Genomic DNA, 101,008 nt, shown 5'->3' with positions numbered 1-101,008 from the left:
GACTCATTTAACCAATCTGAAATTATACTAAATTTACGTAATGTATCATGCATTACCAGTTTTATGAGAGGTAGGTGATTGGAATAAGAGAGTCTGTATTAGCCTACATTTTCTTTTTGCAAATACAATGGCCTTCAAGCCAATGTACGTATGCCAATTTAAAGGCACTAGGAGGACCTAAGGACTCCTCACTAGATTTTGCAGCATGCTTGATCAGTGAGGCCCATAAGCTTTGAGACGGTATAAGAAGCAAACAGCCTGGGCCAGCTCTTCGGGACTCTGCTTGGGTTCTGCGCTCTCGTCGTTTCCCAGATGTGAGCCCAGGAGATCCAGAAAGGTGTCCATGGCCATCTTTTCTGTGGGCTTCATATCATATGAGCTGTGGTAAAAACTCCCTGATCACCGCCTGGACCTCTGCCTCTTTAGATGCTACCATAGTACTTTTTGCATTTCTCATCCTCCTTGAAGCCCCTGAGCTTGGAGCAGAAGGTGTGCAGCATCTGTCTCAGGACAGACGGCAGAGATGATTTTACTTTATACCGGCATTGTGTATCTCTGCCCTTGTCACTGCTCTCGCTCACCCCTAGGCCTCCAAGATGGAGGAGAAGCAGTTTCAGAAGTGCAGCATTGTGATGATCAAAAGATACCCCCCTCTTCTTTACCTACATCCACCCCCTGTGCATTGGATACATCCATGTGCAGGGGGTCTTATGTGGAATGCCAATGGTGCCAAAACATCTTTTAAAAAGTTGTCTCATCATAGTTATTTTTTACCTGTTGACATGGCAAAAATCAAGAGCCTTGAGTATTTTTATCATATTCAGTAATCCTATCAGGATGCTTTAAGATTCATTTATTCTTATATTCTTGTAAATGACATGCAGAGCTGGCCATCACGACATGCCTCATACTGTTGCCTATGCTCTCTCCTCTGCATCCTAACATTTTTCAGATTTTCAGATGAAAAGTCACACAGGATTTACACACACACGTATACACATATAATCCCACTGTAAAATGTCTAATCTGAAGATACGTGCTTATTTTTAACAGACTTAAACCAATAATAGGCAACTGTTCTGATTTATTCAATTATTAATTGTTGCGGTTACACCAGTGATTTGTTACCTATTCTGATCCAGGCATGCAGGGGACTCCCAATATAAGTTAAAAATGAGTGGAGAAACATCACAAATGTAGATGCTTCCATACAAGTGTACGGCATGATACAGTTTAGCTATTAACATCCTGTCATACTCTGTGGCATGTATAAAATGCTGAGCATGCCCAGTTGACCCAGATTTTGGATCAAGATGGCAAGAAAAGATACAAGTGATTTTGAAAGAGGATTCACTATTGGGGCACGGGTGACAGAAGCTACAGTCACTAAGACTGCTCAACTGGCTAGTGTTTCAACAGTGACTGAAGTGACATCTGCATTTAGATCTATGGGAAAGACATCAGTAAATAGGGTTGGAAATTGTGGTTGCAAGTGCACATTCAATGACCGTGATGCTTGTGCAATAGTGTGATATGTAAGGAAAAACAGAAGACCAACTCTTCCTCAGGTGACTGAGAACGTCAATGCAGGACGTGATCAGACAGTGTCAGCAAGAACAGTCCGTCAACAACTACATAGAGTGGGATATTATAGTAGGGTTGCAGTCCATAAACCCCTCATTACAAAAATGAATGCATATTTCAGTTCAGCGGTGCCAAGACCATAGGTGCTGGTCTACAGAGATATGGAAAAAAGTGATATGGTCAGATGAGTCATCCTTCAACATAATCTCGACCAGTGTGCGAGTGAATGTGTGGCGTACACCAGGAGAATGGTACCGGCCTGAATGCTTGAACCCAGCAGTGAGGGGGTTCAGTGGCTCTGTTATGCTGTGGGGAGGGGGGCATTTCCCTCGCATGGTTTGGGTCCACTTGTTCCCTTAGAGGGAAGGGTCACGGCAAATTAATACAAAGTTATTCTGAGTGATCACCATTATCTTATGATGAAACATTTCAATCCTGATGGGAGTGGTTTCTTTCAGGATGACAATGCCCCCATCCACAGGACACGAGGGGTCACTGAATGGTTTGATGAGTAGGAAAATGATGTGAATCATATGCTATGCCTTCGTAGTCACCAGATCTCAACCTAATTGAACACCTATGGGAGATTTTGGATCGATGAGTTGGACAGTGCTCTCCACTACCATCATCAAAACACCAAATCTGGGAGTATCTTTTGGAAGAATAGTGTTCCATCTCTACTACCCCTACAGTACTTTCAAAGACCTCATGTTGAAAACCCAGGATTTAAACAAGATTCCATCCCAGATTCATTCCAGGCATTGTGGAATCTGCCATGGAAAATAGTCACAGATCTTAATGGTTGCTTCTGATTACTGTACATCCTTGTTAAACCAAGCTCATGATTTACTCTGGTCATTAAAAATCCCATGGAAAGACCTGAAAACAGTAGGCATGTCAGACCCGGTGTCCTGGTCAAATTCCCTCAAACCTGGCCGTCTACATTAGATTCTTCCAAAACTGGACCTTTACATCCGATGCCCTCAAAACTGGACCTGTACATCAAAACTGTCCCCATACCCGTCTGGGTAGTGTAGAGGTACAAGCACTTCAATCCCCGGCAATCCCCGGCAGCGGTACTTCCGGCTTGGTCAGACGTTCCTACGAACACAATTGGCAGTGTTCGCGGGTGGGAAACCGGTGAGGGTATGAGTCCTGATCGTTGTATTAGCGACTCCTGGCTAATGCAGAAAATAGGAGAAAAATTGAGAAAAAAAACTGTCCCCATACATGTGATTGGCTCGCAATCCCTTCAGTTTCATTTCTTCTTTGTGTACAAAGGTAAAAGTAAAACAATAACTGACAATGGCACTTAAAAGACCTCCAAATGCGTTGTCATAGTTAAAGACAAAGTTTTTACAACAAAGTAAAAGTTTCTTCCATAAAAATCAGTAATTTGCATCCGGGTAAAAATGGTAACATCTGGCTCTTCAATATTCACAAGCCACAATGGAAGACCTGGAGGGGAAGGAGGTGCTTTACAGTGGAACTGTGGTTTAGTCTGGAGGCAGCTCAACCACAACACCTTGTGACTGTTCAGCACATGCGCAGCGACTGTGGTCCACCAGGGGCTTTTGTAGTGTGTAGTGTAATATAGGCTACATCAGGGATCTCAAACTCAAATCCTGGAGGGCCTCTGTGTCTGCTGGTTTTTGATGTGTTCCTGCACTTAAGTGCCTAGTTTAAGTCATTGATTGGCTAAAGAGTCTGCATACCTTGTTCCCAAGGCCATGATTGGCTGCTGATTGAAAGGAAATCACGAAAACCAGCAGAGACTGCAGCCCTCTGGGACTGGTGTTTGAGACCCCCGGGCTACATGGTTATAAGCACGTGCAACACTATGTATAGCAGGTGAGTGGGCATAAGTACGACACTACCCATAGCAGATAGGTGCGTGTTTGAATTTGTGCAAGACTAACCATAGCAGATGTAGAACAGGTAAAGTTTAGAAACATCAGCAATAAGTGAATGTCTTTGTCAACACAGTGAGGCACTCTTTTTTGCCCACATTCAGATTTCTTGAACAAAGCAGTCTTTTTCAAATCTCATCTTGCAATCCAGGTTTGTTGCAGGCAGAGTCTGAAAAGAACCTGTATTCCATAGAGCAAGCTACCATACCTGATTTACCTCCAGTCAAAAATAATTTAACATGAGGGTTACAAGGAGGCCCCTAGATCAGTGGTAACCAACCCTGTTCCTGGAGGTCTACCATCCTGTGGGTTTTCACTCCAACCCTAAGCACACCTTATTCAACAGCGAAAGGTCTCACTGAGCTGCTAATTAGTAGAATCAGGTGTGCTAAATTAGGGTTGAAATTAAAACCTTCAGGATGGTAGATCTCCAGGAACAGGGTTGGTTACCACTGCCCTAGATATACTGGAAAAGAGAAACTGCAAACAAGCCAGTTCACATTGACATGAAACTAAACCATACTCTTCATTTAAATGAATGATAAATTTCTTGTCTTAACACAAAAGGGGAACTTCCTACTTTTGGTACATCAAGGTCTGACCAGTACTTTCTGCTTACTGTTGGTATCAAGCTGATTAGAAATCATCACTATTCAGAACATTTAAACAATGCATTTCAAATAAAATGAATAATGCTGATTTACTATTGTGAGAATCAGATTAAAGGCATACCATTGCCGAATTACCATTATTATTACCAAGTATTGAAAATGATATTTAGCTAATTTAAGTAATTAAATGAAGGTATTTTAAAGAGAAGAAAGAATATAACTGATTTGAAGAATAAGGTGCAATGATTATTTGATGACCATGTCATTTGAAACTGGAAAATGATTAATGGGAATTCATCAAAATCACAGATTTTAATATTCCTGTTTGACTTCAGTAATTATGTCTACGGAGCCAATGTTCACACTATTACAACTAATGCTGGGAAGTCCATTACAAACTAAACTGTAGATTTTATAAAAAGCTGACCCATGAAGTAAGTTTCTTTATCAGAAGACAGACACAATAATTCAGACTGAATCACTGCACAATGTGTACACACAGAAGCAGCTGATAGACAAATACACAGCACTGTGTTGGGGAGCAACGTTAGCGAAACCCTTCAGCTAGCCACTGCTTCTTTGAACTGCACAGTCCACCAGCTGAGCGACACAGCTACTGAGACAGAGCTCTGCACAGCTGGTGTAGTTAGGTAAGAGCAGCCCAATTAATCAGAGCAAATGTTGTGTGAGCCATTCTGGAAAACCCTGTAGCCCGAAGAAACGGCTGAGTACCGTGTCAACCAACAGGACACCCGGCTGCAGTTGGCTGTTCACATGGAGCCTTGGCTCTCACCACAGAAGTTTGAAATACGAAAATACCTTCACAAATCTGGATTATAAATGTCCATTTCACCATTCAAAGCAATATTCTCTTTGCACTTATTCATTTGTCCTTTGCTGATGTGAGTAAAAGATAATGTGGGGAAAAAAATAAATTTCATTAAAATGCTAACACCTATCCATCCAAAAACAGACGATCATTTCCAATGCCTTTGAAAGGCAAGATGGATGGGTGGATCTTGCAACTTCAAATCACATACTCCAAGAAAAGTTTAATTGAAACTCATATATTATTTATTCCATTTAAAGATTTTTCTTATAATACACAGGTCTGTCTTAAATAATACAAACGCGCTGTGCTATAACTGTCTTCTTATTTCCAAGAATGCCCGGTACTCAGAGATGAGATATATACAAATAATCAGAAGAACTTGGAATTCAAGAGTGTGGTTCCTACTGTATTCAATCTTATACTCCTTTCTTCCTCTTTTTGGTACATCAAGGTCTGACCAGTACTTTCTGCTTACAATTGGTATCAAGGTGATCAGAAATCATCACTATTCAGAACATTTCAACAATACATTTCAAATAAAATGGATAATGCTGAATTATTCACTATTATGACAATATCTACCTGGGCACAGAGACATTCTGCATTTAATCAACAGCAGTTAGAATCATCATACATTTCCTTCAGTGTAGTGGGCCAGGTTTTCACCATCTTTCATGCAGCCAGCAATGGCAGGTGCCACTTTAAACCACCAGCAAGTCTGAAAAAAACCCTGTATTCTCTGTTTTGGAAAGCACCAGACCCTTAGGAAAGAGCTATGCAGTGTGGGTAGGAAATTCTGTTGGCTAATGAGGATGCAGCCACATTGCGCTAAAGAACGGTGGAGTAGCAGACAGAGTAAGTGTAGTTTTATACAGCGCAGTGCGATTTTCATGCTTACACAGCCAGTTACTGCATGTGCCATCTTGTGCCAGCCGCTCAGGGTGGCATTGTAGTTGAACACCTCAAAGTGAGCAAGTAATCAGATTAGTCTATGTGTGAGACAAATGGTGATGGTCATTTGAAAATGGTGGCATTTCAGCAAAAACAGATCGGGACCTTACTGCGTGAGATTTCCTCTGGAAGCATTTCATTGCAGCCAGGGTTTACTAAGCACTCCTCTGGAGTCAGTATCTGTCCAAATATCTGTTTAAATAACAAGTACAGGCCTTGAGCAAATATTGCAAGGAACCTGACTTTAGGTAAGTTGATTCTCAAAAAATGGCCTCAATCACACTTTTTCTGGTTGTATTAAGACTTGCAGGTGTAGTGTCAGTGTGACGTTTATCTTATGGTATGAGGTGGTACTGTTTTTCTGGGAATAATTAGTATATGCCGAAGAGAAAAATATAAAAATGGTTTATAAATCTGCACAATATACGCATGGAGTCATGGTGAAAATCCCACCCGACGGTATATGAAAAAAAAAAAACAAACAAACAAAACACTGTGACCAAAAGAATTTAAACTTTGATTTCTGTTGCTTTGTCTTTCCTCATACCAGGAGCAATTCTGAAGAGAGACATGTTATTTGGTGATCAGTACTGTACTTTTCCAAAGTTCATTTCAGAAGGTGGTTGAGCCTCTGCAGGAATTCAGAGGAGAGACAGCAAGAGAGGATGGATTATAAGCGTCATAGTTCTTTGTACACTTGTATAAGACTTCTGGGAAAGCCTGCAATTAGACATTAGTGCTTAAAAATTCAACCATGTCTCCCTATGGTCTTTGTAACAGAACTTCTGACACCAGCACAATTCCTTCCCAAAAGAGAAAAAGGCAAAAACAAAGCAATGCATTTGCAGTTATAGGAATGACATTTGCTGAGACTCTTTCCAAGTGAAAGGAAAAAGAAGAGAATTGAAAATGCACCCTCTGAAGCCAGATCTGGCGAAAGACAAAGCTGTCTTAAAAAAGACATGAAGGAGAATCCACAAAGCTCCCAGACCTGCTACAGAAAGGCACAGCAGGTCTACTACAGAAGCGACTGCGTGTGAATCACGTGCTGTCTGTGTCTGGGGTCTTCCAGTGCCGGAATGGGCCTTGCATTCCACAGCAGGAGGAGCATAAAGGACAGCTCTTATGATACGAGGCACCACACAGAACAATGTCGTGTTTATCTTTGTCTGTGAGTGCGAGTGTGCGTGTGTGCGTGCGCGCGTGTGCGTGTGTGTAAGAGCAGATGTGGGATCTTCCCATAACCCCGTATGTGATGACAGCCTTGGGTTCCTTCTTTTTTGTAAGTAAACAAACATAAATACACAGTATTTCTCCCGTATAATATTAGTGCGGGTAAAGCCTAAAACACAATCATAAAATCTCTCTAATAAAACATCAAATTAATTAGTGCAAACTAACAATGGAGAGGGAGGGGCTGGTGGCAGAGGCAAGGAGCTGTGTGAGGGGAGTGGGTGTTGTGTTAGGATCAGGGCTCTGATTGGTGACATCCTTTGGTTTAATCTTGAGGTGGGGATTTGGGTACGTGGGGCTTAAGGGTAGGGTGGAGCCTAAATCTCTACCAGCAAGGCATAAGGCAAGTCACGGGTAACAGTGGGGTTGAGCGTTGATATTAACGCCTCCCTCTCATTGGTCAATTCACAGCCGTGAAGTGGGGGGGAGGGCACCCACCAGTGGGGGTAACCCAGAAGACCCTGGGATACTTGGTCCTCCCATTTTAAGTTAATGGCCATCTTCTTTATGTCCTTTCACTGTTACTATGGAGACAGTGGACCAGTGCTGACCATCACCTGGGTGATGAAGAAACATCAATTCTGTTCATGACAAAACCGTTTCCTCACAATAGGATATTCTTATACTTCAGGCTTAAAGAGTTCATAGTGAACTTTTAAAAAAATAAACAACCTTCTTCTGCTTCTCAAGTCTCCACAGAGAAGTGAAAATATCACCTTTATACACTTGGGCCAATAAGGGTGGTTTTATACCTCGAGAGAGGGCGAGGTTTCCATTTCTGTTTCAAATCACCCTTATTGCACCTGATTGTGGAATAACTGCTCTTGATTGAAACTACCAGCTACTATACATTACTGTATAAACACAGGAACACACTCATGGTCACCTTCAGCGAAGATTTAAAAAAAAAAGAAAATATAATAAAATCATTAAACAGTTGCGTTATCATGGGATTTTTGTGTTGGTAAAACGGTCTCTCTCTTGTTATTCTTATGTCATATCATTGATATGTTGTGCATCTGTCCACCCTTCTCTGGGGTCAGTGAGGCCATGGCAGCCATATCTCTGAGTGAGAACCCCCCTCCCCCACCAACATTAAGTGCCCTGTCCACACCTCAGACAGTTACTTGGGGCAAGCATTTACTGATCTCAGATCCCCCATCAAAAGCGCCTGCACCAAATTTGGCACCTGCCTGCTGGCTCGTTTTTGTTCAATAAATTGATTGGTGTTCCTTTGCCGGGTCCCCTCTCTGGTGTGCGGTTTTTTTCCCATGGTGCCCCTGGCCTGGGAGCCCTACTGCAGGTTCTTCAGGATGCGGCCGTAGCGGAAGTCGTAAACGTGGCGGCAGAGGAACACCAGGTCGGGGTCGATGTTGGCAGGCACACGCCGGTGCGCCGGGACGGCGTACTCTGGAGAGGGCGGCACCACCGGGGCACTTTCAGGTAGACCCTCCCCACGGCGCTTCACCAAGGCACAAAATCTGAAACACCCACAAAACACCCACCCACTTCAGTTTCCTACACCAGTGCTCTTAAACTTAAAGGACAGACAAGGAGGAACAATCTTCAGTTAGCATTCTTAAGTACACTTAAGGCTTAAGTTCATCACTCCGTTACAAGGTTTATTAAAATAATACTCAGGAAATACAAAAATTAAGTGTAATTTACTATACTGTAGCAGCAGACCTTAGAGGGGCTCCTTACCTACAGTACTGTGCTAATGTCAACACGTAGCACTTGTCTTCGATACATGCCACACTGTTCTCATCCTGATGTCGAGATGCAAAAATCTCATTCTGAAATGGGGGGAGCAGGGGAGGAGGAACACACAAAATTCACAATGTGACATGTCAGCAATCCACTCACCAGAAAATAAAGCACTCACTGCGTGAGCTATAGCCTCTACAGGAAAGCCACTCATATTTATGGGACACTGCAAGCTCATTTCCATCAGGGATCTCAAGGCCATGAGATACATGTTAAGCTAAGCGGCTCCTGTCATGTATGTAGGGCAGCATCAGCACTGGCAGGTCACTGGCATGCCACTTCCAACAAATGGAGAGGTTGAACCACAGATTCTATAGGCCAACCGAACAGCTGAAATATTCCTATTCAATGCCTCTTCTCAACATTCATTAAGAGACGTGAACAAATTAAACACAGTGCTGGACAACCTGTAAGGTAACACATCCCCCAAAACTCATGTTACCAGCTACTACTAAATATTGTTCAGAAGCAGTCACTTAACATGCACCCCTATTCTTAGTGACCTACAAAAGTGGAGAACATCAAATGGGTGTAACTTTCTGGGGAAACTCACCTCACAGTGCATACTGGGATTGCGGCCTCCCTGTGTGTGTTCAGGTCGGTAGTACCAGAACAAGCTCATCATCATCTCTCCTATGGAAGGAAGGACAAAACTCATTGGCTCACAGAATCCAGAACCAGAAATAAAGATCATTACTCAATATGCGTGTTTCCTGAAGGAAGACCTGGTGTGACTACTCAATTCATTTATTCTCCTCAAACTGGCTCTCCACTTTTCAGCTTCTGCTGGAGTTTCTACCGGTTCTCGCTGGAAGATTATCAAGCTTGGCTCCATGTCAGTATAAACTAATTGGCAATTTAGATCAGTGTTATAACAACAGCTGCATTCAAAACACTACAATGAGCTTTAGTATTCTAGAGAAGTAGGTGCAACAATTACTCTTTCTACTGTGGACCTTCTACAAGACAGGAAACTTGGTAAAGAGCAGGAACAGGGAATTGATTTCCTTTGTAAAACAGCCATTGAATGAGTAGAGTGGCAGAACACACAATTAGCTTTAATTAGGATATGCTGAAGGGCTGATGGATTTCTGGCCTATATGTATAAATATTGTGAAGTTATAAAGCATTTGCTCCAGGAGTTTAAACAACCTGGCATTTTTACCTCTTAAGTAGCAAAAGCCAATTTTCATACAACAAAAACAGTAGATTTTCAATATTTTCAAACCACCAATATATAAGTCCTGCAAATTCAAATAGGATGAGTACTATGCACATAGTAAAGCTATTAGAATTAACAGCACAAGAAGCAAACACATAAAAATGAGTTACTCTTAATACATGTCCTGAGCCCTCAAAATTAAGACATGTATTATTTGTTATTATTTTAGGCTAGGACCGTTATTCTAGAAGCACAGATGCAGTGCCATCCAGAATTATTCAAATCCTTAATGAAGTTGAGCAAGAAAGCTGTATACAAATAACAACATTGTATGGTAAAAAAACATTGTACATTAATGCAATTGCTCAGAGAATAAGGTGTTCTTAATACTATTTGCACCCCCATTTTCAGTACTTTGTACATCCTCCCTTCACATAGATAACACTACTGAATGACCTTCTATGGTGTTGTATGAGAGCAGTGAACATATCAGCGATCTGTGACCATTCCGCAGTACACTGTTCAAGATCCTTCTGTCTGCACTTGCAAACTGCCTTATACATTCTTGGTTGGGTTCAAGTCTGGAAACAGTAATTCTGTGGTCTGTTAACAATTTCTCAGTTAGTTTTGAGGTTTGCTTGGGATCCTTATCTTGCTGTAAGATCCATTTGTAGCCAAGTCTGGGCTGAAGGGAACCAAGTTTTTGGCCAAAATGTCTTAGTGGTGGCTGGAGTTCCTGACTCCATTGATCTGAACAATAGCCCAAGACCAAGTACATGTAAAACGTCTAAGACCCAGAAAAAAAAACACCACACAAAAAGAGATTTCACAAGAAGAATTTCAATTATTGAAGCGGTTTTCTTTTAAATTTTTTATGACACGATGCATTTAAGGTTGTCAATATAAACTCTGTTCTACCATTACACGGCAAAATTAATTTGAAGACAATCCTTCTTGCACCTTTTCACTTAATAGTAAGAACAGCGGCATCTGGTGGTCAAAACCATGTGCTACCACACTGTAAGATAGCATATGAAAGCAACACCTTCATCAACTTATTGTTCTCTACAACTGAAAATAGCCATCACCATTTTCACTGAGAGTATGTCAGAGAATTTGAAGAAACCACTCCAAACTGCAGCTTCATACTGTCAAACACACTGGAGATGTACTCTCCAATAGTGTAGGCATGGGGTGGGCTTCAGGGGGTAAAAGGTCTATTTTTGACCACTTTTTGGATTTCTCAAGTCTGATCCATTATCATGAAGAGGTTCGGTATAAACTGGATGTTGTATACTATGTTTACTGAATATTCTATGAATCAATTAGCAATCAATTAACCTTTTCTCACAGACCAAATGCTATTTCTGCAAAATAATGTCACAGGAATGCTAATCTAGTCTGTCACTAACTTGTAGAACCATTTCAGTACAATCAGAAATGTTTTGTGTTGAAACACAGATATGGCCCATTCATAAATTAAGCAAATTACATTTTATCATGGATAGAGTCTTCCAAATGAGTAATGAGTAGATATATAAAATGTGAATGTACAGTACATGTGAATAAGTGCATAATAATAATAATAATAAGAAGAAGAAGAATACTGAGATTTATTTACATGGCACTTCTCAAACTTCTCAGGTGCGGTGCAAGTGAATAAGTTTAAAAATCAAAACAAAACCAGAAGATGTTCTAGAAAAGTGGTAGAAAAATAGTACAAAAACAGAACAGACAAGTGAGCAGCAGTTTAGGGGAGCAGGGAGTGATGTATTAAAAGCCAGATTAAAAAAGCTGCTTTCAAGGCTGATTCAAAAACTTCTTAATCAGTTGTAAAATCAGTTGTACATTTAAAAATTTCTATTGACTGTGAAAAGAGGCGGCTGGCAACTCCATATGTATCGGAGGAGGCATGTGGTAGTTTACCCCCTCCCCAGACCGACAGAGGATAGCGCATCGACCAGGACTGTGGCTGGTCCACAAGGGGAATTGGTATAACGAATAAATTAGGTAGAAAATGGCAACAACAAAAAAAATTCTATTGACTGAGGTGCATGCTCATATTATGCATGTCACGGCCTTCTCAGTCAAGAAACTAATGAACCATTTATGGAATATTCTGGAATGATCATGGATGCATTTACAAAGCTGATTATAATTGCAGTCCTGAGTGCAGTTTGTCACTACTGTGCGTGTTCACACAAACACACACACAATTACATTAATGACCATTTTAGCTGTTATTTTTCCAAAAAATTAAAATGGTTTCTTGCATATATTTAGAAATAACCTTGATTAACTTGAATTTGTTAAGAAGAAACTGGATTTAAATTGTGGTTATGTTCTCCCGAAGTGATAATTAATTGTCTTAATATTTCTGTCCAGTTTTTAACCCAATTACACCATTAAAAATTGTAATAAACACTATTCGATTATCAGGACCTTATCAGCAGATAAGGACAGGGTGGGCCTGCATCCTGCACTCATTAACATTCATATCCATACGACCCATCATAATGTAAACCATTCTTCGTGGTTAGGTTAGAGCAGGTCGTCCCTTGCAGTAACATTAGACTACCAGACAGATTGAAAGAAATCAACATAAGCTAGGCTTTACCATCGTACAGTCAGACCTGCAAACCATTCAATGTGTGCTAACTTTGTAACACTGAGTTACTATACGATAACATTAGACTCAACAGCAGTCACAAACTCCAGACCCTAATCACATCCAAATAAAGCTTTGATTCCTCAAATCAAAGCTTAAATGCTATTTCATTTACGCTAGATAATAGGTAGGCCTACTTAACCAATCCATCTGTTCAGCAACAGTTGGGCTGAAGCTTTTTAGCGAAGGCACATTGTTTCTGTAGATTGGTTAAGCCCTCCTCACCAAAATGGGCACTGTTTGGGTTACTGTAATAGTGTAGTGCCTGTAGCCTCCAGAACTAGAACCCATATCTTGTAATTCTCTTCATTTTTTGGATAAAAAAAGCATATTAATTTTTCTGTATCTATATTAGCAATACTGAGGCATTTACAACTTCCCACTGCACAAAAGTGGCAAGAACATCATGCACATATGGCAAGTAGAAAGGATTTCACTGGTCCTGGCATTTTAGTGACATACATTGTACCCCAGTTAACCACCCCACTGAAAACCTGCCATTTAGCCAAGGGGAAAGCAAGTCAATCTCAGAACAGGCTTTTCTATGCTTTATTTTTTTCTTTTGCAAGAATCATTTAAAAATATTTCTGGGCCATTTGTGAACGCAAAAAGTATCAAAGTAATACATCAGCAAAGAATTCACAGATTTCAGTTTTCTGGACCTTTAAGAGAATGTAATTTTATTTCAATGATTTAAAATGTCAGAATTAGTCCTTGTGATTTTAATGAGCGAGTATTTCGACAGTTTGTCCGTCGCGGGTATTTTTCCTGTTTGTGGCGTTTCGTTTCCTCACCTGTTTCTGGGTCCTCCCACAGGGCAGATATTTTGGCCACATAGGGCAGCGACTTTTTCCTGGGGCCAGAGCGCAGCAGGACAGTATCTCGAACCCGGATCACCTCTCCATCTCTCTGAACCCCCTCATAACACCTGCGTAAGGCCGTCTCCTCCTCCCCCTGGAAAACAGCCCACAAACACGTTCAAACAGGCTCTTCCAGCACCGTATGCAGCCTCTTCCAGCAACACCGCACACAGCCTCTTCCAGCAACACCACACACAGCCTCTTCCAGCAACACCACACACAGCCTCTTCCAGCAACACCACACACAGCCTCATCCAGCAACACCTCACACAGCCTCTTCCAGCAACACCACACACAGCCTCATCCAGCAACACCACACACAGCCTCATCCAGCAACACCACACACAGCCTCATCCAGCAACACCACACACAGCCTCATCCAGCAACACCACACAGAGCCTCTTCCAGCAACACCGAACACAGCCTCTTCCAGCAACACCACACACAGCCTCTTCCAGCAACACCACACACAGCCTCTTCCAGCAACACCACACACAGCCTCATCCAGCAACACCGCACACAGCCTCCTCCAGCACCACACACAGCCTCTTCCAGCAACACCACACACAGCCTCATCCAGCAACACACAGAGCGCCTCCTCCAGCAAGACCACACACAGCCTCTTCCAGCAACACCGCACACAGCCTCCTCCAGCACCGCACACAGCCTCCTCCAGCACCACACACAGCCTCCTCCAGCACCACACACAGCCTCATCCAGCAACACCACACACAGCCTCTTCCAGCAACACCACACACAGCCTCTTCCAGCAACACCGCACACAGCCTCTTCCAGCAACACCACACACAGCCTCTTCCAGGAACACCACACACAGCCTCTTCCAGGAACACCACACACAGCCTCTTCCAGCAACACCGAACACAGCCTCCTCCAGCACCGCACACAGCCTCATCCAGCAACACCACACACAGCCTCTTCCAGCAACACCACACACAGCCTCTTCCAGCAACACCACACACAGCCTCTTCCAGCAACACCGCACACAGCCTCTTCCAGCAACACCACACACAGCCTCATCCAGCAAGACCACACAGCCTCATCCAGCAAGACCACACACAGCCTCTTCCAGCAACACCGCACAAAGCCTCATCCAGCACCACACACAGCCTCTTCCAGCAACACCGGACACAGCCTCTTCCAGCAACACCACACACAGCCTCTTCCAGCAACACCACACACAGCCTCTTCCAGCAACACCACACACAGCCTCTTCCAGCAACACTGCACACAGACTCTTCCAGCAACACCACACACAGCCTCATCCAGCAACACCACAAAATCTGCATTTAACACTAATTCACCTGCATTCTCATATGAATATTTTTTGTGCCATAACAGCACAATAATTAATGTTGTTCATAATTTCATTATGACACTTGTAACAGAAGTGGGATGAAATAAGCAACATTAGGCTATATCATAAACATTAAGCAACAGGTCCTTGTGCTGTCCCAACTGGCCTACTGCAGCTCTCTCCTCACTGGTCTCCCTCCACGAGCTATCAGGCCCTGCCAGCTCAATTAGAATGCTGCTGCTCATATCATCTACATCAGCCAAATCATTACACACGTCATGCCTCTCATCATCGCCCTCCACTGGCTGTCAGTGGTGGCCCAATTAAAACCTCTAGTCCTTGTTTGTGGTGTAGCAGGATAAACTGATCTTACTGGTAATCTGTTATCAAACCTTACACTCTTCTCAGGCGTCATACTGCTCCACATGAACCAGTCACCGTACTGTCCCTTCCATTCAAGGTCCCTCCTCCCAGCCACTGCCCTCTTATCTGGCCCCACTGGAGGCTCACCACTCCAAACTACAATCTTCAGTCTTCCGCCACAGGCTGAAAGCCCAACTGTTTAAACCGCATCTTGGCTCTCTTAATGCTGAACATTTATCATGACTAGTAACCCCACTTATGCCACATCTAAAACTATATCCTCAAACCCATTTGCTACTTGAAGCACTACAGTCTCAAGCTCCGTCTTGCATCTACTAAGGCACTTAACTTTATGTTATATGTTTATGCATTTAATACTTCTAAGTATGCTGCATAGTAATGGCTACTACCGGTTGTGCCCCTAATGGCTTGGCATCAGCTCTTTGTTGCATAAAACCATTTGTATGCACTTACGCAAGCTGCTTTGGACAAGAGCAGCTGCTAAATGCCTACAAGTAAAATGTAAATGTATTATAATATTAATTATGAGGACAATTTGTTGGAAACAGGACTGCAAAGAAGGCTTCAATATGCGGCTTTGCTCACATGACTACTTTCTAGACCATTCACCACACAGCAGGTGGATACAGTTGGGTTGGAAGAGTTTAAGAAGGCCATGGTTGCTCACATTACAGCCACACAGGTTATTTCTGCATAAGTCCCTAGCTACTAGTCAGGCAACTGCACTTGTCTTCCAGTTGTCTTCAGTAGAATATGGGAGCTACATTTGCTGTAATATGCCGGCTAGCTTGTGTGAAACTGTCACTGGGTCCTGGGCGAAAATACTGAAGGAATGTGCTTGAAGCCCGTGTGTCTGGCTAATACTGACAGATCTACTTGTATGTCCATTTTCACACCTACGGCGATACTCGCACGATGACAACCAAGAGTAACACTATAGGTGCTGAGGTGACCGCTCAAAGAAACAGGTGACCTCAAAAGGTCATTTAAACAGTTACTGTTACAGGAAACCAGCTCAGCTGCAATCGCAGGAGTAAATTAGAGGGAAAACCAGAGAACCATCGACTACGTCATTCCTTTTTTCCATAGTGCATACAAAATACAAAAACATTAACGAACCCAATAACCAACATTTTCCATGGAATTTTGACACTGCAAGTCAGTGCTAATTTCCCAATAGGACAAACCCTCCCCCCAAAACCCCAGCAGGGCCATGGTGCTCACCACGATGAAGACCTCCTTCTCGGTGGGCACGCCGACGGGCAGCCAGCCGTTGGTGGCGCGGCGGCGCGAGATCCTCTGCTGCTTGCCCGTGTTGCTGCCGTGCCCGGCGTGGGGGCAGCCCGTGGAGTTTCGCACGCCGGAGCGCGAGCCGCTGGGGGGCTTGGCGCTCTGGGGGCACTCGCGCGCCACGCGGAGCTGCGCCTGGGGCTGGCTGGGGTCCGACAGGAGCGTCTGCAGGGCCGCCGGAGGCACGCTGGGCACGGGGCAGCTGGAGAGGGGCAGGGCGGGCCACACCGGGATGGAGGGGCTCCGGTCCTCCAGGGAAGAGGGGAACTCCTCTGCGGGAACACAGCCGGGTTCATTTGCCATGCCGCGCCACACAAACGGACACACAACGCACCAGCAACAAGCGTGCACACTGCACACAGTGACTGAACTGAACTGAACGAATAGTACATAACATGGAGGAAAGAAATAAGGCCAGAAAGAGAAACTAACTGACAAACACAAATACAGACTAACACACTGCTGGTCACTGCCTGTTATCATCTGTCCACTATTTCCGCCTTCTGCTACACAGGTCAAAGTCCTCTTATGGACAAATATGAAGCATCGTGACTGCCAGTTTCCAGACCATCTATACAGGCTATGCTATGTGTATAAAACAATAAAAACAAACAAATAACCTTCAGACTTACCTACGATCAAGGGATTAAGCAGATTTTAGAGACATTTCATATGCATAAAACATTAATATTATTTTTTTGCCATTTAAAGAAAAACAATTAGAAGTTTAATTACACGCAAAACTTGGTAAAATATTGTCTCACAGTTACTGAATTAAGAGTCATTCAGGACTCTTGACTCAGTACAGAAGCGGTCATGTTTGATAATAATGGGAACCAAGTACCCACAGACAGAAGTTGATATATGATTGCAGTATGATTAATAAACGGAACATCAATGAATAAGTAAAATGATGACGAGGCACGAGGGGGAAAATTTTAATGTATGATGATGTACACTTGGAATTTTTAATACAGAATTTTTTGTTACATTCCTGTATTGTATTCCCTGTCATACAGGGTTCTATGCTAATATTTTTCCAAGGAGCATATGTGCTCCGAAGTTGAAAAATTTAGCAGCACACTAATGCATCCCAATTAGTAGATGTGCTCCTACATTTTTTCCCCCAGTTAGTACACATCAATTTTCAGGAGCACATGCATGTAAAATGGGAACACTTCAGAGCCCAGCCATGCATTCTGTCTGGTGCTGCTGTGTGTTTTGGCTATTTCTGCAGCTGGAGTGGAGGGCGCCCTGTTGCTGGACAGTGGACATAATTGGAGGATGCCACATTCCTGTTGCGGAGATCCTGGCCCTCTCCATAGGCAGGAGGGGAGATGCAGGCCACTACCTGGCAACCCTCTTCAGCAGATGCACAGAGCAGAGGAAGTAGGCAACTGAACTAGAAGATGTCTCTTAATGAGGACTCTGAGGACCATCGCCAAGCCACAAAATTAAAAAGATGTAGAACTATAACATAGATCATCTGCATCAACTTTTGTCATTCAGATGGATTCTGACAATTCTGATAACTCTGCACTAACAATGAGCTTGTTAATTCGCCTGCTGTTAAATGTTAGCCTACTTCTTTTGAGCTCCAGCAACTTAATTTGGAAACAGAGCGCAGGTTGCAATGGGTAGTTGGTACTTAATCCAATTCTTACGTGGAACATCTGATGCAAGGGATTTGTGGCAGGACTTACAAAGTAAGTGGCTGCCCAGAGAGACCCTACAACCTGTGATGCACTTCTTGAGTAGGCTAATTGAGTGTTTCTCATCTAGGATAGGTAACCCCCATTTTTATCCGTCACAATAAATGCTTGGTTGTTTTTTCAGCTGAGTTTTCTTTGAGGTTTTGGTTATTGTTGAATAACTACATCCATTACTGTACAGTGCACCTGGTAATTGTATCACAGGTCAGGGTGTAACAATTTACATAGAGCCAAAACTAATGTGTTGTGTGATTAATTCATCCATCCATCCATTATCTATACCCGCTTATCCTGAGCAGGGTCACGGGGGGTGCTGGAGCCTATCGCAGCGTGCATTGGGCGAGAAGCAGGAATACACCCTGGACAGGCCGCCAATCCATTGCAGGGCAAACACACCATACCTATGGGCAATTTACAGTCTCCAATCAACCTACGTGCATGTCTGTGGACTGTGGGAGGAAACCGGAGTACCCGGACCCGGGGAGAACATGCAAACTCCACGCAAGAAAGGTCCTCAGTGATTAATATGCAGCCTTATTTAAAACCAAGGGCAAAAGTCAGGTGATAACGTTTGTTGAAACTGGAGCAGAGGTGCAAACTATGTGCTACTGCTATGCAGATCTACCTGTCTGAGACCTGGTACAGATTGGAGCTGTATGTCATCAGGCTAGATACAATAGGTACAGCTTAGTCACTTGTTGATTTTCCAGATTATTCAGGCCTTCAGTAATAGCTCAAATATCACTAAGTGAAAATACTCTGAAAGGTAACCTTGACACTAAAACTGACACTGAACACAAGAGTAGTACATACAAGGCATGCAAACTTTCATGGACAAACACAGTGAAAATTCATAGAAACACTAGAGACACACAGAAACACTACAGCTGAATCTACACATACCAGCTTAGGGAGAAAAAACAAACATCCCTGTAGTCATTTCTATGCAATACAGCCAAGAAAAAATATGTGCTGCTGGGAGCAATGGTAAAAAAACTCTTAATCCCACAAAGAGCATTACTCAGTCCTAATGTCCACAATGTCATACAACCAGAGTCACATTAACCAATCACTTAGACCCAGTCAGCATTAACCAGCACTGAGATTCAGTCAGCATTAACCAGCACTGAAACCCAGTCAGCATTAACCAGCACTGATCCAGTCAGCATACGCACTGAACCAGTCACATTAACCAGCACTGAAACCCAGTCAGCATTAACCGGCACTGAGACCCAGTCAGCATTAACCAGCACTGATCCAGTCAGCATTAACCGGCACTGAAACCCAGTCAGCATTAACCGGCACTGAGACCCAGTCAGCATTAACCAGCACTGAGATTCAGTCAGCATTAACCAGCACTGAAACCCAGTCAGCATTAACCGGCACTGAGACCCAGTCAGCATTAACCGGCACTGAGACCCAGTCAGCATTAACCGGCACTGAGACCCAGTCAGCATTAACCAGCACTGAGATCCAGTCAGCATTAACCAGCACTAATCAAGTCAGCATTAACCGACACTGAGACCCAGGCAGCATTAACCGACACAAACCCAGTCAGCATTAAGCAGCACTGAGACCCAGTCAGCATTAACCGGCACTGAGACCCAGTCAGCATTAACCAGCACTGAAACCCAGTCAGCATTAACCGGCACTGAGACCCAGTCAGCATTAACCAGCACTGAGATCCAGTCAGCATTAACCAGCACTAATCAAGTCAGCATTAACCGGCACTGAGACCCAGTCAGCATTAACCGACACAAACCCAGTCAGCATTAACCGGCACTGAAACCCAGTCAGCATTAACCAGCACTAATCAAGTCAGCATTAACCGGCACTGAGACCCAGTCAGCATTAACCGACACAAACCCAGTCAGCATTAACCGGCACTGAAACCCAGTCAGCATTAACCGGCACTGAGACCCAGTCAGCATTAACCGGCACTGAGACCCAGTCAGCATTAACCAGCACTGAAACCCAGTCAGCATTAACCGGCACTGAAACCCAGTCAGCATTAACCGGCACTGAGACCCAGTCAGCATTAACCGGCACTGAGACCCAGTCAGCATTAACCAGCACGGAGACCCAGTCAGCATTAACCGGCACTGAAACCCAGTCAGCATTAACCGGCACTGAGACCCATTCAGCATTAACCGGCACTGAGACCCATTCAGCATTAACCGGCACACTTTCATAACTGACTGTGTTAAAGAGACCTAAAGGCTGTAGAAAGTCAATGGCTAATGGTGCCTGGGGGGCAGAGGAGCAGGAATAGAGCAGTAGAGCTGAGTAAAAAGGCAGAGGGGATGCTCATTCTGTGTGGTCCATTGTGATAGGGGCCCTATGGATCGGAGGTCAGACAAGGTGGAGGTGGCGGGGAGCAGAGGGGAAGGTAAAGGAGCAGCCACACAGAGCTGAAAGAGGCCGTCCAGCCTGTGTGTGTGTGTGTGCATGTGTGTGTGCCTGTGTGTGTGTGCGTGCGTGCATGCGTGTGTGTGCGTGCGTGCGTGCGTGCGTGTGTGCATGCGTGCGTGTGTGTGTGTGTGTGTGTGTGTGCTGGAGAGCTGCCAAGAGGCAGCCGAGTGCAGAGCGTGCAGTCTCCGGCCATGCCGGCACCATTAAACCCTGCCTTGCAGAAGCATTAACTCAGCAGGAGTTGGGAGGTGGGAAACCCAGCCCACTGAGCCTCCCCCTACACCCCTCAGGCTAGCTGTGAAAAACACCAGTCTGCCATAAAACCAGCGCAGACCGGCTGTGCTTGGCTGCGCTGTCCATCTTATTACCCCTCTGCCCACCAGCAGAGGGCAGCAGAAGGTGAGACCCAGGTTTAGCAATTACACAGATTGTTAATCACAGCTGTTGGCAGCCCCAGAGCTGGGTGACCAGACTGAGCTTTATTTCAGGTCATCCTCTCTCATAAACTTGATTAAATGGATGCCACATACATTTTCTAGGCATCATAGAATAATATAGAGCTGAATGAAACCAAGGCTAGGCATTGCTAGGCATTAAACTGATTAGTGATAGCATGGAACCAGGAGAGCAGTGGTCTCCAACCCTGGTCCTGGAGAGCTACAGGGTCTGTTGGTTTTTGTTTTTACCTTAAAAGCAGCACCCAATTGAGACCCAAGACACCAGGTGAGTTGAGTTAACTGTGTAATCAACTGCTCTAATTGATTTGTGAAGTGCAGAGTCACTATGAAAACCAGCAGACCCTGTAGCTCTCCAGGTCCAGGTTTGGAGACCACTGCAGTAGAGTATATCTTCATGTGAGAAAATGTGTAATATCATTGAATACAATTTATATTTTTAACATTATATTACATACAGTTAGGTTAGGTTTACACTATAAAGAAAGGAAAGTAGTAAAGTAGCTAGAAAAAGTTTTTAAAAGTATTGGTTTGACAGCTACCTTTTGTATAATAATGTCACCACTGCTGTGTACGTTAGCCGTGTGGCTCACATGTAGGATTTTATAGCTTCTGCTATTTCTAGCTACATAAACTAGAGGAGAAAGGAGGAGGTGACTCTGAAAATATAGATCATACTGTATGAAAAAGATACCATCTATTGAAGAAATCTTTATTACAAACCAGTAGTTAAACATCTAGCAAGCCAATGTAATTTAATAAAGACTTGGTTTACACTAGTGTGCACATTATGAACTTAACAGCAAATATATCCAAATAAATTCCATTGGTAATATCAATATTAACTTCACACCTTCCATTTTTGCCTATGCCTGCCATGCTTTTATAAAGTGGGTCTATACTCAGTTCTTGGTAAGCTTAGTCAATCATTCAGATGTGAAACTTTGAGGAGAAACACTGAAAGGCAGAATTAATTTAAATCAAACCATTCCAGGTTTTCAGGTAGATTGATACAGCCTTGTGAATGTGAATAGATCCGATGCACGACTGTGTGGAATCTAAATAGGATAAAAAGTGGCACTCAAATATATTGATTAATATGGATTGGCGAATAGTATTACTGCTACATAGTAGTCAGATTGTAGAGTTTAGTGGCCCTGGACTGATGGGCTGCTGTTACTGTGGAGCCTGTTCGGCCTGTGAGACAAGCTGACCTGCCTGACGGGCTACAATTAATTATGGGCCAGTGTAGGGCTTGGTGTGTCTGAGAGCCAGGAGGGACAAAGTGATCTCATATCTCCCCTGTCTTTTCTGCTGTTATCTCCTGACCTCTGTCCCTCCCATTCAAATTAAAGCCATAGCCCGTCTTGTCCAAATTGCTGATCCACCCATACAAATGACTGCCTCTCCTTTCTAAATAAATGCCATTAGTCTCTCAGCCTCATCAGCCCTCCCCTGCCCTGCAAAAGCAACTGCGTCAGCCCCTCTCGACAAAGCAACAGTGTCAGGCTGTGGCCCAGCCTGTGCCTAGTGACTCAGTTCCTGGAGGGATCACAGAACTGAGGCTTCCTGTCTGAGAGCTGGTGAGAAATGGCAGACTGTTAGCTAGAGCTCGCACCACAAGATTACAGGCAAATCATCAGCCAATCAAAGTGGCTGCAGTTGTGACCTCACAGTGAAGATTATACTAATGGTCCCTACTCCCACACAAACTGCCCCGATATACTTCATCTGTGACTCGAACAGTAATTCATGTGTCTACAGCCCAGGAACCTTTATTACTGGGGATCCATTGAACCTGTGAGTAATTAGGAATGTGAAGCATGCATGCAGGGACAGTCTCCTTTCCCCCTGGTATTCCTTTACCTACCGGGGAAGGCCCTAAAAATAGATGCTGACGTTTTTTTTTTTCCAACAAGCGCCACTGGAATGCATTACCAGAGGCCTTTCTTTGGTGGCTTGTCAAAGAGCTCACTTGGTGATCTGGATCCTTGCTGACAGAGCAGTAGTGCTGGGATTCTGGATCAGAAGCTCAGGGACTTAAATGCCAGGTAAGAGACTACATCCTTCATCAAAACTGCTTTAGAATACTCCACAGTAAAATGAACACTTGCAGTACTGTCATCTCCTAAGTAAATATAGGGAGGAAGAATGGGCACCTTTTTTCACCTTAAGCAGTCACAGAGGCCCCAGCTATATTCCAAGCACTCAGAGGGCAGTTTAAAGAGGAAGACCAACTACATATATAAGGATAGAGAATCAGTTCCCTCTTAAGAGATTACATGGCCCCAAAATGACCACATTCAAATTTGATGCATTTAATAAATATATAATGAAATATCCAAATCATAAAGTTGCGTGGATAAGCTAGTATATTACCTTATTAAAGAAGGACTAGCAACGTTTCCATGCAAAGATAAGCAGAAAAACAGGGCCTTGCCTGATCTTACCGGTTTTGATTTTGTGGGTGCAGCCAGAGCAGGCTGTGCTGAAAGAGCACCTCCTGCTGGCCAGTGGCTGCATGGCTCTGTAGGCATAGCTGCTGACTCTGCAGGCCTCCCCGAAGCAGGGCGACCCCACTGAGCCGCAGAAGGCCGGGTTTGGGATTCCTGAGGGGTGCGAGACCGCGGGGGCCATCAGCTTGGAGCTGGGGACCCTGCCGGAGCACAGGGTGATGGGGGGCATGGTGCTGGGGGGGTAGGGGACCGGGCCGGCGCTCAGTGGGGGAGACGAGGCGCCGTGGTGGGAGATGTGTACGTAGTAGCCAGGGAAGCAGGGGTACGGGTGCGTACCAATGGCCAGGGTGGGGTGGGCCAGGGAATGGGGGGGCGGGGGAAACTCCTGCTTGAGAGAAGACGGGGCGTGGTCCTCCAGCTCGCTGTAGGCCTGCCGGCCCAGGAACAGGGCCAGTCCCCCGTGGCAGTACTCCACCGCCCCGTCCTGGCCACAGCAGTAGAAAGGATTCACCTCTGTCTCCGTCTGCTCCTCTTTGACGGGCTTAAGGGGGTAGCCCAGTATGGTTCGACACAAATACCCTGATTTGTGGAAGCCGTGGCCCCCCGCGGTTCCCTCCCACTCCACCTCGGGGTGCAGGGCTTCCTTCTTGCACGCGGTGCAGCCGCCCTTGGGCGCGGCCTGCTGGCTCCCGTGCGGCCTGTGCTGCTGTTTCCGCGACTTTGGGTGCGGCTGCTTCCCCCGCACCGCCGCCGCTGCCCCGCACGCTTCCTTGCAGTCGGCCTTGAGGCGCCTCTTGGCGCCAGAGGAGGCGCTGGTGAGCTTGAGCAGGGCGGCGGCGTTCAGTCCTGCCAGGCGCCGGGGGGCGGGGCTGTCCAGGCTGAGCTGCTCTGCGCCTCGGCCGTCCGGCTTGGCCTTCTTCTGCCGTTTGGGCTTCCGCCCCAGGTCCGCCTTCTGAACCTCCGGGCCTTTTCGGGGCGCGGCCGTGGTCCCGGGCGGGTCCTTGGGAGAGGCGCGCTCCCCGTTCAGCCGCTGCTGCTGCTGCTGCTGCAGTTTCTTGGCGAGTCTGGCCGTCTGCAGCGGATCCTCTCTCTCCAGCAGCAGGCTGTTGACGGCCTCGGCGTTCAGAGAGGCCAGCCTCCGCTTGCGCGGCTCCTGAGCGGGCGGATGCGCGTGCTTTTCCGCTTTTGGTTTCGTTTTTGGTTCCGGCGGCGCGCGGCAGGTCCTGCAGGACTTCTTGCCGCAGCTGTGGGGCGCTCTCCCCTCCCGCCCCGCCCGCGCGCTCTGCTTCTCCGGGCCGGCGGCGGGGCCCTCGGGGCCGTCCTGGCCCGGGCTCTGCACCCCGCTCTCCTCCAGCCGGGTGAGCAGCACCCTGCAGCTGCGCGTGCCCACGTCGCCCATGCCCACCCTTCCCCTGAGCGGGTACAGCTTCCTGTCCCGCTCCGAGCTCAGGTCCTTGACTTCCTTAGCCCGGCGTCTCTTGGCCATGCGCTGCTTGGTGCTGCCGTCTCGCAGGGGGCACTCAGGCCAGGCTCGGCCCATTGTCTCACCATGCGTCCTGTCCCCGACCCGCTCCGCCCTCTCACTCGGGTACCGGCGTAGGGAATCTTTGATTTGCGCGTGTGTCATCACATACTTCCACACTGAGCCTGAGGAGGAAGACACAGGCCCACAGTCAGCATCCACCAGGTGCTTAAGGGATTCTTATGCTTCATACCAACTCATTTTTAGGTAAGGTATTCATCTCAGCCAATAACCAATAACCAATTAACAGAAAAACGAAATTTCTACATAAAAATCTAAAGTAACAATAGTGAGTGAATAAATCAGACCACTGTAGGATCAGACCAAACTAATTTGAGAATACCTTTTCTGCATTACTCAAAACTAGAAACTTCGAAACTTTCGAACTTCGAAACTGTACAATCGATCTAATCATACAGGCTACAATCGCTGAAAAGTCCCGTAAAACAATCAGGCAACAGTTTAAGTACAATATTTCTGCAGACATAATTTTATTCCTTAACTGGAAGGCAATAAGTTTACTTCAAAGAGAGGCTACATTGAGCAAGCAAATATTTGCTACTGGCTTTGACCAGGTATGGCTGTCAATTAAAGCAAACTGGATACTGTCTCCTGGATATTGTGCACATTGGAGGATGGACTTAGAGGACAGACTCCAAGTTAGACAGTTGTAAAACTTAGCTAAAAGTTTAATCATAGCTAGCTCCGGTAATATAATCTGGGGAGTGGATTTTTAGCACAGCTTTATCGCCTAACGTTACTTTAGCTAACCCTAACATGTTAGCGTTTCGCCTACTTTAGTTAACCTAGTTAGCGCAAAAGTTGTGGATAGTACCTGGTACCTGGCACGTTTTTGGTATCACCTTTGTCGAGGTTCCAAGCGAGCTGAGGCAATACCAAAAGGTGACGTGAAAACACTGCAGACCACTGACTGGTCAGAGCAACGCGTTTCATGCGGCGTCGCTAATGACGACCAGCTACACTGACGGGGGTACTATCTGCAGTGGAAAACGAAGTAGCTGGTACCAAAAGCGAGTTGAGTCGAGTCGAGTTGAGCCGTTACCATGCGGTGGAAAAGCAGCTATAATGCAGAGTGCAATCTACAGCTGCCTGACTGACCAGCAGGGGTCGCTAGATAGCAATTCACATGGTACCGTTTCACACTGAAACCTCCCATTCCCTGGGTGACACAATTGCCAATCTGGCATTGCCTTATGGAGCTCCCGACCACTATCGGCACCGGTACAACATTCCCAGAATTATGAGCAGGTGAAAACACAATCTTGATATTCTAACATCAGGGCATACCGAACTCATGGGGTGTTGTATTCCAGATCCCAAATGATTCTACCACGATTGCCACAAGAAATTATAGATAAGTTTTGGTGTCAAACCTGAATGATAGCTCCCGGAATTCAATCTTTCCATTTAAAGTCATGACAGAATGTTGGTTGAGCAGGCAACCATTTTTAAATTACAAAGAACAGAATTTTTAACCCAATGACTGTCAGCCGATGATGTGTAGAGACAATGGCAACACTGGAGTTACAACTTTGTATGTGACGCCCCTGGTTTGCTTAGCTTAAGATAATAATATGAAGCATGAGTGATTTCGTTAAAAGCTTTTTGTTGATTTTGAGTGCAGCATGTAGAATGGGACATTTCAGATTAAGAATTACATCCATAAAAGCTCATGGTTTCTCCAATATTCCCGTCAAGAGTTACAACTCAATAGCTCCATGCTGCCAAAGGTAAAGCTCACCCTGACAGAATGTTGGTAGTTAGAGCAGGTGGCAAGCCAATTTTTAACTTCAAAGAACAGAATTCAACAATGACTCTCATGCCGATTGAGAGACAATGGGCAACAGGAGTTACAAAATGACGTGCGCTGGTTTCCATTAGTTAAGAATAAAAATGAGCTTTGATCGTTCTTAAAAATGGCTTTTTGCTTGATTTTGGGGCAGCGATCAGGAATGCCTCATCCTATTTCCAGATCTAGATTACTTTTGAATGATGCATGTTTTCTCCCAAACCTGTGAGTTACCAACCAACTACTCCTTTCTGGGTATGTCCAAGCAATTGAAAATCAGTTAGGCCTATTCAAAATTTACCCTTAATTCCACAATATGTACTCTATAGGGCTGTTCTGACCAGGTAGTCCACTTACCGCCCTGTCATCCCATCCACCTCCACACCACACTCTAGAGTGGTGGAACAAACAGTGATTTGATAAATCTGCTTGAAAGACTCAAATACTGTATATATCCATTTCAGCCCCATGACAATCCACCTTCTGATGCTTCCATAAACCCACTACTTTTCCAATGAAACCAAATGCAAACCAGGTTTTGTAAAGGACACATTTACAAAAGACTGGGGGCCAGATTTACTCAAGGACTGCGACTACTTTTCTGATGCAAAAGCAGTCGCTACAACGTCACAATATCTACATCGGATTTACTAAATGGTTGCAATGGCTCAAAATCGCCATTAGGATGTATTTTACGGGGATTAGGTCACTCTGCGACTTTCCTTTTGATGCATATTTAAAGGTTTTCATGCATATGTATACATGGAGTGAATGTGCTAAAACAAGGTAGATCACATAAATTAAGGCAAATGAAGTATTCCATCTTATTTACTAAAGCATGCATTAACTGCGACTCCCCTCTTTGCATGAGAATTTTAAGAACTCCTGAAAGCAAGTGGCAATTTGCACTGATATAGCCTACAGCTCATACAAATGATGCCGGGGAAGGGTACTGGGCTGTTCACACATCCTCGGGAGTAAAATCAGTTTCGCTTGTGGGCTGCATGGGGTGGAGATGAATGAATGCATCCTCACATAAAGTTTTGTAAACTTTTTGTATGCTGCATCATGCCATCTTTCCTTTACATCTTCTACTGTCCATTTTAGTATACCTAATGAATACATTTTGTATGTGATGCCACTCCAAATTTTAGATACTCCATTGGTATTGAATTCATACACTATATGGCATTGATCATTACCGATATTTCTGGATTTGTAAATTTATATTTTTTCTTGTGGTCCCCTCACTACTTGGTGCCTGGTTTCTCTGTACCCATTTCTTAGCGCCTTCAAATCTGGACATGTAAGCAGCCCATACTGTTTCCAGCCCTTTCTATGGGTGCCTCCGCCTGCAAAATTGTGAATGAGGGAGCTGAATCGATTTGCTTGCATAAATAGAAGCAGTCTTGGTAAATCAGCCGTTAACATGCCGCATCTGCGACCGCAGCAGAGCTGCAATATAATGAATATGTTGCACTTTGACTATTTGTTTAGTAAATCAGGCCCAGAGTGTACTGTAGAGGGAAGCTAAACATTTGGTTAATTTGGTTTCTGTTGGAAAAGAATAGCCTACCTAATTTTTTAAATTTCATTTGATTGGCTAAGGCCTTGAGGCAAGGCATGTGATGATTGTTACCCCTCTTTTTTTCTGGAAACCAAGGTATTCTGTTGAAACACATTAATGCAAATCAACAATCATGATTGGCAATGATTTTAAACATGATTGAAATTATCTCAATGACCATGTTTTTATGATTGAAATTATCACAATGACCATGTTTTTATGATTGAAATGATCACAATGACCATGTTTTATGATTGAAATTATCACAATGACCATCTTTTTATGATTTAAATTACCACAATGGTCATGTTTTTAAACACACCTGCTTACCTAGTAATACAATTTTGAGCGACAGTTGCTAATGAGAGCAACAGTTATGATAAAGCCTCTCAGCTTTGTCAATGTGTGAACAGTACATGCAAAAGCCAACTTTCCACAGGAAGTTGGCTAGCGAGCTACCTCACTGACTGACAGTGATGTACAGTGACCGACAAAACATGCCTTGCTCCAGGCAGGCAAAGCAAAATAAATTACTTATTTTGATGAGAGCACAAGATATTGCTACATAAGCCTCTCTCCTTTTGTAACACCAATTTGTATTAATACTGAAAAAAAATTTAAAACAGTATTACTTTTTGAAATTATTTTCAGTCCACACTGGTAGTAATAAAGACAAATGTATTAACAAGTGGAAGTGAACAACATTTTTCTTCATTAAAGGCTTGTTTCGGCATTTGGTTTAACCACTCCAGTGCTATAAAGTGTGCAAGCCCAGAACATGAGTAGCTATTTCCACACCATCAATACCAGTATGTTGTGATTACAATTTAATTTGACATCCAAATACACTTACAACATTGTACAATAGACAAAACTATTATGATTATTATTTCCACATTTTATGTTTCAGCATTTTAGCAGACATTCATATCCAGATTACATTTTTATAAGCAATCCATTTGATCTGGATATTCTACTTAAGTAATTCAGGTTGAGTAGCTTGCTCAACAGCGCAACGGGAGCCCCTCAGTTTGAACCCACAACCTTACAAGTGCAGTTCCGTACCCATTAAACTACACTGCTGCTCTTCATCATGATCCCTGTACATTAATATTATTAGTGACATGAGGGGGCAAGCACCAAAGCTGCTGGAGCCCTACTGTATGTATTTATCAGAATCACTTGTGTTAGTGTCCTTAAAATATCATAACTGATCTGCACATATGTCTTTTTGATCTGGGCCAGTTTGCCCTACCATTTGCTGACTGTCTTTGCATCTCCAATATTGAGTCTTGTCCAAGCGTTTGGTAGACAAGCCATATCACCATTGCAACATTCAGTAAAAATAAATGAATTGCCGAAATCATAAATAAATTGCAAGACTGGCCCACATTACGCAGCCCTGTTAACTCTGTTTGAAACCTGCTGGGTTTCCAACAGCCATATTTAGTCTCAGCAGTCTTCTGGACAACCAATATGGTGAACGTCAGGAAAAACTATAGGCTACATTTAATATGATCCATGCCAAAGTCTTCATTTTGAGCAGAAAAACATGATTCAACAGCAATATCTGTTTGTCAAAAAACAACATAATGAATGCAGCCTCAAATAATAGTGATCAATTTTGAAGTCCAGCTCAAGGTATTTAAAATCAAAGTCTCAAATCTGCACTCGTCCTGAGGCATGCTGGGAATGGGGAAAGGCGATGTCAAATGGCAGATAGGCTACACGCCTCACATCTGTGGTCTATGTGATACTGGAAGTTGGTACCAGGAAATCACATTCATGAAGCCATTTTCCCTATTTACGTTTTGGTATTAATGATTATATAAAAAGAACATGCCACACCAGTTTTTAACCTCCCAGGAATTACTGAAATGTCACAATACCGAAAAGGTACCAAACAGTGAAAATGAACTCCAAATTGGAGTCATTTTTGACACAATACCATAGTTTGTTTGTTTTTTTGTCTTATGAGAAACTACATATCCCTACCAGGAACATGCTAGCTCCTAGAGACCAATTAGCTGTCCCTGACAGTAACTGCACTCCTTGACATGCCCTGAATTATATTGGTTTTCACCCCTTTTACTGTCATCCTTAAACAATTTTTAAAAGTTGGTAATTGTAATTGCCATAACATGAGCCAGTCAGATTAGGACTTGAGTAGGCTGAAACACGAGAACGGGACGTTGTTGAACTCAATGCTGTATGGAAATGATGTCTGCTTGCAAACTATGGCTAGTAAATACGTTTAATTCACTAAAAATCAAACAAACCTACCAAATGACTGACATGACTATTAGAAACTTGCTTGTTTTGTATTATGTTGTTCACAGTTTATTATGGACACATTGCTTATATTTAAGGACTCTGTAAATGCTTATGGCAAATAACAGGGACAATTACACTTCCAGGACACAGAAGACACATCCCACTTCTGTGGTCTATTAAAAAAGGTGTGTTTGAGTTTGTCTGACATTACTGTTGGGAATTGGGAATATGGCTTTTGAGCTGAAATGCGCTAGTATCTCATAACTCATTTGGGTGCATAATAAATGGTGTAAAAGATATGTGTTTAAATATTCATTTTTGGTTCAACATTCCACTGTTCAATTAACAGAAAGCTTACCCAACTCAGTCACAAGTTCAAATTAAAAAAATCTTTTCACATACCTACAGCCCCACCCCTGTCCTGTAGGCCTCACATTAAGCACTGTTGACTATTCCACAACATTCAACCCTTCCAAGTGTGAGTGATTGTTTGCAGATATTAGCACCTGGTAGTAGCACTCTGACACCTAGCACCATGAAGGAAAACCACTGCTGCCTCTAAAAATAAATCATTAGCCCCACAATATTGCTCAGAGGTTTCTTCTGCAAGGGTCAACTACCATTATCTCATAGACACTAACAAAAAGCTCCTGCCAGTTCATGGTGACATAATGAAATGAACCAAAGCTCATTGTTCCTGTGCTCTAAACCAAACACTGCACGCTTTACCAATTTCAAAACTGAAAAGAACAGGCCATTCACAGCACAGCCAGAGATGCTGTTGCTGACAGCAGGTAAAGCTGAAGGCCACAGGGTAACGAGTGGAAATAAGACCACCTTGTCACTACAGACCTGTGGCGCACAAAACCCCCCCCGGTGCCACTGAACTCACAGCTGCATGCCCCAGTGTTCACACTCCACCACCACAACTGTACTGCTGTCATTTTCCCCACTTAGTGTTTTCCTCCTTGTACTGCTGTGCATGTTCCGAGTGCTTCTGGCAGGATTTTGTGGTTGCAGACCAAATTCCTATTGTTCCATTCAATCACATTCCCATACATGTAAATATTTTTACCTTTAGTGTAGCATAAACAAATAGTAGCCTATTTGAAGTTATTTATCAGTATGCACCATAAACTTGTAACTTTTCAGATTGCATACCTGCTATTCCTAAAGGTCTTTTGTAAATCATCAGAAAAACACCATATCAAGCTGTTGCAAGCTAGCTGGCAGGCTACTCATGGCTAGCGAGCCAAGCAAGCATGCTGCTATCCCAATACAAGTCCTCCTCACACTCTTTCGCTCCCATAAATTGTTTCTGCTGGATGTGTATGCTTTAAGATCAGAATATAGAGAACTAATTGTTGCCAGCAAAACACTACTGACTTTAGAGTTTCTATACCCAGCAGAGTTCTTTTTTGGTAGCAATAAAATAGTGAACTAAGCTGGGTTAGTTGGCAGATACACACACAGCATCTCTCTCCCTCGGGTTCTGTGTATGCTTCTGCAGCAGACCTACCCGTCAGCCCCCTACTGCCATTGAAACACAGACATATGAACCCATTGAGAATGGGGGCTTTTCAGAAATGTGAAATGTTTGTAACTTTCAAAGTGAATTCAAACTACACAAATTTCTAATTGAGTAATTATTGGAATGGTTACCTGCATAAATTTAGTCTTATTAAAAAGCAGGTCCTTAAATTTAGCTATACATGAGTTTATAAGTTAACAAATCAAAGTTGTAAGTGGAATCTCAAAAGAACAGTACATGTTTTCTTTAACAGCTTTTTGATAGACAGAATAATAATGACTAAACTATAGCTGACAACACTTCTTGAATTCTCAAAAATGAAAATAATACAAATTGTAGGTTAAGGTTAAAAAGACTATAGCCTGTGTGTGTTGATTACAAGGAAACTGAAAGCTTTTAACCAGAAGAAGAGTGCTAGAAGGATGCACAGGGCAAACTGCAAGTTCAAAGCAAGCTGGGGGTGGTTCTTGCAGTGTTATGAAAGATACGCATCATGTTACTGATATGCATCATGTTAGTGCTGAAAGCAGAGCATTAGTCGGCAGATGAGAAGGTGGCTTATGTCACCCAATTACTTAAACTGCTTCTCGCACTGTTAATGAATAAATGCATCTATTAATGTGCTCCGGAATTCCTGTAGAACGCATGTTTTATTGTGGGCAAGGAATTGCTCGTTTTATTTTCATTATGCCACTCTTTCAGAGCTTGCTGATTTTAGGGAGACCCTACACAATTATACAGAGGACATGCGTTTCCAGTTTTTATCATTGGAAATTGTGAGTCCTTTCTGTTTAATGCTCGCTTTTTGGTCTGAATCACAAAACTTATTTGATGTTGTAACATGGGATTTCCATGACTTAGCCTACTCATGGGGCCACTGCAAAAACATTCAAATTCACCGTCCTTTTACCTCTGGGAGTACACTTTTCTGGGACGGTGGACAGCAATCCAACGGCAAAGCCAAAGGTATGCATTAGTTTTGCACAGCTACTATCAAATGGAGGAATACTGGGTTATTAAACAACATGACAAATGTGATGTTACATTCACTGTACCGAACTGAGCAGATAGCATTACATATACAGTCAAGTCCAGTCCATAATGTTTGGGACAAAGACACATTTTGTTTTCTTGATTTGACTACGTACTCCACAATTTAAGATTTGCAATCAAACAATTCAAATGTAGCCTAGTTAAAGAGAAGATTCTCAGCTTTTATTAAAGAGTATTTTTATATTTTGGTTTCACCATTCAGAAATTACAGCACTTTTTATACACAGTCCCCCTATTTCAGGGCACCATTATGTTTGGGGCAACTGGTATTTGGTTGGGTGTGGTCAATCGCTTCCTTAGTGCAGATATATGCGCTTTCAGTATGTAGGCCTAGTCTCAATTCTAATTCTGATTGCCTTTGGAGTCTGTTGTTGGCATCTGTCAACATGAGGACCACAGTTTTGCCAATGAAAGTCAAGGCAGCCATTATGAGGCTGAGAAATAAGAACACTCATAGACATAGGCCAAACCTTAGGCTTACAAAAATCAACTGTTCTCATCATTAAGAAGAAAGAGAGCACTGGTGAGCTCTGTAATCGCAAAGGGCCTGGTAGGCCAAAGAACACCTTAACAGTAACTGTTTATGACCAAAGAATTCTCACCACGAGGAAAAACAATCCCCAAACACCTGTCTGGCAGATTAGAAATGCTCTTCAGAAGGCAGGAATGGATGTGTCAACAGAACACATCACAACCCGAACCACAGAGGCTACACAGCAAGATACAAACCACTAATTACAACAGGATGGCCAAATTACAGTTTGCAAAGAAGTACTGTATCTACAAGAGCCAGCATAGTTCTGGGAAAAGGTCTTGTGGACAGATGAGACCAAGATTCACTTGTATCAGAGTGATGGCAAGAGCAAAGTGTGGAGGCTAACAAAAACTGCCCAAGATTCAAAGCACCCCCCTCGTGTTATGGTTTGGGCATGTACGGCACATCATCCAAAACTTAAGGCAACTAGCCCCAAAAACAAGCAGGAGCTAAAGATGGCTGCAGTGCAGGCCTGGCAGAACATCACCAAAGAATATATTCAGCACCTGATGATGTCTATGGGTCACAGACTTCAAGCAGTCACTGCATGCAAAGCATGATATGTGACAAAATCTAAACAGGACTACTTTCATTTACATAACATTAATATGTCCCAAACATTACAGTACCCTGAAATGGGGGGCTATGCATAAAAAGTGCTATTGTCTTGGTTGAACATGATAAAAATATTCTTTATGAAACCGAAATGACTTTTACCAAATGTAGATAAATGACATGTACCCACTTTTTGTCTTGTATATCCATGGACTACAGCTTCTATGAAATGAACGCTGGTACTAGAAAATGCTCAAATTTTTTCTTGTGTTGAGCTATGCTGTTTCGGGCACTGCAGCTTTCTACTGTAAAGATAAATGAAGCACGACACCCCCTTTGTCCCTTTATAAATCTTTATGCACAGTAGTGAAATTTAAAGCTGTATTAAAGTATTGTTGAATTTTTTCTTTTTAACCTAATGATGTTTACAGGGAGAAATATACTTACTCTGTAAATTATCAACAAAGCCCAACAGACTTCATCAGTGGATTTACAGTACTACTTCACAAAGACTTTGACAGCTTAAAAATTGCATTTCAGTCATAAAAATTTTCCACTATTCACTTGGCCAGTAAAACATTCCTAGCCATGAAGCCAACTTAGAAAATCCAGTTAGAAATTAGATAGATATCCCAGTTATCTATCTTTTCTGTACTTGAAAAACAAGTTAACTATAGCTACAGCAACGATGTCGAGGGCCACACACATTTTGTTACAATTTAGGTGCCTTCATAGCACAGTTGTGTTGTTGGGGTGCATTGCATGCTGCAATGGGAGAGGGAGACAAGTATAATGTGCAAGGTCCAGTCCTTTGTTCCTCCCAGCCTGGCACGTGCACACATAAGGTTCTAATGTTTGCTGGGCCACCAGAGCATTTGCCCCTCAGGAGCAAAAGTGCCAATTTGTTCACTCATTGCCTGCTGCTGCCCCACCCTTGCCTTTCTTCCAATCCTGTTCTTGCCCCATAAGTGCGCATGTAATGTGAAAAGCAAGTAAATAACACCACTCCTAAATTAAAAATTTAGACTATGCATTATAACAATATCTTCCCTGGGTTCAACCACAGTTAGTTACGCAATTCACACCACAGTCACTAGTGCTGAATCCTGCACGCATTGAGCATGCATTGCAGCTGTAGCCAATATTTAGTCCAATTTACGACAACAGCGATGATTGAGAATAAATTCCTTCCCCGGGTTGGCTTAAGATAGACAACTGAAGATGTGATAGTGCTGCTGTAAATAATGTACTTATTCAATAAAGCACTGACACATTTACAATCAGGGCCAATTATGAACCATGAACCAACAATGCTGTCATGATGGGAATTTTTTTTTTTTTCATATAGCCCTTATGCCTTAATTTCTACAGAAGTGAACCTGCATAGAAAATGAAAGCAAGTCATCTTACAGTTTTGCACTACTGTAATTTTTGCAGTTATAGCATATGATGCATGCTTTCCATTGAAATGAAATTGTTTCCGAGTTAATCAGCATATGGATAGCTGTAGAAAAATCTTTAATCTCTTTTAAAAAGGTGATCATCTATACATGGAAATGTTTTATGAAATATCATAGCCTAATGAAAAATCTGTATTGTTCTTTTGATGTAATCCAGGGGTCAAATACGTTTTTACATTTTTACGTACAAGCACGCTAAATTCAGTGAAAATCAGGCAAATATTCTAGGGGAAGTATAAAAAAGTTTTTTTTATTTTATTCTAAATGGTGAAAAATACAATACGGAGAACATTTTTGGTTCCATGAGGTTATCTGTTCACGATAAGGAGGAAAGTATGTGGAAAAATTTGGCATGTACGTGAACCAGGATGGGCATAATAATTTTTTGTTGCAATTTTTCAGGTAGTGCTGCAGTGCCACCTAGACTGATAGTGGCACAATATTTAGAGGCTGGATTTAAAGGTGGTATGGTCAAATATCATTTTTCACAATATATGCATATTCATATATTATCTTTAAGAATCGTGGACTGAGGGGGATGTGCTTCTCACGATTCTCGGAAGAGAAGTCCCTGTCAAATTTCATACAATTTGGCCCGATGGAGCCTATGCAAATCAATATTTTGCAAAAACCAGCCTCTATAGGCCATATGCCATGGAAACACTGCAAGCTTGTCCATGCTCGTCCACAACATAGCTATCTATCACCTCCTGAAGTACTGTTCCAATTGACAGAAATTTGTGGCCATACGCATATTTTGGCCACGGTTTTACTGAATTTTAATCACAGCCCTATGGCCATCTTTGGACATATCAAAATTGCATTCATAATCTAACACGGTTGGTGACAATTTGGTAAGAATTAGACAAACATTGTAGGAGAAGTTTGTAAACGTTGAAAAAAATGGCAGAAAAACCAACAGAATGGACTGTATGGGTTTTACGAGCAAATTTGCACAGGATGAGGTACACGTGGAAATTTGGTTCATGTAAGCAAAACATGGCCATAATAATGTTGCAATGTTGCAGTATCAGTTGCATGTATGCCTGCCAAATTTTCCCAAGTTTTTGAACATGGGAAAGGGGTGAAAATGCAAAAATCAATACATACTACATACAATCCTACATACTCTTAATGATTGGCCCATTAATAAGTTCTAAACAATGTATACGTTTTAAACAAATTCCATTGACAAGGGAGCGATATAATTTCAAATCCACGTGCCATGATATTTAGCTATGTTAGGGAAATTTGACAAAGTAAGAAAACTTGACACCATAGCAGTTTTTGAAGGACGCACATAAAGGCTGCATCGCATATCGAAAGGGTACACTTCATTTCAGAATAAAACACACAGCCTGTGTGGTCAAATTCTGATATTTTGTCAAGAAAGCATCCAAAAGATACAGATAAGGATAAAAAGGAACACACAGCTCCCAGATAGGTAGGCATCGAATACAGAACCTATGCTTTCCATCTCAAAAGTTTCTTAAAGTCTGCAGTCTCTCTGACCGTTTTAATCATTTCCAAGTGTCAACTGTTACCTTATTCATTAAAAGCAATGTATCTTATTGAATGTCTAGTAAACCACTTTCCACATGATGACTTGGTAATGACGTTATGATGGTTTCCTTCCAAGGATAAACCCTCTCAGTCCTTGAATATACACAGTGTAAAATGTAATCAGACCAACGTGACACCAAAGAAAAGTGCAATCTCAGCTGCAGTGTTCTATTGATGCGCTAACTTCTCTGTGCCATGCTATAAATGGAGCTCATATACCTTTTGAGTCCTCAAAATGCATCAGCTGGATCAGCCAATTCAGAGAACTGTCCTGGCAAGGAGAGCGGATGAGTTAAGAAAGCCCTCATGATATGGTGCAGGCTTCACATGGGAGCACAACCCCAAGCTTCCTGCCGGCTGCCCAACAAGGGAGTGACATGGACTAAAGATCATACTGGGATATTTCTACAGCCTTAAAGTGACACTGATACTGATACTTTTCTTTCTTTCAATCGTGCTTATGTGCTATATCACAAAGTGGGGTGATTCAGACATCAAACATGACATGAAATAAAAGCAACTAAAGGAAAAATATTTTTGTTGCAGCACACCAACAGAACACTTTACTTCGAAGCAGCTGAAAATATCACGCATGCTAGCACTAATGCTACCAGTAGGCTATTCCAGATTCCTGAATTTAGCATCTTCATATGCACAAAGCCACATCTTCAAAGCCATGCTGTGCATACATTTAAACTGGTTTACTGTATATAAATGGCACATTGCCCACCAAAAGTGCACCACAAAGCCAATGCTTATCCCAGCTAAGTGATGCTGTCACTACAGCCACAAGATACAAACTCTACAGAAGTAAGGCTCAAATTCCAATCCATAAATCATATCCATAACTCAAACTCTCACCCTAGTCATTGACCTGGCCACAAAGACAGTGTGTCAGTGCACATAAAGAGCAGCCTTGGCATGTTCTGCAGAGACAACAGATGTGACTACTAAAGGTGACCTGTTTGCAACCTGCAATAAATTTGGCCACCTCAATTTGTTCACTTGGTTTTCATGTCAGAGGAGCCTGTCCAACAGTTAGCAAACATATGTGAGTAAATCTTTTGCATGTCGCGTTTATTTTTCTAAGGTCAAGGTTCTACCAAATTACCTTTTTAAAGAAACCAAACACAACAAAAGGCTTGTGGAAATGCAGTGTGTTCTTCTGTGTCAGTCAAACAAATATACTGAAAGTGTTTCATCGCATTTTACACTGAGAATCTTTACTTTGAATCACTGTGGTTTATTTCATTAGGTGGAGCTCATTCCACACTACCATGGACACTTTTCCTGAAACTGGGGAAACGGGGAGTCATTTCATTCAAATACTTATCTGAGGGTAAAAGTCACTTTTGGAAGCTCACAGCCTGACCAAAAACTATGGTGAGTGTTCCTTCCTTTCAATATTCAAATAAAGTTGGACCATACCATTCTGCACAAAGCTGCCATTTAGTGCTCAGAAAACATAAAATATGGTTTACCCTACAGGTGTAAGTCAAGAAATTATGCACCATATCTACTTTTAACCATTCAGAACTTGCCCTTGTTCCAACGGTAAGCACCCTATAACAAATTATACATGATTTATTTAAATATTTTATTTAAAACTGGCACACCACCAAATCATACCTTTGAGATGGCCTTGTTTAAATTTCCCCTCCAGTGGTTGTTTTTCAATGACATATGATCTACAGCAATATTCCTCTTGCAATTATTCATTAAACTAATAAAATAATGGCTTAATTTAAAACATATCCCACCATGTAAATTCAAGATGGACTGAGTGTTGACTCATCCATGAATATTTATTTAATCCATGATGAATGACATTTTTGCAAAACCTTCTTTTACACAGTTACACAGTCAATCTTAGCCTATGCAATCTCACTGCAGGCCCATGGCTAGTAGCTAAAAAGACGTTGGCGTAGCCTTTCAGACAATTCTGTCTGCTAGTCAAACTATAACATGGTTGGATTACAATCCGCTAACTGAACTACCAGGGATCTGTATCAGCAATGCTAATGTCTGTTCCCTACCTAACCAGTTAACAACTGGCTACCTACAGTGCATTGAAAAGTTATTTCCTCTATTACTGCATATTTGTCGCATTGAATGGTTACACATATTTAGACAAAATACAATATTTTTTAGTGCATTTATTTAATGATCAAGTTGTCAAACACCTATATTACCCAAGTGATAAAAGTAATTGCTCCTTAAACTTGCTGTATCACTTTAGCAGCAATAACTGCAACCAAATGCTTCCTATAATTTATCATCAGTCTTTATCTGTGGAGGAATTTGAGCCCACTCTTCTTTGCAGAACTGCTTTAACTCAGACAAATTGGTAGGTTTTTGAGAATGAACAGCTTGTTTCAGGTCCTACCACAGCATGTATACTGGGTTCATGTCAAGACTTTGACTAGGCCACTCCAAAGCATTAAATCTGTTTCCTTTCAGCCACTGAGATGTGGACTTGCTTTTGTGTTTCGGATCACTGCCTTGCTGCATAACCCAATTAGGCTTCAGCGCATGGACAGATGACCAAACATTCTCCTAAAGAATTTACCAGTACAGAGCAGAATTTATGGTTCCTTCAATAACGATATCCATGTCCTGAGGCAGCAAAGCATCCCCACACCATCTACATTTTAACACTACATTTTAATGTTGGTATGATGTTCTTAATGTGAAATGCTGCATTTTCTTTACACCAGACATAATCGGACCTGTTGTGTTCCAAAGTTCCACTTTTGACTCATCTGTATATTGAAATTGATCCCAAAAGGCTTGGGCATCATCCAGGTGCTTTCTTTTTTACAAATGTGAGATGTGCACTGATGTTTCTCTTGGTTAGTAGTGGTTTCCACCTTGTTACTTTTTTCCAGTCTCTTTTTATGGTGGAATCATGAACAATAACCTTAAATGAGGCTACAGAGGCCTCATTTAATCTTTGGATGTTCTTCTGGGATAAGTTATTGCTGTGGTCACTCCTGGGATGGTTCACCACTATTCCAGGGGGTCTCCATTGGGAGATCATGGCTCTCACTGTGGTTCATTGGAGTCTCAGAGCCTTAGAAATGGCTTTGTAACCCTTTCCAGACTGATATATTTCAACAGGTGATTTACAGCCTATACTTTGTTTCTATTTGACCAACGTTGATCATTTAAATTGCAAACTGCAAGCCACCTCAGAAAAGGCATGCATCTCCCTCAACGTCCCATTTTGAAAGCAGAAATTTCTGAAATAAGTTTCAAATTATTGTAGCAAATTACTTAGCTCTAATCCACAGAAACCACAGCAGCCACAAACATCCTTTGTTGTTGGCTGTGACACTTCTCAGCATAATCACTCCAAGTCCATGTAGCCTACATGTAGCAAGTTTACCCAAATAAACACAAGATGCTGTGCTACAAAATCTGTGGAAATCAAGTCATGTCACTATTTGAAAATGGAGATTAAACATTTAATGATAGCTGACTAGCTTTTTAACCGTTAAAGTCGCACCGGCCCTTATTCAGGCCAGTGTGGGTTAATTTGCAATCATTCTGTTTTTTGCAGTGAGATTTTCAGTCAATTTCGTAACACAATATACTGGTTTAAAGTGCTAAAACTCACAGTTCGATCTCTATAAACTTCACAATGCCAATATTTTAGCTACAACAGTTCCACATTTTGTAAAAATGTGAGAAGGCAAGACAGGCTTGGAGGGTCCTCCTCACACCTTCTGTGCATTTTGGATATCCACAAGACCTCAAAAATCACAGTAACATCAGTATCCTTACCATGGCAAACAAAATTCATAGCATTTCTTACTCCCAAAAAGGTGTTAACTTGGAGAAACTTCGATAGAATATTCTTTGTTTACTTATCAGTTCTCAGGAAGAATTATCATTGTGTCACCATCGCATACAACCTGACAGTACAGTGCACATAAGACATTTTACCATCTCCAGTTAATAAACAATATCTAGAACAAGATGATCCCACCTTCAAGGTTCTCTGACCAATGCTGGTCAAGCAATCCCTCAGTATAGCAAACGAGACCTGCCGTGCGCAAGCAACAACCGGACTTGAAGAGCATAATCACTCCCCAGTGAACAGGCAGCCAATGGTGCACAATTATATTGATGACTGATAAGAATTTTAGCCAATTAAATTACATTTATAACAGACTAGTGAATATTTCAAGCTATTGTTCAGTGGGACACTGGAAAACTAGCTAGGCCTTTTGCTTAGTCTTTAAGAACAGTTTCAGGAAAGCAGATCATCTGATGTCATAATTAGATATAGCCTAATGGATTCTCCATGGATTTTAAATGTTCAGGTTGAGTTGGAATGCTATTGACAAAACATAAGAGAGCTACTTGTCATTAACTCTGAATTCAAAATAAAGTGTATTAAAGCATTTGATGCAGTTTCTTTGTTGCTCACCTACGTAAACTGAAGACAGGCAGTTTTTAGCAAGGAAGAGTAGGCCTATGTTTTCCATGACATTTACCATTGGCAAGTATGGAATTTACCCAAAGACAGTACCCTATGTATTAAACATATTCACTAACACAATTCAAAAACATTGAATACAGTGAATATTATGTTTTTTAAATGACTTGTTTAATATACACTACATCTCCAAAAGTATGTGGACACCACACATCAAAACATCTCATCCAAAATTATGGGCATTAATATGGTCCACCCTTTGCAGGTATAACCTCCACTCTTCTGGGAGGCATTATACTACACGTTGGAGCACTGCTGCAGGGATTTGGCTCCATTCAGCCAGAAGAACATTAGTGAGATCGGGCACTGATTAGCCAATTAGGCCTGGCTCGCAGTTGGCTTTCCAAGTAATCCCAAAGGTGGGATCCCAAAAGGCAGGCCAGAAAAGTTCTTCCACACCATTTCTACATGAACCTCGCTGTGTGCCCAGGGGCACTGTCATGCTGAAACAGGACAGGGCCTTCCCCAAACTGTCGGGGAAGGACAGAATCATCTAGAATTTGATTTTATGCTGTAGCGTTAAGATTTTCCTTCAGTGGAACAAAAAGGCCTAGCCCAAACCATGAAAAACAGCCCCGGACCAACGGGTATCCAGATCATTTTGGTCATATAGTCCATCTGAAATTGAATTCAATCATATTCCACTTATTCGAAAGCAAATTTAAATTCCACACCATTAACATATAATTCTATATTCTAATATTTGTTCAGGTCTAAATCAATTGTGTTTTGGTGCATTTTAATTCAATTCTGAATAGCCACAGGAGGCTTACTGGATGTGTGCTTTAGTCATGTCTCCAGTTCCTGTACTTGAAACAGCATGAGCTGGCTATTATGGGGTGCTATATAATCATTTTGGCCCGCCATTTTGAATTTTTTAAAAATACTTTCAAAAGGCAGCTTCTCATAAACTGTAAGTGTTGTCAATGAATGTGTCTGAATGTAGTTGCCAATAAAAAATAAGCAATTTGGCAAAGAATGAATGTAATATTTTGAAGTTCTTAATTCTGTCTGTAACTTTCAATATACTGCCAGTTGAAGTCTGAAAGGTGTATGTCTGAAATTTGTAATATTCATCGAAACCAAATAGTGCTCCAAGTCTGAAGCTGGTAGCATCAAAGATGACAAAAAAGCAGCCAGGTCAAATTGTGGCTGGGATCTGTACATTGCTCACAGAATTTTCACCCTCAGTGCCTCTGTGGCATTTGTCCTGGAATTGTGAAACTTGACATGTAAGTTTGTCTCCTTATCCTTTTTTTTTGCCCAAAACATGTAAGAAGCCCCACCAAGGGGGCCCCAAACCTTAGGTTGGGAACCACTGTCATATAACGTCTGAGAGTCAAACACTCACCCCTGTCACAGTGGGATAACAGTTTAATTGTTTAAATATCATTATAGTGAAGAATTTTCCACTAGGACAAAAAAGGTCATGTATTTTTTCCCCAACATTTTGGCTACTTTCGGCATTGCAGTGTAACCCAGCTCATTGCTGCTATTATTATTATTGTTATTATTATTATAATTATTATTATCATCATTATTATAACATATCAACATATCTAATTAATGCTGAGCCATGAAAAATCCTCTGAATGTCCATTCTTAATAGGCATCTATAACTATATGTCATCCGGTCCACATAACTATCGCAAAACTGCCAGCAAAATTCATTCTCCAGGATCAAGATATTCAACCTTGCCTTTCTACATGTAAAATAAGTGGGTTGGCAATTATTTTTTGTTTTATTGAGATATGTTAAATAGGTGAAGCATAAAATGCTGCACATGGGACAGAGACATCTATTAAATTTAATGAAGGTCAAACCCAAAGGAATCTTGGTTTTCAGTCAATGGAGATCAAAGTAAGATGCTTGGGATAAGACATGCTTTATCAATGCTTAATTTGACTGCTACACTTTCATAGATCGTAGACCAATGAGAACTACATTACTGACATCCCTTGTCATTCCTAGGAATCCCACAAAACACCAATAATTCAGTAAATTATGCAAGCGATAGGACTGGCTGCTTAAATAACTTTTCAATACTACAAGACTCTTCTCACAGTTCATGTCCCATGCAAAACATGCATTAAATACTATTTCATTGAATCACAATGAATACGTGAATCAGAATACTTAATGTTAAAAAAGCATTTTATGTGACATCTGTTTTCTCTTTAATTACTACTATCTATCAATCAACCTTCTTATACCTTTCACACTTGACACCAGATTTTACAAAAATCGGGCCACATTGACATTCAACATCATAAAAAATAAAAAATAAACTTTGACAAACGGACAGCCTGAATGGAAGAATAACAACAAATTATAACAACCAACGTGGGAATAAAACCATAAAATCCACCGCTGTACATTCCTTGTTAACGTTAGCTTTGTCGGCATGATCAAAGCCCTTTTGGCAAGACTAACGCCTCTTGATTTTCCAATTGTCGGATAAACTAGATTTATAATAATTGATAGGGGGACTAAATCCTATGTTAAGTAAACAACAAAAATTTGAGCAATATTGGACCTTAACTCCCATCTCGGGTTCATGACATTCAACAGAGTATAAGTTTGTATTTAAACTGTTTCGCCTAAACTGACTATTTATCAGTGGTGGGAAATGGAATCGATACAGTAAACAGATCACCCACACAGACCGTACCTCGTTTGTCAAGCCCGTGTAGACGCCCCAATAAAACTTACAACCATTTAAAAATCAGCCCAAAATGAAGGTGTAGGCAATGAGGAAATAAATTGCCGGGAAACTGTGCCAAACTCCTGCCTTTCCTGCACTCCGGAATGTCTGGTTAAGATAATGCTTATTGAACATACGAAACTCGGTATCCAAATTTCGTTTTCACACAGGACGTAACGCTCTTTAGCCATCTCCGACACCACTTTTAACACGAGGGGATATAACGTAGTTGGCAACAGAAGCTATCAGTGCACCATACAGTAGCCTAATTATATGTTTCATACTAGGAAACGAAATTTCCAGGAAATTTTAACTCAACACAAATCTGATATTGGGGCAGTCAAGCTGTATTGAAACAAAACGCTTTGTACAGTTAACCGCCCGTGATTTTAAGAATCTGTCGCCAAATATTTAATCTCGATGTTTTTTCCTCAGCAGGTGACGGCAGTAAGAGTTACTGTATGTGCAGGGGAAGATTAAATTGGGGCTGAAACATGATTCAGAGGCGTTTTCTTTACGAATGAGCAAGATCATAGGCTACAGTAGCCTACCCACATGCACACTGAAAATAACCAGAATACGGCGAAAGAGAATGGATATGATGTGCACAGCGCTTAAAGCTTACTAACGCTACTGATCAGCTTAGCTCACATAGGGCGTATCACAGGATAGGGATCATTCGTTTCCAAAACAACATGGTTTAGTCTAAACCAAATCTTGCTTCTAGTCTTATCCGTACATAACACAGACATGTAAAATGTCGAAAATTAATTACAATGCAATAGATAATGAATTTTTTTCAAAAAGCGTCTTAAATTTTATCGGCCTTGCGACGACATCGTCTGCATAACGTTAGGCATTTAGAGCAGCCAAATTGGTAGTTAGGCATTTATGATTAAACGTTAAGATCAAGCTGCAATCTACGGGAGCTGGTGTACAGCTAACACTGACGTTAGCTCCTCTTGCAAGATAAAATATTAAAAGTAACTCGACCCACGCTGTTAGGGCAGCAATTCAACAACACGCTTCGCCCACCTAGGCAATCCATTTAGAGAGAACGACAAATAGAACAATTATTTCGACTTTATGAACCAGCAAAATGGATCGATTCTATTCAATTTTTATTCTGTTTTCCGATACCTTTACACACATCGAGTGAGAATCGAGAAAATATGATTCCTAATCTGCTGAGTTTACTTTTCCGTCTGATATATCAATAACGGAATTTATTCGTGTCGAAATGAGGCGAAAATCCTAGAACTGACAAGACATGTTAAAACGGTGACCTACTTCCGAAGTAGCATGCTCGAGATAATATTCATGCGCTATGCTCGCCAGCCCTGCTGCAGCAGCATGTCATTTTCCACCAAGCCAACGTTCGCTACTGATCGCCAAAAATAAAAATAAAACTACATTTCAAACAGTGATATTTCTACAGATTATATCGTTGTTTAAATCGGCATTATGTAAATCTTATTGTTTAAATTATACCAGTGAGTTAGCCAGATAATCTAGCAAGCTACAAATCGTTAGCGTACAAGCTAATCTAGCAAGTAGCTACTGTAGATAACGTTACCTTCTGAAGAAATGTTTTGCATTCCCCTTGGACGTCGGAATTTCCTCTGCTATGTACAACGCAGTTATCATGTCCAGGATTATTTTTCTGTCTACATTTTCGAAGACGGGGACTTACTGTATGGGGCAAGACCAAAAACTTCGAAAGACGGCAGAACTGATGGGTTTTTAATCAATATTTATGTGAAAGTTCCGTGCAACAGTAAAGCATAGAACGCGGCTCCAGTTCTTCTTCCTGATTTGTCTCCAATCGGAGCTAGTCATGTTTTCATAAAACTTAATAGCAGCCAATTGCAAAGCAGTCGTGTTGCGTTTGACATCGCTATTGTCCAATCAACGCAATCCCTTTTACTTTTCCGTCTTTTTAACGCAAGTTATTGAAGAACACTCACCCTCCTCCAAAAGCTCTTTACTGTTCTGTGAACTGTCTATTCGCTATGAACTTACCGCGACAGCATTGCTTGCGCGCATCATCGTGACCATCACTAATCAACAACCTATTAAAGAGAGCCTATAATTAATTGACATGTGTATTCTAAAACAATAGTCTATAATTGACGAGACCTTCTCCATCTCCAAACATTCATCTAACGTTAATTACTCAGTTCGTTATACACGTTAAACACAGACATTTGTCTTTGGGGGCTGCGTCCATTGCCTCACTGTATCTGATAATGTAGCATGTGTTCTGTTCCAACGTTGATACTCTTATTTTTCTATAATATTATTATTATTATTATTGTATTATAGCAACAGTAATAATAGTAATAACAATACCAATAATAATTGGCCTAATAATAATAATTATTATTATTATTAGGCCAACAGAAGACAGAAGACTGACTATAAAGTACATCAAAGAAAATAATCAATACGATACATTTACCACACCCAGACAAGCAACAACATAATGCTGATATCATGTACCTGGCTCTGTCACAAAATTAACATTATTTGGGTATACAAATGCCCTACGTCTTAACAGACCTTTCCCATGTTAAAAGAAAAATAATTAATACAGACAATTAGGACACTGATGTTGAGGTTACTGTATAACTGAACGTTGAAGAGAATACTTTCTCATACTTTTATGACTAGATGGGTTTAAGACAAATTTTGAACACATATTTAGTCTCAACATGACATCATTTCATTTTCAATTACCATACAGTAACATGCAATCATATACAGCCTCTGAAATGACCTCTAAAACATCTCAAAAGTTCTTAAGAGGTTTACACACCTCACCTCAGTCACCATAAATGTGTAGCACTCTACCAGGGTGACTGCTCAGCAGCAATTTTGCACCAGAACACTAACCACACACCAGCTAATTTGGAAAGAGAAACTACTGAGCCTCAGGGCAGTCATGGTCTTATGACCATAAATGCATACATGATTCGAAATGACCTCCTGCCCTCATCAACAATATATTGTTCTCTGATCCAGAGGGATACTGAAAAGGAACAAGACTGATCTAAAAGTACATTTTTCACCACCAGTTCTTGGTAGTAGTAGGCCCTATTGGGACAATTTAGGGTGCATTCGTGCCCATTTTGCCCCCAGCACTAGGTAAATGGTGTTAGAAATGGTGTCTTCAAACTTTTACATTCCTTTGAGTTATTTCATATTCATTGGAAGATCCAGTAAGCACAAACAGGTGTTAATCAAAAATGGTGTACAATGGCATTCAGCCTATGTCGTACTCCCACAACATTGCACAAAACAAACATATAACTCATCCAAATAAAAAACCAGAGCAAACATCAAATATGTCATTATTGCAGTTTTACATTCCTCCTTTTACACTTTATAACACTTCTGCTTCTCATGACTGATATTGTCCTTATAATGAATATCGCCCTTCATTTTTCGATTAGTTATTTCATTTTAAATGTCTAACGTTAGAAACAAAGACCTATTTTTTTTTAGCGCAAGTCCACATAGTAGTACGTTTCCGGTTTTTTCTTATTATTCGATTTCGTTTCACGGCAAAATCGAAAAAAAGCGAAGCAAAACATTCCCTTAACTTAGCATTGAAAACGAACAAACTAATGTCTGCTAGCTTTTGTTTGATGCGATATCGGTGTAATAATGAGGTGCATTGTACCCGGTTGTTATAATGACCCCGTTAAACTTGCCTTGAAAGCACATTTTCATAGTTTTCCACGCGATGCAACTTTGTGCCGGACATGGCTGGATTTAATCAGACACCCCAACATAACAGCCGAAGAAGTTAGCAAACGAGGACTAAGGGTATGCAGCCACTACTTTGAAGGCACCGACTACCAAGGCGACTGTCTGAAGCCTGGAGCTGTACCCACCGTTTTCCCATCCTTGGTCGAACCGTTCAAGGAAGGTACTATGCGGGCTGGCTAAGGCTATCACATCTGTCTGTGATACATAGGATGTCTACAACCAGTTGCCGTTTGTCCTGGGAATAGCCTGTGGTTCCTTAATCTTGGCCCGCTCCTGACTCGCTCTCGCACGATCAGCCTGCAAATTAGCCAGATCTTCTTCTGTGTATTCTAGCTCGAATCAATCGGGCACAACGATTCCATGATCAAAAACAAAATCTCCTTTGTCCTCAGACATTTTCGGTTTCGCTAGCTAGTAGTCATACAACACTATTTCTACCATAGACATATATGTATATATGTCTATGATTTCTACAACCAACCTAATGTTATTGTCTGCAGGTACGCCCACATCAGAAGTCACGCAATGATATGCATCCTTGAGTTCAACACTAAACTGCCTGGGTCTACGTCCTGCATTTGTAAAGGAAAACAACAAAACAGCGTAAAATATGAACATAATGAAATAACTAATCGAAAATTGAAGGGCGACACATTCATTAGAAGGACAATGTCAGTCCTGTGAAGCAGAAGTGTTATAAAGTGTAATTCCCCTTTAAGTAAGCTCATATCCATTTATACTGCAGCACACAACCCAAAAATTGTGTAGTGAAAGTGTATTACTATGTATTAGAGCCTAATCCTAACTCAATATGTGTTTTAAACACCATCTGAATTGTAGACATGTATATATTTTATTAGATAGCCTTGGGAAAACGAATTATACATTCTAAAACATTGTTAACCAGAATTTTACAAAAATGTGCAATTTCTAGCATAGCCTACAATAGATTACACTCCTGTGATGCGATAATCCCCCCATTACTGTCAATTCTTCTAATCATCTACTGACTTTCTATCACGCACACACACACACACACACCCACAATCACATAAGCACACGCACACACACACACACTCACACACACCCACACTTGCATATACACACACATACACACACACCTGCATACACACACACACACACACACACCAACACACACACACACACACACACACTCGTGCGCACACACATGCACACTCACCCACCCACATACACAAACACACACACACACACTCCTCTGTAAAGACTGAAACATTGGCAGTAACTATCATATCATTGTCACTCTGTCACAGTAGCACATTTGGTTCGGGAAATGCCTGTGACAGCATTCCTGCCGCGATACTTCCTTGTAACTCAGAATTGTGCTGCCCCTGGTACTGCTGCCCTGTCAGGAGGTGAAAGAGCTTCACTGTTCTGCCAGAATGCGCAGCACACAACTTCCCTGTGTGACTGACCTCTGGCCTGGACTCTCTCTGAACCGTCAGATGGCAATTAAGTTATAAATTGCTCCTGACTTTCCAGAGGAAGCAAAGGTAGAACTTTGTTGGCCACAGTTTTTGCCTCAAAGGTTTTGCCAAAAAATATCAAGGGAAAACTGCAGGTAATTTTTATGTCCAAAATTTAATGAATTACATGCTTGGAGTAGAATGTTAGATGACTCAAACAATCCAATATATTAGCCCAACAAGTTGTTTTTTTCCAGTGGTTGCTGGCCATGGCATTCCTAATGCCATCTGAGTTGTAATGTAATTGTTTATTTCACCTAAAACATTTAGAGAAAAAAACAATAACACAGATCACAAGAAAGAATTTTTTGATGTATGTATCAGTCACAATTCACCATAAAAACCCAAACCGTAATTTGATTATCAGTAGTCAATTTAAAGGCCACTGTATTTAAAGTGTCCACTAAGCCACACGATAATGATGTATAGGCTACTTACTTTTTAAAATTTACAAACAGGAAACATGAAAATTTACTTTAGATGTATCGTAAACAATTTCTAAACACAAGCACTGGAGGTCTGACACTTATGTCCATTCTGTTTGGATATCCACAACAAGTTCATTACAGATAGGCCACCTACTAAACAGTGGCACCAGTGATTGGTGAAATTGGTGCTGTGATGTTAGATAATAAACACAGTAATAAATCCTCCTGTAGCAGGCAGTAAAAAAAACTTTCTTGGTTTTAGGGAAAAACTAGAAATACTGCCTTGCGATTGTATGACTCCGCCAACCAAGGCAAAAACGTGTATTGTGAGGTCACAGTGACCTTGACCTTTGACCACAAAAATCTACTCAGTTCATCCTTGAGTTCAAGTGGACGTGTGTGCAAAATTTGAAGAAATTCCCTCAAGGCAAAAACATGTTTTGTATTCCCTCAAGGCAAAAACATGTTTTGTGAGGTCACAGTGACCTTGACCTTTGACCACCAAAATCTACTCAGTTCATCCTTGAGTCCAAGTGGACGTTTGTGCAAAATTTGAAGAAATTCCCTCAAGGCGTTCCTGAGTTCGCGAGAATCGGGACGGAAGGACGGACGGACAACCCGAAAACATAATGCCTCCGACCACGGCTGTGCCATCGCGGAGGCAGAAAAAAGTTTAAAATCTCAACTGAAAAAAATATGTCTGATTTCATGGCATTTGTTTTCTTTGATTCTATGAAAACTGAACTATTCAACTATATTTGACCATTTTTATTGCATAGTCTCTTTGAAACATAATATTGTTTGCTTCTATGAAGAGTTAAACTTCCTATACCACGCTTTACTGAGCGTATACTTTTTTTTTTACAAAATTAACTGCATGAATTGTTCATTAACAACTGGTATTTTTCATAATTTTTTTCCCCCCATTTTCCATGACATCTTTTCTAAGCATTGGTGCTTGTTTTCTAAACTTTAAAAAAAAATATATATTTTTCAGAAGGACACTGTAATTATGTCACGTATAGATCTTAGATACTGAGAGAGTAGTCATTACAATGTATGACTACCACTCTTCCAAAATGAGCATTTTCCCATTGTTTCCTATTACATATTTTACTTCAGGTTTTGTACAGTATATAAGCACTACACATAAAGGCCTAGGTGAATTGTGCAGGAATGTATGTCTTACAATTTGGTGGGCTCATACTTTGCCTCAAATCAGAATTCATAATTCTCCATATCTTGCATATAGTCAGAAAGACTTTCATATACCTTTTAGTCTTCATGGCATGCGTAGCTATTTCTGACATAATGTGGCTTAAGACTGTAAATAATCCCTCAAAACATGAAAAGCATAATAAAGAAAAATTAACAACTTGTCAAATTCCAATTGTGGTTGGAACAAAAACCAGCATGTGCAGGGGTCGCCCAGGACAGAGTTTAAGAACCCCTGGTCTATAAGAACACAATGGCACAACAATGCCAAATAATTATTTCTATATCCCACACATTTTTCACAATGAGAAAAGATTGCGCAAAGCAAAATTAGCAGGACATCTGAAAGATGGAATTTCTGCAGTGGCCATAATGTACAACCGCATCTCCGTTATTATGAGTCAACTGCTCAATATATTAGCAACCAGCACTCACAATAGAGTCCATGTTTGGACTTTTTTTTTGTAGACTTCTAAGCATTCTAATGAGGTATTGTATGACACAGGCATATACTATACAGCAAGACAACATTTCCACTGAAGAACCATCAAATCAAAATTTGTTGAATTTGACTGCAGTTTTGTGACAACATTCTCCCCACTATTTGCATTCTTACAGCCTTGATAGGTGAGACTTCCGTATGTGGCAACATCCCTTCCCCCAAAAAAGGTTTGATGAGACACGGACGGCTCCTCTTCAGCTGACAGACACCCTTGTCTTCAGTGTAGAGAAGTCGGAAATGATAGAACAGGAAAGCAGATGATGAAGCTCATCATTCATAGCCAAAATGACCCTCTGAGGTAACGGAATGGCCGCTGAGAGTGCTGCCACACAGAGGGTTAGGGTCTGGGGTACCAAAGGCACTTTTTCCATCTAAAGCAGCAGTCACTCTACCTAATCCTAAACTGCCCAAATTTACAGTGTTTGGACAATTCCGCATCCAAGTAGTTAAATTGAATTGTAATAACCATCCCTTCCAAGTAATATTTAGTAAATTCTTTGTGTTATCATTGTGATGTAAAGTGCTTAATACATCAAAAAAAAAACAGTATTCACATGCCAAGAAATGTAACACTTAAAATGAATTCATAAACTACAATAAGATGCAGATAGCCCTACATTTTAAGGCACCCCTGTAAATAATTTCCATTTCCACAGCACCCCAAAACGACAAAACCTGTTTGCAACACCTTATACACATGTTTTTAAGTGATAAAAAAAACTGGGCACTGAATTAGTGGTACATCTTGTAAATCTGTATTAAAGACAGAAATAGATGAACATGTCAAAATATTAAATCTGTTTCATTCAACAAATTACATTTTTAGAAACTACACATTTAGGTTATTTAGGGCAGTGGCCTCTCCCACAGGAGATCAGGGTTGATGTCTTACCAGATTCCTGCTGTTACCCTTAGTTTTGCTATATTTTAATGCATACAATAACGCATCAAACTGCTTGGCATAAATACAATGAGCTACAGTATATTGCAGAATTGTTTGTAGGGCAGTTCACAGAAGTCTGCCTCTTATCAGACCCTCAAAGTAAAACTGTTTACTGTGCTGACAGGGAGTCAGCAATTGCGATGACGAGACAGTGCTCAGTTGCAAAACATCCAATTGGATCAGCATTATGTGAACTCTAGGTTCTCCATAAAACAATATAATCATGTTTTGTATTGTTGAAAAACTGATGTCATGGGGAACAAGTTGTTGTCTTTGGTGGTGGGGTGCTGACTAAAGATCTTGATGCCTATGGGTCGGCACCCAGCCATATACAAAGGTTAACCCAGTGTGATATGCTTACAAAGGTAATGCAAGCAGGATCATTGATCTATAATGTGTTGCCATGATTGTGTCTTTATTTGCTTGACTTGGTTTTTTGCTTTGATCATTTTGTATATGGTAAATGGTAAATGGACTGCATTTATATAGCGCTTTTATCCAAAGCGCTTTACAATTGATGCCTCTCATTCGCCAGAGCAGTTAGGGGTTAGGAGTCTTGCTCAAGGACACTTCGACACACCCAGGGCAGGGTTTGAACCGGCAACCCTCCGACTGCCAGACAATCGGTCTTACCTCCTGAGCTATGTCGCCCCTACCATATATATAAGTATATAAGTGGAAATGTGAAGTTGTTTGGGGAGACTCGTCAACACGGTCTCCTGCGCGTATAAGCCATTTACGTGTAAAGCCATTTCACCACTCACGTTTTGCACCATTGTATATTGTCATTATTACTAGACACACTGAACAATAAACTGCATTCATTTTTAACCTGACATTCCTCTTCGACTCTTACCATTGTACACCTAGCAGTTTTAAGGTCCTAGCATACACACAGAAGTTAAGATTCACCCCGTTGTCACTCACCTATACACTAGTGTCACAGCAGGATACACAATGGTTTTTATGCAGGCTACACATGCCAATGACATGTCCGCATCTACCAAGTTAGATAGCAATCAAAAGAGAAAAATGCTACCGGCGGACAGCAGTCTCCGCCATCTATGCATAACTGTTAGCACAGAGGAAAGGTTAAACACTATCTGGAGTCAGATAATCAAGATGACATTTACTGTTCCAGTAGCACCAGGTAAGACTACATGTGTTCCTTCACCATTCAGATCCTTCTGCGGTTTGCGGAGGGGTTTCTTGCAGTTGATGACCGTGATGTGACAAGTTTTGGTTTCTTGCTGTTGTCATGGTTTTAGGTTACAGTGGCTGGGTGTGGCCACCAGGGGAGCACCCTGAGTCCTGATTGGCCTCACCTGTTCGTCGCCTATTTAACCTGTGACGTGACAGGGTTCATCGCGTCTGTGTCAATATTACTAAGACCAGAGCCAGGTATTAGGATGGTGGGACAAGTGCTCTGTGTGAGCTATTTGTGTTAGGTTGCTTGTCCGGTATACTCAGCGTGGGTGTTAAGCGCAGTTTAACGCTCTAGGAAAAGGTTCTTTATTATTTTACAGCTCTGCGAGCTGGGGTATTTGGGACGTTGTCCTGGTCTTGTATTTCTTTTGAGTTTTTCTGAGTTGCACTCAGATTATTTATTTTAGCTGAGTGTTTGACACTCAGCTGTATTCTCTTTTAAACCCTAAGTCTAAGGGTTTCCCGTTGGAACTTCCGGGACCTTTATTATTTAAGTACCAGTGTTTGGGTTCTCGGTTTAGCGTTCGTCGGAGATCGGCTTTGCTACTATTATTTCTTTGTCTTTTTTTTCCTTCCCTCTGTTTAGTCCTTCGGGATTTAGGGGCTACTTGTAGTAGCTTGGTGGTACCCTTGTCAGTGTGCTTTTGAACCTCCGAACACTACCCATTCCCCTTTATAGCTGTTGGTGACCCCAACACACCGTTAGGTGTTTCTGAGGGGTTTCAACCAAAACGAGTTCAGCAGGGGGCAGTCTTAATTTTTTTTTCTTCATTAATCAATCAATTATTTCAAGTAATGAAACGGATCAAGTTTCAACAAATGAGCCCAGCAAATAAAGCACATTGTCTCAGTAATTTGCCATGGCTCAGTATTTATTAAGCACAATACAAGATAGCCCATGAATGCATTTCAACATTTTTGCTATTTGAGAGTTATGATTGCTGTCCAAAGTGCTGGACACACATCATTTCATATTGGCAGGGAAAACGATAGGGTTAACTTGTTGACTGTTGCTAACTTTAGCTTGTTTGTTTTCTTTTTGTGATGTTACATGGGATGTCGTGCTCAATAGCTACCCACGGCACGTACGCATTGAAAATAGTTACATCCATGAATGTGATGTCGTTTAAACACTAACTTATACATTTAGACTATGTTAATTCAAAAATGCGGGACCTAAAACAAAGATTCAAATTCTCAAATTTAAGTTGGAAAAAATTATAATGATATTCAAATATTTTTGCCAGTCCTATGAGGCACCCCTGGAAGGTTCTCAAGGCACCCCATGGTGCCATGGCACCCGCTTGATGCGTATCTAGACTGCCTCAGAATTGTGTCTTGTGATTTAGCTGTCATGTATAGATTGCACTAAGACAACATACAGTGTTGATTGTCTGACAGTTAAAAAACCAGCATGAAAACTGACCCAGGCCTTTACAGTATGGCCGAACTATCTCACAGAAGTATTAGTCTGGTATTTAATTATGCTTATGTAATATGCATGTAAATATATGTTACCAAATTTGTATTGTGATTGTCGCTAAGAAAACAAAGAGACATAGTTCGCTATCACCAACCAGTGTGGCATCGGTGCATATAAAAAGATAAGCTCAGAGTCCTGAAAAGATCTCATAAAAAGTATTTCCTGAATACATTAGGTAGAGGAAAAAACAAAAAGATTGCATCAAAAAATAACCCAATCTGAATGGTCCCATCCTCTTCATAGCATAAACTATACAGGGGTGTTGTAGTGTCCCCGGATGAGTGCTTCACTGAACCTCTTGCTCTTAAGCTGATTGGCTCTCAAAGTTCTGAGAAGACTGTTCATGGAGCTGTGTGAAATGACTTGCAGTTAAGCCACAATCTGTGGTTTGCTAGATGCATGCTATACACACTATAGTTCGGGATTGCAGTCATTTGATTGCAGCTTTGCAACACATCCTGCCCCTCACCATGTCTTCAAAAACTGGTGACAATCACGGTATCATCCTTTCAGTGTTCAAGTCGAGCAGTAGAGGCTTACACCTTTATTTGTACACAGCCAGATTTACGTATGGCAGCAGGTTACCTCAGATCTGATGCAAGATGAGAGGAATCACTGGTGCATCTTGTTAGCTGCTGAATGGGATGTCTTCAAAGAGGCTAGAAGCAGGGCACCATGCCAGGAAAAATGACATGAATTGAAGATGAGTCTTGAAACACACACTGTTGATCTTGTGGTGTGGCACACAGTGGAAAGATTCTCCAGATAGAGGGGTTTTAAGCAGCAGTAACAATTTCCCATTTACAACACCTGTTTTACATCTTTCAGGCAAACCTTTTAAATGATTTGATTTGAGTTGGGCCACGTCTGGCCTCAACAAGAAAGACAGACATTATTTTTCACAGAATTGCAGCAGGTAACCCAATGCACCAAATACATGTGAGCAGATAACAATGGCTTGGATGGCTGCAATAACCCACTTTCACACAAAATTTTACACAGGTGCCATTTTGTGTCTGTGAATGTGGTCTCTGCCTAGGGCTGTCAACATTACGTTCTCATATTCAATTACGTTCCAATATTGCTTCAAAAAACATAAGTTGGAATATATTCAAATATATTTTACAATTTTAAATGTTGAATTACATGTCCAACTTTTGGGCTGTGTTAATATCCAAAATTATTATCCATTAGGCTATATCCAAAAGACGGTAAACCAATACAATGAGAGACAAAACTACTATAGGTATGCAACATTTTAGTTGAAAAAAAAAAAACATTAACATGAACATTCAAGATGGCTTTTAATATCTAGATACAGTATAATTTTATGATCAGGTGCTGACTTAAGTGATACAACAGTAAGCATGCTTGGCAATTTTATGTCGTAACAAAATGGTACCTAAAAACAGATACATACTGAAAAATGGATACAATTAAATTTTTCCCTATTTGAATTATTTTGCCCAAGCATGCATAGATTACTTGCGTACCACTTATGTCAACCCCTGTTTATAATGCTTTTGATTAAATAGTATTAAGGCACACAATTTGTGAGTAAAAATAATTTCTGTTCCTGATGGATAATTTACGTGCTATTAAAAGTGTGAAGTATACTTTCTTGGACCTCAAGATCAAAATAGTTTTACCGTTATCCTCCCAAAACATTAGCTTAGAAAAAGAAATGGGCAAAACTAACTTTAACTGGTTAAGCATTTTATGCCAATGTCAGACCTGCAGGTTATTTGCCAAAAACACCAAATGGTCCACTTGTGAAGAGGCCAGTGACAGTTTCCCTTTTATTCACTTAATTCACTATTCACTTTATTTAGCTACTATATTCCCAGTGGAGGAAAAGACGTCGCACCAGGGAAGAAGTGAAAGTGCCCTGTCCATCAAACAGCATAACAACGACCCAATCCAGCGATTTCAGGTTTCAACAGAGGACGCGTTAAAATGCTAGATTTATTTTTGGTTTAACACAACCCAGGTGGAAAGGAAGATGGCTGCAATCAAGCAACTCAAGAGCTCAGTCTTGCCTCTCCTGCACCAATAGCAACTGTGAATCCACAAACAGCTGACTTTGGTTTTAAAGACTTTTCCCCCGTTTCCTCTACGCAGCCCAGGGAATTTTCCAGCTGTGCCTCTGGGCACTGTTCCAGGTAGGGCCTGATGTGCTGGTGGACTGAGCCATATGAAACACATTATCTTCTTCAAACAAACAGAGGTAGCAATACTCAGAAATGACACGTAAAAGGTAGCGAAGTGGGAATTTGCGGTAAAAAAATGAATTACCTGCAATATTAGAGCTGCAGAGGGGAGCCATTATCTGTGCAGTTTTGTGTAGATCATTTACAGTTGGGCTGAATGATCAATCAAATTCAAATTTAAATTGAGGTTTGAACATGGGCGATATCACCACAGCCACAATTTTGGCTTTTTTACAGTCAATAAAAATTGGAGAGGTGGAGATGCATCTGGTTATAGCAGAGATGCACTTCACTCTGGTCATGTACCCTGCATGGTCTGCAGATGCTGACCAATCAGAAGTATCCCCTTTGACTATGCATAGACAGGTAAAGCCAGAGTGTCAATCAGAATGTCACTGTCAGAGTGTCAAGTCAATCAGAATGCTGTTGAAGAGGAGAGTGCGAATGATGCACTGACGCCAAAAATTGCTTGCTATTCTAACTTTACTTCCATTATCTATTTTTGTACATGAACTAAAGGCTCACACTGCAGCCAGTAATTATATGGTATTATTAGACAGTGATTGTGTCTGCTTTGTTAGCTAGCTCAAACAATAGGGAAATGGAAACCAGAAGAAAGCAGAAAGCATTTAACTTCCTCCTCAAATAGAATACACCGTCATATCCGCCTAAAACCCAGCAATTCATTTTTGTCCCCTGTCTGGGTCTCTGGTCTTAGTCTCAAGAACCATACATTCTACTACAGTATGATGAAACTTAAACTAAAAGGGACATTCAATAAAAATAAATAACATTTTCACTGCAAAATGTTTCTGTCATCCAAGTTACTTGCACAAAAAAAACAAAACTTTTTTCTTCTGGATCTCAGGAGGATGTGTAATAGCAGTTAGCAAGGCTATCTAACATTTCCTTAGAGTCAGGCATGAATACTGAATTACTAAAATACACATCAGCACTACTTTGCATGGTGAAATGTGAAATTTAGTAATGTGTAAATCTGAATTTAGTTTACAGTTTAACAAATAGGTTATAACAGCGCTGTGTTTGCAGTACTGAAATACTGTCACATAACTGAAGCCAACAATTATGCTCTATCATTGAACCAGCCCTATTGAACATGTTTTACATGTGGGGGGCAGTGTAGTAGAATGGGCAAGCCTCTGGTCTTGTAACCTAAAGGTCACAGATTCAATGCCTGGGCGGGACACTGCCATTATACCCTTGAGCAAATCACTTAACCAGCATTGCTTCAGTATACAGTCCCCTCCAAAAGTATTGGAACAGCAAGGTCAATTCCTTTGTTTTTGCTATACACGGAAGACAATTGAGTTTGAGGTCAAAAGATGTACATGAGAAGACAGATCCGAATTTCTGCTTTTATTTCCTGGTATTTTTATCTAGATTTGTTAAACAACTTAGAACATATCACCTTCTATATCAGACAACCCAATTTTTAGGTGAGCAAAAGTACTGGAACATGTGACTGACAGGTGTTTCTTGTTGCCCAGATGTGTCCTGTTAGATTGATTGGTTAAACAATAAATAGTTCTGAATGTCTATTCTTGGTTTTAGCCTTGGGTTTTGCCTGTGAAAACTGCATTTGTGTTATAAAAGATAAACTAACATGAAGACCAGAGAGCTGTCTTTGGGAGAAAAGCAAGCTTAGAAAAGAGGGGAAATCGATCAGAGACATTGCACAAGCATTGGGGATAGCTTGTACGACAACTTGGAATGTCCTGAAAAAGAAAGAAACCACTGGCGTACTGAGCAACAGATATCGAAAGGTCGACCAAGAAAAACAACAGCAGTTGATGACAGAAACATTGTGAAAGCTGTGAAGATAAACCTCAAAATATCAGTCAGTGACATCACAAACAATCTCCACAGGACAGGGGTGAAGGTATCTCAATCAACTGTTCGAAGAAGACTTAGAGAGCAGCAATATAGAGGCTATACCACAAGATGCAAACCACTCATCAGTAGTAAGAATCGGAAGACGAGATTACAATTTGCAAAGAAGTACAGAGATGAGCCACAAAAGTTCTGGAACAAAGTTTTATGGACTGACGAGAAGATTAACCTCTACCAAAGTGATGGAAAGGCCAAAGTGTGGAGAAAGAAGGGACCTGCTCATGATCCAAAACATATAAGCTCATCTGTGAAGCACGGTGGAGGAAGTGTCATGGCTTGGGCTTGCATGGCTGCTTCTGGAGTGGGCTCACTAATCTTTATTGATGATGTAACTCATGATGGTAGCAGCAGGATGAATTCAGAAGTCTACAAAAACATTCTGTCTGCCAACTTACGGAGAAATGCGTCCAAACTAATTGGAATGAACTTCATCATGCAGCAAGACAATGACCCAAAACACACTGCCAACACAACAAAGGATTTCATTAGGGAGAAAAAGTGAAAGGTTTTAGACTGGCCAAGTCAATCACCAGACCTTAACCCAATTGAGCATGCATTTCACCTCCTGAAGAGGAGATTGAAGGGAAAAACCCCCTGAAACAAACAACAACTGAAAGAGGCTGCAGTAAAAGCCTGGAAAAGCATCACAAAAAAAAATGCAACAGTTTGGTGATGTCAATGGGTCGCAGGCTTGATGCAGTTATTGCAAGCAAGAGATATGCTACCAAATATTAAGTGTTATTTGCTTTTATTTACTTAAATACTCTCTGTACCAATACTTTTGCTCAGCAAAAAATTGGGTGGTCTGATACCAAAGGTGCTATGTTCTAAGTAGTTTAACACATCTAGGTGTAAATACCAGGAAATAAAAGCTGAAATTCTGAACTCTTGTCTCATGTTCATCTTCTTATCTCAACCCCAAATGTATTCAGTGTATTGCAAAAACAAAGGAATTGGCCTTGCTGTTCCAATACTTTTGGAGGGGACTGTATATCCAGCTGTATAAATGGATGCAACGTAAATACTATGTTATAAAAAAAAAGTTGTGAAAGTCGCTCTGGATAAGAGCGTCTGCTAAACGCCTGCAAAGTAGAAAAAAAAAAAAGGGGGTCACAAGGAAATGGCAAATTTGCAACCTAATGTTTGTTAAAGTGCATGTTATTTATCAGGGCAGCAAGGTGGTGCAGTGGGTAGCACTGTCACCTCACAGCAAGAAGGCTGTGGGCTCGAATCTCGTCTGTGGCTTTTCTGTGTGGAGTCTGCATGTTCGTTCTATGTCCGCGCACTCTGGTTTCCTCCACAATCCAAAGACATGCAGGTAGGTTAATCTGAGACTCTAAATTGCCCATAGATATGAGTGTGTGATTGAATGCAGTGTGTGAGTGAATGGTGTTATGCCCTGCGATAGATTGGAGGCCTGTCCAAAGTGTAATCCTGCCTCTCGCCTAATGCAAGGTGGGAAAGACTCCAGAACTCCCTGCGACCCTGCCCAGGACAAGCAGCTATAGATAATTTGATGGATGCATGGATGGATGTCATCTGTCAAGCTAAGCAACTGCAATGTGATGCTCTGTCACTATCATGAGGTCCTAATTGCCAACCGTAATTTCATAAAGCCAGAAATACAAAACAAAACCACAAAAAAAGAAGTTTTATTGCTCTCACCGGTTCAGAAAAGATTCTCATCTACATGGTTTACCCTAACAGTTCTGTGGCTATTACACCTCAGTAAATCTTCAGTAAATCTGTCCCGTAAGTCCCAAAATGCTGTTATTGGCAGAATGGGGAGGAGAGGGCGCGCCCGGGGCACTCTGGGGAGTGAGTGAGTGGAGGATCGTTAATCCAGCTGAAGCATTCTGTGTACATTACACTACACACAAGCCACATTCGGTGACAGCAGGGCTACCGGCGTGTGGCCCACAGGGCGCACTGTAGATAAACTCAGCAAAGGGTGAAGGGAGGGGCCAGGACCTGGACTTGGGCATCCCAGAGCGATCGTCATCTCGGACCCCCGCGGACCGGCCTCCTCCCCCACGCACCCTGCCATGCCACACACACCCTCCCCGGTAACTGGCCGGGAGTCAAACTCAAATCGACTGAGCGGGGAAAGAGGACTCTAAAATAATTCAATCCCACACAATCTCCTCTTTATGCATTCCGTCATATGTGTGTTCACTCTTCCAGCTCCCATTCACTGCAGTTGAGCAAACAGCATCAGGAACAGACTCGCATTTATTTCAGACTCCTCAGGCCCGGCATGGACAATGGCTCCCTCTGACCTCATTCCATATTTGCATTGCTGCTGCAGAAAACAAACACCTCTGCTGAAAAGTGGCCGGTACCTGAAAGTACACAGAATCCCATTCGTTTTTCCTTCGAGGGGCGAGCCCCTCCATCTCCTAAATGCCAGCCTGACAATGCTGCCCCACTCAGCCCACAGTAAGGGAAAGTTTCATTGCAGATTAACAGAAAAAAAGTCAAGTGGAAATCAAATAGAATCTCAACCATCTATTCTTAGCATAAGTGTGTCAGCTGGTTTCTGTTCTAGCAAATCACTTACCCCTACTCACCAGCTTCACATCTGAGAGTTTTCCACAGCAAAAGTAGCATATTAACAGCATGAGGTGATCTTTAAAGTGTAATGAACTGCAGAACATGGTCTCTGGTCCTTAAACAAAACTAATTCTGTTTTCAATGAACTCGTATTCACTACCAGTCATTCGCAGCAGTAATGTATGTATTCCAGACAAAATCTGGGAAGAACTGGGGGAAAAAAACAAACAGGGAAATGAGATCAACAGAGCACTTTGTGCTCACCCACTGAGTGGGTCAGTGGGGTACGCCTTCACCCAAAGTCACTACTGGCGTGCCCGTCCTTAATGATTGATTCTGAGGGCTGATTTGAGCAACCTCACTGTGCCAGCTTCATTTCACAAGGATCCATAGCCCTGGGGACACGTTACTGAAACAAAGGGCCTATGGAGTAGCACTGAATTACAGCCAAAGAAATTAAGAAAAAAGAATTCAAGACATAAGCCATGGTATTGGTGATCCAGGGGACACTTTTTCAATTTGACAGGAAACTTGTCAAACCTGCTACTTCTCGTCTGTGTTTGCACATGTAGGTTAGCAGAATACTAAATAAATAGACATTCTACTGGTGTTTTGAAAAGATTTGTATTTTTACCATGTTAGTATTTGTGGAAGACAATTATAATTTTTATAGATAAGGGGGAGTATTGTATGCTATCAATCATCTACAAACAATTTGTTTGTTACTAGGGACTAGCAACCAGACTAACTGAATAGGCTATGTCATGCCAGAGTATGGTGTGTTCATTACGTGTAACTTTAATTAGCCTACATTCACAAGGTTTTATAATTAAATATGTAATGTTCATAGATTAAAAAAAATGTTTGCATATTTCACAAAGACTGCTAACGAGTCTCATTAGTCCCATAGCTGCTTTTACAGTTTCATTACAGGGATAGTTCACTTTCTTTTTTTGCCACATTATTTCAGCTTTAGTGTGTCTTCAATTGACAGTTTTCATGGCAGCCATATGGCCATTGTTATGGAAACCCTGCATTTTGTCCTTAATGCCCTTTTTGTCCTCAACTACCTGCATGGCCATTTGATATTTGCATTATAATCTATATGACCATGGTGCCCTCAGGAGGAGAAAAAAGTTGCCAATGGAAATGAATTATCTAGACCCTTTTATCACTGCATGTTAAAGTGGTGCTGTTCGGCTGCACTTTGCCATGGTAGTCCTATCACACTCACCCCAGCCTCATACTCTTGGTAGCCAGCATGTCTCCTTGCTCTTTTAAGTCACACTCTAAAGCATTCACATCAGCCATACACCTGCTGTGCACCGCTACATCACCCTAACAAAAGACCAACCATGAAAGAAATCCTTAAGGAGAGCTTTCCTGTCATGAAACAGGAGTTTTAAAACTTTTTTTAATTAGCTGCATCTATGTGTAGCAATGTTGATAAACAACTGTTCACCGAGAAAATTAGTGTTCCTTCTTAGCTACCTAGTTGCATAAATAGTATAAATAGTAGGCCTATAACAGTACACATATAAGTAGTCTAAATATAGATGTATAAAGCATGTTTGTCTAGAAATCTAGGCTACAACACAATCTGAAAACTAGATAGGGTAACTGAACATTTTATTTTCACAAATCAAAACAAATACTGTGATTAAAATATTAATTGAACTTTGAATGTACTGTGAACAAAATGCCTTCAGGTGGAATTTTAAAGCTGAATTTTTGCGACTTTAAAACTCACATTTCCCCAGCGCTCCTTCAATAGTAACAGTAATATCTGACAGCACCAAAAATAGATAACATTGACTGAAAATTCAGTTGCTTAAATTTATTGAATTGTGGAACACTGGTCAAGATAATGGCTCTTTTTGGATGATTTCACAGGCTAATTTCTAGCAATTAGCTCAAGTTTCAACCCTAAAGGCCAGTATTTTTCACTGGACACTTAAAAAAAAAAAAAAAAAAAAAATTTAAGTAAAGTTTCTTTATTTCCATTCTACAGTTAATACAAAACAGGATGAAGCCACTTCAAATCCCTCTACCAACTCCCCTCCCCCCCAAACCCCTGGCTTCCCCTCCCCTTTCACTGGACAATTAATAAATCCCACCTTATAAATTCAAAGGCACAAATTATTGGTCAGCAGTTTTTCAAGCTCCTGAATACTGAAATAACAAGCTCAAACCATGCAGAAAAGTTCAGACAGCAAGTAATAACACAAATGACATTTAAAAAATTACACAACGATACTCTCAGTTTGCTTGGCATCACTGACAACAGTCAAGTAACATTGCTAGTGATTCAGAAAATACATACATTCTAAGATATTATTCTATCATTTTCTGGGTCACCATATATTCAGGGTGCATTCAGGATGTGAATTTACAGATACTCCCCCTATTTTAGTTTTCATTTAAATAAAAAATCTCAGATGTTAGGCTATATAAAAACAAGAAAGGTTATATAAATAAAAATCAATTTTTCTTTTCTCAGTTCATAAGCAGTGCAGGCACCACTCCCAGGATCAGAGAGCTGTGGTTTAGATGCAGCTGGTCTGGACAAGAGGTAGCTACAGCATTGTTTATACCTTCATCCTTACAGGCCAAATGTTAGACAAGCTACTTACAATTTGAAACTGAAGCTACAATTATGTCTGACAAACAAGGAAGTAATTTATTCAAGACTGAATTGATGGATTTTGCAACACAGAGTATAAGAGTTCAAAGAGGGACAATGAACTGGCATGCTGACATCCCATTTGAGGACAACAAGCCACATCTTCAAAAGATCTGGGTTGTCTAAAGGTAGCCTAGTTGATGAAGGTGAAGTTGTTTTTATCATTTTTTCCCTGAAAATTGGAATTGTACAAACAGTAACCATTTGTAGTCCTGTTGCTTTGCATACATATAACTTAGCACTGCTGATGCAGGAAATCATGCCACTACTTTCCATGAGAGCAGTCGCCTCAGGCTGCATGCATCACAGGACATAGGCCTACATTTTTCCAACCAAAGATTAAATTAAATGTAATTTACAGAACAATAAGAAGTAATACACAATACCTCTCTAGAGGCATAAAGTCACCGTAAAAGCTGCTTTGGAGTTACTTGAAGACCTCGACCCGGTAGAAAAAAGTTTAAGTATTAAAAGTTTTCACATAATATAAGTGTCTTACAAGTTTTCGAAAGCAAAATTCATAATGGCCAGCTCCAAAATTTCAAAAGCAAACAGAACACAATCCAATCGTAAATGTAATGTTTATGGCAGCCTGCTAGTCAGATAGGAGTAATGAGGCGAACAATTTTCCTAGCTTGCATTAAAGAAGTAACACTCAATGTAGCAGGCCAGATTATAAGACTTTGCAAAGGATGTCATATTTAGACAGCTAACAATCACCATCAGTAAGAATCCTAAAAAAAGAAAGAGCTACAATTTTTTTTATAATAAAGCCATTTTGAATATTGCTTGCCTCTTTAGCTTCAGGGCTTGACGTTAAACGGATAGTCCAACTTTTTGTAAAATTTGCTTTTGGGCCATCTTATCCATACATAGATGATAAGATCGATACCAATTTCATGAATGTGTGCCCGTCCTGTTCAAAAATATTAGATAAAATATCTACAGGCTGTATGCTAACTGTGCTACCACTATGAATGGCTTCAAATGGAAGCAATGTTAGCTATGCCAAGTTAAAGCTACACTTAGTAACTTTCCCAATGGTTGCAATTTGGTCGAAAGATCTTGAAAATCAAAGCTCAAAGCATCCATTGGCCCTTCACACAGAGAATAAGACATGCCCCCACAGCTCACCATGAACGTGCATCAAAATTTGCAGCTACAACTGCTAGGTCGTGCTAATGCTACACTAAAAAATTCAGCTCCGAGAGTCCATTGGAAACAATGACATCTTTTTCGTTGTTGGAAAGTTTACCAATAACGCAATAAAACATTTTCAATTTAGATACCCAGCTTGGCAGCTAATGAAGAGATGGTTTTGCTAAGTTCATTAGCTTGTCAAGTTAGCTATTATCCATGATGGTTTGCGATAGCTAACATTAGCAAAAATATTTTTATGTAAATTGTTGAAAAAGGTGACCCCAAGACTAACAGTTACCCAATACACCAAGCCCCAAATCAGCAGACGACTGCTGTCAGAAAGGTCCTATTGTGAAACGTCCAGCAGAGTACCGAATTGGGGTTATGAAACACCCAAGGCTTTCAGTCAGTCTGCACAGACCGTATATTTTTGTGGGATGGGGAGTCGACACCGAAAGAGTTGATTCTTGACTCTGACCCACGACAGGGGGTTGAGGGGTCGACTCTGGGGCCCAGGGTCAACTCTGAGAGTCATTGTTTATCAGAATTCCATTCTGTTCCATTTCAGTTCAAGTCAATGCCCCAGTGTTAATATTTTATTGCCAATTGCATTCACAAATCACTTTAGCTAAAAGTTAGTTTGAAATCTACGTCTTTTGTCATTTTAACTGTAGCTTAAATGGTTTCTTCCTATCTGTTACCCAGGAATTTTTCTTTGCCACTGTTGCCTTAGGCTTGCTCCTGTGGGGGTTTAGGTTAGGGTTGCCTGTGACGCATTGTGACAATTGTTTGTGAAATGCGCTATACAAGAACATTTTGATTTGATTTTATTAAATTCAATGAAACTTTCAAAAAAATAATTTTAATTCCTAATTTTTACCATTTTGGCAAGATTACCAAAAATTTATAAAACATTCAGTAGGGTCCCAATACCTTATTGAAAAGCATTTAGCCTAATACTGAGACAAAATCAGTCTCCAAGACCCATCAACACTACCAGAGGCAGTCAAGAACTCGGCAGTGAGTACTGCAGCCAAGGACAGACTTTTTTGCGCGCTACACACTTCAGCACTTGGTGGTCTCATTCTGTGAGCTTGTGCAGCCAACGGCTTTGTGGCTGACCTGTTGTTCCTCCTTGATATTTCCACTTCACAATAACAGCACTTGCAGTTGACTGGGGCAGCTCTAGCAGGGCAGAAATTCAACAAACTTACTTGCTGGAAAGGTGGCATGCTATGTCACTGCCACATTGAAATTCACTGAGCTCTTCAGTACAACCCACTCTACAGCCAATGTTTGTTCATGAAGATTATGCATGGCGGTATGCTTTTAAGCGATGGGTGTGGCTGAAGTAGCTGAACCAACTAATTAGGTGTGCCCACATACTTTTGGCCATGTAGTGTACAGTATCTTTTCATCCGTATAGGGATCTATGATATCTAGGGGTCCGAAAATCTATCCAAAACCTCTCCAAAAAAAATGATTTTTGTCCATTTTAAAGCATATGAATGTCCCCCTTATGATGGTTTAAAATTAATATCACATTGAAAAATAATGCAAAATATTGTGACATGCTGTGGTAAACATACCTAAATATGTAATCAATAATTTGTGTACGTTGTTTTTGTACTCTACAGTATGTAATCTTATTTTGCATGGGGAAGGGATGACATTTTACAAACGTTACCATTTATGATCACTCCAAGGAAAATTTTACACTCATCTAGCACATATCAGCACACAGTAAATTTGAATACTTATTTTCCATGCCCAAAGTATAGCCTATGGAAATACCAATATCCCACATTATGCACAATATTACAATAAAATATTATTCCATTGTCAGAAAAATGCTGGTTCTAGCTTCTCATGGTAAACCAAATGTACAACACATGACTGAGCCACCTACGAATGCTAAAACTACAGTATGTGAAATGCCCACATCAGAGAATAGCGCAAACCCTTTGAAAGACACTAATTTTCATTGCAGGTGGTATGAATTTAAACAAAGCAGGCCACTACAAACCACTAAGCTAACACTTCCCCAATTGCCCCTATATTATCCGCCATTTAGCCCACAATACAAATATGCTAAGCATTATTAGCAAAGGCTAACAGTTGTCTCTTACGGCCAATGCGAATATAACAATATAAAAAATATGACAATGTAAATCATTGAAATATTACAAGCAGTAATACGTAGATCTTTGCCATGTTCATATCCTGGCCAGGCTTCATGCATCCCCCTCCTCTTCTGACTCACTCCCCAGATTCATGTCAGCAAGGCTAGATTTTGCTTTAGCCAAGCTGATGAGTTAGCAAAATTTGGAAAATCTTTAAAAATGGAAAAAACAATTATACCTCAACGAGTGCCGGTATACTTTCATTTTTATTTTATTTCACTTTTATTTCACCAGGCAAGTAATTAAGAACAAATTCTTATTTACAAATAATAATAATAATTCAGAATGATACTGCGTAACATTATGATTGACTGCTGCACAACATTGTACTGAAGCATCAATTCAAGCTGTTGCGTGGGGCTCTAAATTTGGGTGTAAAATTAACACCCGCCACCCACCAAATGCGGGTGATTTTGCGGAGTGGTTGGTAAATTTGTGACGCTCACGCGCCACAGTGGCGGATGCCCAAACTTTGTGTGTACTGTGTTATCGCGTTATTTACATGGCAGTAACCTGGCAACCCGTCTCGCGTCACGGCCCCGAGACAATATTTCAATGAGAAGTGGCGACATGATCAGGTGTTCGAGCCGTCTAGCAAAACGTATTCCTCCCACTGTCGTATTTAGCCTTTTAGCGGCGACTGGTGAGCTGAAAATTGGTGGGGCGCAAAACTTTCCTTTAAACTAATCATTGATCTCAAACTTTTTAATTAATTTTCAGTGATTACCAAGCATGCAAACGATCTGACTATTGGAAAGTGAAGAAACTATCAACTGGAAAGTGACACACAGCTTCTTTGCATTGTGTTAGGGAGATTAAATGATAAATGCGATTTAGAAAAATCCGTTTTCAATCACTAAGCAGTGGCGGAAACTTCCCCTGATTTCCCTTGAGTATCAATACAATTAATCCACAAAATAGGCTACTCAATACTATCATATATAGCCTGCTCTCCCCAAATAGGCAGTTTCAGCGAGTAGCCTAGGCCTTATACACTACATTGATTTTCATTTGCAGTACGAAATTGTGCACATTTTTAATCAACATTATTTGCGGATACATGCACTTCTTTCTCCGCACTCGTATTCATGGCAAATATCTTCAATGCGTAGACTGTAAACAATCTTGAAGTGCAGGTTTTGTTTTTGCTGGTTATTCTGTAAGCTAACACGGTAGACAACAGACTGTCGTATCTTGTTTGTTCAGTGTAGACTACTTGGTGATTAAAACAAATTTTTAATGAATAGATTGAATTTATGATTGAATCCCCCTAACACGGTATGAAGACGCTGTGTGTTAGGCTACTTGCCATTTGATTAGTCCGATTAGTACTGATTATCACGCTTGATAATAAAGAAAAATTAAAGAAAACAGGTTGAGATCAATGATTAGTTTAAAGGAAAGTTTTGCGCCCCACCAGTTTTCAGCTCAGTCGCCGCTGCTTTAATATTGATTTTTAAAAAGTGGCTGGTAAAAAAGGTGAGTGGCTGGTAGAAGTTGAGAATCTACCAGACACAGTGGCTAGTGCATAAAAAAGTTAATTTTACACCCTGCTCTCAATCCTTGTTATAAATGTCAAATTAGACATGCAATATACCACTGGAAAGCTTATACTGTCCTCTACTGGTTAAAAGAGTTATCAAACTGAAAAAATTAAGAAGAGTTATAATGGTATAAACAGCAAGTGGGGTTTTGCGCATAGCTGATTATAGTACATAAAACCCAAAATGTGTTTCTGGGCAAAACAACTCAAAATGATTGGCCAGGTCATGCCATACTTTATCCAAAATGTTATTTGGATGTGATCTGGATTTTAAAGAGTGGACTGACCCTGGAATAGTGCTGGGAGATATGCCTTAAAATTGATATTGCAATATTATTATTTTTTTTTACTGAATGACAATTTTACATATGACTCAATGTTGTCTTATGCTAAAGGAAACCTTGTATATAATTGTGTCTTAGGTAATCACTGTATCTGACCAACAAACAAACTACCTCTATGCATATAAAAACTCAATAATCATCGTGATTTCTACCCAGAAAAAAATATGGATTTTATAGATCTTTCATCTGTTATAGAATTTTGAAAAGATCTTTTTTATGGTCCCATTATTTGGGATTTTCCCACAAATACCATATGTTAAAACAAGAGTTCTGCAGCCAACATCTCATCTAGCATCTCATCTGTTCTTACTTTAAATAAATGAAATGGTTTGCTAATGGTGTCTTCATAAACTAAGTCAAATATCTTTTTTCTCAGTTCAAGTACCACCATGTAAACAACATCCATGGCAATAATAACGCATGTCACAAATGAGTCACAGTCAACAATTGTGCAGTAAATCTGCAAAAAGAGTATGCACAAGCTCACAAGATCAACTCAAACAAAAAAAATTCCTTAAAGAGATTTTCTTTTCTTTTTTCTTTCTAGTCCGACATACTTTAAAAAATGTTGTACTCTATCAGCCAAATAAGAAGTTTCTCAGCTTCGAGATTACAACAATGGTGTAATCCACAATGAATTTAATAGCAGGTTCTTATTGTTGCGTCAGGAGGTTTGCAATCATCAGCTATCATAATAACAACTCCTAATTAGTCCTTGGCTACCTGTATATTTCTCCTCTGTGAATGAGTCTTGGAATCTGTGAGCCCATGGACAGAGGGAGAAGCAGGTCTATATGCAAATAATGTCTTGCAGGTAATTAAACTTTACTCCTATTCTGTAGCTCTCCTTTTCTGGGACTGACGATGCACCCAAATAAAGCACAGCCTGAAACAATTCTTAACAGTTAAACCATGATTTAATGGTTGTGCTGGTAAAACACTTCCAGAGGACCAGCCAGATGATTATTTGTTTTAAGTGTATTCTTTAGCTTATAAGTTTTAATTGCCCGTTCTTGCAGTCTCATATTTTTGAGCATATACGTCTGTTTAAGCTGGGAATTTTTTTATGATTTAAGTTGGGTAAAGTAAAAGTTCAACTTGAACCTACACCTAGGAGATGCCTATAGGTATTTCACAGCCTCCCCAAAAGGTATGAGCCAGGTATGATGCAGAATGGCCACAACATGAAGGTTTACAGGCTATAGTAGCCATGCATGATATTAGGTATTAGTAGCTATTAGGTTTATATAATTAGAATTATTTTTTTCATAGGTTTTCATGACACAGTTTAAACTGTAAATGAAGGATTTTTATAATGCAGTTGTCCTAAAATTGTGGTGGGGAAGGAAACCACTCATCACCTGAGCGATTTGTACATGAGCTGAGTCGGCCACCCTGGTAGACTGCACCACACGGACTCAGAGACATCAATTTAATGTAAATGAAGTCTCTGAGACTGTAGGACACACCAATGCAAATTCAGCTGTGCGAAGATGAGAATATCCTCACAAAACCCAAAATAATGACTTTGCAATGAGGCTTATATAAAATACATCAAAGTTTAAGCATTTCAGACTAAAAGTGCTGATGTTTCAGCAGCACTGATAAGTTTCTAAAATTAAAATAAATCATGAAACTGGAATAAACTGCTTCTGTCCTTAGAACATGCAAGGAGAACCACACAGGACATTATTCCACATTGTTTAATTATTTTTTTTCTTTCTGTTGCAGAACAATTTTATAGTCATCCTCTGACGATAGTAATGCGTCTCGTGAAGAGAGAAAGGATAAATGTTAAAAGATTGAGATTTTACAATTATCATGAAACTTCACCTAGCATTGGAGTTTTGTCACTGGAATGTTTTTATATGAAGTTTTTTAGACATTATAAATACTGTAAAAAAAAAAAAAAATTTTAAACAGAAAACATCATTTTATTACCTGGAAAGACATTACAGTCAAACACAGTCAGTCAAATACCAGCCACAATGTGGGAGAGCACAAGTCACACCGACAGCTAAGATCAACACATCATCCCACACCCGTTTTCATTCTACTCATTCTTCTGCATCACAAAGAACATAAGCCCACATCGGCACTGTGAGGGTGTGGCTGCACAGTCGTCCTATCAACACCCCCACTCTGTGGGTGTGGCTACACAGTCGTCCTAACAACAGCCCCACTGTGAGGGCGTGGCTACACAGTCATCCAGTCACAGCAACCCCACACTAAGGGGTCGTGCAGATCAATTCATGATAAATAAATTCACAATAATTCATCAATTCACAATATATGTGTGTGGGGGAAAAAAATCATTAGATAGGCTACACCATACTTTTACAGACATCAATAAGTTCCTGGTTTATAGAATATGGGTATCTTTCCCACATTTCACTCCAGCATTAATATAGGGATCTTAAAAGCAGAAAATGTTCATTTTTATTTTTACTCCAACTACAGCCTAATTATTTACTGAATTATGACACTTTTCCACAAACACTCAAAACAAGCCCTTTTTCAGTGATGTGGCACACGAAAGTGTGCCGACTGTCATAAACTAAATGAAAAACAATTACCAGTATACCTCTTCACCGTTCATGGATGCATTAGTGTGAGTTTTACAAGTTAACTCCAACTTTTAAAAAAGTGTTACGTGTCATTCCCAGGTGAGGTTTGTGCAGGTGAACATAACACACTGTAATGCTACTTCCACTGACGCACAGCCGTGTACTCATTCTTGAAACTGATTATAAGATGATGTCCTGTAAAACTGACCGGGTGGTCGTACGTTAAGGTGCATTCACACTAACACAAACAAATGGCTGGCTGTGTCTGTTTTCAACGAGTGGCATGCGTAATTCCCTAACAATTCGTGTGAAGAAGCAACAATGGGATTTCACCCATTCTGACCACACAATAGGAGGGGATGGTAACTCACCCAGGGGGAGATTGTAATGAAAGTGTCCTGTATATCTATTATGTTACCACCAGAGACCTACCAGGGAACAGGGAGAGATTCTGATGCAATGCAGAAAACAGGTTGGGAAATCCCCAGTTTAAATTTGAATTTGTTTGAGGCATGAAAAAATCAGCGTAGTCTGCATTCGCAAGAAGTGAGAAGCATGAACATACCCTTAGGCTATAGCCCAATACTGCATGTGTGCACAAGCGACAATAACATCACCCTCAAAGGCCTCAATGACAACCAGTCATCCACCCTGAGTTAAAGGAAGTGGCATGGCAACCACAGCTGTTACACACCTGGCAGCCGCTGACTTCATTTACATTTACATTTAACAAATGCTTTGATCCAGAATTACTTACACAGCTTACCGTTCTTATATACAATTCAGGTTAAGCGCCTTATTCAAGCGTACAACAGCAGTGCCCCACCTGACAATCAAAGTAGCAACCTTTGAACCCAATTCCCTAACCATTACTACATTGCCACTGCCACAGTGATGTGATTTAACATTACACCCAGCTTACAGACAACTGGAAATGTACTGGGTAAGTAGCTTACTCATTCAAATGTAATAATTTAATTGATGTTATATTCAATTAACACTTGTAAACTGGAGACCAGCCTATAGTAATTGCTAGCAACAGCAGGCTTCTAGGAGAGACTAGCCGTGACCACCCAAGTAGACTTCCCAGCCCATATGGTGGGACTGACTACTGTTCTCACCAGTGCATTTTACATTACTACATTTTTTTGGATTTTTGTCAGGTCATATATTGCCATTTTCAGGACCAGAATGCAACTTCAGAAATGTGTTGGATTTTGTTGGTGCAGGGATCATTTTTTGACTATGCACCCCATAATGAATAGGGCCAAAAATCATGCTTTTCTAGCACCATTTTTGAAAAATAAAAAACAAGCTCCCAATGGCACAAAACATTAACACTATGTCAGGATTAATCCTTAGCAGCTGGACAATCAAAATTGTGATTAGACATGCTTTAGAAGCCACACCCCCTAATTTTTGTGCATCACCCAAAATGTAAGTGTTTTCCTCAGGTCTTTGGAAGCATAAGCCTCCTTTGTCAAAAATTTGGGTTTAGATTTCTTGCATCCTTAGATACATTAGGGATGTCACAGTATGAGCGTCATTCTGAAAAATACCACAGTTCCATTGCATCAATGAGCAATATAAATGTGCTGTTCCAAATTAACAGAATTAATCAATATTAGTGTGTACATACTCTGACCCTTACAATCATGTGTATTGTATTTGTGATTTCTGATTATTAAGAAATACCATGTTATTTATTCATGTGAAGGACTTCCCAATATTTATAGAGAGTGTTTATTCATTCGTGTTTAGGAATTATGCTATTTTAGTCAAAATAGTCAGGTTAATCAGGTTGTTTCTTATCAGAGGTTTCATTAAACCAATATTCTACATTTTGCGAGCAGAAAAAAATGAAAAAAAAAACATGTGAGCTGCATTCTGAAAATGCAAAAAATGAAAATAATTTGGTAACACCTCATGCTGATCCTGTTAGAGAGTGAGTGATATGTGCACAGCAACCTTTCAGCCTCACCAACACCTGTTTAAACAGTGTAATTTACAGTGCAATCTGTAAGTATTTGGAGAGTGACAGTTTTTTTGTTTTTGGCTCTGTACTACTGCATTAAAGTGCAGCTTTAATTTGTAGGAATTACAACCCTTTTCATAGATAGTTCCCCCATTTTAGGCATCAAAATTAATTGAACAAATTAACATAATCTTAAATAAAGTCCTCATATTTAGTGCTTGGTTGTAAATCCTTTACATTTGATGACTGCCTGAAGTCTGAAACCCATGCAACCAATCACCAGATGCTCTGCCAGGACTCCAATGCAGTCATCTTCAGTTCCTGTTTACTTATTTTTGCCTTCAATCATGTCATCAGCAAGTGAAACATGTTCAATTGGATTCAGTTGGGGTGACTGAATTTTCCAGTCAAGAACTACTTTTTGGCTCTGAAAAACGAATTGGTCACTTTAGCAATATGTTTGGGTCAATGTCCTGCTTCAAGGAAAAGCGCTGTCCAATGAGTTTTGAGGCTTTTCGTTGGATCTAAGTAATTTTTTGTAGACTTCAGAATTTATCTTGTTGCTGCCATCAGGAGTCAGATCGTCAATAAAGACAAGTGAGCTAGTTCCAGTGGCAGCCATGCATGGCAAAGCCCTACTACCTTCACTATGTTTCACAGATGAGGTGGTATTCTTTAGATTATGAGCAGTTCCTTTCTTTCACCACACTTTCCTCTTTCCATCACTTTGGTACAGGTTAATACTCATCTATCAGTTTTCATGCATGTTTTAGCAAACTAACCTGGCTGTTCTGTTCTTGAGGCCAACCAATGTATCTTGCAGTGAACCCTCTGGGGTTATGCTGATGCAGCCTTCTCTTTATGGTAGACTTTGACACAACTATGCTTACATCCTGGCGAGTGTTCTTGATCGTTTCAACAGTTCAAAAGGGGTTTTTCTTCACAACTGAAAGCATTCTTTGGTCATCCACTGCAGTAATCCTTTGTGATCTACCAGGTCATTTGCTATTGCTGAACTCAGCAGTGCAGTCTTGCTTCTTAACAATGTACCAAACACCCAATTTTTTGCCTCATGATGGCCTGCTTTACTTGCATTGACACTTCCGGTTGAGAGGCAACAACTATAGACCCCAATGCAAATGCCACACCTACTGTAGAATCTACTCTAGACCTTTTGTTAGCCTTCTTCTGCATGAACTACTGATGCAACACAACATACAGCTGAACAGCCAATTGTCCAATTAAATTTGGCCCCCTAAACTGGGGGAAATATAGGGCTGTAATTCCAAAACAATTCACCCAGTATGGATGCAAATACCCTCAAATTAAAGCCAAGAGTCTGCACTATAACGTCTACTTTGTTATTTGTGCTGGGGTCCAGAGCCAAAACAACAAAAACTGTGTCACTGTCAAAGTGCAGACTGCACTGTGTATTTAATTCCATGGCATACCATGGTTGGGAAAAATATTAATGGTATGATGACTGGCAATTTTGACACTGATGTATACCACAAAACATGTATGGGTTGCTTTTACACCGTGGGATCCACTTCGCCCTCTCGCTCACACTCTTGCTTCCTCAGTGGGTGAAGGTGAACTAGGCCAAAATCAAACAACACCTGAACACGGCGCCACATACAAATGTACATATGCTTATACTCATTGCAGCTTCAAAGTGTTTGTTTTGTGATGCTACATGCCAGTGGAGAGTGCAGATTCAGATTCTTCAGTTCTGATTGGAAAAGACAGAAGTGACAATGATTGCATCACCAAACACAGAAAATAGCAATGGTTCAGTAACTTTGACCACAGACAGTTCTGTGACTTGGACAGATGGATGTCCATGATTTCAAAGTCGCTTTAGTTTATTTAGCGTGGAAAATAAAGTTTTATCAACATTTTTTTTAAATTGTGGATACATATAGGCAAACAAATGCATATATTTTTTATGGGGAATTTTGGTTGGTGAAAATGCTGAAAACTTAAGTCATATAAAACTTTATATGACTGGGTTGTAGTTAGCTGACTGATACTGCATAGCTAACACAAGTCATACAGTACAGTAGAGCAGGATAATAACTAAAAAAATGGTGAATGGCACCGCCAGGCAGTAGGAAACATAAGCACCTTCAAATACTGTCCGTTTGATTGTTCATGGCCAAGTGTTCATAATTTTATTTCCTTATGCAATATTGATAATCACATTATATCACAATGTTCAATACATGTTTTGGAAAATCGGGAAGATGCGCCATAGATGATGGCAGATTGTCACAGCGACTTTAATAACTTTAAAGATGGAAAGAAAGAGCGTGTTGTTTTGCCTTTAACTTAACATTTTATTGCTCGACATAAACCATGCACAAATTGCATTATTGTCATTATGAAATAAAACATGGTTACTTTGTGTCTGTTTTTTATCTCTATAAAGTTTGTTTTGGTACACCATTGTCACTGAATGTTACCGTAATGGGGGAAGAAGCGCTGGGCTGACAGAAAATGGCAAAAACCACGGAATCCGTGACACCTGTGACAAACACCCAGCCTTAATTATCATTAACAAAAGCTACATGGTTTTTGCCTATGTGTGCAGTTTGAATGGAGTATTATAATTCTGAAAAACCTTTTATCTTGTTACAAAGTACAAGTAACAATGACAAACAAGCATTCTCTGAGTGAATGTATAAAAAATAATTTAAATATGTTAAGGTGGCCTTTGTGTAGATTAATTAAAAAGTTAATATTTCATCCAAGGTTTTGAGTGACAAAAATGAAATGCATTTCAAGACATACTTCCATTCCAAATATCACTATTCCTGTAGAATGACCCCTTACAATGTGTTAATCCTTCAGAATAAGCTATATTTTCCCCAAATTCTGGCACTCACAATGTGTAACCCTTCAATAAATATTTAAATTGTTCCAATATTTTTTTTTGTCACGCGTTTCATTTATTATAGCCAACATCTCAATGCATTGTGGTGGTTTCTGGAAGACTTTATAGAACTTTACTATCAAAATGTAGCTAAATGTAGGGAGACAACACATCAAGTTGACAGTGGCAGTAAAGTCCGCCTGACTGCAGTCACTGTCACGCAGTCACTGTCACACAGTCACGCAGTCATAGTCACGCAGTCACGCGGTCACTGTCACGCAGTCACTGACACACAGTCACTGTCACACATTCACACAGTCACTGTCACACAGTCACCACCTAAGCCCTGTTTTGAGGCAGGATAACCCCTGGTATAGTGCCACCGTGTCACTGCTCACAATTTGTACAATATTTGTTTCCTGTTACCGTCTCCCAATGTGCTACTTTCATGAGAGTCAACAAATAAGGGATTAAGCAGCAGATGAGTATGCATAATCTACAACAGCAGCCAATAGGAGATGGTGGCTACCCATAGGGCACGCATAAATACGTTCAAGGGCCGTCTGGAGGTAAAAGCACTCGCCTACCACCGCGGAGACCTGGGTTCAATCCCCGGCAGCGGTACCTCCGGCTTGGACAGATGTTCCTACAAACACAGTTGGCAGTGTTCGTGGGTGGGAAGCCGGTGAGGGTATGAGCCCTGATCGCTGCATTAGCGACTCCTACTGGTTGATCGGGGCACCTGTTCAGCAGGGAGGGGATCTGGGGGAGATAGCGTGAACTCCTCACTGTCAGGTGAAAAGAAGCGGCTGGCGACTCCACATGTATCGGAGGAGGCATGTGGTAGTCTACACCCTCCCCAGACCAACAGAGGGATAGCGCCTCGACCAGGACCGTGATACACACGGGGAATTGGTATAACAACTAAATTGGGGAGAAAATGGGAGAAAAATGGCAAAAAATAAATAAATACGTTCAAGTGTGAAAGCTCTACAAAGGAACAGTGATATCAACTGAATTTTTGAATGTTGAAAAAATTGCTTAATGGCTATTTGGAGTACCAAAAAACAACCAGGTGCTTATATTGACACAGGAAATAAGAGATGGTAGACAGAAAATAACAACTGCCGCAACTTCTAATAATAACAATCAGTGTTTCCCCCTAGGATTTTTTCCAGCACCCACTCAAAGATTTCGCAAGGGTTCTCGGGTTTATGGTGCAATTCAATGTTGGCTGAGCTCACAAGCAGCTAACTAATTCAAAAGCACAGGTTAATGTTTTCAAATTCAAGGTATCATATCATAATTTAGACCCCAGGGAATAAATAATTGAAAATAATTTCTGGCTACATGAAAAACTCTAGTCCATCTTTATGTTATTCTGGTACAAAGCTTATTGAGTCGCATATTTCTTCAGAAAAATATTTTTTCCAAGAGTAATGACAACATATCTGTATGGTTTTCTTTTTACACTGCATTCAAAAATTCTTGGTTTTACATGTTTGAAAAATGTTTTACATGAGAGGTGTCGTCGTTTGGAAGATGGTTTGATAATCAACCACTTATGAGTTTGATTCTGGTTTCAGGCAAGATGAATGCAATTCCCAGAAATACTGAATTTTTCATCCACTAAGTCTGCAGCTCCCTAAGTTACTTGATGCATATGTGTTCCCATCTGCTAAGACCTTGTAATTGCTGCTTACAGATATGTTTTACAAATTAGTTTTATTTATTTATTTATTTATTTATTATTGTTAAACCTCTTGTACTGCCTTTTGGAGATCCCTCTAAAGTGGTACAATAAAGATTATCTGAGAGACTTGACCACATCAATCTAACATGCTCTTTTCTGAGTCAATGGGCTATTATGGCTATCCTCTCACTAAATGTGAGCGTGTAAGGCCAATCTCCTTGTGTCATGGATGCCCCCACCACTGCCTTCAAGCAAGGTCAGTTACACTCCCAGAAGAACATGTACAACACACACAAGCACACATACACACATAAACAGTCAGGGACTGACTGCAGTCTGCTGTTTCACATCCACTGAGATGGTTAGTTAGCTGTTAGTTCTGATTTTCAATCAGGCCATGTGCAACCCCCAAATATTTGTTTGAGAAGCATTTATTGTTATGGAAGCACTGTAGAGTAAGAGGCCATTTAAATAGGGAAATCAGCAACATAGGAGTGCACACTTAATTCATGCTTTCTCAACGGGAGTCTTATCCTAAGTTAACTGGAGATGATGTGTTGACAATGTGGATATAACAGACACCTGTCAAGCATTATTAGGGTTTTTCCCGCACAGGGAAATCGTTGGCGTGCGCCAAGGCAGAAAAAAGGAAAACAAACGCAGCCCTCTGAGAAAAGTAAAGAAGGAGAGAGAAGCATGACAACAGGACAGCACACTCATGGGCTCTGTGGGTGGGACTATCATGTACAGCTTGTTGGTGTTGCCACCCACTGAACAGAGCTGCAGAGGCATGTGCCAAGAAAAAGCTAAATCCTGCTGTGTTCTTTAATCAATGATGCCAGCCAGCATTGATAATATTTTAATCCTTATCTTTAGGAAATGTTCTATCAATTTGAGTTTGTTATTATCCCGAAGCTAATTGGGGCGACATAGCTCAGGAGGTAAGAGTGTTTGTCTGGCAGTCGGAGGGCTGCCGGTTCGATCCCCCGCCCTGGGCGTGTCAAAGTGTCTCTGAGCAAGACACCTAACCCGTAATTGTTCCCAACGAGCTGACTGGTACCTTGCATGGCAGCCTTTCACCGTTGGTGTGGGAGTGTGTGTGAATGGGTGAATGAGAGGCATCAATTGTAAAGTGTGTTGGATAAAAGCGCTATATAAACGCAGTCCGTTTACCATTTACCATTAAATGAACCCTGGGTCAATGATGGGGAGAACCAAAGACCCTTTTCATGCCAGGAAAAATCCTGATTACCCCTATGACTAGACTTCTGCAAGAATACCAAGAGAGTGCTAAAGAAAAGGGTGAAGCGCGTGTGCATTTTTAAGCAGCATTCTAAAAAATATATATTTTTAAAGCATTTAAACTGAATATCAAAAATAAGTACTCATTTATGTTACTACCACAATATACATAAATAACAACATCAATATTTTGTAACAGTGAATTGTCCCTTAACACTCCCTCTAACTTTGCCTTTCCCATTTTCAATGGCAGGTCATTTCACAGTTAGGGGGTGGGTGGGAGCAGAAGTTGAGATTAGGTATAGAATGCACACATTGTACACTGTGGCTCACATTCAAGATAGGATTACTAATACATAATAGACAGTGTAGCCACTATTATACTGTATGTTGGTTTATTACATGAGCAGCAACATGGGCCATTAGTTAATAAACCAGGGTTTTAAGCAATAAGCAGGTTCCGCTCAAATTCCTGCTACACATTTGAAAGCCTGAAATGCTTCTGCGAACATCAGCTGTTTAGATGATGACATTTCAGATGTAAGCCATTTAAATCACCCTTAATACTGTTAGTGTCTGTTCAGCAAATACATTGTGGAAACATAATATAAACAGGGAGGATTCTTGTTTCTCAACATTACCTCAGTCACACAATTTCACTGACATTCACATTCAAGTCTGAGTGAGACATCAGTTTCTAGGTTTTTATCTTGAGCCAAGTTCAAGACGGGGTGTTTGAGAAATAATTTGTGCCACTGTTAACTCTCGGTAAAACAGCAGGCTTAATGGCCCTGGTTTGACTCCACTTTATTGAACCTGAAGATCATGATTTTAGTTTCAAAACAAAGTACAATTCTCTTTACTGTTCAGGCATACAAAACTGTCCATTGAAGAAATTATGTCATATGGTGACAATTAAACAGATGACAATTTAGCCATTTTTTATTTAACAGAGTTAGGTCGTGTCCCATTGTTCAACTGAAGAGTTTGCTAATCAGCTTTTGCCCAAACAAAGTTGAAGTCACTGGACTAGTATACAAAATGCACTTAAACACAAACAACCAAGTGGGCTTCGTAACTTTAATATTCTCTTTTTGCCAACTACCGAGTGAGTTATGCAACTTTAGCATTCTCTTCCTACCTCAGAAAAACAGCCTATAATGCTTGGTGAAGGAAAATGGTTCTATAGCTTTCCCACATCTTTCCCACAATCACCGAGAAAAGCACTGAATATCTATTTAGCCTAATCGTTACTGTCCATGTTTCGACCTATCTGATAATGCAGTGGGACAGTGAGCCAGACTACAAAACTGTAGGCTGACCTACCTCAGAGAGGGGAAGCTGTGTCAGAGGGGTGCATTCATCACTTTAAAAGAGACTTGTTTCTATCGGTAAGTCAAAATGCCAATTCAAATAATTGGAAAAAGGACCAATAATCGATTGACCTCTATTTCAAACAATACACCACCCTCAAAATCGATACTTGTAAAATAATTTTACCAGCTCCGGACAAAAATCATTGAGCTGAATAGACTGGATTGGCAGACACTAAGGAGAAGAAAATCACTGCTCACTGAAACTTTTTTATGTGGTTGTAATTACATTCGTTCAACCTTTTCATGATGGTCTATGTAGGCCATCATCAGCTTGTCATCATCATGTGTTCAATACAACCAACCAGAGTCTAGTATTGACTCTGATGAGTAAAACAAATTAACCATAATTTTGTTATCAAATAGTGTCAAGTAAAAGCCCGGCGCCCCTGCCCACAGATAAAGTGACACACCCCCAGCCCTGCTTCTGCATACACCTTGGTGTGAACATGCATCAACATTTCGAGCTATGGCTCCTCTGCAACCAGGATTTCAGGAGAACAGACTGCCATAGGTACAGTACAGACTGATATAGCTACAGCTCCAAGAATCCATGTAAACACAATCATTTTTGTTGTTGCAGAGCTTACCAATGATACAATAAAACATTTTCCATGTAGCTAACAAAGTGATGGTTTTGCTAAGCTAAGGTACAGCTGAAAAAACATACCATTTGTCCATCGTTGAAGTTATGGGCTGGTGTACTGATAAATAAAGGGGAAAATAAATGAGCTAACCTTTCAGCGAGCCAGTTTTAGGCTACTCAAACACTAGAACTGACAGTGATGGCTACCTTAATTATACAGGGAGCCATTTTTATAAAGACCCCAGAAATATGAACTGTAGTTTGTGCAAGTCCCAAACATTGCTAGCTGGGCTCAGGCCAAGCGATACACTTGGCTCACTGTTAGATTTGGCAATCAAAGCATCACAAATCTTCTATAACGACTGGTCACACTGAGGTCGTGCAACATTTGAACTAGGGATGTGAATGGCACATTTCTGACCGTCAACTAGTTGCTGTCCGACTAATATTTTTGGACCGTTTGATGTAGGATACCATTACAAATAAAAATCATGAGATTAAAAAGAGAAAAAATAAGCATTATTATTAACAAGCTATATTTTTTCTAGAATGATTAAATGCTTCCTCACTCACTTCACAGGTTAATGACCCGATGTTAAATGAAGTGGCATGCTATAGTCACAAGAAACTCAGGATTTAGTCCACACGTAGATGGTTACTACAACATTGTCAGACTTGGATGGAATGTTATGAAGAGAGGCAGTTTTTCATGCAACTATACATCGCACAAGTTTAGGCCGATATTCAAGCTCAACAAATGCCAGTAGGTCCCAAAACCATTTGCCCTCTACCATGCCTACAGGCAGCATGTCTTTCTTTACCATTTTAGCAATTAAATTTGCTGCGGTTTCAGCTGGACAGTTACCACACTGACGAGGTCCCACTACAAAGTTGGGTGGTTGTTTGTTGTGACCCCATGGCCTTGGATATTTGGTTCTTATATGGGTTAACATCATAGATGTGGACATGTAGTATGAAAATTTGGCAGTATACGTTTTGTACAGAACAGTGTTTTCATTGAGCTCAAAATCATTCTACGCAGCACTCTGTTACAAGCTGGCCATCTTTTCAACTGATAGTAAGTACAGTGAATAACAAGCCTCGCCCACCCCCTCCATTACCCATTTAGAGCAGCAGCCTTAGCAACATTTGGTGATCTTTCAGTTTGAACAATATGAGAATTACAAAAAAGAAAATATTTATATATTCGATTATTTAATTTAACATTCAACATGCATGCTCACAATGCCGAATGAAGTAGTATTATCAATAATCACTACCTAGCTACTTTAGTGGCTAAATTCATTGAAGGCACAATTGGCTGGCAAGCACAAAGTACAGGCAAATTAGTGTTGAAATATAGACCTACTGTCCAGCAGAAACGATGTAAGCTCTTCAACTCAGTCTCTCTTCAACTCCACCTACAACTGAAGCTCACGCCATTTTCTGAATTGTGCTCCACAGTTCATTCTATTTCTCTTTTCTTCTTTTTGGCATTATATAGCAAAGCAGAAGCAGGTTGTTCATCCACCATTGGTGAAACTTTCTTTCTGCCTCAACACATCTAGGTATGTGTACTGTTATATGAATGTGCAATATGAAGCTCATTGTTGATTGGTTAATGGTAAATGGTAAATGGACTGCATTTATATAGCGCTTTTATCCAAAGCGCTTTACAATTTATGCCTCTCATTCGCCAGAGCAGTTAGGGGTTAGGGGTTAGGTGTCTTGCTCAAGGACACTTCGACATGCCCAGGGCAGGGTTTGAACCGGCAACCCTCCGACTGCCAGACAATCGGTCATACCTCCTGAGCTATGTCGCAATTTGATTTGTATTTCTTCCTTTAGATGAAAATCTGCACTGAAAATTCCTACAATGAAAGTAAAATTAAGTGACAACTCCAATTCTAACTCAAATGTATTACAAACAAAACTGAAAGTGAAAGGAGGAGAACTTAAAAGTGATATTTCTGATGCTACAGAACTCGCTATTCTGATTTTAATGGTCAGGCAACAGCATATGCACACATTGTTACTGGCTGCAACTGTTTCCTCATTAAGAGTGCGAGCTGACTTTCTGACTTTTGTCTTTAAAGCAAGACTTGCAATTAGCCATGATCATTTCCTCACTGGATTAGAAGGCTCAGCTCCCATGCATCACATTACAGTTCCACTTAAAATGATACATGCACTACTGCTTTAATTTTTACTCTATTATTAAACATTCAGTTAAACAAGTATTACTGCTGCAGTTTGCATTGCTTAGAAGTCCATATTATACATGCACATTCACAAGACTTCTGGCCCACTCCAGTGGCATTAGACACACACCCTTTTGCTGTCAACCCCAGAAAATGAAGTGAAACCAAATGGCACTTCACTAAGAAATATGGGACAATAATCTTACCAAAGATGCAACAGGCAAAACTTGCATACACAAAACAGGCTTTGCAATATAAAACAAAAGTTTTGCATATCTAATCAAGATCCATCCAAAAATATAGGAGTGTTGTATGCTCCCCTCCCAATATGAGTCATTTTGGCCAAAATGTTAGTTTTTTAATCCATGCAGAAACCAGTGTTTGACACATTTAAGAAGACTTGTACTGAAGGTTTAAAACAGCAATATCACCATTTCAAAAGACCTAGCCTACATCCTTACAGGGGCTAGAATTGGGCTGAAGGTGGAAAATAACTCACTCACTTCACCCATGCCTCATAACATGACAAAAACAATTTGGTGGTTTCAGGTGTCTAATTCATGAGTCAAACATGATGGTGCATGATGATGCAAATGATGGCAGCATACGTATAACATGAGCCCATAATGATTTATGGTCAAGTTTTCACATTTGGTAAACCACTGCTATGTCACCAGTCAAAGTGGATTTTTTTTTTTTTTTTTTTAAATAAGGAAGTGCATTTTCATTCTCAGCACATCTGACCCTGCCCAGGTAATGTTTTCAAGCAAAATTAAAGTCAGGCAACGACCCTTGCACATTTGGCATGGAATGGAATGACCCAGCTATACAAAAATAATAAATAAATAAATCGTCGTTTGTGTCCATATCCGAACAATTGCAATGTTAAGAGTGTCGAAGATGGGGAGGGGGGGCTACCTACAGCACCTGCTCGTGGATCCGCAACCCCCACCCACGAAGGAAGGAAGGAAGGAAGGAAACGTATATTGTCCACAAATGTGTAAATCTTCTAAAGTATACGTTCTCTCTCATTTAATGCCACTTCAAAGTCAACACAAAACTTCGTGCGACTCGACAACCAATTAACTACGGAGCTAATTGTTCGATGGCGAAGGTTCAAGTCCGATTTTACACTTCTCCGGCCTCTCCCGCGTGCGCATAGGTCGTTGAGTGATTCACCCTTTACATGTATTTCCATAATGTGGAACAACACCCAAATGCAATGCAAAAATGCATTATAAGTACACCAGCATTTCTTATTTAAGATTGTTTTAACCAACTAGCCATTTTAGCCCTTACATTCGAAATCGACATAAAACCCACATCAATTAGGCACTGTAATTTTTAAAAGCACACAAGATCTCGTTGCATCTGGCCGTCTGACTCATATCCTCCACATTTTTCAGCCCGGTAAGTCCGTGGAAGATCACGAATTTCGGTAACGTTAAACCACTTTTCTAAAGCGAATTGGTAGTCGAATACAGTCGTCACCACGATAAAACGCAGGCTATTATTTGCGGTCAAATACTCTGCATATTTTTTAACCAGCGTACAAGCCGACGATGGTATTTTCTCAGTAAATCTGGACATATACCCAGTAAAAACCACAACAAGCATTTCAACCAAATAAACTTAAAATATCTGCTCAGATCACTTCGATTTTCGGCAAAATATAATTTGAGCCACCGTGCTCATATTTCCTTAGCACAACCAGCGTAAAGTACAACACGGAACCGTAGCCCATAACCGAGGAGCATCATAGCTTACCTTCTAATACCACTCCCTACCATATTTCCCATGTTATTTACTCGCGTATATCTCAATCCTACGAATGCAACTGAAAGCACCACCACGGAATGGATGTAAAAGTAAAGATCTATCAAAGTTTAAAAAGGCTGACAAATATAACAGAAAAACAACATCACTACTCACCCTGTTGGAGCTCGGATATACAGACGAACACTTTCCTTTCGATTCGCAGCCTCTGATCTCACGGCGGGTGATACTAGCCCAGGCCAGTTCTCAGATGTGGTTAGTCGGTTCTTGTTGTTGTCCTCTACAGCATTTCGTGAGTGTCACAATCGCCAAACCCGGTTGGTTTCTTCTTCGCCCCCGCTACACGAAGTGAAATTATTCCCAAAATTAGCTACGAAAAAACAGTAGCTTGCTCAATATTTCTCGCTCATTGTGTCTGCAGTGTATACATCTGTATTTACCAGTACGATTTTAAAAAGATCCACTCACTGCTATAATTATATAGATGATGAATCATGAGTGATAACCGCAGGTAGACAACATATCTAACGTAGCTAGCTGGATATGTCAATGCAAACATTCAATACAGTTGCGCAAATCCTGCTGGTCGCATAGTTAAACTGCTAAGCAGATTCGTTACCGATACCACTTTGACTGCAGTGCCGCACGACTTGAAATCTGTAAAAAATTAGAAAACTATCACGCTGTTACCACTGTACCCCATGAACGCAAAACACTTTTTGACGCTTTTTTTACATAACAGCATCATCCTCTTTCTGTGCTGTCGCATCACATGTTAGGAAAACATGGAGTTTCTTAAAGGGCCAGGAACGCAGGAATATCTCACCCACTGCCCAATCAGCCTGTTAACTCAGAAACTAATAGAAGCCCCGGAATAACTTCGTACCGTTATTGGCTGAAATGCATCTAAAGCACCGTCCGTGTTAGCTTACTGCGCGTGAAACGTTTTTCTTGTCTAATCGATGTTATATGTTATATCAATGTCGTTAGTGACCAACGGTTGCAGAATCACATTGCACTATGAATCAAATCATTTTAACATTTATATGAAACCAAATTTAAGACACATTCAAAAAAGCTTGAATCATACGAACAGCTTTAGCCCTGTCCATATTACACAAAGGTAGATTCCAAAAATAATACAGCAATTCCACACAGGATCACAAGGATTTACCAAAGGCGAACTCATCCATTAAAACACCCTTGCCTCGAGAGACTGTGGAGGAAACAAACCAAAAAAAGGGGGAAAAAAGCATTAAATAGGGTGTCTAATTGCCCATTTCTATCAGGTGTATCAATGCCTGGGAAGCCAGATTTCAGGCATATATCACCCCTCCACAACACTTCCCAGGGTTTGTCCCCTCCTGGCCTTGCAGACCCCCCTCCTTTGCTCTGACCGAGAGGTTGAGGTACTGGTAGCCCATAGAGCATCCCACCTCAACAGTTTTGTCCCAGATCTGTGGAGAACTGAGAATTTATGGTCGCAGGAATAAGAACCAATGAGTGACTCTGGCATTGGTGTCTTTATTATGGGACATCCAAACTAGAGGTGCATGATCCGTAATCAGGGTGAATTTCTGTCCAAGGAGATAATAGCACAGTGCTTCCTGGGCCGATTTGATGGCAAGGTGCTCCTTTACTAAAGTTATTCCCATGGTAATAGCTTCTGGATAATGTACAAAATTGGGTGTTCCTCACTCTACCTCTAACTAGCCATGAAATCAGGAGTCACTAGCACTGAGGACAGCCTCCTTTAGGTCCTGGAATTCTCCACTTCAGTGGCCCACTTCACCAAATGGGGTGGGTCCTTTTGCTTGAGGTCTGTAAGGGGCATAGCTAGAGAGGCAAAGCTAGGGATGGTAAAGCTAAGGAAAACCATTACTTGTTTTTCTAATTAATTGGCCAAGGCTAGTTCCCAATTGCTAGGTTTTTTGAATGACATTCTACCTTCCTATCTTGTGGTTTCACATTCCATTGGCCAATAGTGTACCTGAGGTTATCTGCTTCTTCCATTCCAATCTGATAGTTCTTTGTGTTAGACATCAGTCAGCTAAAAGAGCTCTTAACCTCACTACATGAGTTTCCCGTTCGTCACTATGGATAATGACATCATCCAGGTAGGTAGCAGCATTGTCTCCATGGGGCCTGAGGGCCTTGTCCCTCGGCGATTGGAACGTGGCTGGTACTACAGCCCTGTGCAGGACTGTTTTTTAAAGCACATTCCAACCTACATCTTCCACATTTATAATTACTCCCGCCCGCTCCCGCAGAGATTCTGTTCCACTTCCGCCCACTCCCGCAGAGATACTGTTCTGTTTCTGTCCGCTCCCGCAGAGATACTGTTCTGTTTCTGTCCGCTCCTGCAGAGATTGTGACCACACAGCACTGTCTTCCATTGATATTTTGTCTGTTCTGATCCCACAAATGAATTAATTAAATTGAAATTCTGAATCATTTAGCTTTCAGAGAGAAGTACAGTATATTTAGAATTGCCCAGAACATATTCACATACACAAAACAGAAATAAAGGCAGGTCCTTCAATGAGAAATAAGAAAATGGGAGAAAGCACTGTTTCTCTTTTTTCATATATATAAAAACTAAAAATGCATGCAGCATCATATGTATGAATGTCACGACACCCAAATTCAACACATTTTTCAATGGTGGCGAGTTTACAGCTAGCAGAGAGCACATTTTGCTTTTCTTTAAAGCAGTGTTCTTTGACCAGGAAGAGTGCCACAAATATGTCACAACTCAGAAAGTGTAATTCCTTTCCAACAGAATCAACTACAACGGAAACCTTTTCCCAAATGTCTGATTAATCATTTTTCTTTTTTTGCTGTAACAACCTTGTATTACTGCTTTCTCAATAGCAGTTGTTGACTATCCATCCTTCACAGTGCAGCTGCCAAGGGGCCAAAACTGGGCTTCAATTCTGAAGCTAATTTTCTGGTTTTGGTGAGAGACACTTCTCTAGCACATGGTTGGCTCCAGTATAGGTCTGTCAGCCACCCAATTCATTATAAGTCAGTGGTACTAATGCAGTCAAATTATTAAGCCAATACTTTTTTCCCAAAAGAACATGCAGTCTCAATATGGGTTTTTCTTCCACCTAATGTCTAATGCACAATCACTTAATGTGTTGATTTGTTAAGTGATTGTGTCATGTGGAGAATATTTTAATATTTTTTAGACCATTCAGAGGGAGTTTGTGTCACTGGCTAGTCAGTGTGTGTCACTTGGGGATATAAACTTGCTCAATGATACAACTCGGGAATCAAACCTATAACCTTTACTGCAGGTTACATGCCCAGTTCCTTACCCATTGTACTGCATTGCTGCCCATATAAGGGCCCCCCTTTTCCCTACTGTGCAGGCTCTGGCTCCAATTAGTACAGAAATGGTGGCGTAACTACGGAGTCTGTATTCCTGTGGAGTCTGCATCCCCTTCTGGTTCCATCGCCATTGTACTAAATTATTGCGTATTTGTCACTCTGAATGGTCTCAGATATTTAGACAAAATGTAACATTAGACAAAGGGAACCTGAGTAACCACAAAGCACATTTTAAAAATTATTATTTCATTTATTTATTTAAAAAGTTAACAAATACTCAGACCAATCTATACCAGCAATTGCAAAAAAAGGCAACTCAAAATCAGAATGATGCTGGATGCCAAAATGGATCAAGCACTAAAAGATAAATATGAATTTATATAGGAAAATGAAATACATAAAAAATCTTGGAATTACAATCCAACAAAATAGCTCCATAAACAAATCCATGTAAAATTAGAAGATAAAATAAAACAAGATATCAACAAAATGGAAAGTGCTCCCACTTCCATTATTAGCTCAGATAGATATAATGAAAATGAACTGACTTCCCACTTCTTATTTCTGTTTCAAACTCTACCAATATTAATGAACATATTGAAAAAAATTGAGAAATTAATTTTAAAATGTATTTGGAATGGAAACAGACAGAGAGTCCAACTTAAAGAGTTCAAAAAAGATTAGTTAAAAGGAGATCTATGGCCTCCAATCCTTTTTAGTTATTACAATGCGGCACATATGAAAACAATTGCTTCCTGGTTGAATGACAAATCTGCAGCTAAATGGAGACAAATAAAACTAACTCAAAGTGAGGGTAAAAATTTGACTCTTTATTTCTAAAAATATATATACATTACATGACAAAAATTATGTGGACACCTGACGATCACACCCGTATGTGCTTGTTGAACATTTCTTTCCAAAACGATGGGCATTAATATGGAGTTGGTCCACCCTTTGCTGCTATAACAGCCTGCACTCTTCTTGGAAAGCTTTCCACCAGATTTTAGATTATGGCTGTGAGGATTCGCTTCTATTCAGCCACAAGAGTATTAGTGAAGTGATGTTGGACAAGGCCTGGCTCGCAATTGGCGTTCCAATTCATCTCACAGGTGTTCAATGGGGTTGCGGTCAGAGCTCTGTGTAGGCCAAATTCCTTTATGGATTTCACTTGCTGAAACAGGAAAGGGCAAACTGTTGCCACAAAGTTGGAAGCATATCACAGCATTAAGATTCCCCTTCACTTTAACTAAGCTGCCTAGCCCGAACCATGAAAAACGACCATTATTCCTCCTCCACCAAACTTTACAGTTGGCACTATGCATTTAGGCAGGTAGTGTTCTCCTAGCTTTTGCCAAACCCAGATTTGTCCGCCAGATTGCCAGATAGTGAAGTGTAAGTCATCACTCCAGAGAACACGTTTCTACTGCTACAGAGTCTAATGTGCTTTACACCACTCCGGCCGACACTTGTCATTACACATGGTGATCTTAGGCTTGCGAGCAGCTGCTTGACCATGGAAACCCATTTTGTGAAGATCTCGACAAACAGTTCTTGTGCTAATGTTTTTCCAGAGGCAGTCTGGAACTCAGTAAAGACGATTTTTATGCGCTACATGCTTCAGCACTCAGCGGTCCCGTTTTGTGAGTGTGTGTGGCCTACCGCTTCGAGGCTGAGCTGTTGTTGCTCCTAGACATTTCCACTTCATAATAATAGCACTTACAGTAGACTAGGGCAGCTGTGGCAGGGCAGAAATTTGACAAACTGACTTGTTAGAAAGGAGGCATCCTATGACTGTGCTATGTTGAAAGTCACTGAGATCTTCAGTATGACCTGTTATACTGCCAGTGTTTTTCTATTGAGATTGCATGGCTGTATACTTGATTTTATGCACATGTTAGCAATGGGTGTGGCTGAATTAGCCAAACCCACTAATTAGAAGGCGTTTCCACATAGAAGGCGTTTCCACATCGGTCATGACTGTTTTACATCTGCTCATGTGGCTGTACCATCTTGCCACCCTTGTAAATAAATCTGGACTGTTGGAACATCATCTCCCTGTGTCTCTGTGCTGGAGGGCCCCGTGGAAAGCCACTTCGGTGGCCTGTGGCAGGCTTGTTTGCCACAGGCCACCAAAGTGGCTTTCCACTGGGCCCTCCAGCACAGAGACACAGGGAGAAGATGTTCAAATAGTCCACATTTATTTACAAGGTTGGGAAGATGTTACCGCCAAGGAGCAGATGTAAAACAGTCATGACCGAGGCTCCTTTGTGTGGGTGGGGATGGCACATTTAACCTGTGCGCACTGATTGCCTCACTACGACAACAATTGGTCAACAACATGCTGCATGGACAAATGAAAGATAAAAAACAAGGCCACCATCAGCCAATCAAATTTCTGCATTCATTAGACAGACTTATTGAGGTCCAAGCATTTTGAAATTTGCTGCTGCTAATGGTTTACCTGTGTAAAAACTATGTATTTCACCTGGACATATTTTCTGTGTGCAACATGTAGAAAAGGGAAAGCTGGACCATACATTCAGGACATATGTTTGTTATGTTGCTCGCTACCAGCCTATGTGGAACCTGAGGCCAAATAATACAGGGTTACCAGTTGATCAACTGGCAGAACCCAAACTCATCTATTTCACTGTGCCAACAACAACACTTATGCATTCAATTTTTTGACATCCTAGCCCCTGGACAAACAGGCTCATCATGCTCTGGCTGCCTGCTGCTTTGTTTGCTCCTGACCAACTAGTTGTTTTCCTGCTGCTGTCTGATTGGTTGTGAGCTGACCAATGTCTTTGCTCTGCCCCGGTGTTGCTAATTTGCTATTTTGTTTGCTTGCCTGGTTCCATAATTCAACAATTTCTATCCATGTTTATTCTCATGCTTGTCTCTTTCCTTGTTTTATGTCTTTTAATCCTATTTTTACTGTGTTGAGACTGTAGTAAAATGCATATTGCAGACTTGTAACATAATATAGTTACTTCAGCTATCCTGAGACTAAAATGGGTGCTGTCTTGTCATAACAATGGAAGGCTGATGATAAAGTTTTTGGCCTATATTGAGATGCAACACAGCTGAAAGAAATTGCGTGAACATGTTATAGGCAACTAATATATAGTGGTCATTGCCCATAGTCCGTTACCAAAACCGTTTGCCCTTTGTCTCTCTGTTGCCTTTTTGCTGAAATGTTGCCAATAAAAATTGCCCACAATGTTGCCCATCAGCCAAAGGTTTTAATGCTACCTTGCCAGTGACATTATCACATGCATAGTCTAAAAGTTATGCATTCTTGCAAAAGCCTATAATTTCAATGTGATTCAATGTAATTAGTCTTGTGACAGTGAGTATCTTACTTATGGATGAGAAAAGTAGCCTACTTTAACAAAATCTGTAGAAGGAAATAAGAATTTGAGACAGACTACAAATAAACAAATACCAGGATATGAACATGAATGAAAATACATCTAATCATCATATGTAAATACAAAACAAGACATTTACATCATATGTAAATCATCATAAATTTCATACAAAGAAATATAGGCTAACAAAAAAACAAACAAATCAAATAATACAAATTCAGTTCACAGAGAAAAGGGATGAATTGGCCTTCCACATTTCAGTTTTTTACTTTTAATAAATTTGCAAAAATTTCTAAAAACCTGTTTTCACTTTGTCATTATGGGGTATTGTGTGTAGAGTGATGAGAACAAAAATAAATGTAATCAATTTTAGAATAAGGCTGTAACGTAACAAAATGTGGAAAAAGTGAATGGGTCTGAATACTTTCCGAAGGCACTGTAGGTGCCACATTCATAACACTCGCTAATTTCAGGACCAAGGCTGGATTATCTCTTTCTAGGGCTTATAGGTTCCTTGGGGTTTGTTAGTTAGTCGATCCACTCTGGTTCGTTTTGTGGGTTCTCCCATTCCCTCTTTTCTCTTTTCCACCACACAGCAACTGTAAAGTCACTTGATGACTTTTGACCACCTCTAGCATCTCATCACCTATTTGAGGGTTACACTGGCTGGTGACCTTGGCCTCATAGGGAAGAGCATGCAGAAATCAGTCCATCACCACATGCTCAAAGACCAAACAAATCCCCCCTTCTTCCAGGTGAAGCCAGCTCTTAGTGATGCAAATGAGGATGTGAATTTGGTCACAAATAGGGGTAGATGGGTTAAGAGTCCAGTCATTTACACCCAAAGTCTGGTCATTCTGTTGCCAGTCCACCATACTTCCATCTCCAAGAGTATCTTTGCATTGGAAACAATGTGAAGGTCATGGGTTTATAGCAACCTGTACTTTAATATAGATTTATAGTTTAGGATACAGGTACAGCATGGTCAGATTCCATTAACAAATGATTTTGATGTTTTCATTATCTGTGGTTAGCTGTCTGAAGCTAATGCTTGCTTCATCTTACTTAGCGATGGAACTGTTCATAGAACTGTTCAGATGAGATACAAGATAATGAGAAAGCAAAGGAATTAGTGGGTGGTAGTGTAGTGTAATGGGTAAAGAGCTGGTCTTGTAACCTAAAGCTCACTGGTTTGATTCTCTGGTAGGACCCTGCCATGGTAACCTTGAGTACCCTTCTTAACCTGAATTGCTTCAGTGTATATCCAGCTGTATAAATGGATGCAATGTAAATTCTATGTAAAAAGTTGCAAAGTAAGTTGTAAAATAAGGAAACATATTTTCCATCAGACCCTCACCAGTCTAGCTTCCGATCTGAGCACTAAAGAGACTGCCCTCCTGGCTGTGATGCAGGCACTCTCCACTGCAAGAGCCTCATGCCTCTCCTCTGTCTTGATCCTCCTTGACCTGTCTGCAGCATTCGACACGGTCAACCACAAACTACTCCTCTCCACCTTGGCTGAGATGGGCATTTCTGTGACTGCCTTGTCTTGGTTTGCTTCCTATCTTGCAGATAGTTCCTACCAGGTCACCTGGATGAGGTCTGCCTCTGCTCCTCATCCCCTTGTTATGGGAGTACCACAGGGATCTGTCCTGGGTCCTCTGATGTTCTCCATATACACCAAATCTCTTGGTTCAGTTATTAACACGGTTTCTCCTATCACTGTCATGCAGATGACATGCAACTCTTCTTCTCTCTCTCTCCCCCCCCCCCGCCTCACAGGTTAATGATAAAATATCTTCCTGCCTGGCTGACATCTCAACCTAGATGATCAGTCACCACCTGAAGCTCAACCTCAACAAAACTGAGCTGCTGTTCTTCCCATACAAGACCTCCCTACTATGTGAGCTCTCAATCATGGTTGATGGCACCACAGTGACTGCCTCTCACTCTGCAAAGAGCCTGGGGGTGGTCCTGGATGACCAGCTTAACCTCAAGGAGCATATCAAGGCAACATCACGGTCCTGCAGATTCCTCCTGTACAACATCAGGAGGATTCGACCATACCTGACTATGCACTCCACCCAGCTTGATTACTGCAACTCTGTTCTTGCAAGCCTGCCAGCTTGTGCCATACAGCCACTACAGATGATTCAAAATGCTGCTGCCCGACTCATCTTCAACCTTCCCAAGTTCTCCCACATCACTCCTCTACTGAGGTCACTCCACTGGCTACCGGTCGCTGCCAGGATCAGGTTCAAAGTCCTGACTCTTGCCTACACTGCCGCCAACAGGACGGCCCCTGTCTACTTACAGGACATTAAATTCTATACGCCTGCTTGACCACTCTGCTTTGCAGCAGCAGGGCGCCTTGCACCCCCTCCCATCCAAGTGAAAGGTCTCGCTCATCCCTATCACAGAGCTTCCCCACCCTAGCTCCCCAGTGGTGGAACAAACTCCCTGTCCTTCTGCGAACCTCTCCCTCACTACCCATCTTCCACCGTGGTCTGAAGACCCATCTCTTCAGACTATACCTGGACTAACTGCGACCACTATGCGAATCATTTCACTTAAAATCCACTTTCATGCCACTCATGTTACATGTACCTCCATTCCAGCACATAATTATTGTAATTTGTATTTTCATTCTAATATTGTAGCTTGTAAACTTAGTTTGACTTAGCATGCATGAACTGAACTGTGTTCTTGGCTATGAATTAACTAACTTAAAGTAAATTACACCTAGATTACTTTTAAAGCTGTAAACATGTTTATATGTCTATTTTATAATGAAACATTGTAATCCATGATTTATTTCTACATTTCTGAAATAATATAATTCTGCCAAAAGAACTAGTTGGAAACGTCTTGGCGCTGCCTGCTAACAGTTGAAAAATGCTCACTGCATACCTCTTTGGAGGTACACTGATGTCATGTAGATGTCAATTGAGACATTAAGTGGGAAAATTGTTGCTGCTCACAAATTTGTCTGTTTACTTTTTAATACAATGGAACATTGCTGGAACCTGATTGGCTAGATTTGTTTTGGGCCAACTGTTTTCAAACCGGAGTAATATGGCAGTTGTTCATGAACTTACTCATATTCACCCAAAACAATCCATAAAAATATGTCCCTGAAAACATCTGAGGTAAGAAATAGGCCATGTAATCGCTCAATATAGATTTTGATTCATATTTGCAATGTCCAGCTTGACAGTTGGATCTCAGTTTATGAAAATCAGATGGACACACCTACTCCACCCACTCCAGGATGTATTTTTCAAAATTGTGTATAGGTGGAGTCAGGCTGAAATGGTAAGTGCAAATATTTCTTATCCAAAACCTACATCATTTGCATGTTTACTGATGATACTGACTGACTCAACTTGCATTTGCCTAAATAAACTGCAGTTTAGGAAATGGAATAAAAGTCACTTCACTGACTGTTTGCATACCTGGAGTCAATGTTAGAAGAGCCCCATATACACCATTGCACCATTGGTTTAATTAGACAATTGTATGATGTAACCAGGAGTTTGCATGTTCTCCCCATGTCCGCGTGGGTTTCCTCCAGCAATCCAAAGCCATGCAGGTAGGCTAATTGGAGAATCTAAATTGCCCCTAGGTGTTAGTGTGTGAGTGATAGATTGGCACCCTGTCCAGGGTGTATTCCTGCCTCTCACCCAGTGCACGCTGGCATAGGCTCCAGCACCCTGGCCAGGCATAAGTGGGTACAGATAGTAGATGGATGGATGGATGATAACTAACACTTTCCATGATAACAAGGACACACAGTGTTATTGATGCCAACTGCCATGACTGCTAATAGCTCTCCCTTGAGGAGAATCTTCAGCCTGCTAAACGTGAGTGGGTGAATGAGTGAGTGAGTGATTGTGTGAATGACTTACAAGCCAGGTCCATGAGGTGCTTCACATCTAAAAACTATTTGGTCAACCAAATGGTCAACCACATTTGACCAAATAGTAATGTAACTGAAAAATGTGTGGGGTAGTTCTGTTTGTTGAACCAAATGGTCAACCACATTTGACTAAAAAAGCAGTTACTGAAAAATGTATGGGGTAGTTAAAGGGTTAAGGCTACCATGTCTTGAAGGACAAGGTTGACAAAATTTATGAGGCTAGCAACAATGGCTGTACAAACAATCGATCTGGATGGCGGTCAGCTAGCCAATAAAAAGCTAACAAACAGTGCATTCTGCCTCCCTGTCTCTCAAACCACTGGATGAGGTAAATCCATAAACAAGACATGCATATTTAACCAGACAGGCTAGCACGCCTTCAGCTAACCTAAGCTTCTGAAGTCCCGGAAGTAAGCCTGTACTGCTCATCTTGAGGGCAAAACATTGGGGCTCCCATTAACATTTATGGGGAATAGCAGACTTTTGAAGCTAAAATAAAACTTCCACAGTATTCTGAAGCTCGGTTAATGATCATTACATTTCATGTGAAAGCAGACAGTAAAAATATGTAACATGCAATAAAATCTGTACATTTTAATACAAATTTAATACAAATTTCTCAAAACGTCTGGATCAAAACAGCCATTGCTTCACAAATGGATACACATCATGAAATGATCACAAAAAATTGACCAATCAGGTTTTCTTTGGTAGTTAAATCATATTAGTTTCCTACATTAAATTCAATGGGCAGCAAGCTCTTTAGCCCTCAACAGGCAGAACAGAGGCTGTTTCCATTACTTCCTAGGCTTCACTGCCTGGCCCCTCCTAGCCTCTCCAGTTCCTATGTATGCTCTATGGGTAAATCAGACTCTTGTCTTTGCATGCAATTAGATATTTATTATTATTTAAAGCTATTTATCTTTTCCAAAAATCTGCTCCTTTAATATACCCATACTGGGTGTAATGTATATTTACATCTACACAAACTTTGCATTAAACTCAGTGTATTTCAGAGGATATGCTGAAGCAGAATACAGAATTACCTCTAAGGTTTTTTTATGGATCAGGAAGGAGTCTTCTTTGTAGAGAACATTGATCTTCCAGCATCTATGCATCTCTGAAATGTTTCACGAACCTTGTTTCCTGCTTGGACAATATATAGCCATGCCTACAACATGCTTCTTCAAACATGCACATAATTTTGGGTGACCCACACTTTAAATAAGAATATTTGCACTGACAAATGCCTGTAATAAAGTTAAGATATATTTCAGTATTGGCTTTTTATGCTTTTCCGCCTTTCCCCCAATTTGGAATGTCCAGTCATAATCATCAGCACTCATTGCTGCAGCTCAAAAGAGGGAAATGTTTCCGTGAAACACATTAAAAGATGGTGTTGCTTTGACATCTGTCAATACTGGCAGATGGAAATTTGAAGTCATTCTGTGAAAATGAAGATAAATGGTGGATATGGTCTTTTAATGAGCCAGGTCTCCTGGCAGGCTCTGTGAAGCAAACTGGTGTCCTGTTTAAAGCGGTGTCCCAGTTTTTTGGCAATGGTTGGTACTCCAGCCCTGCACGGGACTGTTTTTTAAATGCCATTCCTGCCCGCATCCTCAACATTTCTGACCATTTCCAACAATTCTGTTCCGTTGCCTCCCGGTCCTGTGAAGATTGTGACCACGCCTTCCTGCACCACCGTTTTCAAAGGATATTTTGCCTGTTTCCATCCCACAAAAAAAATAAACATAGAGGGTCAATCGCAATGTGTTTAGCTGGAGCTTAAACCCCAGATTTAAACTTATAGACAGACCATAGGCCTGCATTACAACTGGAACTGCTATCCCAAGCTGTGGAATAAGAAGCAGCAGTTTCTGTTGTAATGCATGTGGTCTAGAGGTTTAAACCTGAGGTTTAAATTCAAAATAAGCGCACTGCAATTGACCTAGTGATTCTGAATCATTTAACCTCTTGGGGTATGCTTATTTAGAATTTTAATGAAAATATACACATACAAAACAGATATGGCAGGTCTGTGTGCATAACAACAGATAGGAGAATGGGAGAGCATGCTCTTTTTCCTTAATCTTTTTTAAACCTTTTTTCCAAAGCATTTACAAAGGCAATTTTCATCTGGTTGTACTACTCTTAAATAAAGCCTTACAACTTTGTAGCAACACACAGCAGAGAACTTATGGTATTATTTTAAGGGCACGTGTCCACCTCAAGACTATGTATCAAACTTTAAGAAATATGTGAAGAATTATTCATGGTGTACACAACATGTACATAAAAATCCAACTGTACTGTTTATTTCACAAAATTCACATAAGCTAGCATCAAAATATACAACATTTACCCCCAAGCTCTTTCCCACCACTGAAAATAAATAAATAAATAGTGTAGATAACTGAAAGTAGTGAACTTTTGCAAGATTTCCCAAAACCTCTCCAAATTGCACATTTTTGATAATATTTTGAACACATAATCTGCCCCACATAAACTTCACTCAAAATCACATTTTGAACAGATAATTGAAGAGAATCAATTCTAACATGTTTTAAGTGTCAATTAAGAATTAACATTAAGTTCAATGCTGATATACATGCATTAGCTGGCAGGAATCATAACTGAAAACGAATATTAGTTCGAGTTGAACACACTTTGCTGTAGCTAACGTTACTGTAGCTTGCATCTGCAAGTGTGTTGTGCTTTTCGGACGTGTAAATCAATGGGAAATTATTCAATGTGAAACTGTAAATATCTAATATATATATATATATATATATATATATATATGTGTGTATCTATATCTGCTGTTTGCACAAAAAGCACCAGCAACTAGGTGAACTACAAGCCAAACTTGGTGGGTCTTGGTGTAAAGCTGTTGGACGAGTGGCTTACAGAATGTTGATGTGGAATAAGAAGAAATGACCTGCCTCATTAAATCAAGGCTAAAAAAGGCTTAAATGAAAAATAAAAAACACATGAAATTTAGCTCAGTAGAATGCCACGCTCTGTAGAATTTAGGCAAACAGGCAATATTGTGCAACATACAGTATGCTCTCAGGACTGTAACATATGGGCACATACTTTTGATATCAGACATACACAACCATGCATATTAAACAACATGGCCCCACAAGCCAACAGAAAGAGGGATATGCATTAGGAACAGATCTAGCATTTTTCAAATGAGCTCCTGGCTTTAGGATGACTAGTCAATATCAAGGTGTCTACACATAATGCAGAACAGGTACTCCCATATTTGTGTCATCCCACTCTGCCTCAACATCTATTGAATGAGACCACTGCCTTGTTGCAGTTGGCATGTAGGCAGGTTTACAGCATCAATGAGTCAGTTGAGATTGGGTTTGATGGCGTGGCAGTCCGTGAAGATCTGACTGGTTAAACCTTGGAGTGTACTGTATGGTGCAGACTGGGAGCTTTGCTGGATTGTGGCGTTGTTGTTCCATTATCCAGAACTCAGAGTGCAGGATGATTAGAGGGAGCTCTGCCGGGATGGGAGGTTAGTGTTTCACTTGTCAGACCAGGCTGCGACAGAACAGAAGATGTTTGTTGTGGATTTGGTTGGTTGTGTGCCTCTGTGGACAAACTCATCTAACATGCTACTGTAACTATGCACAGGTGTGCAAAGTGTCTCCCCTTGAGGCTCAAACTGTTAAGCAGTGGTACAATGCTCATTGCAAAAAAGTATGTATCCTCATTCTCTTGTGGCACATGTGGAGGCCAGGGTGGTTCTTCCAGTATCTGAAGTAGC

At 40.8% G+C, this 101,008-nt stretch overlaps 1 protein-coding gene across 5 annotated transcripts; it reads right to left on the bottom strand.

The window, feature by feature from the left end:
* Nucleotides 1–5,156: 5,156 nt before the first annotated feature.
* bahd1 (bromo adjacent homology domain containing 1) lies at nucleotides 5,157–87,366 on the bottom strand. Of its 5 annotated transcripts, none has more exons than XM_064337021.1 (8): nucleotides 87,061–87,366; nucleotides 86,749–86,931; nucleotides 23,597–25,249; nucleotides 16,502–16,839; nucleotides 13,513–13,672; nucleotides 9,442–9,521; nucleotides 8,826–8,917; nucleotides 5,157–8,602 (listed from the first exon to the last, which is right to left on the bottom strand). In XM_064337021.1, exons 3-8 carry the CDS (start codon nucleotides 25,227–25,229, stop codon nucleotides 8,416–8,418), a joined length of 2,490 nt encoding a protein of 829 aa, XP_064193091.1. In that variant the 5' UTR covers nucleotides 25,230–25,249; nucleotides 86,749–86,931; nucleotides 87,061–87,366; the 3' UTR covers nucleotides 5,157–8,415. The 5 variants fall into 5 exon arrangements, with proteins under 5 accessions (XP_064193091.1, XP_064193100.1, XP_064193084.1 ...); XM_064337030.1 differs by having other exon boundaries at nucleotides 87,212–87,364; XM_064337014.1 differs by having other exon boundaries at nucleotides 86,749–87,366.
* Between the last annotated feature and the right edge of the window lie 13,642 nt (nucleotides 87,367–101,008).

The sequence above is a fragment of the Anguilla rostrata genome, chromosome 1, assembly GCF_018555375.3.
Source record: "Anguilla rostrata isolate EN2019 chromosome 1, ASM1855537v3, whole genome shotgun sequence".
NCBI lineage: Eukaryota > Metazoa > Chordata > Actinopteri > Anguilliformes > Anguillidae > Anguilla > Anguilla rostrata.
The sequence above is the reverse complement of the archived record's forward strand: the minus strand, read 5'-3'. Positions and strand labels throughout refer to the sequence as shown.

What these genes read in the sequence shown, in the direction of transcription:
- bahd1 (XM_064337003.1), bottom strand. Translation starts at nt 46,279, where the DNA reads ATGCAAAACATTTCTTCAGAAG. An exon ending in GCAAAACATTTCTTCAGAAG is followed by an intron (nt 25,250 to 46,257) that starts GTAACGTTATCT and finishes CTTCCTCCTCAG; the next exon opens with GCTCAGTGTGGAAGTATGTG. An exon ending in CACCCACAAAATCAAAACCG is followed by an intron (nt 16,840 to 23,596) that starts GTAAGATCAGGC and finishes GTGTTCCCGCAG; the next exon opens with AGGAGTTCCCCTCTTCCCTG.